Source organism: Esox lucius, chromosome 10 (genome assembly GCF_011004845.1).
Source record: "Esox lucius isolate fEsoLuc1 chromosome 10, fEsoLuc1.pri, whole genome shotgun sequence".
In the NCBI taxonomy this organism is placed as follows: Eukaryota; Metazoa; Chordata; class Actinopteri; order Esociformes; family Esocidae; genus Esox; species Esox lucius.
The window spans coordinates 19,080,440-19,185,000 of NC_047578.1; the positions used below are offsets into that span (position 1 = coordinate 19,080,440).

Consider the following 104,561-nt stretch of genomic DNA (forward strand, 5'->3'; position numbering starts at 1 on the left):
TGGACAGGTGTCTTTTATACAGGTAACGAGTTCAAACATGTGCTGTTAATACAGGTAATGAGTGGAAAACAGGAGGGCTTCTTAAAGAAAAACTAACACGTCTGTGAGAGTTGGAATTATTACTGGTTGGTAGGTGATCAAATACGTATGTCATGCAATAAAATGCAAATTAATTATTAAAAAATCATACAATGTGATTTTCTGGATTTTTGTTTCAGATTCCGTCTCTCACAGTTGAAGTGTAGCTATGATAAAAATTACAGACCTCTACATGCTTTGTAAGTGGGTGTGACAACTGCGACCTCTGCTGGTTCACCTCCCCCTGCAGCTGGCGGGCCCCAGCGGTCGACGTCACCGGCCTTCTGACACCACCGTCTCATCATACATTTCACCTGTGTCCCGTTTAGTGCACCTGTTCCTCATAATCGCTGTTTCCCCCGGTATATATGTTCCCTCTGCTCCCCCTGTCTTTGTGTGTGATTGTCTCTTGCTGATACAAGAGCTGTACGACGCTTTGTTAAGCTTATGCTATATATTTTCGCTGGGATACAATTAAATATCCTTCCACCACGCCTTCTCCTGTTCCTCCTTGCTCCTCAAACCCCGAAGCCGTGACAGTGGGAAAACCTGAAAATGTTCTCCCCACTGTATCTGGACCGATTGGGCCAGTCCATCTTAGATTAGATTCAGCTTTGTCATTGCACAGTACGAGTACAGTACAACGAAAATCTGTGGAACTATTAAGTAAATTACTGCTGATTTGCAAAAACTGGGTAGATGCTGGGCCTTGCAAAGTACATGTACCGCCGTCTGCGTACCGCTTTGTTCTATTGGTCTCTCCTAGGGATGTCACGATACCAGAAAGGTTGTAGTCGATACCAATACAGGCTGCTCTGGAAAAAGACGGCGTGGTTGTTTCAACGGTAGGTGCATGGTCGAGTTGCCAGAAAGAAGCCTTTATTGCACCAATGCCACAAAAAAGCCTGGTTATAATATGTCCGAAAACAGCTTGACATGCCTCATAGCTTCTGGCACGTTGTCATTTGAAGTGATGAGACCAAAATAGAGCTTTATGGTCACAACCATAAGCGCTATGTTTGGAAAGGGGTCAACAAGGTCTATAGTGAACAGAATATCATTCCTACTGTGAAGCATGGTGGTGGGTCAATTATGTTTTGGGGGTATGTGTGCTCTAAAGGCACAGGGAATCTTGTGAAAATTGATGGCAAGATGAATGCAGCTTTACAAAATACTGGCAGACAATTTGCATTCTTCTGCATGAAAGCTACGCATGGGACGCTCTTGGACTTTCCAGCACAACAAAGACCCTAAGCACAAGGCAAAGTTGACACTCCCGTGGTTACAGCAGAAAAAGTTGAAGGTTCTGGAGTGGCCATCACAGCCTCCTGACCTTAATATCCTCAAGCCACTCTGGGGAGATCTCAAACGTGCGGTTCATGTAAGACAACCAAAGATTTCGCATGACCCGGAGGCATTTTGCCAAGACGAATGGCCAGCTATACCACCTGCAAGAATTTGGGGCCTCATAGACAACTATTACACAGTATTTTGAGTCATTTAGGCTTTGTGGATATAGAGTTTTAGCTAAAAGAGGTGTGGGCCAGATTCCAAACCACGCTGCAGCAGAGGCAGCAGCCTAAACCACTGCAGGCCACTTATTTAAGGTTAAAAGAATACATATCAGCTTACTTCTGAATAAAACCGCCCCAGTTTGGCCTTATGGCCAAAGAACTTCGCTCCACACCAACATACATATAGGTCAACAAGTTTTGTATCTCACTAACTCACGACTACATAAGCAAGTAACTAACTGTAAATGACTCTGGACAAGAGCGTCTGTTAAATTACCATGCATCTAAAATTACCATGTGAAGTAATTATTTAAAGCAATGCCACGTAGTTACACTATACTGCACTCAAAACTCTGCTCATCTATTATGGAGGGTTCTGTATTTCTCTAGAAAGTATTTGCCTTTATTTGTTTATTCAAATACACAAAAACAGACTCCATTTCCTGCTATGCCAATGTGATATTACCTTTATCATGAATCATTGACTACCAGATGTCAAAATCAGACGTTTATTTAGACAACAGATTCTTTGTTGGTTACAAACTGTATTGGTTACCAGCACTTGTTCTGAAAGTATTTCTCACGAAGTACGCTCATTATCATTTACCAAAAAGCCTATGGTCTCATTAATAATTTACTCTGTCCTGTCCCCCTGTAGATAAATCAAATAACCCCAGAGGTCTTACTTCCTTTTACGTTTGTTATGGTTTCATATCATTTTCATTTCTGTGTAATCAGAGCCGGTAATGGTAGGCTATTTGAATAGGATACAGTATCTCCACTTCATGCATTGCCAGAAATACATCCACTTTAATGGGATAATTAACATCCGAAAGGTTCTTCCTATTTTTAATATAGTCAGAGTGTACATGTGCTCAGCACGTATATCTAGTCAAATCAAATTTTCCCGGAGAACAAAAATAGGCTGGCTACGGACTGGCAGTTAGCCATTCCAGTTTACAGGCAGGTCTATGTGTTTTAAATGGCTACATTTCTTGTCATAGTAGCCACACACACAAGGATATGAGTAGCATAGTTACAGATGCAGAGTAGTGTCGCTATGTTATTAAGTGCTTTACTCAAGGGCACGATTTCAGTGACAAAAGTTGAGACCTGTATTCTTCCAGTTAGAAGTTCAGTTAAGACTTTTAGACTCTTGACCGCAAAGGCTCAAAGCAACAATCCTTCAGATCCTGGTCTGCCACTCTAACCTGCAGCGCCACAGATGTTGCCTGACCAGAAGAACTAAAGCGGATGTATCTCTTCTCAGCAGGGGATACTCCAGTTTTACTGTATTTTCCCAGAGTCGGCTGCTGATTCCCATTACCTTGTAGGTAGATAGAAAAAACAAGCCACTCAGTGTGTACATAACCAGAAAGCATCTGTTGACCATTAGCTGTTCAAAAAGAATGTTGTCGTGGACCTGTATGTACCAAATACACCCTCCCTGCTAATAGCGGTTCAATTTCCCTAAGTGCTCTTCAAATACGACCTAATGCCTTACCAGTCAGTATTGCAGAACATTTTTTGTGATGATGAGGATGACGAAGGCTATGACTACATTAGGGACTGAGAATGCGGTACATAAAAGTTGGACATGAGTTATAATGCACATAAAGGTGTTGTTTATGAGGAGATGATGACTAGTGGAAATCGGTTACTTGAGCATACATTTCTACTTTAGGTGATGACTGTGTGCTTGGGAAAGAACGTGGACATCAGTCCTTTCCATGAATTAACAATCCGACACATAATTCATTGGTTTCTCAGGTTACTCTACATAGCTTTAGGGGGCACGTCACCTTGGGGGGACCATACAGTAGGTGGTGTGTATCATGTCTAAGAGTTTATTAGGGTAGTGAGATTTCTTTCACATGTACAGTAATAGGCCAGAAGGAACAAGGTGTTATTTTACGCACCAAAAACCCTGTAAGCATTACGTTACAGTGTGGATTGAAGGGAGAGCTACATCTGAGAAATACTTGTTTTGATGAACCCCCTTTCAAAAGCACTTAAGTCCTTTGCTCTTGCTATCTTGATCCAGTATCGAGATCAACTGGACCTAGCATTTTTATGCATGACGCGCTGCATGATGGGATGTTCATTACTTTCCTTTAAGTAGTCACACATCTGTTTGTTGATAAATGTATTGGTCTGACGTCATGCGCCGCAGAGGCAAATCCAACCCTCAATCCACCACCTGAACTCATACTGCAAAACAGGTAAGATCCACTGACTCGGAACGGAATGTGGGTAAATGAACCAAGGGAGGCTAACCACAACACTAGCATTAGAGCTAACCAAAATCTAAGAAATAGCCCTAAAACCACTGATAGGACGAGGGAAAGAGGAAACCAAATGAGTCCACATCTGATAAGCCAAATACTACCTTGAAAGGGGACGACATAACCAAGCATATCAGAATGGCAAACCTAACCAAAACTGAAAACCTAACCATGGCTGACATCGGTCAGAGAGCTAACAGAAATGTTGCCAGTTATTCTCCAAGCAACATGCAGATTATTATCCACACTGGGTCTTTTGACATTCTACAAAGGTAGAACTGGCTCTGAGATCCTGAAAAATGACATAGCGCTTTTTCTATGCTACTGGAGAAAATAAACAACTTTCAACAACATGTTTTAATCTCAGGCCCCATTCCAACCTTGGGGAAAGGAATTTAATCTTTTAGCAGACTCCTTGGGCTGAATCACCCAATGCTTCAAGAAGCTGTCCTTGTCCCAAATGGGGGCACAAGAACTCCCACCCCACCCTTCACCACACTCACCCTCCCACCTCAATCAGTAAACTCTGTTTCTGTTAAGAAAAGGTATATTAATGAGAGTACCAATGCTCAGTTTATGGAAGCCATAGCTATCTCTCCAACAATAAGTGCTGAGTCAGTTGACCTACTCCTGGATAATTTTAATGACAATGGATCGTGTTGCACCGGTAAAGGTAAAGAAAACTATGAGCAAACAGAAAACACCATGGAGAACCACCATGATGGTAAGCGCCCTGAACAGACTATGTAAGAAAGCGGAACTAAACTTCAAATTCCCTATGACATCTATAAACAAATCCTTTGTATCTTCAACAATGAGTTACGCAGGGCCAGACAGCAACATTTATCGGGAATGATCAACAAGAATATCAACAATACCCGCACTCTATTTGTCATGGTCGACAAGCTTACAAACCCAATAAAGCAGATAGCATCAAAACTCATGTCCACTGTGAAATGTAATTAATTTGCGTGTTTCTTTAGTGAAAAAATTATAAGTATTAGACGGACCATCAGAACTGCACAGTCTAACAAGGACTCTGTACTGTCACCATGACCACCAAGACATAACTTGGCTATTATGTTGCATTTTAATACAATTGATTTTAATACAACTCTATAACAATGGACTTAGTGCAAATAGTTAATAGCTCTCTGCAATCAGGCAATGTCTCTAAAAACAGCTACCATTAAGCCCCTATTAAAAAAGAGAACACTGGATGCATCTATAATGAACAACCATAGACCTGTATCAAATCTCCCTTTTATAGCCAAGAAGATCATTGAGAAGGTTGTCTTCAATCAACTCAGCAATTCTGGTTGACCACGTTGTCCACCACGGCCTGACGCTGAGGGAGGCTGGACTGCGAGTACAGTGGCAAGTGTGATAAGAACATTTCGACTGGAAAATAGGTATTGTAAAAATATCATCATATCAAAAACATCTGCATGATTTCAGTAACTGGTTACAGTACTGTATTCTATGCTCTATCAGCACTTCTGTTACCTTTTCCAGTGAAATTACTGTACTATTGTATACTGTATTTTTTCCTACATAGGATTGAGGGTCAGGAACGACAAGGGGGAAGGCCTCCTATGTTCACAGAACAGCAAGAGAGGGAGATAATAAACATGGTTTTGGCCAACAATGCTATAACACTCAATCATCTCCAAACTAACATTGTCAATAACCACATCAGTTTCAACGATATCCATCAGGTCTCAACATCAACACTGGCATGCATCCTAAATAAAAACCATATTCAAATTAAGCAAATTTATCGAGTGCCTTTCGAGCGCAATTCCGAAAGGGTGAAACGATTGAGGCATGATTATGCAGAGGTATGTATTCACTTTAGTAGTGTGATCTTGCATACTGTCTCATAATCTTTTACTGTACTGTAATATGTATACTACATCTACACTGAACTACACAATTTTGCCTGACACTGTTCTTCAGAGAGTTTTACGAATGGATGGAGAGGAGATCCAGCATTAGTTCATATGCAATACATTGTTGTCTGGGACAATGTGTCTTTCCACTGCTCTGCTCTGGTTCAGAACTGGTTTCAGCAACATTCACATTTCACCGTCCTATATCTTCCACCATACTCTCCATTCCTCAACCCTATAGAAGAGTTTTTCTCGGCATGACGGTGCAAGGTATATGATCTCCGTCTCCAGGCTGAGGTACCCCTCATCCAAGCCATGGAGGAGGCCTCTGACCAGATGGAGGTAGCAGCGATGCAAGGATGGATTCGTCATTCAAGACATTTCTTTCCAAGGTGTCTTGCTAATGACAACATTGCCTGCGATGTTGATGAAATTCTCTGGCCAGATCCAGCTAGGCGAAGAGACAATGTCTAGTTTTTTTTTAGGTTTTTTTACAGTAAACTTACAGTACAATACGTAAAGTGACATTTTGTTACAGTATTATGAATCTCCATGTCAACATTTTGGGCGTGTTGAGAAATGAATGAGTTTCTTCAGTCTCCAATATTGGTCTTGCGTAGTGTTTGGTGTATTTACATTGTATTTGTACTTTGTTGCCTACTCTAATCATAGGGAAGTAGAAGTGCTAAAAGGGTTTTAGGTTTATCACAGCAGAGTGTAACTCGTGCAAACAGAGTATAGTAATGTGAAACGTGTGTGTTTCATATGGTAACGAAGTGTGGTTTTTAAACAGAAGTGTATAGTTTTTACAAGAGTGTTTAATTATGCAAATGATCTGTAGTGTTTTGCTAATTGGGTGTAGTGTTTTGAAAACACGGGCCCTGTTTTGAAAATCGTGCTTAAGCTATCCAAAAAAACTGTAAGGAAGGGCGAGTATGGTGGGAGGCACACATTTATAAAACGTGGGTTATTTTCAACCACTCACAAATTCTAGGACCACGGTGAAAGTTCACATTGTCCCAGATACCACATACATGGAATGCTCTGCCTGCTCATCACCTCTCTGTTCACGCATCTGTAGTGCTTCCTGTAGAGCATACAGAAACGTCATAAGATGGGCAGTGTTGTAAGGCCCTACAGTCACATGGCGGTGAATAACCCCGTAGCTGCTGATGGAAGCACATATGGCACGTTGACCAATTATGTTGCGGCCTCTCCTTCCCCTCTTGGTGAGTTTGAAGCCAGCTTCATCCAAGAAGATGCACTCATGAGGCCTTTCCATGGAATCCAGTTGAAACAGTCTCTATAGAAATGAACAAAAATTTATTTTTGAAGTAACGTCAATTACATAACATTCCAGGCTTCATGCCTCTGTATACATGTGCTGCATTACATTCAACACAGTAAAGATGTACAGTAACTCAATAGTGCTGTATAATCTCTGGACATGATTACTTACTTGTACATATTGATATCGTAGCTCTTTTACCCTTTCAGAATTTCTCTCAAATGGTACTCTGTAGGCTTGTTTGAGACTTATCAGGTTGCGTTTCAGGAAACGGTCAATTGTGGAGAGACACAATGCACGTTGTCTTCCTCAACTCGCTGTTGTATTTCACACAGACGAATGAGATTATTTTACATACCTCTCCTTCCACCGGCATGTGGCAGTCTTTCAATCCTTCCAAATGAAACTTCTTGTTAGAATTATACAGACAGGCCTAATGCATTGAAATGTCACCAAATATGTACAATACATAAAATACTATTATACAAGTATATCACTGCAAGAAAAGGGCCCATTTTTAGAGATATGTTACAGTAATTTACTGAGACGTTCCACGACTGTGCATACTGTACTGTAAGTTTGAGGGACCACAAATGATAGTACACTTACCTGTTCTCTTCTCTAAATGTCCTGACAATGGAGGCCACAAAGAACCTGCTTATATTTGGTTGAACGTAGTCCTGCTTCCCTCATACTCATTCCATGAACCAGAACATGATGTAGGATTGTTGCTCTAATTTCATTGGAAATGATGGCTCTTCCTCCTCCTCCTCCTCCTCCTCCTCCTCCTCCTCTGTCTCTTCCTCCTCCTCCTCTGTCTCCTCCTCGTCCTCCTCCTCCTCTGTCTCTTCCTCCTCCTCTCTCTTCCTCCTTCTCTCTCTTCCTCCTCCTCCTCTGTCTCCTCTGTCTCCTCCTCGTCCTCCTCCTCTGTCTCTTCCTCCTCCTCCTCTCTCTTCCTCCTCCTCCTCTGTCTCCTCTGTCTCCTCCTCGTCCTCCTCCTCCTCTTCTCCTTCCACTTCCACTTCCTCCTTCTCTCCTGCCCTCCATTGTGAAAATCACACACGCCATTTGGATTTGACGTGGCTTTATATCCTGATTACTGATTAGGTGCATAAAAAAATAAATAATGTATGGACAGAATTTCTAGGCGCAGCCAGGGGCCGGAGGGTGTCAGGTTTGGGGACCACACAATTTCGCATCTGCTCTTTGCAGATGATGTTGTCGTGTTGGCCCCTTCTAACCAGGACCTTCAGCATGCACTGGGACGGTTTGCAGCCGAGTGTGAAGAGGTGGGGATGAAAATCAGCACCTCCAAATCCGAGGCCATTGGCCTCAGTCGGAAAAGGGTGGCTTGCCCACTTCAGGTTGGTGGAGAGTGCCTGCCTCAAGTGGAGGAGTTTAAGTATCTAGGGATCTACTCTCACCTATGGTCATGAGCTTTGGGTCATGACCGAAAGGACAAAATCCCGGATACAGGCGGCCGAAATGACATCTTTCTCCGTAGGGTGGCTGGGCGATCCCTTAGAGATAGGGTGAGACGCTCGGTCACCTGGGAGGAGCTCAGAGTAGAGCCGCTGCTTCTCCACATCGAGAGGGGTCAGCTGAGGTGGCTTGGTCATCTGTTTCGGATGCCTCCGGAACGCCTTCCTGGGAAGGTGTTCCGGTCCCGTCCCACCGGGAGGAGACCCCGGGGAAGACCTAGGACACGCTGGAGGGACTATGTCTCCCGGCTGGCCTAGGAACGCCTCGGTGTCCCCCGGAAGAGCTAGAGGGAAGTCTGGGCATCCCTGCTTAGATTGCTGCCCCCGCGACCCGGCCCCGGATAAGTGGAAGAAGATGGATGGATGATTAGGTGCAACACATTACTAATTTGAAACAGGTGTGTTACATTTTGAGTGCTTGTGTGTTAACGATGACTACAGTGTGTTGCTTGTGTTTCACTTTTGGGGGCTGTGTTGTGCCATTTTGCAACACAATGCTACATGTGCTTTGTGAATGACAATGTGTTTACAATTTTGCTCAAAGAGTGATTCCGATTTGCTAGTTGTGTCTAACCACATGAGAAGTGTTTAAAGTTCTGCAAACTGTGTGATTCAATCAATAAAGTGGTTTGTACACTTTTCAAATGGATTTAAGTGTTCTAGCAATTCAGAAATACTGTAATAGCCCTCACGTGTAATGAGTTGTCTAGCCTGTTTTTTTCCTACCAGCAATTTAGTCTCGTCCCTGCCTCTACTTTTTCCTGGTCAGCTGTTCTGTTATTGACCTTGCCTGTTACTTAACACAAGGTTTGCCTGTTCGTGGTCCTGTGATTGAAACTATGCACTCCGCGCTTGGAAATACACCACCTGCTTGTGCTACTTCGTAAAGCTTTGCCCATAGGGGCTTCGCTCCTATTGGTTTACCCCTCTGCCAATAGGCAGTAACTGCAAATCACACCTCTTATAGCCATCTGCCCCATGGCTATAAAAGAGGGTCTCACACACTGCTCATTCTCCCTTTTTTCTTATGCAGTCGGTAAATTCTACTGAGCTAAGGATGGCTTCACCATCTTCAACCGCTGGAGTGGTTTCTGCTAGGGCGCTGACTTCATAGTCGGCGTGCCGCTGTAGTGAGCTCGACGCGGCGGTCGATGCGCACACACTCTGCTGTGCGTGTTTGGGGTCGCTGCATGCTCGCGACGGCGCTAAAGAGGAGCCTTTGTGCACCGCCTGTGCTGTCCTCCCTTTACAGATGAGGATGGACAGGCTGGCGTACTTTGCTGAGGAGGTCCCTCTGGCTGACGTCCTATTTCTCCTCTCCGATGAGGACACCTTTCAGGAGGAGTCGGAGTCAGAGGAAGAGGTGACCGCCCAGGCTACGGCTCCGTCCACCTCCAGAATTGTTCTCCACTGCTCGGCTGAACGGGTGTGGATTTGTTCAGACTCTTCTTCCCCCAAAGGATAGGAGCGTGGACCCCCTGGTGGTGAAGGAGGACATCTTCGCTGCTATCTCTGCTGCTGCCCGGCGCCTGTGCATTCTAATGCCGTTGCCCCCACTGGGGGAGGGGGATGATCTCTTTGAGGCTACCCGCTGGATGCGGGTGCGCCACCTGACTGCGACTACTGCGCCGGAGGTCCTTTCTCTGCACAAGTACGCAGAGGAAGTGTGGGGAGCCCCCTTCATGACCCGAGGCACAGTTAAGTCTGACCTCACCTTCACCATGGTAGAGAGAAGGCTGGAGACATTGAGTAAGGGCATTCCGCCCCTGGAGGCCGCCCTGGCTACTTCCCTGGTCCCGGGCCTGAGCACAAGCGCCTGGCCCTGCCGTCTGTCAAGCACAGAGTCTCCGCCAGCCTGGCGGAAAAACAGTACACCTTGTTGGTGCAGACCCCGGCAGTCTGCAACAATGTGGGCCTCCTGGTGTTCTGTGGCCGGGATGACCGAGAGAAGCACCTCGCCATCTCCGGCAAAGGTGAGTGAGGTGGCAAGGGCTTTGGCGGCCAACCTCAAGCTCACCCAGGCTAACTCCCTCTCGGCCAGTTGGGTGATGGCCACGTCAGTGGTGCAGGTCAGGCACCTGTGGCTGGCGCTCACCTCCCTGAAGGAGCCTGAGAAGGTGCCCTTCCTCAACGCTCCGTTGCAGGAGGACGCGCTCTTTGGCGCCACGGTCACAGAGGCCCTGGTGCGCCAAAAGAACGACAGGGAGGAGTGTATTCCAGTTCCTGGAGTGTAATCCCCTTCTGCCAGTTCCTGCTTCTGCTTTGGCATCTGCTGCCCCCACTGAAGCTTCGGGTTCGCGGAAACCTGGGGGTCGGCTGCATCGCCATCCTCAACATCGCCGTGCCAGGTCTACGGGCTCATCGGAACCAGATGCGGCTCGACTGGTGCCGCGTGAGGGGAGGGAGCCTCGCCCCCCGAGTCCGTCTCCTCCTCCTACCCGCTGGCAGAACGAGGGAGGCCGGAAGGTCCCCCCATTCAAGAAGCGCCGTACCTGACTTTTTGGGGGTGCTTCCCCACCCTGTGTTGATAAATAAAGCTGTGTGTGCACCTTATTTATCAGTGAGTGAGCCTTCATGGCAGATGGCTGTTGCATGTCTGGGTAGGTTTGATGAGCGGTCTTCTTGCCCTCAATCTCTGACTGGGGGTGGTGGTCTCCGACCCCATGAGTCTGTGGCTCTCCCTACTGCCTCTGCCGGGCTGGCTGGCGTGTGATAGCCCGGGCTGGGTTCTGTTGCACGAGGAGGAGTTTTCCGCTTGCCCCACTGAGGTCTCAGGCCAGTTTTGCTGGAGCCTCTATCTCCATGGTTACGGCTGTAACCAATAGGGAGATGGACAGCTCGGCCCAGGTGGTGCATACGTTTTCCTCTCCCTTTTGGGTTGGCCCCACCTTGGGCGTGGATGTTTGCAGACGGCCCCCTGCGGCGGTTGGGGCTGGGGGAGCGAACAGTCAATGGCTGGGCACAGCTCCCCAGTTGCGCGCTCAACCGCTCTCTCTGTTCTACTTCGAGTGGTGTTGTCTGTGCACACTGCCAGGCTGGTTGGACAAAACACTGAGGAAGGGTTAGGTGCTGCAGTTTCACTGACCACCTCCCGTGTTCTCAGGGGTCGTGGAAACGGTAATGGTGTCTCCAGTGAAGATTGCTGCCCTATAGGGGGAGAATGCACACCTTCTGGAAAATGAGGCAGTGTCCCTAGTCCTGTTGGAGCAGAGGGAGAAGGGGCTGTGTTCCCCTTACTTCCTGGTGCCCAAGAAAACGGAAGGCATGAGGCCGATTCTTGACCTGCGCATTTTGAACAAATGCTTGTCGAAGAGGCCATTTCGCAGGTTCACGACGAAACTTCTCTTGGAGCGCATGCATCGTACAAGTTCACGCGGATTCCGTTCGGATAGGCGTTGCCCTCCCGCACATTCACTAGAGAACTGGAAAAAGAGCACTTCTCAGCCCAGTCAACTGGTGGTGTTTCTGGGGCTCCAGTTATCCACAGTGTCTATGAGGGTGTGTGTGTCCGAAGTGCGGAGAGAGGTACTCTTGTTGGCTCTAACATCTGCTAAGCGGGTCAGTGACCTTTGTGGGACTGTCGACGCAGCCTGGCTGTCTCGCCATCAATGGCGATGGTAGCAGGGCTGTGTAGCTCCCTAACCCGGCTTTTCTGCCTAAGGTGATCAAGTCGTTGTTTCGTTCCATGAAGATGGTATTGTGGGCGTTTACTCCCCCTCCCCATGCGGGGGCAAGGGAGGAGAGGTTGCATCGTCTGTGCCCGGTGCGCGCTTTGGCACAGTATGTGCAGCGCATGACCACGATGTGGACCTCGCCCCAGCTCTTTGTGTGTCACGGAGGCACCAAGGCGGGCCAGCCATTGTCGAAACAGCGTCTGCCTCACTGATTGTATGAGGCGATTGATCTGGCCTACGTGTCACATGGCACTCCTACGCCTAGGGGGTTTGGGGCACACTCCACGCGTGGGGTGGCGGCCTCGGCCGCCCTGTTCAGGGGCATGGAGGTGGAGGACATTTGCACAGCTGCGTCTTGGAGGACACCTTCGTCTTTTGTTCGGTTTTACTTGTGTGACATGGCTGTGGGTACGCTGGCTCACTCAGGATCCTTCAGGTTTCGGGGCTGTCGCTGGGCATTAGGGACTTTGAGCTCCCTCCAAAGATTTTCTATTGGGTTCAGGTCTGGAGACCTGAGATGGACCTTGAGATGCTTCTTACGGAGCCACTCCTTAGTTGCCCTGGCTGTGTGTTTCGGGTCGTTGTCATGCTGGGAGACCCAGCCACGACCCATCTTCAATGCTCCTTCCTGAGGGAAGGAGGTTGTTGGCCAAGATCTCACGATACATGGCCCCATTCCTCCTCTGGATCATCCACATGGTCATTGACAAACTTCAGATGTGCCTGGACATGCACTGGCTTGAGCAGGGGGACCTTGCGTGCACTGCAGGATTTTAATCCATGATGGCGTAGTGTGATACTAATGGTTTTCTTTGAGACTGTGGTCCCAGCTCTCTTCAGGTCATTGACCAGGTCCTGCCGTGTAGTTCTGGGCTGATCCCTCACCTTCCTCATGATCATTGATGCCCCACGAGGTGAGATCTTGCATGGAGCCCCAGACCGAGGGAGATTGACCGTCATCTTGAACTTCTTCCATTTTCTAATAATTGCACCAATAGTTGTTGCCTTCTTACCATGCTGCTTGCCTATTGTCCTGTAGCCCATCCCAGCCTTGTGCAGGTCTACAATTTTATCCCTGATGTCCTTACACAGCTCTCTGGTCTTGGCCATTGTGGAGAGGTTGGAGTCTGTTTGATTGAGTGTGTGGACAGGTGTCTTTTATACAGATAACGAGTTCAAACAGGTGCTGTTAATACAGTTAATGAGTGGAGAACAGGAGGGCTTCTTAAAGAAAAACGAACAGGTCTGTGAGAGACGTAATTCTTACAGGTTGGTAGGTGATCAAATACTTATAAATTTAAATCATACAATGTGATTTTCTGGATTTTTGTTTTAGATTCTGTCTCTCACAGTTGAAGTGTGCCTATGATAAAAAGTACAGCCCTCTACAGATTTTTGACTGTGTGAATCTCAAACTGCCCAGAAGTGGCTGAATAAAGAGCCCAGGTGGTGATGTAGGGTTTGAGCATTGCTTGAAGGTAGGCTCCTCTTGTTGCTCCTTAGGCTAGAACCATAGCCTTGAAGCAGATTTGAGCTTCAAGTGGAAACCATAATAATGTACAAAGAAGCAGGGTGACAAGAAACTATTATATATCAGTTGCTAGCTATCTACTGTAAAATGCCTACTAAGGACACCACATAGGCATGATCAATGTTGGTGTTTCAAAAATAACAGTAGATTTAAAGTTACTTTTTTATCTTCTAAAACATTTGGTTAGGGGGCTGTTATCGACATTTGCAATTAATTCTGGAATTTGTGGTATTATATGAATAGACCAATACTGTGATTCTATACCCAAATTTGATTTAGCTTTTTCTAGATTGTGTTAACAAGATCTTGTGTTTGTAAAATGCTCCCTAATCTAAGTGGCAGTTGCACAAAGAAGCTAAGTTCGTACAGGGTAATACTGCATCAATAGATGAGGCATTTACTAGATTATTTGATTGTTGATTATTGGTGTAAATGAGCAGTCTGGTGTGTGTTGTGAGTGCAGTTGAAAGCACTTAACTCAAGGTCATTGCCAGAGAGTTGATACATTTAAAAGTGTATTTAGACATTGTATCTGTGAATGTTGAAGGGCGTGTATGATCACTGAACTGAGAAATCTCTGTAGCAGATCAGAAAATGTGTACTGTGTTTATTGAATGTATTACAATAGTTATATTTGGATTTGGTTGCCTAGATCAGTGCAAACATCATGGCCATGTAAATGTTGAATTCAAAATAGAAAACTTGAAGATTCTCACACATTAAAATACAGAATAAAAATAGATACTTTTGACATTTTGAGTAGAGAAAAGTATATAAGTAGCCCCAAGTCTTGTTGTCCCACAGGGACCATAAAATCAGAAGGATGTTAAGCCAGGAAACCATTTATTGCAGTTTAAGGACAGTTTTATGGATTTTGTTCCATATATAAAAAGATAAACAATTAATTGATAAATTAGGCTAATATCAAATTTCCATATCCATGTGTAACATATATTAAACTATAAATATTTCAATTCTTTTTTTTAAATGACACAAAATCACAAACCATGCACAAGAGTCTTTGCTGGCTTACTGACAACAACAGAGGTAGTTAGGAACAATCTGCATTTAATGTGGAAATCTACAGTTCAATCACACAAATAATTCTCCAGGCTACGCTTTTTGTAAATGTTTTGGAATTGGGCTATTGAAATGTAACCAGTATCACATTACTTAACGGAAATATGCACGTGCCTACCACTATATCCTAGATATGATTGTAAAATGGCGTAAGGTTTTTGTTTGTATTTAAAACACTGAAGTAAATCATGCTAATTTGTGTCTCTGCTGGGATAAATTCTTACCATTTAAAATGTATTTTAGCTTTATGATTTAAAAAGTACATCACAGCCCAAAATGTAAGTAGTTGCATCCTGTCTAGTGGCCTGTGATGTAATACCTCGTTTTTCTTTCATAGGCTACTTGTTAATCGAAGATAAGAGGCAACATTAAAATGTTAATGTTATTCATTCAACCCGTCGCAGAGTTTAGATTGTTGTTCGATATATTCAAGTTTACACTGTAGTTTTTCTCCTTCCTGAGGGGAACCTATTTTGCCCAAAATCTCAGGCAGTTTCCTAACCTGGTCGTTCCCTGCTTTTTGGACCCAACTGTTTATAAAGTCGTTAAGACCACTTTTAGAAAGCTTCATGATAGTTTCTCTGGCTGTTGTTTTTCCTCCCAGTTGAGACAGCTTCATCCCAAAACGACGCATTTTCTTGATGCCCATCGTCTGTTGAAGCTTTATGAAGAATGTCGGGAGGATCTCATGTAAATATTCAGCGCCATCTGAAAAACAAGGTAGAGAAACTTAAACCACGTTGAAGCCAAAAGACAGTCATAGTTAATTTTGTTAAAATTATTGCAAATGTGTTTACCGCGAGTTTTGAGATCTTGACATGATGCGCACAGTGTGTCATGCCACTCCCTTCCTTTCAGCACCACGCGAAATCCATCATCTTCACATTTTCTGTGCGCAACACAAAGATCTTTTGCAGAAAAACCGTCGGAATAGAATCCGGGCTGACACAGCGCACATTGTGTATCCCGATGTGGTGTACCTAAAGAAATATGTTGATTGTTTTGAGTCAATTAATTAAAAAAACATTAAAATCAATAGGCCTATATTGAGCAACACTATCAATTTTCGACTTGGTCATGACATGCCCTAGTAAACATTTTTATTGAAATGTAGGAAAATCGTATTTGATTAGTTCAGAAAGATCTTATACGAAAATAACGAATAAACCCAATAGACAGGATATTCAACACACTGTACACTGTGATGATTATGCTGTCATACCGGATAATATACATGTTATTCTATTTGTACGTCACATTTCTATTGGTCGTACCTGTAACATTCACACCATAGCCGGGCATACATTCTTTATGTTTTACGCACGCATCGTATTTCTTGTTGAAGAAGTAACCTTCCTTGCATTCGCACTGGCAGTTGTTGGATGACGAACACTCCTTCGTGACGACCTGGTTCACGTCGCACATGCTGCAACGCAGGCACTTCGTTATGCTGTTCCAAAGCTCTGTAAATGACCCATCTGGACATTTTGCACAGTCGCTCTTTTGGGAAGAACTGCAGGGCGCGCGGAGGTACGTTCCAGGTGGACACTGGTCACACACTAACGAAGGACCAGAATGCGGATAATCTTTTTGGAACGTTTGATCATGAAGTGCTATACTGGCATGAGCACTTACGAACATCACCATAAAAACGAGCTGTAAAGACAGAAAAGGCAGATTGTCATTCAGATTGTTTGTAGCTTTTGGTACAAACATTCACAGGTTAGGATCAGTCACACTGAGTTTTCCTACAGGCGTCTTAAACTATTGCACATACCGTCATTTTGTAGGCTAATGCACTTCTTTGATTCAAATGGATGATGTCTTTCTTCTGTTATGCGCCAAAGCCGTTGTTGTGTTCAACTAGGACAGAATGAACTACACTATTACCCTTATTATATGCAGGGTGGTTTGACCACGAATCTGATTGGCTGAATGTCATAGTTTACGTGACCACTGTATATGACTAATAGCGTTGTTTGTTGATTACTCGTCTTTTCAGGTTGCTGGAAGGCTAAGGCCACAATCTGTCCTACGTGATTGTGCGCGCAGAGCATCCAAAATTGCATGGCATGAGAGATGCGTTCACTTTCCTGTATGTGTAGCTAATGCTTAGTTGAAATGTCTACGTAATTATTGGCTAATTACAGTTAAACGAGTGTTGTTGCAGAAACTAATTACAAAAAAGCAACATTTACAAATGTTGTGGGACATGAAATTGGGTCCGTAGGTAGGCATGGCAGATGTGTGCTCAAATCACCAGTTTTCTAGGTGAAGTTCATTTAATTTATGTAATTTTACAGATGTTCTTTTCCAGAGTAATACAGCAATGAGTGCCCCCCCTCACACACACACACACACACACACAAAACAGTGGATCAAACTCACTATGTAAACATCATGTGCTACCAACTTAGCCACATAGGGGACCAGTTCATTTTACTACATATTGCTCCAAAGACCCAGAGTAACACAGGCTACCCATATTTTTAATAGAAGATACTCATCTTGTTAACAACTAGTAAAAGTCTTAAAGGATGACTGCATATTTCATATCATCGTACCAAAACCCACTCACACAGCACCAAAGCCATTCCACAACCAATAGATGGCACTAAAACGCAATATATGGCAAATATGAGGACTATTACTATTATTATTATACCTTAATTTCAACAAGGAACACAGACTGAGACCAAGGTCTCTATTACTGCTGGGCCCCTGGGTATACATGTTTACACATACAGTTTAGGTACAATGATTAAGGACTGACACAAAACAAACAAAACCATCACAGATAACACAAAAAATACAGCAGCAGATTGTTACATTTACACATAGGTTATTCCCCTGATAGCACAAGAACTTGCATTAACTGAAGCAGTTACAGGCAATGCAAAAAACAATATCTTCCAATAAATGTTTAAAAAAGCAAAGGGGACAAGAGTCTGTTTGGTTTGCAGGCTATTCCATAAGCAAGGAGCATAACAGGAAAAGGCAGCCATACCAATCTCTGTGGAGATCGCAAGGGCCTCAAGTGTAATCCATGCTGGAGACCTGGTTTTATGACTTATAATTCTAATGTTAAGTGATGATAAGTGATGTTGGATAAGCAGGTGGTTTATTCAGAAATGCTTGACAGGCAAACACGAGAGCATGTTCTCGTCTCAAGTCCAACCCACATTTTAGATTAGATGAAACTTAATTACCATTGAACAAGTACAAGTACAGTACAACGAGATGCAGTTTGCGTCTAACCAGAAGTGCAAATTTACAAATATTAAGTGTATGTAAGTACAAGTGGAATGTATTGGTGTGCAATTAATTTGAAGGCATTACATATGGAAATTCTAAATGTGCAGTGGAAAATATACACATTTACAGAAAATGTTACAGATATTAAGTATAATGTATATTTAGTGAGATAAATAGTTGTGCGGGTACAAGTGACAATTCTCAATGGAATTCTGAATTTGCAAATTGAAGGACCGTGGTAGCATGTGCAACTGAAATGCAGGGAGATGGCAGCAATGAGGTTCCCGAGCTAGATATGTGTATGTAACAATGGAAACTGCAAGTACAGTGGCAGTTCTGAATGTGCAATGTGCAATGAGGGCAAGTGTAAGGTGCAAGTCGGCATGTGCAAATTAAATATAGGAATAGCAGGAATGACACATGAACTGAAAAATCTTATCAGACTTGTAAGGCAGTGACAGAGTCCAGTAGTACAAAGGGTGGGCATAGTTAGTGATGGAAAGTCAGAGTTCAGCAAGGTTACAGCAGATGGAAAGAAACTGTCCCTGAGCCTGCTGGTGCGAGAATGGAGTGACCTGTACCGCCTGCCTGATGGTAGGAGGGCAAACAGTTTGTGGCATGGATGTGAAGGGTCCCCGGTGATGCCGCGCGATCTGTGCAGACAAAACATGTGCTGGAGCTTTACAATGGCTGGGAGCAGGGTACCCATGATGTGCTGGGCGGTTTTCACCACCCGTTGCAGGGCCTTCCGGTCGGCTACGGAGCAACCACCCTACCCAATAGCCCATTCATATGAAGAATATGAGAGATTGTTGTCACATGTAGCACACACCAGAAATTCCTGTAGTTCCTTTAATGTTGCTGTAGGCCTCTTGGAAGCCTCCCTGACCAGTTTTGTTCTCGTCTTTTCATTAGTTTTGGAGGGACGTCCAGTTCTTGGTAATGTCTCTGTTGTACCATATTTTCTCCACTTGATAATGACTTTCTTCACTGTGTTCCATGGCATATCTAATGCTTTGGAAATTATTTTGTACCCTTCTCTAGACTGATATCTTTGTACAATGAGGTCCCTCTGATGCGTTGGAAGCTCTCTGCGGACCATGGCTTTTGCTTTGAGATGCAACTAAGAAAATGTCAGGAAAATCCTACTAGAACAGCTGAACTTTATTTGTGATTAATAGGAGTCACTTTAAATGATGGCAAGTGTGTATTGACTTCTATTTAACATGAGTTTGAATGTGATTGGTTAATTCTGAACACAGCCACATCCCCAGTTATAAGAGGGTGTGCACACTTATGCAACCAGGTTATTATAAGGTTTTCATTTTTCCCCCTCGAAGATTTCAGTTTGTTTTCAATTGAATTGTTCACAATAAGTCACATTAAAAGTGGAAACATTTCTGACATGATTTTTCTTTCTTTTACATCAAAACAACCTGGCATTTTAACAGGTGTATGTAGAGATTTTATATCCACTGTACACTCACCTAAAGGATTATTAGGAACACCATACTAATACTGTGTTTGACCCCCTTTCGCCTTCAGAACTGTCTTAATTCTACGTGGCATTGATTCAACAAGGTGCTGAAAGCATTCTTTAGAAATGTTGGCCCATATTGATAGGATAGCATCTTGCAGTTGATGGAGATTTGTGGGATGCACATCCAGGGCACGAAGCTCACGTTCCACCACATCCCAAAGATGCTCTATTGAAATGATTCGAGCTTTGTGACATGGTGCATTATCCTGCTGGAAGTAGCCATCAGAGGATGGGTACATGGTGGTCATAAAGGGATGGACATGGTCAGAAACAATGCTCAGATAGGCCATGGCATTTAAACGATTCCCAATTGGCACTAAGGGGCCTAAAGTGTGCCAAGAAAACATCCCCCACACCATTACACCACCACCACCAGCCTGCACAGTGGTAACAAGGCATGATGAATCCATGTTCTCATTCTGTTTACGCCAAATTCTGACTCTGCCATCTGAATGTCTCAACAGAAATCGAGACTCATCAGACCAGGCAACATTCTTCCAGTCTTCAACTGTCCAATTTTGGTGAGCATGTGCAAATTGTAGCCTCTTTTTCCTTTTTGTAGTGGAGATGAGTGGTACCCGGTGGGGTCTTCTGCTGTTGTAGCCCATCCGCCTCAAGGTTGTGCGTGTTGTGGCTTCACAAATGCTTTGCTGTATACCTCGGTTGTACCTCGGTTATTTCAGTCAAAGTTGCTCTTCTATCAGCTTGAATCAGTCGGCCCATTCTCCTCTGACCTCTCGCATCAACAAGGCATTTTCGCCTACAGGACTGCCGCATACTGGATGTTTTTCCCTTTTCACACCATTCTTTGTAAACCCTAGAAATTGTGCGTGAAAATCCCAGTAACTGAGCAGATTGTGAAATACTCAGACCAGCTCGTCTGGCACCAACAACCATGCCACACTCATAATTGCTTAAATCACCTTTCTTTCCCATTCTGACATTCAGTTTGAAGTTCAGGAGATTGTCTTGTCCAGGACAACACCCCTAATGTGATTGATTGGTTAGATAATTGCATTTATGAGAAATTGAACAGGTGTTCCTAATAATGCTTTAGGTGAGTGTATATCACAGCCCTATAGCATTTTTCAGAGACACTAGCCAAAAACTCCTGATCCACCTCTATATATTGATGTATTTGTTTGGATAAGGTCCACTGTGTAGTGGAGTGTCACTGGGGCCATCTATAAATGTACTGTATGCCCAGAGGAGTGTCTCTAAGCTATCACACCTCATATACAAAATATCTTGAACATGACAAACTTCAGTTTGTCTCTTAATCATAGGTTGCAGAGCATATGAGCGGAGTTGAGCGGGAGCGAGCGGGGAGCGGGCGGATTTTGGACAGGGGGCAGAGCGGCATTTTTAAAATGACGGAGCGAGTGCCCTATTTCCCGCTCCAATTTCGCTCCGCTCAAACGCGAGTATAAGCATGCTCAGTCGGGCCTGACCCAGAATCCATCTGTCTTGCAAAGTCATCAACACACAGTTCAAAGTAAGCAGGTTATGCTATTGAGTTTGAGTAATCAAAAAATGACTTTACTGATTACAAATGTGGACAGGTAACTTAACTGTAAAAGATTACATTTAAAAAATAAACTACCCAACCATGTTAAGCTGTCATTGCATTGGCTGTTTGTGTAGGGCAAAAGTGACAAATTCAGATAAATTCAGTTTACTGGGCAGTGATTCTAAATGCTAGCGTTTGTGGCAAAAATCCTCTTTAAGTCCTGAGACTTGTATTAGCATTTTGTTAGGGCCTTTGTTGGGCCTCACGGTCAATTTCAGATACTTTGGGGAAATGTTGATATAAAATGTGAAAAATGCTGATGTAGGTCTCAGGACTCGGATAGGATTTGTGCTGCAAATGCTAAAATGCTAGCACTTAGCAACAAGCCAAGACTAAAGAGGGAAAGCAGTGTTGTAGGGATGAGGGAATGAGGGGCAGCCGCACCAGTGACAATGTGACGGATGCCACGAACCAGTAAGGAGACAGAAGGGGGGACGACACCCCACTAACAACCCCAGGGAATTAGCCGGACATGTTTCTGGTGCCCTCTCCTGGCGGAAGAAGACAAAAGAGCAGAACTGATCAAGAGAGTAAGTTAATCTAGGGTACGCTGAGTCCACCGAGCCAGTGGAGCCATGAAAAGGACCAACACGGAGGAGCACACAACGGGAGGTCTGGGGAACTGTCTCCCTGTCTTTTGACTAGAGGTCAAAGGAACTGGATGAGACTGAGGGAGTCACTTACACATACATTGGCCAAACCGGGGCTCTGCTCAAATGCAAGCCGCAGTCAGAGAGGGCATCCCGTCTAGGGTCCAGACACCACGTCCAACTCTCAGTTCTGTGTGCACACACATAGTTCACACTCCCTCTGCACTTGCATCTCCAGGCGAGCAAAGCCGAAGAACCCGGTGGGGGAAATGGACCTGTCCAACAAACATCCTTTGTCAGGCACAAGTGGACGCTAACGAGACCAAAAGAGACTCTATACAGAAAACAATGACTGCGTGCATTCTCTGATAGCTGCAATGGGCCCACAGGAGAAGGAGATCCCCATGTAAATGAGTGGTAGTCATTACATCAAGTAAGCTCAGCGAACTACACAGTCAAATAACCTGACATCACTGTATAGCACCATGCCAGCAGAAAAAACACACAGAGCCAAAAATAACAACCATACAGAGCCTGATGTCTGGGACGCAATGGACAGTGGAACGTAGCCTTGCAGAGACAAATGGAGATTAACAGCGCCAGAGGGGAATGTAACCCAAATGGATCGTTACATTGCTGAGAATTGGGGAGTTGAGAAATGTAAGAAAAACACGTTCTAGGTTTTCCTAGAAAAACACAAATAATAGATTAAATGAAAATGATGCTAAAACAGATGTGAAATATGCTGAACACAGAAGTATGTGAAGAGTGGTGAAACAGTAAATACAGTAGGACCTAGGGTCTTCATGCCCATCTCTCCAGGGCTGTCTCCTTACGGCCTGGTTCCGACAATCCTCTCTGGCATGACCCCAGTACCGGTCTCACGCTACCGGGCTCTCATACCTACCCCACTTGCAGAGGGGTGGGACGACAAGCCACTACCTCCACCGCCTCCAGTGGATTTACTGGGGGTTCTGGCTTCAATCCCCAGAGGGGTGGGACAACGAGCTGCTATCATCCACACCTCCAGCTCCCCCAGCACCTCCAGCTCCCCCAGCACCTCCAGCTCCCCCAGCACCTCCAGCTCCCCCAGCACCTCCAGCTTTTCAGACTCCTCCTGCTCAGGCACCCTGTACTGATTCGGGGGAGGAGTCTCCTCCCGCTCCGGCGCCAGGTCCTGATATGGGTCGGAGCATCCTTCCCCCCTCCATCCCTTTGCCTCATCCCGCTCTGGAGACGGAACCTCCACCTCTCCTGGTGTTTTTTCCTGCTCCGGTGGCGGAGCCTCAACCTGTCCCGGTGCCACGTCCTGCTCTGGGGGCGGAGCCTCCACCTGTCCCGGAGCCACGTCCTGCTCTGGGGGCGGAGCCTCCACCTGTCCCGGAGCCATGTCCTGCTCTGGGGGCGGAGCCTCCACCTGTCCCGGAGCCACATCCAAGAGGCAGCTGTCTTTCGTCGCCTCTGATTGGGGACCATATTTCTGTTGCTTGTGTTTTCCTCAGTTTGTGGTCTGGTTGCACGATATTGACAAAATGTGATATTGATCGTGAATATTGCGAAATCAAAATTAATTTCAGTATTCTTAAACGTGTAAAAACACAAAAGTTATGGAAAAACCCATCATAACCCATAACAAACCGTGATAAGACATTCATTTCATACACAAATTCAGTGTTACCCTCTCCAGATTGCTTGGAAACATATTGCTTCATATGGGCTGGCTTTTTTTGATAAAGTATTGTATTATATATTATATGAATGTTGTATAAGTGGTAGAAGGAAAAATCCACATGGTGATAGTCTTCAACGTTAAGGAGACACGCTGTGTCCCATGAGGACTGAATATGAATCCAAAACAGCCATAGACCTTTACAAAGGGTTTCCACCGAGTTGGAATGTGTGTGGGTTCTCTCTCTCTCTCTCTATGCCTCATCACAGTTAGACTGGTGAGAGGGAAACAGTAAACAGATGGTCATTCTTTTTTTTATTTAAGTAAAACACATGGCTTTCCATGTGCACTGAATTTGGTGCTAACATATGCTATAATTTAGTTTTAGACAAAAGATTGAGATTATAGTCTCATGTGAAATTATGACAAAACGGGTGAAAACAGCCAAAAGCGAGTTTATCCCCTACAATAACATTTTATATTTTATTTTGAATGCTGAATTGGCTTTGGTTAATTAGGATTTTTTTCATTTGTTTGTTTTTTGTATTCCTCTTATAACTAAGATAACATTTGGGTTTTATTGAACAAGTTAGATACTAAAAGTTTGACTCACTTAAAATAGTCCTTGGTTCTGAGAGCTGCACAGGGGGGAGGATTGTTTGAGCCAATCCACCCACACACTGCCCTGGGATAGCAAGAATATCATATCTGTGATTCTGCTTTCACTCATGTTGTCACTTTCCATTGACATAATGAAGTGAAACCCGGGGGGGTTGTATGATATGATAACATTTTCCATTCTTAGAATATGTTTTGTTTATTTGGAAATTGTTTTGTTTGACGTAAGGTCTAACATTTTAATGGTGGAATAGCATAGATGTAACAATTTTTTATTTGGCTAAGCAAAGTCAAGTCTGATCAGACAATGGAATCTCATTCCAATGCCATGCGCTATTGAGCATTAATATAGCACATTGAATGAAATATCAACCAAACCAGTTCTGGATGGAAAAGAAAATTTGACATAGACTTTTATAGAAACTTGTCTGAATAGGGTGTACGTTTCACTCTGATGATGGAACTTCTGAGATCCACAAGTTTTCAGGACTGATCTATTGTCTTCATTGTTGGGAGTTGACGGAACCATACCCAGTGGATGAAAGTCAGATAGACTGTTGAACCACACTAATCGTTGTTTTGTAGTTATACTTTCAACAGATCAGGACATTACAACCCTTTTTCTGATGATACATCACGTTACTGATTGGACACAGACAACTGAGTGTGTGAATACCAGCAACATGTTCACGAAGGACTGGAAGGTGTCCACATACTACAGGTCAGAAATATTTGGTGTGAAAAATTCCCCATTTTAGTTAACTATATTTTTTTCTCAATTCATACTCACTTAATTGACATGGCTCAATTCTTCATCACAGCTGGGAATACAATGTCTCACTTGATTATTCACTTTGTGTCATGTGCATTGCATTAGATTTATTCAGTCAGAGTGTGTGGCAGCAGCTCCAGCAGGGGATCCCAAACGTTACTTTCGTGAGTCACATTTGCCAGCTCTGACTGGGGATCCCGAGGCGTTCCCAGGCCAGTGTCGAAATATAATCTCTCCACCTGGTCCTGGGCCTACCCCGAGGTCTCCTCCCAGCTGGACGTGCCTGGAACACCTCCCTAGGGAGACGTCCTGGGGGCATCCTTACCAGATGCCCGAACCACCTCAACTGGCTCCTTTTGACGCAAAGGAGCAGCGACTCTACGCCGAGTTCCTCATGGATGGCTGAACTTCTCACCCTATCCCTAAGGGAGAAGCCAGCCACCCTTCTGAGAAAACCCATTTCAGCCGCTTGTACTCTCGATCTAGTTCTTTCGGTCATGACCCAGCCTTCATGACAATAGGTGAGGGAAGGAAGGAAAATTGACCGGTATATCAAGAGCTTTGCCTTCCGGCTCAGCTCTCTTTTCGTCACAACGGTGCGGTAAAGCGAATGCAATACTGCCCCTGCTGCTCCGATTCTCCGGCCAACCTCCCGCTCCATTGTCCCCTCACTAGCGAACAAGACCCAGAGATACTTGAACTCCTTAACTTGGGGTAACGCCTCATTCCCTACCCGGAGAAGGCACTCCATCGGTTTCCTGCTGAGAACCATGGCCTCAGATTTAGAGGTGCTAATCCTCATCCCTACCACTTCGCACTCGCCTGCAAACCGGTCCAGTGAGTGCTGAAGGTCACAGACCGTTGATGAAAATATGACTGTCTTTTATTGAAGGATAGTTATCATATGAAGCCATGTATTATCACAGTTGTTTGGCTCCTTTTTAAATCATAATGATAACAGAAATCACCCAAATGGCACTGATCAAAAGTTTACATACCCTTGAATGTTTGGCCTTGTTACAGACACACAAGGTGACACACCCTGGTTACAATGGAAATTAAAGGTGAATTTCCCACACCTGTGGCTTTTTAAATTGCAATTAGTGTCTGTGTATACAGTGGGGAGACAAGTATTTGATACACTGCCGATTATTCAGGTTTTCCCACTTACAAAGCATGTAGAAGTCTGTCATTTTTATCATAGGTACTCTTCAATTGTGAGTGACGGAATCTAAAACAAAAATCCAGAAAATCACATTGTATGATTTGTAAGTAATTAATTTGCATTTTATTGCATGACATAAGTACTCACCTTTCTTCTTCCTCCATACACAGCGAGTGGAGTTTAGACCAAATAGCTCTATTTTTGTCTCATCAGACCACATTACCTTCTCCCATTCCTCCTCTGGATCATCCAGATGGTCATTGGCAAACTTCAGACGGGCCTGGACATGCGCTGGCTTGAGCAGGGGGACCTTGCGTGCGCTGCAGGATTTTAATCCATGATGGCTTAGTGTGTTACTAATGGTTTTCTTTGAGACTGTGGTCCTAGCTCTCTTCAGGTCATTGACCAGGTCCTGCCCCTTTAGTTCTGGGCTGATCCCTCACTTTCCTCATGATCATTGATGCCCCACGAGGTGAGATCTTGCATGGAGCCCCAGACTGAGGGAGATTGACCGTGCTCTTGAACTTCTTCCATTTTCTAATAATTGCACCAACAGTTGTTGCCTTCTCACCAAGCGGGATCTGTTCAGAAATTGAGGGAATGCTAGGGAAGTAGGAAAATAGAGAGGGAGATGAAGAGAGAAGGGAGATGGAGAGAAATTAAGAAAGAGATAAAGAGGGAGAGAGAGTGGTATTCATGAACATGGTCAAACAGGGCAGACGAGATGAGAGAGAAATAAAAAAGATGTTTTTATTTACCAAAGACAGGGGGAAAGAGAGGGAGAGAAAAAAGAGGGAAGGAGAGAGGTAGAGGGAAAAACACTGTCAGCAACATACACAGGTGAACAATAAAGCGTGGAAGCTATAATTAGAGAAGCAGTTACGTCTGCCAAAGGTGATCCAGGAAAGATGATCCACATCCAGGTTTATCGAGGATTATTCTAAGAGTGAAACATATGCACATACATATGCAAACATACATCCACACACATTGTTTTGGCAGCTTATTATTTGTCTTAAATTTTTATCAGTCTACTAAAATGTAGGACCTAACGTAGTTGAACAAGGTAGACTGAATGTGCATATGATGGCAGCTGGAAGTAGCCAAAACAGTCTGTTATTGGTTTAAAAAAAATAAAATAATCCAATGACACATATAAGACTAAAATGATTGTAATTTTAATCAGATATAAGTCACAGAAAATAACACTGACACACAACACATTCCTGACCAGCTCCGCTAGTCTTTCCATTTTATGTTGAAAATAACAGGAAATGAACACTCACTACAGGGAAACACCCTTGAGGCAAGCCAACTTTCAGACTCATACAGAGGATTTATTTAACACATTTTGAGCTCATGGGTAGAGGTCCCAAAATATGTTTGTATGAGATATAATATTAAACTTTTTTTTTGTTTATTTCTTTTACTATTTTTCTTCCAGGTAATGGCAAAACATGGCTTTCTTTTGGGGTCCACTTGCGTAAGAAAATATTTACTTTTTTAGATATAAAAAACACCATCCACTATTCAAACACATTTTAAATTGAATTGTTTTGAGTTGTTTTGAGTCAAAACATGGTCCATCAAGCAATTTTATTAAAAATGTTGGGACATATTGTGGCTGTTGGAAACATTTATGTTAATATATAGAAACAATATTTGGGACTAAGGTTAAGACTACATGAAGCAAACAACACACAAAAATAAATATATGTAAACATACAAACAACATTTTAATCTGTAGGTTTTACTCCTATGGTTTGTAATCACTGAAATGCATCAGCATGGTATTGGGAAGTTCATGCAAATATCAACTAGTAATGGAGAATCGAAATTTAGAAGTATTGCTTTTAACTGTAATATTGCCAAACGTCCCTTTTAACATATCCTTAACAGCTTGTGAGAGCATCAACAAAAAAGAAAACAAAGACGTGTTTCTGAGTGTCTAGCTAATACAGCAGCTCACATTTTCTAAAAGTTATAATCATATCCATAGGACTGCAACAGAAAGTCATCTGTAGGCACCAGGATTAGACAATAATGCACACTTCAAAAAGGTACCTACGGAATCTTTGAAGTGTTGAGTGTAATCCATAGAGTTTGACAAAAGGGCACATGTGCATTATGGCTTTGAAATGTAATGCCCATGCTGTCACAGTAATAATGTAGGTCTGGAAAACTGTGAACGATAACTGATTACTGCTAATTATCTCTGCTCTCTATCTCCTCTCAATCTGAACCAGTAATGTAGACAACTTATTGTACATGCTTTAAAGTATAGTGGAGGTAAAACGACCCGGAGAATAACATTTGATATAATCACCAAATTAGTTGGCTTAGCTTGTATGACACTGAATGTGTAGACAAGGAGGTAATGTTCCGCTCTTCTATCAACAGATCATTGAAAAGACCTGTTGGTGGCTTTACATACCAATTCTGATGCAGCTGAGTTAAAACAAAAACAACTTCACAGTTGAATTGATGTCAAGGGTTAGTTTGTGATTTGGAAGTCTACTTGAAATGAATACGCAAGCACTGCACATTCTTTGGAAGGATACATCATGATCTTACAGGACATGTTGAGTCTAAAGTAGTTCCGCATAATATGAAAGTGAAACCAAACAGAAATACAGAATGACTTTGACTATACAATGAGGTTATATTGAGACCTTTGAAAACTTGTGTCTACAATACAGATTGATTGATTGATCCAAAGATGGTTATCCATATCCTACCGTGGAACTTGACCCTTGTCTAATGATTTGACATTTGTGCTCAAAAGTTTGCATGCCCTTGGAGAATTGGTAATATATATACCATTTCTAAAGAAAACATGAGTGAGCAGGAAAAACACGTCTTTTATTCATATTCAACTGTAGGTCATTACAGAATGGCACTATCATAAAACAAAACATAGCAAGAAACAAAAAACTGCATACCCTTAGTTCTAAATACTGTGTATTGCCCCCTTTTGTATCAATGACAATGTGCAGTCTTTTGTAATAGTTGTCTATGAGGCCCTGAATTCTTGCAGGTGGTATAGCTGCACATTCAACTTGGCAAAATGCCTCCAGGTCATGCAAAGTCTTTGGTCATCTTGCATGAACTGCATGTTTGAGATCTACCCAGAGTGGCTTGAGGATATTAAGGTCAAGATACTGTGATGGCCACTCCAGAACCTTCACCTTTTTCTGCTGTAACCTCTGGAGGGTCAACTTAGCCTTGTGCTTAGGGTCATTGTCGTGCTGGAAAATCCAAGAACGTACGATGCGCAGATTTCATGCAGAAGAATGCAAAATTGGCTGCCAGTATTTTCTGATAACATGCTGCATTAATTTTGCCATCAATTTTCATAAGATTCCCTGTGACCCCCAAAACATCAGTGAGCCACCACCATGCTTCACAGTGGGGAAGGTGTTCTGTTCACAATTGGCTTTGTTGATCCCCTCTCCAAACATAGCGCTTATGGTTGTGACCATAAAGCTGTATTTTGGTCTCGTCACTCCAAATTACAGTGTACAGCTGTGAGGCGTGTCAAGGTGTTGTCAGGCATATTGCAACTGGGCTCTTTTGTGGCATCGGTGCAGTAAATGCTTCTTTCTGGCAACTCGACCATGCAGCTAATTGTATTGTCATTTTGTGCTCTTTGAAACAACCACACCGTCTTTTTCCAGAGCAGCCTGTTTTTTTTTTCCTGAGGTTACCTGTGGGTTTTTCTTAGTATCCCGAACAAATCTTCTGGCAGTATTGGCTGAAATCTTTCTTGGTCTACCTGACCTTGGCTTGGTATCAAGAGATCCCTGCATTTTCCACTTTTTATAAGTGAACAGTACTGACTGGCATTTGCAAGGCTTTGGATATCTTTTTATATTATTTTCCATCTTTATAAAGTTCCATTACGCAGTTCTTGTTACGCAGGTCTTTTGACAGTTCTTTTCTGCTCCCCATGGTTCAGTATCTAACCTGCTCAGTGCATCCACATGACAGCTAACAAACTCATTGGCTATTTACAGTGGGGAGAACAAGTATTTGATACACTGCCGATTTTGCAGGTTTTCCTACTTACAAAGCATGTAGAGGTCTGTCATTTCTATCATAGGTACACTTCAGCTGTGAGAGACGGAATCTAAAGATCCCGAAAATCACATTGGATGATTTTAAAATAATTAATTTGCATTTTATTGCATGACATAAGTATTTGATCACCTACCAACCAATAAGAATTCCAGCTCTCACAGACCAGAAGCCCTCCTGTTCTCCACTCATTAACTGTATTAACTGCACCTGTTTGAACTCGTTTCCTGTATAAAAGACACCTGTTCACACACTCAATCAAACAGACTCCAACCACTCCACAATGGCCAAGACCAGAGAGCTGTGTAAGGACATCAGGGATAAAATTGTAGAACTGCACAAGGCTGGGATGGGCTACAGGACAATAGGCAAGCAGCTTGGTGAGAAGGCAACAACTGTTGGCGCAATTATTAGAAAATGGAAGAAGTTCAAGATGACGGTCAATCTCCCTCAGTCTGGGGCTTCATGCAAGATCTCACCTCGTGGGGCATCAATGATCATGAGGAAGTGTCACGTAGTTAGAGATGGAGACGGAGGCAAGTGCAGAAGTTCGAAGGGTTACCCCTTTTTTATTAAACCAAAAAACAACGAAGAACCTAAACTGAGTGCCGGGCACTACGATAATTCCAATGGGGCAGGAGCACAGGAGCACAGGAGCACGACAGGTGTACATAACATATACACACACAATGACCAACCAGGACAAGGAGAAAAGGGCTGAACTAAATACACTGAGAAACGAGGAGAACAGAAACAGGTGGGGGCTAAAACACAGGTGAACTGAATATACCGTTGAACAGAAACAGGAAAGACCATACAAGGACAAGACAAGGACACACAGAAAACATGAAGTGGAATGGCCCCTTCTGGAAGGGACCATTACAGTACCCCCCCCCAAAGGCGCGGACCCCCGGACACGCCCAAACGCCCAAAGGGGGGGACGGGCAGGGCACCAAGGCGGAGACACGGCCCCAGGATGGGGACCAGGGACCGGAACATAAGGGAGACCCCCAGCAGAGCCCCGATCCGGCGGGGCGTCGGGAGCCGGGGTGACCGGCGAAGCGTCGGGAGCCGGGGAGGCCGGCGGAGGTTCAGGAGCCGGGGAGGCCGGCGGAGGTTCAGGAGCCGGGGAGGCCGGCGGAGGTTCAGGAGCCGGGGAGGCCGGCGGAGGTTCAGGAGCCGGGGTGACCGGCGGAGTGTCAGGAACCGGGGAGGCCGGCGAAGGTTCAGGAGCCACAGAGACCGGGGGAGGACCGGCGGCCGGGGGAGCCGGCGAAGGTCTAGGACTCGGCGGAGGGTCAGGAGCCGGCTGAGGGTCAGGAGCCGGCTGAGGGTCAGGAGCCAGCTGAGGGTCAGGAGCCGGCTGAGGGTCTGGAGCCAGGAGAGCCGGCTGAGGGTCTGGAGCCAGGAGAGCCGGCTGAGGGTCTGGAGCCAGGAGAGCCGGCTGAGGGGCTGGAGCCAGGAGAGCCGGCTGAGGGGCTGGAACCAGGAGAGCCGGCTGAGGGCCAGGAGCCGGAAGAGCCGACGGAGGGTCGGTGGCCGGCGGAGCCGACGGAGGGTTGGTGGCCGGCGGAGGGTCAGAGGCCGGGAGAGCCGACGGAGGGTCGGTGGCCGGCGGAGGGTCAGGCTGAGGAGCAGGAGCCGGCGGAAGAGCCGGCGGAGGAGCAAGGGCCGGCGGAGGAGCCGGCTGAGGAGCAAGGGCCGGCGGAGGAGCCGGCTGGGGAGCAGGGGCCGGCGGAGGAGCCGGCTGAGGAGCAGGGGCCGGCGGAGGAGCCGGCTGAGGAGCAGGGGCCGGCGGAGGAGCCGGCTGAGGAGCAGGGGCCGGCGGAGGAGCAGGGGCCGGCGGAGGAGCCGGCGGAGGAGCAGGGGCCGGCGGAGGAGCTGGCTGAGGAGCAGGGGCCGGCGGAGGAGCCGGCTGAGGAGCAGGGGCCGGCGGAGGAGCCGGCTGAGGAGCAGGGGCCGGCGGAAGAGCCGGTGGAGGAGCCGGCTGAGGAGCAGGGGCCGGCGGAGGAGCCGGCTGAGGAGCAGGGGCCGGCGGAGGAGCCGGCTGAGGAGCAGGGGCCGGCGGAGGAGCCGGCTGAGGAGCAGGGGCCGGCTGAGGAGCAGGGGCCGGCTGAGGAGCAGGAGCCTTCCTGGGGCGGCTCGGGCGGACCCTGGGCAGCAGGGGGAGCGGGCGGACACTGGGCAGCCGGGGGAGCTGGCGGACACTGGGCAGCCGGGGGAGCTGGCGGACACTGGGCAGCCGGGGGAGCTGGCGGACACAGGGCAACAGGGGGCGCTGGCTGCCTCTCCAGGGCAGCAGGGGGCGCTGGCTGCCTCTCCAGGGCAGCAGGGGGCGCTGGCTGCCTCTCCAGGGCAGCAGGGGCCGCTTTAAGGCCAAACTCTTCTTCCAGGAGCCCGAGGAACACTTCAGCGGACACACACGGGATGTGCCCTTGGTCCCATAGCTCTCCTGCCCACTCGAGTGCCCGACCGGTGAGCAGGGAGAGCACCAAGGGCTCAAAGCCGGTGGCGAGACAGCTGTTGTTGCCCTGAAGATACTGAAAGACCTGCTCTAAAAAGGGGAGTAACCGTTCAGGGGAGCCGTTGTATCTATCGGGCATGGGTGTGTCCACTACAGGTGAGGGAGCAGGGAGTGGGACGGCAACAGGCTGCGGAACAGGAGCAGGGGCTGGGGCAGGTAGCGGAGCTGGAGCAGGGACCGGGGCAGGCTGTGGGACTGGAGGAGGGACCGGGGCAGGCCGCGGGACAGGAGGAGGGACCGGGGCAGGCCGCGGGACAGGAGGAGGGATCGGGGCAGGCCGCGGGACAGGAGGAGGGACCGGGGCTGGCCGCGGGACAGGAGTAGGGACCGGGGCTGGCCGCGGGACAGGAGTAGGGAGCGGCCAGCCTGCTACCAAGCCAGCCCGCTCTGGGAACCTGGGGAATGAGACCGGGTGCCGACCGGAATGAGTCTCTGGTGGTCAGTTCTCTGGGTCGGCTTTGCCGTGGCTGACGCGGTGACGGCCACCGGGGGATCCAGCGGTCCAGGGGGTGACGGTAGGGGTCCTCGGAGTCTGAATCCGGCCATCCGAGGAGTTCCCCTACCGTCCACTTCTGCTGCCTCCTTTTTGGTCGGTTGGTCATTCTGTGACGTAGTTAGAGATGGAGACGGAGGCAAGTGCAGAAGTTCAAAGGGTTACCCCTTTTTTTATTAAACCAAAAAACAACGAAGAACCTAAACTGAGTGCCGGGCACTACGATAATTCCAATGGGGCAGGAGCACAGGAGCACAGGAGCACAGGAGCACAGGAGCACAGGAGCACAGGAGCACAGGAGCACAGGAGCACAGGAGCACAGGAGCACAGGAGCACAGGAGCACGACAGGTGTACATAACATATACACACACAATGACCAACCAGGACAAGGAGAAAAGGGCTGAACTAAATACACTGAGAAACGAGGAGAACAGAAACAGGTGGGGGCTAAAACACAGGTGAACTGAATATACCGTTGAACAGAAACAAGAACAGGAAAGACCATACAAGGACAAGACAAGGACACACAGAAAACACGAAGTGGAATGGCCCCTTCAGGAAGGGACCATTACAGGAAGGTGAGGGATCAGCCCAGAACTACACGGCAGGACCTGGTCAATGACCTGAAGAGAGCTGGGACCACAGTCTCAAAGAAAGCCATTAGTAACACACTAAGTCGTCATGGATTAAAATCCTGCAGCGCACGCAAGGTCCCCCTGCTCAAGCCAGCGCATGTCCAGGCCCATCTGAAGTTTGCCAATGACCATCTGGATGATCCAGAGGAGTAATGGGAGATGGTCATGTGGTCTGATGAGATAAAAATAGAGCTTTTTGGTCTAAACTCCACTCGCCGTGTTTGGAGGAAGAAGAAGAATGAGTACAACCCCAAGAACACCATCCCAACCGTGAAGCATGGAGGTGGAAAGATCATTCTTTGGGGATGCTTTTCTGCAAAGGGGACAGGACGACTGCACCATATTGAGGGGAGGATGGATGGGGCCATGTATCGCGAGATCTTGGCCAACAACCTCCTTCCCTCAGTAAGAGCATTGAAGACGTGGCTGGGTCTTCCAGCATGACAATGACCTGAAACACACAGCCAGGGCAACTAAGGAGTGGCTTCGTAAGAAATTAAAGACTTCTACATGCTTTGTAAGTGGGAAAACCTGCAAAATCAGCAGTGTATCAAATATTTGTTCTCCCCACTGTATTTGGTATGTTGTTAGAGCATCTCCAAATGTAAAGTCTAGAATCAAGACTTGACTTGTGCTTTGATTAATGATGCAAACACATTATCTAATGACAAACAGCTGTGACGCTAATTGTCCAATTTGCAATCCTAAAATGGGGGTGGGGGGGAATATGTACAAAACCTTCAGCCCGGGTGATGGACGAGTCCACCTCTGAGCCCTCATCCTCTGCTTCCTCAATGGAAGACGTGACGGCCGGATTGAGGAGATCCTCAAAGTACTCCTTCCACCGCCCGACGACATCCCCAGTTGAGGTCAACAGCTGGCCACCTCTACTGTAAACAGCATTGGTAGGGCACTGTTTCCCTCTCCTGAGCCGCCGGACGGTTTGCCAGAATCTCTTCGAGGCCAGCCGAGTTTTTGCCTCCACAACCACCCGGGCTGCCGTCCGCTTGGCCTGCCGGTACCCGTCAGCTGCCTCAGGAGTCCCACAAGCCAACCAGGCCTGATAGGACTCCTTCTTCAGCTTGACGGCATCCCTTACTTCCGGTGTCCACCACCGGGTTCAGGGATTGCCGCCTCGACAGGCACTGGAGACCTTACGGCCACAGCTCCGAGCGGCCGCTTCGACAATGGCGATGGAGAACATGGTCCACTCGGACTCAACATCTCCAACCTCCCTCGGGATCCAGTCGAAGCTCTGCCGGAGGTGGGAGTTAAAGATCTCTCTGACAGGAGACTCGGCCAGACGTTCCCAGCAGACCCTTACAGTCTGTCCAGCTTCCTCCCCCGCCATCGGATCCAACTCATCACCAGGTGGTGATCAGTTGATAGCTCCGCCCCTCTCTTCACCCGAGTGTCCAAGACATACGGCCGCAGGTCAGATGAAATGACAACAAAGTCGATCATCGACCAATGGCCTAGGGTGTCCTGTTGCCACGTGCACTGATGGACACCCTTATGCTTGAACATGGTGTTCGTTATGGACAAACTGTGACTAGCACAGAAGTCCAAAAACTGAACACTGCTCGGGTTCAGATCAGGGGGGCCGTTCCTCCCAATCACGCCCCTCCAGGTGTCACTGTCGTTGCCCACGTGGGCGTTGAAGTCCCCCAGTAGAAGGATAGAGTCCCCAGTCGGAGCACTTTCCAACACCCCTCCCAGAGACTCCAAGAAGGTTGGGTACTCTGCACTGCCGTTCGGCCCATAGGCACAAACAACAGTGAGAGACCTATCCCCGACCCGTAGGCGCAGGGAACCGACCCTCTCGTTCACCGGGGTAAACTCCAACACATGGCGGCAGAGCTGGGGAGCTATACGCAAACCCACACCAGCCTGCCGCCTCTCACCATGGGCAACTCCAGAGTGGTGAAGAGTCCATCCTCTCTCAAGGACTGTGGTTCCAGAGCCCATGCCGTGCGTAGAGGTGATCCTGACTACCTCTAATCGGTACCTCTCAACCTCACGCATGATCTCAGGCTCCTTCCCCGCCAGCGAGGTGATGTTCCACGTCCATAGAGCTAGTTTCCTGTGTCCAGGGATCGGGTTGTCTAGGCCCCCGCCTTCGACTGCCGGCCAATCCTCCAGTGATTTCTAAATGGTTCTTCCAATATGGATAAAAATACTAAGGCAATCAGTGATTTAACACCATATTAATTGAATCATTTAAAATTTTAAGAGTTATAATACAAATCCTTTAATCCTACCTCTCTCAGAAATCATTGCTCCTTCTTTGGGTACATGCCCTTAGATCCTGTCATGGCCCAAACTGACCATAAAGGGTAGGTTCTGGTGTGGAATCCAAAATGAGTAATTAATGTAAAATAAACTCCTAATATTGTTACACATCCTGACAGAAGATTCCAGTAGGTTTTGTAGGTTCCAGAGCTTTCTTGAGGAGCCAAGAGGTCAACATTGCTAGTTTGCAATTAGTAGCACTGTCACTATCACCAACATTCGCATCATTATAATCAACTTGTGTGATGTTAGATGTTTATCACACTCATCTGTTTCCCGTTCCCACTGATTACAATGGACTCTGTTTCCCTTGTGCCTTTTTTGCTATTATTTCCATGTCACCAAGCTGCGAGTACTAGAATTTGTGTTGGGAAAATAAAACCCCTTATCATATTTCCTGCGTCTGTTTCCAATCCCTACAACACTGTGACGGTAGGGATATTGACCATTGTTCATTCCATTTTATGTGGAGTTATTGCAAGCAAGTTTCTAAATATCTAGATTTGATATATTTTAGAATATCCAGTTTGTAAATATACAGTATGGATTCTGTGACATCTGCTCCGCGTGGCACCGCGGCTCCCCTTCCACTCCAGCGCTCCACCTCACCGGTGTGCTAGCCACCTGCAGGAGAGTGATGGCGGCAGCTCATCCCGAGGACGCACTTCTTTCCAATCACTCTTTAGTTGTGTTTATATCCTGTTGTTCACCCACCGCCCCTGACAGATTGTTATTTGTCTGTCGTGACCGTGTTGGTGCGCTTGTCAAGAACTTTAAAAGAACAGGTGAAAGAAGAACTATTGATTGCAATCGTCTATTTTGTTTCTAATTCCTTTTTGCCTCTCTTTAATGCACTCGTTGTACACGCACCATCATATTCTATGTATTTTGGGATATAAAGAATTTGCATTGATGATTGGTAGTATTTACTCTATGATTCATTGTTTCATGGAATTACCATTCTGTGCAATTGTGGTAATACAGGCTCATTGCTACACATGGAATATGAGTCAAAGTGTAAACAGCTGATACACCATAAAAATACATATCATCCATTAACATAAAAAAACAGTTTCTGTCAGAGTGTCAGGACTGACACTACCCCCACTGCCATGGTTGCAAGTAAAACAAAGAAGCTGGGGATGTTCATAGGTGGGTACTTCCTGGAAGGTATGTGAGGTGAAAGCCAATGACAAGCTTTGTTTGGGTTCATGTAGCCTACACTGAGCACTCCAAAAACAAAAATATATGGAAGCAACGCAAGAATATGACAATGCACAGACTACAACGTAGAAAATAATTTGATATTCTTGTTGATTTTATTTGTATGAGAGCAGATAGGTTTTAGGAAGGTTTCTCCAAAGTCTTGATTCCATTTCCTGCTGGAAAATAGTTTTACAACCTGGTGTTCTCTGCAAAATATAAAGAAAAACGAATGTGAATTGTGTTTAGTTTTTTTACCAAACCTAATGCATAAGCGACATTTGCCCGGAAGAAGCAATTATATTGCCTTTTAACTTGATGTAGCCTTGTGAAAACTGGTCAGAGTGTGCATATTATTGTTACAGCTAGTGCAAGCTAGCACAATTATAGTTTCATGTTCACTAGTTAGCCATCAGCGAGTCTCTGAAATATGGCAAAACATCTAACACAATAGATAGGTTTAGCTGTTTGTGTTCAATAGTTATGGAAAAGGCTCATGAACTTTATCCCATCTGAAACAAAAATCTGTGTTCATTGTTCCAGCATTGACAGTTGGAAGTGACACTGCTTCAGTCCAGTCAGTATGCTCATAGTTAGTGGTGACAGTGTCAGATCCTGATGAGGTTGTAGAACCAATAGTGCACCTTTAAAATGATGACCTAGCCAGAGGCATTCAGTTGCAAGAGGACAATACACCGAACCATATACAGTACATAATAGAAAAAAATAAACAAATAACATTAAACACTGTATACACAGATCACCCATAACATTATGACCACCTGGCTAATATTGTGTAGGTCCCCATTTTGATGCCAAAACAGCCTTTACCCATCGAGGCATGGACTCCACTAAACCTCTGAAGTTGTGCTAGGGTATCTGGGACCAAGATGTTAGCAGCAGATCCCTAAGTCATGTAAGTTGCGAAGTGGGGCCTCCATGGATCGGACTTGTTTGTTCCGCATATCCCACAGATACTCGATTGGATTGAGATCTAGGGAATTTGGAGGCCAAGTTAACACCTTGAACTCGTTGTTGTGTTCCTCAAACCATTCCTGAACCATTTTTGATTTGGGGCAAGGCACATTATCAATGCCATCAGGGAATACCGTTCCCATGAAAGGTTACACATGGTCTGCAACAATGCTCAGGTAGGTGGTATGTGTCAAAGTAACCAAGGTTTTGTGCCAAGGTTTCCTAGCAGAACATTGCCCAAAGCATTACACTGCCTCCGCCAGATTGCCGTCTTCCCATAGTGCATCCTGGTGTCATGTGTTCTCCAGGTAAGTGGAGCACAAGAAAACATAATTCATCAGACCAGGCCACCTTCCATTGCTCCGTGGTCCAGTTCTGTTGCTTACATGCCCATTGTAGGCACTTTCGGTAGTGGACAGGGGTCATCATAGGCACCCTGACTGGTCTGCAGCTACGCAGCCCCATATACAACAAACCGTAATGCATTTTGTGTTCTGACACCTTTCTATCAGTACCAGCATTAACTTTTTCAGCAATTTGAGCTACAGTAGCTCATCTGTTGGATCAGAGCACACGGGCCAGCCTTCACTCCCCGCATACATCAATGAGCCTTCACCGCCCATGACCCTGTCGCTGGTTCACTTATTTTCCTTCCTTGGACCACTTTTGATAGGTACTGACCACTGGAGACCGGGAACACCCCACAAGGGCTGCAGTTTTGGAAATGCTCTGACCCAGTCGTCTAGCCATCACAATTTGTCCCGTGTCAAAGTCGCTCAGATCCTTACGCTTGCCCATTTTTCCTGCTTCTAACACATCAATTTTGAGGACAGAATGTCCCTCCCTCTGACAGGTGCCATGATGATGAGGTTATCAGTGTTATTCACTTCAGTCAGTGGTCATAATGTTATGGCTGAACAGTGTACAAGAGAATAGACAATTAAAATTACATTTCTTTATTGACCGTTGTCCTATTGAATTACCGTCTTGATATTAAAGGGAATCTTGCAGAATTTTTGAAAACTCTTAATATGCTGAAGAATAGTCCTTCTTCTTCTGTGTCTCAACATATCCATTACTGATACAAACATGTTATTATTTATTATTGATTATCTGTCAGAAACTGTGCAGGATATCTCTGAAAACTATGGCTAATCTTATTGTTTTCACAGTTTACAGAAAATGAAGTCCCTCATACCTTGCCCTCCTTACTATAGGCTCAAGAAAGTCCAGTGGGGCTGAAAAACTAAAGCTTTACTTCAATATGCAGCATTATTTTCTGTTGGCTCCGTCGAGTTATTACTTCTCCATTACCGCGAAGACTACTAACCTAGACCTTTTACTGCATATTTTCTAAATTATCATGTCAAGGAAAAAATCTGCAATTACAGGTAAATACAATATTTATCTCTAAAAACAGGGTGAAGATGAGACAAGACGACCATAGTTGGTTTTGTCGGAAGAAAGGCTTCTCCGTACGATTTAGAATAGATCTCTTTAAAACCAGCACTGGGTTTCCTAATTACTTACATTTAATTGCCTTTTTCCCAGCATTGTTTTGTGTTTAAACCCTTGTCCTGTGGAGTTTCCCAGATCTCTATTAGATTTTAACAAGAGAGCAATCAGACACCAATACTGTACATTCCTGTAACTCTCAGCTAATTGTAGTGTAACCACAACAAATGCACTCATATCCCATTAAGGTTTTTAGTGTTCACCCCTTTTGGCAGTGATTGGTTGTTTTTCCAGTATATGTTGAATACTGTTTCATGCTCATTTGTCAGCGCCTGGCTAGAGAAAACGCACACATGTTCTAATCTGCTGGTTTTGAAATATGCTGGGATTGCTTGTCTCCCTCAATCAATTTAAAAATAAATCTCTGAACTAAGTGCACAAGATAGCTCTGAAACAACACCGCACACTAGCATTCATTCCTATTTAGGCTTCTGATTTAGCCCTGAAACAGTAGTCCTCGCGATTATTTTGGGAACTTTATTTTCCTAATCATCTTCATAGACTTTCATTTCATCCAAGATACACATTTTCTGTTTTGTTTCCATAAATATGATCAAGTTTTGTTTTCACTAATGTTTAATATCTTAACCTAGCACCCACAGTAACCCAAACATCTGTGCTTCTGCACAGTTTTCTGGGGACATTAGGTCATAAAAAACATTGTTACTGTTTTTGACATCTGTTATTCGAGTGGGCCCTGGAGAGTTCTGCCCAAGAGAGCAGAACATGTAGTAAAACTCAAATTGAAACAGCATAAAATTATGTCCTACAGCTAAACATTGCATAGATTCGTTTAAAATAGGTTCAGAAACATTACATTTGCTTGCAGAAGCCCTCCAATCTGTGTTTTAAAACCAACAATCAAAATAAAATGATTTATTTTCAGTTCCTTCAGGAAAATAGGGGCTCCAAAGCTTTTGTTCCAAAAAAAAGCCCAACTTCAGTTCAGGAAAATGGAGAAGAGGTGAGAAGTTCTTGTAGTGTTTCTATGTTCTATGCCAGCAGATAACAAAACCAGCATGGGAGGGTTTAACTGAGTGGATATACTGCATTAGCTATAATTAGTTCATTGACCTAACATTTGTTTATGTAACAGCCAAACAGGTCTTTCAGTGGAAGCAGCATTACAGAATTGTAAGCACACCGGAATTTATACAGCTCTCATCTTCCCTGGTATTCTCCATTGGTATGATATTTTCACAGTAAGACTGTATCTCATCATAACACATTTTATTATTTAACGGACATAATCAGTGTCAGTTGATAGATCAATAAAGAGTAGCAAAAGACATATTGGAATTTGCTGGGATTTGACTAATTTGAACACATTTGACCTGGAAAATGTGAATGCAAAAAATGCTTAAAATCTGCAACAACAATTACAATTTTGAGTGGTGTAAGATGGGGAATTGTTACTAGGCCAATGAAGTAAAAAATCCATGTGGACCTTTGTGACCTAGGAAATGTGTGATTATACTTTCTCAAATTCGACACAACAAGCAGTCTACTTAGAAAAGCTATAGATATCAAACATAAGCAAGACATAGATAGGCAGTCCAAATAGTAATGTTATGATCTTACCAGCAGACAATCTACAGTAGGTTTGTGTTATTTGTACTTTGTAGGGAAACACACGCAAGACAAAAAGGCAGTCTGTTTAGTTAATGTATAGGAACACAGGCAAAACAAAAAGGAAGTCTGTTTAGTTAATGTATCGGAACACAGGCAAAACAAAAAGGAAGTCTGTTTAGTTACTTTAGTTACAGGCTGTCAAGTCTCTTTTTGTTACAATTTAGTATTTTTTTCATTGCTGTTTCAAACATTTGCTATTTAATATTTATGTTTATGTATAAATTAAATGCATATTAAAGATCATTTCAAGGCCTTCTGTGAATGGCAGCAGTGGGGCGCGTCTTTATCCGTAGAAGTTCTGAGATAGGCCTGGTGCTTCCCTGATAGAAATCTAATCCAGTGATCCACTCTACATCTCTGACACGTGATTGGTGAAACCACAGGTGGTCTTCGACCCAAAGAGATGCAGTGTCACGGCTCTGTGAATGTATAACAGCAAGTGGATCAGGGACACATACTGTATCTCTTACTCCTTCAGTGCTGCTGCCTAAACCCATTTCACATCAAGGTACACTAGATGACCACTGAAAGAAAAACCAAGCCATGTTTCTGTAGAAGGTCAGAGGAAATCTAGAATCTCAGACATGCATTAATACAAATCATTTGTGGAAGCTCTAGTCATTTTACAGTTTTCTTTTTACATTTTATACATTTTGCCGACACTCATCCAAGGTGACGAACGTACATAATTGATTGCATATATTTAGTACAATAACAGTTTTCTGTTACAGCTCTTAAGTAACCAAAGAGTCTGTAGACAGTAACTATGCAGGTGCCTATACCAGGCAACGGCCTCTTCACTGTCCTGTTAAAGTGAATAGGTTAGTCTTATGAATCTTATGAATAGTACTGTATGTGCTTAAAGACAAGCACATTGTTTGGTAAACCACCACAAGTAGGCTTCCCAACAACGTGCGGAGGGAGAATGATGAGGTACTGTAAGGCTACCCTGTCCAACATCCTGATCATGTACCCAGATGGTGCTGAGCCAATTTGAACAGCTGGTATGCTTCAATCAAGAACTCTTGCAATGATGCGTATATTTTGTTACTTAAGACCACTGCACCATACTTGGAAGATTCAGACTTGTTCAGTTTATCTTGTTAGTGTTGTTGCTGATTAATTGTTCCGTATTAGTTTTGTTCATTTAGTTGGCTTACATTACAGTTCTCTGAGTTGTCCCATCTGTGTGGTATCAAGAAGGAAACGGTCTGGAGTTCATTGTTACAGCTGCTGACTGGTTGTGAGTCCTTACAGCTTGTGAGGACTGCAAAGTAATGGGTTGGGATTGGAATATTTGTATCTGCTACAAACCTTAATGAATGCAAGAAAGAAAAAAACATGGTTAAGACTGGACAGCATTGGCAACCTCTGCCCCACACACATTTGACCAAACAACATCTTTTATTACTGCTTTTTGTGACATTTCTTAACTTTGCTTCCGGTCATTTCCTTGGAATATTTCCCATTTTACAACATCCAATTGACCCTTCTTATCATGACAAACAAAACCTCACTGTTGTATTTGGTCTTGAGAATCAAACTGGCCATCATAGTTGTAATCAAATGCTGGGCCTGTCACCACATTAATGCCATTGTACTGTCTGGCATATTTCTTCAGCAATGTAGACTGGAAGTAATCCCAGATCCCTATGAGAAGAAACATAACTATTAATAATGATACAAATGCTCTGGAGTTTTCTACAGGTTCATACATTTTACCAAAGCAGTGAGAGGTCAAATAAGGGTGAGAGGTAGAAAGTCAAGCTTAAGTGAAGCTGAGAGCCAGGCTGAATTTCAAGAAATGTGTGAAATAAGGGGAGGCACATAAGGGAATAAGGATGAAAGAAAGCAAAGTCTTTGAGGTGCATACATACTCTTGAATTCAGGGAACATTGGAACAACATTGCTCATCAACAGGCCGTCATACTCCTCCTCTCCTGCCTTTTGCAGATCTGGGTGTTGCGTTAGAAATAATACAGATGAAATATAAGTGCCTCAATGACATCACAAGTATGATTATTTAGATAGCTGGTTGAGTCTGTAATTATTTTAGGGGAAGGTTGGTGAGTTTCCGTCTGCTTTTTTTTGTCCAAGGCTGATATTGAACCATCACACGTACTGGGAGGGTAGAGGAAACCGTGGGTAATGTTCCCAGCTTTGTCATATTGGTCACATCTGGGACTTTTTTTGGCAGGGATGCGGACATCAGCCCTCAGGCAATCTGGAGTCACTCCCGGTAAGGTGTCAGTGTTCTCCTAAAGGATACAAACAAAGATTTTTAGGATTTATTAAAAAGGTCCTTCCCGGAGACCATGTCTCCACCCACATCCTTTTATGGACTAAGGAAAGACTCTGTTCCTTGTACTAATATTGTTATAAATCATTATTTATCACAAGTCTTGAGTCAGTCATCCTGTGTAGATGATATCTGAGAGGTATTGCATGACTATATCATTTGATGCAAATACTTTTGCGGTGGCTGACATGTCCTGACTTACTGAAGCTGAAGACTCTTACCACAGAGCAAGCAAGTTTATTTATGTAGCACAAATCATAAAAGCAATTCAATGTGCTTTACAAAGAAAAAGATAAAAATACAATAGAATGAAAACAAACACTAGAATAGAAATAAAACATAGAATAAGAAAATAGATATAAAATAAAAACAAAACTGGTAGATCTGTAGTAGATTCCATGAGGAAGCTATAAAAGCTGTAAGGCTAACAGTGTGGTTAAGTTAAAGCACTCAGTCATAAGCATGTGAAAAAACCTAGATTTAACCTAGATTTTAAAATGGATACGTTTAGGGCACGTCTAAGATCTTCTGGTAGTTCATTCCAGTTGTGTGCAGCATAACTGATAAATGCAGCTTCGCCATGTTTAGTTTGGACTCTGGATCTGAGCCCTGCTCAGATTATAGTCTTCAAACATATCCGAAATTTATTTTGGGCCTCAACCATTCAGTTCTTTATAGGCTAAAAAACAGACTATCTTGGCGAAAAAGGCACCAGCCGGGAAGGTCCCCAAATGGCTTACAGCAACTCAAACTGTTACAGCACAGTGTTCCCCAGATGTGCATCAATAGTCAGGGTGCTTCGCCAATGGCCTTCCTGGAACAGTGGAACAAAGGAATCATGTGGTTCAGCTAGTTTGCCAGAAGGTACGTGGGAGGCTCTGAGACTAAGTGGAAGAAGATTCTATGTTCTTTTAAATGTAGCTTCGCCATGTTTAGTTTGGACTCTGGGCTCTACTGGATCTGAGCCCAGCTCGGTTTATAGTCTTCGAACATAGCCGAAATGTATTTTGGGCCTCAACCATTCAGTTATTTATAGGCTAAAAGCACCACCTTACAATCCATTCTGTAACTGACTGGAAGCCAGTGCAAAGATTTAAGAACCGGAGTGATGTGCTCTGTTCTCTTAGTCCTGGTTAGCATTCTAGCAGTAGCATTCTGAATGAGCTGCAGCTGTTTTATAGTATCTTTGGGGAGTCCAGCTGTGACGGCTGCTCTGCGTGTTGCTGCATGCTCTCTCCTTCTCTGGGAGCTGGAGCAAATGGCTGGGGCTGAAAAAAAAGGCAGCAGCACACCCCAAACACCCGTTTTCAGTTAGCAGTTATAATGTCTATAGTGTTCTCATTTTAACAGCGCCTCACAGGATACTCTGTCCATGTAGTTTGTGACCCTGTGGTGCTGTGTTTTTTGTTGGATAAAGAGAAGAACATTATCCATTTTGTCTGTGTTATTTTGTTACTTTAGTTTTTGCCTCTCCATTACGCATTCGCTACCCTCGTACCTCACGACAGTTAGCCCTATATTCTGGACATATTTTTAAGATAATAGAATGCTGTTTTGGTGACCACTTTGATATGACTGTTGATTGTGAGATCTCAGTCTATCAGAACACCAAGATTACGCCCTAGGTCCCTGGTTTTTTGGGCCTGAGAATCCAGCTCTTTACTAAATACTTGATTTTTGTTGCCAAACACAATAATCTTTGTTTTATCTTGGTTTAATTGTAGACTATTTTGGTTCATCCAGGTATTTATGTGCTCTATACAGTGACACAGTGAGTCTATTGAGCAGTTGTCATACGGTTGGAGAGCCATGTATTTTTGAGTTTCATCTGCTTAGCTATGGTGATTAATGTTGTTGTTCTGTAGAATTTGGCCCAGAGGTCTAACGAATGTGTCTAATCATTAGCATTTGATCTATTACATGTGAAATCTAAAAATAGTGAACTTTGGATGAAAAGGTAATGACTTTCTTACAGGTTTTTCCACGGTGAATGAGTTCCATACTGGCATCAGTGATCTCTTGCTATAGGCGTTGACAAAGCCATGATGATACAGTAGGCAGTAGTCTTCAGTGGGTTGCAACATTTTTGGTCTGCCAAACAAAGTGTGCTTCCGCTCAGCAGCAGCCACTGAAAGTGAATTCATAGATGTGAATGAAAATAAATCCTGATATTGCACAATTCACCTACCCATGTTATATGAAGCATAATATGTAGACCTACAGTATATAAACCAGTTAATTTAGTTCAACAAGGACATTTTGTGGAAGAGCAGTATTTTTTGCACTATTGAAGTTATGAGCAAGTTGATGAACCCATTATCTGATATAATAACTGATTGTTAATCAATCAAATATTCTGAGAAAAATAGGTTCATAGTCTCTCTCTAATATTTACCTTCAACTGCTGTAAGATTGAGACGACTATTTGGATTTGTTCCATTCTGGAAAAAAGTTAAAGAATATAAGAAAATGTCAAAGCATTGAATAACCCCCAGAGCACAGTAGTCCATTATTAAAGGGAATAATGAAAAATATAACAACAAATCTGAAATTGTTTGAAGTAATCATTGGAATGTCTCTATTTCAACTATTTCAATAATGGAGAGCATGGCCATGCTAGTGCAAGTGCAGTGTTAGTGTTATGTAATGTAAGTCAGATGACTTGTTCTAACATCTCTTACAAACATCTGGGTCTCCCTGAGTGAGATAGTTGTGTGCATAGAGAGACAATCCAACAGTTACTTAGACAAATCATAGATATTAATTATTATTCCCCTTGATGAAATGGACAGAATGGGGCACAAATGTGAAACTGTCTGGAACAGGCCTTCCACAAAAACTGAGTATCTAGGTGAAAAGGGCACCAGCTGGGTATGTCCCCAAAAGGCCTACAGCAGAGATTTACAGTACAGTGTTCCACAGCTGTGCATCAATAGTCAGGGTGCTTCGCAAATGGCCTTACTGGAACAGTGGAACACAGGAATCTTATGGTCCAGCTAGTTTGCCAGAAGGTACATAGGAGGCTCTGAGACTAAGTAGAATAAGATTCTGTGGTCATGAAGCCAAAATAGAATTTTTTGGTTTCAAGTCTAACAATGCACATCATGCTGAGAACCCCGTCCCTATTGTAAAGCATGGTGGTGGCATGGGATGTTTCTTTGGATCGGGGTGGAAAGCTTGTGAAGATACAGGTGCTGGTCATAAAATTTGAATATCATCAAAAAGTTGATTTATTTCTGTAATTCAATTCAAAAAGTGAAACTTGTATAATTTATACATTCAGTCCACACAGACTGATATATTTCAAGTGTTTATTTCTTTTAATTTTGATGATTATAACTGACAACTAATGAAAATCCCAAATTCAGTATCTCAGAAAATTTTAATATTGTGAAAAGGTTCAATATTGAAGACACCTGGTGCCACACTCTAATCAGCTAATTAACCCAAAACACCTGCAAAGACCTTTAAATGGTCTCTCAGTCTAGTTCTGTAGGCAACACAATCATGGGGAAGACTGTTGACTTGACAGCTGTCCAAAAGACGACCATTGACACCTTGCACAAGGAGGGCAAGACACAAAAGGTCATAGCTAAAGAGGCTGGCTGTTCACAGAGCTCTGTGTCCAAGCACATTAATAGAGAGGCGAAGGGAAGGAAAAGATGTGGTAGAAAAAGGTGTACAAGCAATAGGGATCACCACACCCTGGAGAGGATTGTGAAACAAAACCCATTAAAAAATGTGGGGGAGATTCACAAAGAATGGACTGCAGCTGGAGTCAGTGTTTCAAGAACCACCACGCACAGACATATGCAAGACATGGATTTTAGCTGTCGCATTCTTTGTGTCTAGCCACTCTTGAACAAGACACAGCGTCAGAAGCGTCTCGCCTGGGCTAAAGACAAAAAGGACTGGACTGCTGCTGAGTTATGTTCTCTGATGAAAGTAAATTTTGCTGGTCCCAGTCTGGAGGAACAGAGGAGAGGCACAGAATCCACGTTGCTTGAAGTCTAGTGTAAAGTTTCCACATTCAGTGATGGTTTGAGGTGCCATGTCATCTGCTGGTGTTGGTCCACTGTGTTTTCTGAGGTCCAAGGTCAACCCAGCCATCTACCAGGAAGTTTTAGAGCACTTCATGCTTCCTGCTGCTGACCAACTTTATGGAGATGCAGATTTCATTTTCAAACAGGACTTGGCACCTGCACACAGTGCCAAAGCTACCAGTACCTGGTTTAAGGACCATGGTATCCCTGTTCTTAATTGGCCAGCAAACTCGCCTGACCTTAACCCTATAGAAAATCTATGGGGTATTGTGAAGAGGAAGATGAGATACGCCAGACCCAACAATGCAGAAGAGCTGAAGGCCACTATCAGAGCAACCTGGGCTCTCATAACACCTGAGCAGTGACACAGATCGACTCCATGCCACGCCGCATTGCTGCAGTAATTCAGGCAAAAGGAGCCCCAACTACTTTTCAGTTGGCCAATTTTTTTTTATTGGTCTTAAGTAATATTCAAATTTCCTGAGATACTGAATTTGGGGTTTTCATTAGTTGTCAGTTATAATCATCAAAATTAAAAGAAATAAACACTTGAAATATATCAGTCTGTGTGGAATGAATGTATAAATTATTCAAGTTTCACTTTTTGAATGGAATTACTGAAATAAATTAACTTTTTGATTATAATACAATTTTATGACCAGCACCTGTAAAGGGCAAAGCGCAGGCCGTAAAGTACACAGAAATCCTGGAAGAAAACCTGTTGAAGTCTGCAAGAGACCTGGGACTTGAGAGAACATTCATCTTCCAATAAGACAATTACCCCAAACATACAACCAAAGCCATACTGGAATGGCTTGAAAACAAAAAGTAAATGTCCTGAAGTGGCACAGTGAATGCCTGGACCACAATCCAAATCAGAAAGAGTGGAAAGATTTGAAAATAGCTATAGGTCCCCATCCAACTCAATAGAACTTGAACAATTCTGCAACGAAAAATAGGCAATAACATTGTATAGTAAAATATTTCAAACCCATCTTGTGATAGCTGAACCTTAAAATATGTGACATATTAATTGTGTAAAAGACAATGTACAGCTCATTCTAATCTAATGTTGGGTATAAAATCTTATTTCTTAAGAGAGTACCACTGATGGCTTTCATCTAGTATTTTTGTCAGATTTGCGTTTTTGGAAATCCGCTGTCTGTCTTTCTAAATGAATTGTCGAATTCAGCGTCCTTACTCTTTCCACTTTCAAATATCATGGACAGGGACCGGCACCAACCGAGTGTAGATTTGTGACTGCAAATGTAACAACATTAATCAGTAGGTTAACAGAAGGCTTGCCAAGACAAACTCAACCGTCTACTTTGTTGCAATGTCACAGTGGGTCAACATACTGTAAGGCCTGCCAAGACAAAGTACATGCCCACTGGTTTTATCATGTGAAATGAGATGCCCCAACAGGCAAGTTTCAAAGCCATTGAAAATAATATACAGTGGATATAAAAAGTCTACACACCTGTTAAAATGCCAGGTTTTGTGATATAAAAGAATGAGACAAAAATAAATAATGTCAGAACTTTTTCCAATTTTAATGTGACCTATAATGTGATCAATTCAATTGAAAATCTAACTGAATTCTTTGAAGGGAAAAAATGAAATATAAAAAACTTACAATAACCTGGTTGCATATGTGTGCACACCCTCTTATAATTGGGGATATGGATGTGTTCAGAATTAACCAATCACATTCAAACTCATGTTAAATATAAGTCATTACACACCTGCCATCATTTAAAGTGACTCTGATTAATCACAAATAAAGTGATTGAAATGTATCAGTCAGGAGAAGGGTACAAAATAATTTCCAAAGCATTAGATATACCATGGAACACAGTGAAGAGAGTCATCATCAAGTGGAGAAAATATGGCACAACATGACATTACCAAGAACTGGACATCCCTCCAAAATAGAGAAGAAGACGAGAAGAACACTGGTCAGGGAGGCTTCCAATAGGCCTACAGCAACATTAAAGGAACTGCAGGAATTTCTGGCAAGGACTGGCTGTGTGCTACATGTGACAAAAATATCCCGTATTCTTCAGATGAATGGGCTATGGGGTAGGGTGGTAAGACGGAAGCCTTTTCTTATAAAAGAAAAACATCCAAGCCCGTCTGAAGTTTGCAAAAACAAACATTAAGTCCCCTAAAAGCACGTGGGAAAATGTGTTATGGTCTGATGAAACCAAGGTTGAACTTTTTGGCTATAATTCCAAAAGGTATGTTTGGCGCAAAAAAAACACTGCACATCACCCAAAGAACACCATACCCACAGTAAAGCATGGTGGTGGCAGCATCATGCTTTGGGGCTGTTTTTCTTCAGCTGGGTAGAGGGCATTATGAACAGTTCCAAATACCAGGGAATTTTGACACAAAACCTTCAGGCATCCATTAGAAAGCTGAAGATGAAGTTCACTTTTCAGCATGACAACGAACCAAAGCACACAGCCAAATCCACAAAAGCATGGCTTCACCAGAAGAAGATTGATGTTTTGGAATGGCCCAACCAGAGCCCAGACCTGAATCCAATTGAACATGTGTGGGGTGATCTGAAGAGGGCTGTGCACAGGAGATGTCCTCACCATCTGACAGATTTGGAGCGCTTTTGCAAAGAAGAGGGGCAAATATTGCCACGTCAAGATGTGCCATGCTAATCGACTCCTACCCAAAAAGACTGAGTGCTGTAATAAAATCAAAAAGTGCTTCAACAAAGTATTAGTTTAAGGGTGTGCACACTTATGCATCCAGGTTATTGTGAGTTTTTTACTTTTTATTTTTCCCCTCAAAGATTTCAGTTTGTTTTTCAATTGAATTGTTCACATTATAGGTCACATTAAAGGTGGAAAACGTTCTGACATGATTTATCGTTGTCTCATTCTTTTACATCACAAGAACCTGGCATTTTAACAGGGTTGTGTAGACTTTTTATATCCACTGTAAACCTTGAACGTAGCCATTGTCTTTTCCTTTTCCACTGAAAAACAATGTCTCTATCAGATCTTGCATCATTGCCTTTCCTTACAGTGGCTTAGCCCAGTGGAATGTGTAAGGGACAGGATCACATATATCCTAGAATCAACTTTACATCTGATTATTTTAGCATACATCTTATACTTCAGCTTCACTACATACTTTGCATTGCCTTGTCATCAGCATTTTTTCAACATGACGTTCTACCTGCTACTGAATACACTTAGAGCAGGGAGGACAGCAGAATGGTTTCTGGGATAGAAGGACAGGTAGGAGGCTCGAACTGGCGGGATAAGGCATCAGCCTTGATATTTTTCTTTAATTGTGTAATTGTGAAGAATATGGCCTAGCGAGCTTATCAAGAGTTCAGTCGTTTGGCACTGTGTAGATATTCCAAAGTATGATGATCAGTGAGGACCCGAAATGGATGGTGAGCTCCCTCTAACCAATGATGCCATTCTTCCAGGGCTAGCTGTATGGCCAGAAGCTCTCTATTACCGACGACATAGTTTCTCTCAGCGAAACAGCAAAAGAAAGAAGGCAAAGGGGTGTTGTTTTGGAGGGGTCCCCACCCGCTGAGAGAGGACAGCCCTAACCCCTACCTCTGATGTGTTGACCTCCAGTACAAACAGGAGTGTAGGATCTGGCTGACAAAGAACGGGAGCCGACGTGAACAGGCATTTTAATGCATCAAAGGCATCGCGTTCGGACCCTGTCCATTGGGGAGACTGGCTTTTTTGGGGCCACAGTTGCACTGAAATTCCTAATGAAGCATCTGTAAAAATTGACGAATCCCAGGAAGCGTTCTAACTCCTTCACTGTCGAGGGTGTAGGCCAGTTACGAACCTCTGTAATCTGGCCTTCATCCATGTTGACCCCTCCAGGTGTAAGTACGAATCCTAGAAAGGTGACAGTAGGAACGTGGAATGCACTCTTTTTGGCTTTAAACAAGAGACAGTGTTCTTGGAGTCTCTGGAGAACTTGTTGGACATGTTAGATGTGATCAGACATGGAATGGGAGTAGATCAGATCCGTGAAGACCTCATTCATGAACGCTTGAAAGACTGCAGGGGCATTGGTTAATCCGTAGGGCATCACAAGGTATTCAAAGTACCCTCTAGCGATGATGAAGGCCGTTTTTTATTCGTCCCCTTCTCTGATGCGAATAAGATTGTAAGCACTCCTGAGGTCTAGTTTGGAGTACATGGTGGCTTTTCCTATTTGCTCCAGAGCAGCCGGAATCGGAGGCAGAGGGTATCGGTTTTTGATGGTGATATCATTGAGGGCGCGGTAGTCTATGCACGGGCAGAGCCCTCTATCCTTTTTCCCTACGAAGAAAGACTGGAGGCGGCAGGAGATGTAGACGGGCAGATGGATCCCGAGGCTAGAGCCTCGTCTATGTAAGTATTCATGGCTTCGTCTTCTGGGATGGACAGTGGCTAGACCCGACCCTTCGGGGGTGATGCACCTGGTAATAGATTGATCGTGAAGAGGAGTTCACCCTTCCCCCACGAGATGGTAGGGTCATGGAGACAAAGCCAAGGGTGGCCGAGGGTGAGGGGTTCCTTGGGAGAAACGAGTACCAGCAGTGAGATGGATTCAGTGTGCAAAACCTGATACTCGATGGCTCTTTTGTAGCAGCGCCTTTACAGTTACTAATCAAGTGACACTTCTGTAATCAATTACACTGTTGTATGTACATGCGTCATTAAGAAACAATGCAGATCACCCAGAACAATCATACATAGAGGTAATGGGTACTACCAAGGAGGAGCATGTGCAGTTCAGGGAATCAACAGGGTCAAGTGTCACCAGAGGGCACTGCCCAGGGTTTGTCTCCTCGGCAGGGTGGGTAGGAAAATACCAAGGAGTTCTCAGGAGATGGTTCATACTGCCATGGCTTCCATTGTTAGGGGACGGGGAGATCTCCAACACATCTGAAAGGGTTGCACAGGAACAGTGTTATAATGCACATACTATACATGCCTGATATCACAATTAGGGTACACTTTCTCCCTGAGTGATGCGTGTCTCGCAGTGTAGCTGCATCCAAATGTTGGAACCCTGACAGCATCAGACAGACCGCTTTTTCACCTCGGGCTTTCGCAGCTTCTTGGTAGTGTTATGGAAATATCTTGAACTAATGCATTCTTATTGATTAATGTATTGAGTCCCCATGTTTAGATAAGACAAAGAATGTCGGTTGTGCTGTGGTAAAGGAAGTATGAGGTGCTGTGATAAACGTAAACCTATAGCAGGATGGGGGTAGATGCAGAACAATGGGTCTTAGGATAGGATACAGGAAGATACACAACAAAAGGTAGGATGGATAAGGAACATGTGTTGTTTTTGTGGTATGACCATACAGATTCTTATCTCCACCCATTTCTCTATAAATATCGAATGTATTTCCAAATGCTTTAGAGACTCCTCGGATGATTATGTTTGTAAGCATTTGACACGTCTCTCTTATTTGCAAATAATTAATAAAACTGTTGAATTGTGCCAAGAGAATTTGATCTCTGTTCTTACTCCTTTAAGAGTGTCGATCGATGGAATTGCCATCACAGTAGTAGGTGAGGCGCCTGCGAGCCCAGTCATGGTTGTTGGCTGGAGAATGTGTTCTTAGCGCATGTGTACCAATTAGAAACTTCCTGGTTGGTCAAGCGGGGTGATATATGAACAAACAGCTCAATCAAATCTGACCAATGCACCACTTCTAATCTCCCAGGAAGCTGACACTTGGTCACAGGTGGATCTTACATTAAAACCCAAGCACAAATCAGAACCCACAATACAATTATTTTCATTTACTTATCAATTCATATACCATGAGGAACTCATACAGCAGTTCTCAAAATGATTCAACCTCTTTTCGATTTTTTTACACAAAATCTATTGTGTAAACATGAAATCAAAATGATTTAATTAGGTGTTTTTGACACCAACACAAAAAGTCTGTAATGTCTAATGTCTGGATACTTCTGAGAGCCACTGTACCATTAAAAGCCTTGTGAAAACTTAAAAAGTGTCAATGTCCAAACTTAACTTGTGAATGTCCAAGTGGCCAAAAAATGACAGTCCGAATACCACGTCCTTACTTAGCCATGCCGCCAGCCTAGCTTTAATTACCCTGCACCAAGAATCAATAGCCCAGCACTTCTAAATGATGCAACTAGACTATAGTGGACATAAGCCTGCAACGCAGCAGTTGAGTCATTCAAACCAACCAGCATATTTTTATGTGAACTACTCACCACACATGAGATTGTAGAGCTCAATGTTGGAGAATGGTTCTATTTCGGTTTTGTAATGAAACTTGGGTCCATAGCTTAAGAACATGGCCTGAGGAAAATAGTAAGATTTGAGGATGATTTTAATTCATTTCTGGTTTCAGATATCCCCCAAAAAAACCAATAAAACAATATATTTTAAAAAGCTATAACAGAAAGAGCAAATATGGATTTACGAACAAAATTATTCTTATCCAGTTGCCACTTACATGCATGTCAGGATCATCATTGTCATACCCATGATCTGCACCTGCACAAAAGGTCAAAGACCCCGGGAACCTACAACGTAACATATACATATCAGAAGGTCAAAGTCCCCGGGAACCTTCAACGTAACATATATATATCAGAAGGTCAAATACCCCGGGAATCTACAACATAACATAGACATATCAGAAGGTCAAATACCCCGGGAATCTACAACATAACATAGACATATCAGAAGGTAAAATACCCCGGGAACCTACAACGTAACATATACATATCAGAAGGTCAAAGTCCCCGGGAACCTTCAATGTAACATATACATATCAGAAGGTCAAATACCCCGGGAATCTACAACATAACATAGACATATCAGAAGGTAAAATACCCCGGGAACCTACAACGTAACATATACATATCAGAAGGTCAAAGTCCCCGGGAACCTTCAACGTAACATATACATATCAGAAGGTCAAATACCCCGGGAATCTACAACATAACATAGACATATCAGAAGGTCAAATACCCCGGGAATCTACAACATAACATAGATATATCAGAAGGTCAAAGACTGAGAATCTACGACATAACATTGCACATACTGTATCTGAAGCCAACATTTTGCTCTATTGTGTCCCACTAAAATCCACATGATGGGTATGTTTACGAAGAGTCTCAAAAATTGGTACCTCTCGAACAGCCATCCTGGATTAACTAACACACTGACGTCCTCGATCCGTCTACTGTTTGCGTAGTGAAACCGTTTGGGCAGATTGTTCTTCAGGTAAGCTTTGATCTTCTGATCGTTCTTTTTGCACTGGGATCCCAAGATGAAATTAGGAAGTATTTAAAATAAAACTTAGGTGTTTTTGAAGGACATTAGGGATAAAACAACATTTTCAGAATGAGTGTTTTTCATTTAGCATACTGGCAGATTATACTGCGAACTGAACACAGACCAAATGTAATCTTCAGTAGTGCCTCAACATTCAATAACCTCTTAATTGGAGAAGTATGTTACAGAGGCACTAATGGCTAGTTTAAATCAAGTTTACTATTCCATCATAGCTTATTGCTCACCGTCATGTTGGCTACCAGGCTAGCCGAGTCCACTATCAAATGAAACAACAATGTCAGTAATTTTCATTGAAATTTAAAATAAAGACAATTTTGTACATCTTTGGTCTTGCACTCACATGGTTGATTTTTTTTATCTGATCTAATTCGTCCAAATGGTCCTTGGTAGACGTATAAATGACTAACGTCATCCACCTGGAGGAGATCCTGGAGGACTTCCTTCCTGTCACAACTTGTATCCTCCATACCTGTTGGTGTAGTATCAGATGAAGTTACCAAACAAACCTTTTTGAAAATTAAATAACTATTAAACATTCAACACAAATACTGAAATGTACAAATCTGCATTATTCTAGGGCAGAGGTTCCCAAACTAGGGTTCACGGCCCCACCTGATAAGAAAATGGGGCCGAGGGAGAATGTTTTACAATTGACTCTCATAGCCTCAAATAAAAAAAATAATGATTATATAATTTTTCTTCACATGGTTGGGGTGGCGAGAATGTTTAGATATTGAAATGTTTCATTGGCCCAAAAGGTTTGGGAACCCCTATTCTAGGGACATTAAATGTTCAACTATGCTAGGTTTAGATGAAGAAGAAGGCCCATTTGCTTTCCAGATTTCAGATTTTTGGTCATAGAGGGTCATCATATTTTGAACTTCCTTTGATTTATAAGCTTCCTACCATGGTCAGCTATTATAATTATGTTGATACAGTTATGCAGGTTCAACTGTTTGAGTCCATTCATCAGTTGTCCAATGATCTTGTCCACTCCTATCAGAGCCTCGATCAACTGAAATGCAACAACAATACTTACAAGTATTCAATGAATTAATGGCACTGTGTACACCATTAAACCCTGGACTGATTTTAGGAACCACCCTATTTAAAAAAAGACTTGATGTGTGTTCACTTGGATTTATGTCTGACAATGTAAAACCAAATGTCAATATAATTATCTCTTTGAGGTATTAAAAGTCATTAGGTCATAACTTTGCATTGGGATGTAACAATATGTTTTCAGTTATTAACAAGGCAACCGATTTGAAGGGGCCTTGTGTAAGACATTCCCAAGGTTTATGGTCTCAAAATTATTACTATATAGCACAACTTCCAGCCAATTAGCATCAAGGATTTATACCACCTTCACCACCTTGTCTATACAGCACAACAGATGTTGCATAAAAAAGGAGGTTTTAAAAGCATATGTGAGAACAAAAACATAGATACATTTCAAAACATCCCTAACCTAAACACAGGGACGTCAACAGCAATGAATGAAAATAGGCAAAAATTATTGAAAAAAAACATTTACAAATATTCTACCCCAGTACTGGTCAGTCTAACCGGCTTAGCATCCACATATCATCTCCATGTGTTATGTAAAAATTAAAGACCACACTAAATCAGGAAATCCTTGGTGTCTGTGTATAACTTCAAATCTTCAACATGTCCTTACCCCTCCACTGACGGGACCAAAGGAGTGTCCTGACTTGTCTGGCTCCTCCAGGTACAAAGTGAAGAAATCTGGCCTGCAGAGCCAAGTGGTATACAACATGAAATAATAATCCATGCATTTCATCACTTTAGGCTAAACAGTTACCGGGGAATTCATGATAAGCAAGCTTTTCATGCTTACTAAAGGCATAAATTAGGCTGGAATGCATTTATCTTTTTAAATGATAGTAAGATGGATGACCAACTGTACCTCTCTTTCTCTGGCAACTGTAGCCACTTCAGGATTGAGAAGACCCTTTCCTCAAAAGGTATTTTGCTGATATGCAAAAAAAACTGTTTATCATAAAAGCCAATTAAGTCCTATAAATATCTGAGAAACAAGATTCCTGGCCATATTACCTGTTAAACTCTACGCTGATGTCCGGGAAACTACCATTGATTTTGACATCTGAGCCTGGCCAGAAATAGGTTCCAGATTTCAGTCCTTGGTAACTTGCAGTGTGCCAGATCTAAATATAAAAGTTAATGTGACATCTCAAATCACAGTTTTTTTTTCAATCCAGCTAGAAACTTTCTACTGGGATGTGAGTGTAGTTCTGTGAAAAACAGTAACACAAGTAAATTAACAAAAAATAATGTAATCTGTCTCACTTCATCAAGGCCATGATGAAACGTAGACATTCATCAAGAAATATGAGACTGTGGGAAAGTCAAAGTGACAAATATATTGTAATCTATCAGAAAGCAGAGGTGGGGCTCACAGGCTGACCCAGGTACCATCTTGGGTTGGACTTCTCTTCGTTGGAGAGACTAAAGGAAGCATCAAACACAGGGTCGTACATGTTGTTGTCAATCAGACCGTGGGACTCGGTGTACATACCCTGAAGAAGACAGACAGCGAAAATTAAGTGAAATAGTAATCTGAATTGCTCCGCCCCAACCATTTTCCTACAAACACAGAATACTATTTTGTTGCAGTAAAGTTTGAGTATTTACACAAACTATTATTTAAAATGTCTGGTAAGAGAGTGTCGTTTTTTCTGTTTTCAGTCAATTTTCAGGTGCATGCTACTAAGCAAGCAGCAGCATTGGACATTGGGACTTATGTGAGTATGAGGAAACCCATTGTCATGGTGCGGTGAGCAGCAGCGCCACCGTGCCATATTATCACAAGTTCCCATATCTCACGAACACATCCCGGACTGTCACATGTTTCCAATCTTCCACACCAGGTCCCAATCTAGCTCGTTTGTATGTGTATATATGTTTCCCCTCTGCGCCCCACATTGTGGATCATTGTTGCTGTCGCTGTCTGTATGCTGGTGAGTGTTGTTTGTGCTACTGTTTGTATGCTGGTGAGTGTTGTTTGTGCTACTGTTTGTATGCTAGTTGTTAAGTCGCATTGTTGCGCACTTTATTTTCATTCAGTAGAGTAGTTATTGTTTTCCGTTCGTGTTCGGTTTGTTGTTTGTTGTTTTAATAAACCAACGAACGTGATCTCTGCCTGCGCCTGGTTCCTCCAACGCTACACCACGACAAGTGTTACACCCATCAATGAAAACTAAGAAAGTTTAAATGGGGAATATCCCAGGCATTCTGAACAATGTTGTTGAATATTTTTTTTGGTAAAATTTGCTTAAAACATGAATTGCAGATGTCTTCAGGGTCATTTATGCTTGTATTTATACTAGTAGTGCAATAAAATGTGTATGGCCCCATTAAATATAAATAAATCAACTTAAAAAGTGTAAATATGTCTTTGACATCATGGCCACTTCCACAGGTCTAAAGATAAAACAGATGTGTCCTGAACAAAACAGACAACTGCATCAAACAAGCTGTAACATCAAAGGGAAAAGGGCGGGTGATATACTTCTAGAAGGCCATGAAAGAAAGCTTGGCTGTGTGTATTCCAAATTGAGAATACTGGGTTTCCCATACATTCTCTTAAATACAGTTCCATGACTTCGCATCACACTATATTTGGTCTCTAGTTGCCGTCTCTCACTGGTCGACTAGCCAGTGCTTCCCTAGCCTGAGCCTTGGAGGAATGTCCTGGGCCGCAGAAGCCATAAGCATAGAACATCTCCAACTGCCACTGCAGAATTCAGAAGAGCTACCCAGGATTCAGAAGAGCTACCCAGGATTCAGAAGAGCTACCCAGGATTCAGAAGAGCTACCCAGGATTCAGAAGAGCTACCCAGGATTTAGAAGAGCCGTGAAAAAAAGATACCACAAATACTTTTCTGACTTTTGAGTCAGAACCGTACAGTACATGAGGATCACATCTTTTTTGATACAACAAAAGGGCGTTCCCAAACTTTGTGCGGGCTGGACCGGTTGTCTGAATATGCTGGCTCACACTGACCAGCGCAAGTCTAGGATAGGACGTGGAAAAGGGAGGCTTTACTCTACACATTTATAAGCTATCTTTCAAGGAATTTCGATGGTGAGGAATACTGCAGCCCCGGCGGGCAAAAACCCTGTGTTACAAACATCCAGCGCCGCAAAACAACAGTTCACTTGGGACCACCGCCTTCCCATGGCCTCAGGACTACTGCAAACCCGTGGAGGTAAATTTTGTACACAAATTTGACACTTTCTGGAAACAACAGTTTGATTACACTAAAGTTAGGTAGTCAAAATAAACAGCTGTAGATGCGCTACTATCGTAGATAGTCATACTATTTACAAACATTCAAAAGTGCTTGCTAAGGTTAATATTAGGCTTAGAATAAGTGTTGGTGTAAGGGTTAAGGTTCGAGATATGAGGTTTAAGGTTAGGGCTAGTGTTAATAGATAATTCACATTTTAATGGTGATTTGTGAAACATCTACAGATCCAAGCAAACTGTTACCAAACCACAATTAAACAGTTTAAGGGGAATCCGTCTAAATTCTGGAAACCTAAAAAACGGTGCCTCCTCTCTAACACAACAGATTGTTTTGGACTCAGGACATATTAGTTAAACATGCTTGTCAAGCTTGCTTCCTCTCGCCTCCCAAACCATTACTAAACCTCTACTAGCTGCAACCGACCCAACACCCCTTTCCTGCACTCCCCTGGTCATCAACCCAACGCCCAATTCCTCATCTACAGGAGTCTTGTCTTGCCTATTACACATACTCCCCCAAAATCATCCCCTGGTGAGGATATTTGTGAGGCTCACCGTGACTATTGTGTAGTGATTGGGGAAGGTCTTGCTTGGGAACACAGGCTGCATGAAAGGAGCAGAGGTGCCACAGGTTCCTGAAAGAGGGATGAGGATAATTCAATTAAGTGTTTCTGGTGCACGTTCATTAGTAGGTAGGGGAGTTTCACAGTGATGGAGTCATTATAAACACGTCTAACAAAAAGATTCAGGACACTCACTCAGTTTGTCTAAGACAGGGATCAGATGACTCCATGTTTGTTGATATTCTGCTCTCAAGCCGTCCAGTGAGATGAGGAGCAAAGGCTGCTTTTTAAAGCTAAGAGTGAACAAAAAATGAAAGCATGGATAATTCTGTACATAACATTACATTTTGCATTTAGTTTAATTTGGACATTGGAATAGCTTTAATGGAAATATTGGCATTGTTTTTGGTAATAAAATGTACCTCGCTGTACAGTTTGGCCTCGCCAGATCCACACATTTATCAGCCACCCATTCGGTTTCTCCTTAATTTATGGGAAAACATAAGAAAATGATCACTTTCAGTTTCACTTTGTGTTTCTCCACAACAAGTACTTAGTGCACCAAATGTGTATGTACAGTACAAGTATTTACTTCACTTCCGCTACAACTTTTTGCTTACCTTGACAGACATGTTTGAAGTTGGTGCAACAGTCCCCATGTTCCATGCAGTCATCAGAGCAGTGACATCTGCTCTTCGTCAACCTCTTTTCTCCACAGCGCAGTTTCGTACACTCCCATTGTTGAGCTTTTGGATCAAGTAAAAGTGGAGACACTAGCTAAAGCATAATAAGCACACATTTGCACCAAGAATGACATAGAGTTAGGTCCATAAATATTTGGACACTGACACAATTTTCATAATATTGTCTCTGCACACCATCCCAATGGATTTCAAATGCAACAACCGAGATGCAATTGAAGTGCAGACATTCAGCTTTAATTCAATGCTTAGCACAAAAATATGAAATGTTTAGGAATTGCAACTATTTTCATACACATTCCAGTTATAATAATTAAAAAGTTCATTTTTAATACATTGTCAAGAATCCTGTGCAGGTGATGACTGCTTGAAGTCTCACCAAACGTGACGTTTCCTCATTTGTGATGCTTTACTGCAGCTTTCTTCAGATGTTGCTTGTTCGTGAGTCTTTATGCCTTAAGTTTTGTCTTCAGTAAGTGAAATTCATGCTTAATCGAGTTGAGATCATGTGATTGACTTGACCATTGCAGAATATTAAACTTCTTTGCCATAAAAACGTGTGGGTGGCTTATGCAGTATGTTTTGGGTCATTGCCCAATTAATTAAGCAATGACCATCCAATCACCCAATCAACTGGCCTTCCAATCAACTTTGCTGAATTCGGCTGAATCTGAGCAGACAATATATCCCTATACACTTCAGAATTCATCCAGCTGCTTCTGTCACATCATCAATAAACACTAGTGACCCAGTGCCATTGGAAGCCATGCATACCCATGCCATCACACTGCCTCCACTGTGTTTTACAGATGATGTGGTATGCTTAGAATCATGAGCCATTCCAAGCCTTCTCCATACTTTGTTCTTCCCATCATTCTGGTACAGGTTGATCTTAGTTTCTTCTGTCCAAAGAATGCTGTTTAAGAACTGGGCTGGCTTTTCAGGTGTTTTTTGGCGAAATCTGGCCTTTCTATTCTTGAGGCCATCTGTATTTGCTCTCGTAAAGTATTCTCTTTATAGTAGACTTGGATAATGATATACCTACCTCCTGGAGATCATTCTTCACTTGGCTGGATGTTGTGAAGGAGTTTTTCTTTACCATGGAAAGTATACTATGATCATCCACCACTGTTGTCTTCTGTGGACTTCCAGGCCTTTTTTTCTCAGAATGTACCAAACTGTTGATTAGGAGTTAATGTTCCTGTTATCTCTCTGATAAATATTTTTTGTTTTGCATCCTAAGGATGCCCTGCGTCACTGGCACTGAGAGCTCCTTTGACTGCATGTTGTGGGTTCACAACATGGAATCAACTAAAGAACCTTTACCTGCTTAATTGATGAAGAAATAACAAAGGAATAGCCCACACCTGTCCATAAAAAAGCTTTTGAGTCAACGGTCCAATTACTTTGGTCCCTTGAAAAAGAGGGGGCTACATATTAAAAAGCTGTAATTCCTAAACCCTTCCTCCAATTTGTTTGTGAATACCCTCAAATTAAAGCTGATCCAATCCCATCATCAGAGCTCAGCTTTATAAACAGAAGCTAAATAAACCCCGTTAGATTTGAACCCCACTTGTCCTAACTAAGATCATGTCATCATAAAAGACACTGTTACATTAAATACAATAACCCCATCTTTTGAAAAGTGTTTCATATCAGTCTATGACTTCTCTGGGAGCCATCACCTTATCGTGGTGAAGAGGTTTGTGTGTTCCTATGAACCTGAGGGCTGTGTTGTCCGGGCCTTAGTGCTCCTGGTAGGGTTTCCCATGGCAAAGTGGTCTCAGGGGAGGAGCCAGACTAAGAATGGTTCAAATATACTCCATGTTAAAACGAGGAAGAGGAGGAGTTACCCTGCCCGTAGGAAGCCCGGGGCCCCCGTCTGGAGCCAAGCCCAGAGGGAGGGCTCGCCGACGAGCACCTGGTAGCAGGGTTTGCCACGGAGCCCGGTCGGGCATAGCCAGAAAAAGCAACGTGGCACCCCCCTCTCCATCCTATGGGCCCACCACTCATGGGAGGAACTGCTGGGGTCGGGTGCGCTGCCATATGGGTGGCAGTGAAGGCCAGGGGCCTCGACGGACCAGACCCGGGCGGCAGGGGCTGGCTCTGGGGACGTGGAACGTCACCTCTCTGTGGGGGAAGGAGCCGGAACTTGTGAGGGAGGTGGAGCGCTATCAGTTAGATCTGGTGGGGCTTACATCCACTCACAGTCTCGGTTCTGGAACCGTACTCCTGGATAGGGAATGGACTTTATTCTTCTCTGCAGTTGCCCAGGGTGTGAGGCGCCGGTTGGGGGTTGGGATACTCACAAGCCCCCGGCTGAGTGCCGCTATGTTGGAGTTTACCCCAGTGGATGAGAGGGTCGCCTCCCTACGCCTATGGGTTGTGGGGGGGAATCTCTGACTGTTGTTTGTGCATATGCCTCGAACAGCAGTTCGGAGTACTTGGCCTTCTTGGAGACCCTGAATGGAGTCCTGTATGGGGCTCCAGTAGGAGACTCCATAGTTCTGCAGGGGGACTTCAACGCACACGTGGGCAATGATGGAGACACCTGGAGAAGCGTGATAGGGAGGAACAGCCTCCCTGATCTGAACTCGAGTGGTCGTTTGTTGTTAGAGTTCGGTGCTAGTCATGGATTATCTATAACGAACACCATGTTCGAACATAAGGATGCTCATGTGTACGTGGTACCAGAGCACCCTAGGCCGAAGGTCATTGATTGATTTTGTGATCGTGTCATCGGATCTGAGGCTGCATGTTTTGGACACTCGGGTAAAGAGAGGGGCGGAGCTATCAACCGATCACCATCTGGTGGTGAGTTGGGTCAGGGGGTGGGGGAAGACTCTGGACAGACCGGGAAAACCCAAACGGGTAGTGCGTGTGAACTGGGAACGTCTGGAGGAGGCCCCTGTCCGAAAAATCTTCAACTCACACCTCCGGCGGAGCTTTTCTGGCATCCCTGTGGAGGTTGGTGGCATTGAACCTGAGTGGTCGATGTTCAAAACCTCCGTTGCCGAAACGGAGGCGGGGAGCGGTGGTCTAAAGGTCTTAGGTGCATCAAGGGGCGGTAACCCTCGAACACCCCGGGGGACACCGGTGGTCAGGGAAGCCGTCCGACTGAAGAAGGAGGCCTTCTGGGATATGACTCAGGAGAAGGTTGCAGTGTACCAACAGACCCGAAGGGCTGCGACCTCTGCTGTGAAAGAGGCAAAACAGCGGGTGTGGGAGGAGTTTGGGGAAGCCATGGAGAAGGACTTTCGGTCTGCACCAAGGTGTTTCTGGAAAACCGTCCGCCACCTCAGGAGGGGAAAACGGGGAACTATTCAAGCTGTGTACAGTAAGGATGGGACACTCAACTGAGGAGGTAATTGGGCGATGGAAGGAACAATTTGAGGAACTCCTAAATCCCACTAACACACCCTCTTTAGTGGAGGCAGAGCTGGAGGCTGATGGGGAAGCATCGTCAATCTCCATGGCAGAAGTCACTGAGGTAGTCAAACAACTCCACAGTGGCAAAGCTCTGGGGATTGATGAGATCCGTCCCGAAATGTTGAAAGCTTTGGGTGTGGAGGGGATGTCTTGGATGACACGCCTCTTCAACATTGCGTGGAAGTCGGGGAAAGTGCCTAAGGAGTGGCGGATCGGGGTGGTGGTTCCCCTGTTCAAAAAGGGGGACCAGAGGGTGTGTGCCAATTACAAGGGTATCACACTTCTCAGCCTCCCTTGGAAAGTCTACTCAAAGGTACTGGAAAGGAGGGTTCGGCAGATAGTCGAACCTCAGATTGAAGAGGAACAATGCGGATTCCGTCCTGGTCGCGGAACAACCGACCAGCTATTTACTCTTGCAAGGATCCTGGAGGGGGCCTGGGAATATGCCCATCCTGTCTACATGTGTTTTGTGGATCTGGAGAAGGCGTATGACTGGGTCCCCCGGGAGATACTGCGGGAGGTGCTGCGGGAGTATGGGGTGAGGAGGTCCCTTTTGAGGGCTATCCAATCCCTGTACGTCCAAAGTGAGAGCTGTGTTCGGGTTCTCGGTAGTAAGTCGGACTCGTCCCAGGTGGGGGTTGGCCTCCGCCAGGGCTGTGCTTTGTCACCAATCCTGTTTGTAACTTTTATGGACAGGATATCGAGGCATAGTCGGGGTGGGGAGGGGTTGGAGTTCGGTGCCCTGGGGATCTCATCGATGCTTTGTGCGGATGATGTGGTCCTGATGGCATCAACGGTCTGTGACCTTCAGCAGTCACTGGACCGGTTCGCATCCGAGAGCGAAGCGGTTGGGATGAGGATTAGCACCTCTAAATCTACCCCAAGTTAAGGAGTTCAAGTATCTCGGGGTCTTGTTCGCGAGTGAGGGGACAATGGAGCAGGAGATTGGCCGGAGAATTGGAGCAGCAGGGGCAGTATTGCATTCGCTTTACCGCACCATTGTGACAAAAAGAGAGCTGAGCCGGAAGGCAAAGCTCTCGATATACTGGTCAATTTTCCTTCCAACTCTCACCTATGGTCATCAAGGCTGGGTCAGAACAAGATCGCGAGTACAAGCGGCTGAAATGGGTTTTCTCAGAAGGATGGCTGGCTTTTCCCTTAGGGATAGGGTGAGAACCTCAGCCATCCGTGAGGAACTTGGAGTAGAGCCGCTGCTCCTTTGCATCGAAAGGAGCCAGTTGAGGTGGTTCGGGCATCTGGTAAGGATGCCCCCAGGAAGTCTCCCTAGGGAGGTGTTCCAGGCACGTCCAGCTGGGAGGAGACCTCGGGGTAGGCCCAGGACCAGGTGGAGAGATTATATTTTGACACTGGCCTGGGAACGCCTCGGATCCCCCAGTCAGAGCTGGCAAATGTGGCTCGGGAAAGGGAAGTTTGGGGACCCCTGCTGGAGCTGCTGCCCCCATGACCCGATACGGATAAGCGGATGAAGATGAGATGAGAGATCAGTCTATGACTCTCATAGACTGATAGAAAAAAAAAGATTATTTAATGGTTCTTACTTTGTTCTTAAGGTTTCTTGAAGCAGTCAAGTGGTGTTCTTGGCATATCATTTAAAGGTAATCATATGATTGTCTATTTAATACAGCACACATCCGTTTAACAATTTCTAGTGCTGATTCAGTCATTTGCAAATAAGCAACCAACAGAAATGGTAACTATGAAACTAGACAGGCACTGCGGGTAAATATAAGGTTTAAAACTCTACAGTAAGTGTTTGCAGAGGTTGTTCAGTTTCCATGGCTGAGACATAAACCAACAGTAAACAAGAATGAAAACTTAAGAAAACTCTTTAGTCACTCTGGATATGAGTGTCTGTTAAATGTTTTGCCAAAGTGAGTTATGTGTTGTTACATTTCGTAGTTATTCTTCAAATAAAATATGATGTTCTTCAGAGAAATGTTTAGGAATAAGGCATCCCATTCTTCTAACCCGCCCTCCTTTGGTTCAATATTTTTTTATGAATTTAACTTGATTTGACATTGAGCGGGTTATCAAAGGGAACAGTAAATAGGCTCACTTGGCAGGAGACAGATGTCCTGGAAATCATAGCAACAGTTGTTGTTGGTGACACACTGCATGTCACAGCGACAGCCTGATGTCTGGTCGTCAAAGGGCTCGTAGCATCTGTTCCTACAGTTACTGGGAATCACTGGAACAAATGATAACACGCCCAGCACATCTAGTGAATGTACAGGCTGGAATCATTGTTTATCACAGACCTGCGTTAATAGGGTCTAGCAGGCCTAATCTGGGCCAATTTGATTTTGTAAGAATTAATTTCTTGGAAGTGATATCAAATATCACTGATGGTTGTAATTATACAAAATATGGTTCTGTTAAGAGCTTGTATTATAGAAATTGCACCAGTAAGAAATGTTGTACCTTTGTTTTGACAGTCTCGTACTTGCATTCCGAGCCCCAGTCCAAGCCCCAGGATGATGATGACAATGGAGATAGCCAAAGCACCGATCTACACACGGTATCACACCAAATATCATCAATACGTCACCAAATATTAACACATCAACAATTATCAACAATTGTAAAATCAGTTTTTACTGCTTTGTTTACACACTGTGTATGATTATCTTTTCATGGCAAGATTTTGTGGTTACCAGTAAAAGAAATGTGCTTATAATTTTATTATAAGATTTTTCTTAAACACACACTTTTTCTTAAACGCTACTTTATGTTTTTTTGGCACAGAAACTTTCACACCAGTGTGATCCATCTAGAGTGGTCCCTGAAACATACAATCACACCGGTGTGATCCGTCTAGAGTGGTCCCTGAAACAAACAATCACACCGGTGTGATCCGTCTAGAGTGGTCCCTGAAACATACAATCACACCGGTGTGGTCCGTCTAGAGTGGTCCCTGAAACAAACAATCACACCGGTGTGATCCGTCTAGAGTGGTCCCTGAAACATACAATCACACCGGTGTGATCCGTCTAGAGTGGTCCCTGAAACATACAATCACACCGGTGTGATCCGTCTAGAGTGGTCCCTGAAACATACAATCACACCGGTGTGATCCGTCTAGAGTAGTCCCTGAAACATACAATCACACCGGTGTGATTAGAACTACAGTGCGTGTGTGGGAATCTGAGGGAGTCTTTTATTGGTCGCTGACTTTCAGTAACTAGTTTTACTTCGACTGCTCAATACAATAAGACACATTTAGAACCGTCACCAATCTTCATTTTCACTGCACTGAATTATAGGTCACACTTTGTTAGCTAGCTGTTAGCTGACGTTTGCTAGCTAGCTACAGTTACACATCAATCAGTGCTTGCAGCTCTTTGAATTCGAGTCAATGAGAGAAGCTTGCAATGCAATGTATGTAGTGTTCCTTATCTGGCAGGGTGACTGTTCATGTCAACCGTCTGAACGGCACTCAGTGGACGTAGCTAACGTGGGTTTAATCCAGACAGTTTGTTTTTATGTTGGTAGGGTTCACACACAATATCTCAATTGGCAGATCTAGTACCGAACCGATGGCGCAAACTAAAACAGCATTGCAGCACTACTTTTGTTATCAGGAATTGTTCTTGAGAAAAAATCTCAACATAATCTTAAAAAATCATATTTGTCCATTGCTAAATGCAAGAATGCATTTTAGCAACTATTGCCTGATAGTTAGCGTGTTTTATTGATACAAGTGAAGTGTGTCTGTATCTTTTGCGCCGCAATCTTTAGAAAAAGGACAGCATTTTTGAGATTGGTCAATAATTATTCAATATGAATTTTTAACATTTACTACCGGTAGGGGTTTGCTAATATAATTGAAATAAAAAATCTGATGCATAACTAGTAAGCAGTGTGGTGTTTTTGGGAAGCTGCAGATGAAATGTATTGTGACATTATAATCATATTCTGGAAAACACATGCAAAAAAACTCACTCTGGGGGCCATTGAGGGATATTTGAAACTCACGCATGAAAAGGTTAACTGGGGTATAACTGTCGGGTTACTGAAGCATGCCTCTGTTCCTCAATCAAAACCTTCCTTTTAAACTTTTTTGGAAAGGAAAGAAAAAGGTGCAGTGGTCTCTTAATTTTTTCCGGAGCTGTATATCAACATTACATTTTTAAGGGGAATTAAACTATTTTAGAACTTAATTTTGTATGGTTCCTCAGCCTAAATGTAGTACATTGGCCAAGACAAACTGTTATTGATCCCTTTTTCTTCATACAGACATTACAAACAACTATAGCCACTGCTAGCTTGAAATCTTGAGAGAAATTAGGGTGTGTAAGTAAGGATATGTTTAGGTAACATCAGCTTTAATTCACATCAAATCTGAATTTATTTAATGTGATTTGTTCATGCTCACATTCTGGTTACTGTAGGAAACCTGATTATTAGCTATTGTGGCTAAAGTTAACAGAAGTATGTAATGGCTATTTAAAGTGAAAGTAGCAAGAATTACACAAAGCTAGAAATGCATTATATTTACTTTAGCATACCCCAAGAAAGCATACAAAAATTAAAGTGATTGATAATATTGAAATGCTGTTCTAATGGTTGGGTTTGAGTGGTTCTCCAAATCAGCTCTGACTTCGGCAAACAGTCCTAGAACGAGTTACGGTCAGCATCACGTGGTGGGCTAATTTATAAATATATGTATATAATGAAAATAGAAAGACCTTGTTCAACCCTGACACTGCATTTCAGTGAGATTGTCTGTACGTAGCCTATGGTGTAGGCAGAAGGAAGACCAAGACAGACCAATGACCTTGTCTGTTACTCCAATGAACAAGTTAGTATACTGAGCCAATTCTTTTCATTATTTTGGGCAGCCATAACTCTTTTTAAGGTAAGCCAGTATTTCAAAGGTTTACCTATTCAACTTGAGCTGCCATGTCTTCATTTCCTGTTAGTTAGTTAACTAGCACTACATTTGCTAATGAACATCTGGTAGCCACCTCTGGGGATAGCTACAAGTCAGTACTCACTGGTATTCTGTTTCATGGAATTCTGTTGATTATCTTACTCACAACTAATGCAAGGTGTGATTTTCATTTTGGCAACAATGCTATTCAAGTAGGGCTAAGCTCCTGGTGGCTCCAGGTCAATTGTATACAAGTATAGATGTGAAAAATTAATGCAGCTAGAGAAATCACGAGACCCAGTCTGATAGCACTAGCTAACTTAGCTAGGCTATAGGCATTGTATTACTCACTTTGTGATTAATCAAAATTACAATCTGAAACTCAAGATTTTCCGGCAGTTTTAATGGTTTTTGGATATACATAACTTGTATAATTGTAAAATAAGAAATAATTGTTTAGGTTAAAACAGATTTATATTTGTTAAAATACAGCACCAAGTACATAAATATCTAAATCCATTACCAGTTACCTGGAAATAAATTGGTCCATGACAGTTTATTTTGGCAGATTGACTACTTCCGGGGTGGGAACCCAATTAACATAAAGTTGTAAAACAGTAATATTTTCTTTTAATTTCAGTCATAGCCATATCTTTCCATTAGGGAAATGTTCAAAAGAAGCTTGTTGGATAAACTTACAATTATATTCTTTCTTTTTCGCAACTCCTTGCTGATGTCCATACTTGAAATCTGTTTTATTTCAGTCTGAGTGTGTGAAAGTAACTTGTTGGGAAGGAGACTGGAATCCACGTTTCTACCCCGTTAAATGAACAAGAGCAATTGACAGCTTTTTAACGTGTTCAGTGGTTTGCAGGTTAAAAGTAGAAGCTAATGATTTACAAGGAAAGTAGACCAAACCTTTACGACTCTGATTTTACAATCTTCAGATCTGATAGATAGTAGTAAATCCAAAGTTTTCTTTTATATGGCAAAAATGTGAGGCTTGATCTGTGTGTCTGTGAAACTAGCCCTACATGGCCTAATCCAACAATGAAAACAAAGTCTGTATTTTTTTCAGTTTAGTAGAAGTCTATATATATTACTGCTATTTCTGTTATGTGGCTCCTCATTTGTAGAGTATCTCTCCACCTGATAATATATCTGACTCACTGTTTGATAGCTTTAAGTGGAAGGTAATCAGTACATTATTGGAAAAACCCAAGGGCTTTATACAGTAAAAGGATTTCATTTACCAACAATGATAGTGTAGTACAACCTTGAACGTCATCACTAATCTAACAATAACTTTCTCCAAAAGGAGTATTAATGAGATTAATGAGATTACTATAATTTCCTGGATATTACGCTTGATTTTCCAATATGCTTAATGACTTGATGAAAGCAGTCTGTTAAAAGCCTTAATAATGCCTTGTAAATTATTTGCAAAGCCACTGTGAACTACATCTAAAAGAACCAACAATAAGATTGTAATTGGTAGCTTATTTGAAATATACAGTAGAAAATGAATGGATAACCCTTCAAATAAAAATTATGCCCATAAGAATGAAGTAAATCATTACAGCTTTTAGTCTAATAACACATAATGCACGCAGACAAGGTAAAAAGTAAATATTACATAATATTTTGATATAATTTTTGACATTCCAGGCTTTCCTTTTAATGTATATAGTTAGATATAGATATAGTGGATTCCACCTACACAGCTTGTGGATGTAGATTATATTGTAACAGAAATTCTGAAATTGTCATCTGCAACATTATTTATTTAGATCAGACCTATTTTGCCACATTTTAATAATACATAATTTAGAAGGGAAAAAATTACCAGATACCATCAACATAAGTCTATCCGTTAGGGTTGTAATTAAGTGAAATGAAAATGCTGAATCGGTATACATTTGACTGATTTGAGAGTGCTGCGAGCAGGGCCATCATCAGTAATAGTTTTTGTATACATCAGTCATAAGGCCTACATAACAGTTATAAACATCATATATCAGTTGTTACAAGTTATGTTATTATACAGTTATAACAGCTATAACAACTAACCTAGCACATATAACACCCATGAACACCATTGCACAACACTAGCCTATTAGATAACTGGAACAGCGCATTGTGTCACCAATAAAGTGTTACGGAAATTCATTGGTCATTGGTGTCCCTGCAGCCTAAACTGTCCATTTCCAACTGATTCCATAGGTTCCCCTAACCAACCGTCCAATCATGACATGCCTTCAAAACCACACCCAACAAATTCCAATAGAAGAGATCTCTGGATTAATGTGACTAAGAGGCAGTAGTATTATCCTCTACATAATAAATATGAAACATTTTATAAAAATATACACCTAAGGATCAGAGATGTACCAGGGAAAGAGAGAGGGAGTGAGAGAGGGGAGGGACAGAGAGGGGAAATGAAACACAGTAAGAGGATTGGGAATAGAGGGAAAAGGAGTCTGTGTCTGCTCTAGGTGTCACTCTCAAAGGTGTGCAGGTAGGTCTTGAGGGAGAGAGTCTGGGTGTAGTTCATGGTGGTGGAGCGGTACAGATCCAGGCCTGTGAGGATCTCCACATCTCTGACCCGTGCTGTGTGCAGATGCAGCAGCTCCTCCACCCACTGCGATGCGTCCTCTGAGCTCTGCAGGACACACCACCCCCGTTACAATCAAACAATACGTCATTCTGATATTCTAATGATCGTCTGCACGCTCATTCAGTCTTTGCATTTTTTATAGATGGCATTTCAACAGACTAGATTTTGAAAGAATGGAAATAACAATGAGGTAAACAAAACAAACCACAGCTGTGTACACATGGAAAACTACACAGTGTGACAAGAACTATACCAGTGGGCAAGTAGGTTTCAAATAGTATACAGCATCAAAAGAATGAAAAGTTGTTATTGTCAACATAGCAGTCATAGCAAAATGACTCACTCCTTTCAGTACAATGCTTTCAATGTGAAGATATTATATTGAGAAATCCACATTTGACAAAACTGAAATTCAAAAAAACTGTTAACAAAACAGGTTGCAATAACAACCATCTACTGCTGACATGTACATATCAATCTGAATCCAGTTTTCAGAGCTAATGTGTAGTCAGCACATTCTTAGTAATTCCAGATAAACAACGCACTGTGAAAAAATAACATGCCTCCTCCTCTAACCATGATGAGTCTAATCAAGCAAAAAGTCAAAGGGCACTAGCATAAGCTAAGAGATAACAACATACCTCCTAGGTTACACTGACTGATATAATGACTTGAGATGTACTGTATGCGTGCTTCAAGGTGCCACACATTGGATTTGTCCCCATGTGGAAGAATATTATTTAAATTGAATATGAAGAGAAGAATGCTTCATTGAAATACAATACATTCTTGCATCCCTTTGTCATATTGCACTGCTGACTTTTTACTTTTGCTTTCGTCCACCAATTTTGAACAGCTGTAAAATATATGTTTTGCCTTAGGGAATACAGTAGATATTCAGTAGTATAACGTGAACAATTCAATTGAAAAACAGAAATCTTTGAGGAGGAAAAATGAAAAATAAAAAACTCACAATAACCTGGTTGCATTAATGTGCCCTCCCTAAAATTAATACTTTGTTGAAACACCTTTTGATTTTATTACAGCACTGAGTCTTTTTGGGTAGGAGTCTATTAGCATGGCACATCTTGATGTGGCAATATTTGCCCACTCTTCTTTGCTAAATCGCCCCAAATCAGTCAGATTGCGAGGACATCTCCTGTGCACAGCCCTCTTCAGATCACCCCACAGATGTTCAATTGGATTCAGGTCTTTGTTCTGGCAGGGCCATTCCAAAACGAAGCCCTGCTTTTGTGGATTTGGATGTGTGCTTTGGGTTGTTGTCGTGCTGAAAGGTGAACTTCCTCTTCATCTTCAGCTTTCTAACAGACGCCTGAAGGTTTTGTGCCAAAATTGGCTGGTATTTGGAACTGTTCATAATTCCCTCCAACCTGCCTAAGGCCCTGGTTCCAGCTGAAGAAGAACAGCCCCAAAGCATGATGCTGCCACCACCATGCTTTACGATGGGGAGGGTGTTCTTTGGTTAATGCAATGTTGTTTTTGCACCAAACATATCTTTTGGAATTATGGCCAAAAAGTTCAACCTTGGTTTCAGCAGACCATAACACATTTTCCAACATGCTTTTGAGGGACTTGATGTGTGTTTTTACAAACTTCAGCCAGGCTTGGATGTTTTTCTATGGAAGAAAAGGCTTCTGTCTTGCCACCCTACCCCATAGCCCATTCATATGGAGAATACGGGAGATTGTTGTTACATGTAGCACACAGCCAGTACTTGCCAGAAATTCCGGCAGTTCCTTTAATGTTACTGTAGGTCTCTTGAAAGCCTCCCTGACCAGTTTTCTTCTTGTCTTTTCATCAATATTGGAGGGACGTCCAGTTCTTGGTAATGTCTCTGTTGTGCCATATTTTTTCCACTTGATGATTACTTTCTTCATTGTGTTCTATAGTATATCTAATGCTTTGGAAATTCTTTTGTACCCTTCTCCTGACTGATATCTTTCAACAATGAGATCCCTCTAATGCTTAGGGAGCTCTCTGCGGACCATGGCTTTTGCTCAGAGATGCAACAAGAACAGCTGAACTTTATTTGTGATTAATCAGAGTCACTTTAAATGATGGCAGGTGTGTAATGACTTCTATTTAATATGAGTTTGAATGTGATTGGTTAATTCTGAACACAGCCACATCCCCAGTTATAAGAGAGTGTGCACACTTATGCAACCAGGTTATAGTAAGGTTTTTATTTTTCATTTTTCCCCCTTGAAGATCAATTGAATTGTTCACAGTATAGGTCACATTAAAAGTGGAAAAAGTTGTGACATGATGTCTCACTATTTTACATCACAAAAACCTGTCATTTTCACATGTGTAGACTTTTTATATCCACTGTATATTTTACAGGTATTCACTCTAGATGGTGACATAATTCCCTAAATATATAGTGAAATTTTCCTCACCCAATAACAAACTGGGTGAACTGTGTAGATAATGTGTAAATTCCTGATCTTTACATTAGCAGTTTCCCATTAAGACAACAAATCCGGGCCAAGTGGAAGAAATCAATAGGCAAATATCACAGCCAATAACACTGGTGGGTAATCGATACTCAGTTATATATTTCGATGAAGGATGGAGAAGCCCCAAAATTAGCTACTTTGGAAGCATGGTGTTTCAGATATTAGGAAGTGGATGACCACTTCTTGCTTTAAAACTCAAGAAAAACAGAAATGCTTGTTTTAGGACCTAAGAAACAAAGAGCATTGTTGGCAGATCTCACTGTGAACCTCGACAGCTGCATGGTCATATCCCAAAAAACTGTAAGAAACCTCAGTGTTACCCTTGACACTGACCTCTCCTTTGATGAACATTATTTTCATCTTCGAAACATTGCAAAAATAAGAAACTTTCTATCAAAAACTGATGCAGAAAAACGAATGCATGCTTTTGTTACTTGCAGATTAGATTACTTCAATGCTCTTCTTTCCGGTTACACTAATAAATCAACTTACATTTGTGCTACACACGGCTGCTAGAAGACTAACTAGAACAAAAAAAATGTAGCCTCTTTACAGTGGCTGTTAGGTTTTATTGTTAACCTATAAATCAATACATGGACTTGCTCCTACTTACCTCGCTGAAATGATCCAGCCATACATACCTACATGTAACCTTGGATCGCAAAATGCAGGCCTTTTAATTTTACCTAGAACTTGTAAATAAACAGCCGGAGGCAGGGCCTTTTCTCATGGAGCTCCACTACTGTTGAATGATTTGCCAATTAAGTTTAGAAATGCAGACACAGTGCAAACTTTCAAGTGTCTACTAAAGACTCATCTCTACAGCATGGTCTATGATTAAGTGTAGTCTGGCCCAGGGGTGTGAAGATGACCAGAAAGGCTTGAGACTGTCCACCCTTGGTGTCTATCCAGGTGGGCTCTCATCGCCAGCGGGATGCCCTCCCTCCAATGCCTCTCGGGGGCGGAGTCACTGGCTTGTTGTTGTCTCTCTGTTGCTCACTGTGCAATTGGGCTGTACTCTGCTGGCAATACTCAGCCCTCATTCAGGGTGGTTGGGTTGGTGGTTGTCCATTTGGTTGATGCTTGGCAATGTGGGTGGACTGATCTGGGGCCTCCCACATATAGGGCCACAGTGTCACTGGACCCCGCTGTCTCAGGCCCAAGGTCTAATGCTGCTATATTATTGTGCTGGGGGAGTAGGGTCAGTTTTCCTCCACTATAAATCTTTGTAGATCTAAGATCTAAAAATTGTCCCTGTCTCCTGCCCTGTTTTAAAATTAGGAGGACATGAGGTATTGGCCCACACCTCCAGAGTACCAGGCTTGAAAGGCTCGTTGCGGTCAATGTCCAAAGTTCTCCTGGTTGTGTTGCAAATCAAGATGATTCCTGACGATTTCAGCTGCCACTCTGCTGATCCCCCCCCAGGTTGTCCCTGTCCTTGTCCATCTGGTCATGCTTCCAACCTGGACTTGGTTTAAATAGACTCCGGACTTAGACCACATGCATTTATTAATTGTTACAATTTGTACTTTTAATATGTTCACCCGGCACAGCCAGAAGAGGTCCCCTCTGAGCCTGGTTCCTCTCTAGGTTTCTTCCTAAATGTCGTACTTCTTAGGGAGTTTTTCCTAGCGACTGAAATCAACACTACTGTTGTTTGCTCCTTGGGGTTTAAGGCCGGGTGTTTTGTAAAAGCAATTTGTGACAACTGCTAATGTAAAAAGGGCTTTATAAATACATTTGATTGATTTATTTTATATTAATGGCTAATTAATACAAAGACGTGTCTGCTTTACTTCAATCAGGACCTGTATGGGTTAGTTCAATCAGGACCTGTATGAGTTAATTGAATCAGGACCTGCATAAGTTACTTGAATCAGGACCTGTATGAGTTACTTGAATCAGGACCTGTATGAGTTACTTGAATCAGGACCTGTATGAGTTACTTCAGCAGAAAATTCAGGTAACATTGCAACAAATATGTTACTCTGCAATTTACCAGTGTTATCATTTATCATCCGCTGTTTATATGTTCCCTCTATTTAACACTCAGCGTCAATTTAGCATTGGTGAATTGGGTTACTAATAACACTATTCAAACCTAGTAATTCTGTTTCACAAATCAATTGTGTTTGAATATAGAGCTAAATGCTTTGCAGTTCAAATAAGTACTTTCAGAGTAACAATGGAGACATAGCTTGTCTGTCAGAGACAGTGGACAACTTGTCCAGACCTAGATTATTTACAAAGTCTGTGTACCAGCCCGAGACTCACACCCACACACAGCCAGAGGATTGCAGGTGAAAAAACTGATGACACTAGCACAATTGCAGAGTTCCTAAGATTCACACAGTAGTACTAGTCAGTCCAGAAGTTCTGCAGAGATGTCAGTGGGTTGACTGAAGTGCTGTGTCCTGGAATGATGTAAGAACTTCCACATAACATTAAATTATAAACCTTACACTGGAAATGATTCAATATTTGACACATCTATTATTTCTAAGCCTTTTTAAGGAATTCTGGAGAACTCGTTTTCTTTCTAAGAGTTTGGCCATCCCACTTGCAATATTTAGATGGGGGACACTACAAGGGAGCCTGAGTTAAACAGATTTTAAACCAATGCCAAATCAGAAATGTGTGCCAGGCACAGCAGTTTACACCAAATGTCGTACCCAAAAAAGGTGTAAAGGGATTAATGTCAGTGGAAGAGTTAAGATAAATATCAACCTTTGCCAACCTCCACTATTATTTCAAAGCAAACACATTGCAAGTGTGGTAATACTGTTACAAGTTGTTGCGCACTGTTGCAAGACACAGTGATAGTCAGAGACATAGTGCCCCCCAGTGGTGAGAGAATTACCTTGCAGCTCTCATCATTGTCCGAGCGGTGTGGTAGGAGGAAGGAGAAGACCCTGAGGGGCCCGTCGCACTCGTCGGCTGTCTGGTTGACCTCCTTACAGCTGGTGACCACTACGTAGTAGTGGCTGGGAATCGGCGCCGAGTTTCCCACGTACCTGAGGTCACAAAGTTCACTGGTTTGTATATCCATGCAAGCATTCAATCAACTCCCCCACATAAACACACACACTCACACACAACCTCCTCAACCACCCACACACTCACGGAAACACATGCATGTGCGCGGTGGCACAAACACTTGCAGACAACTATCTCCCCCCCCCCCCCCCCAAAATCGTATCCTGCCTTACATCAGAGTCTGATTCACCTTTAATCACTAAGTGTGTTTCACTTGGTGTAATGCAGGGAAATTCTACCGGATTCAAACCACATAGTGGTTACCTCCTTGTACTAATTGATTGCAAAAAAAAGATAATGTAGTATGGGTCTATAATAGGGGTGTTATGAATACAGTGATATAAAAAAAAAGAAAAAATTATATAATGTTAATAATACACATGAAGACATCATATTCACTAGGTGAAAATAATATTTTTCCAAAAACTCCTTTCGGTTTTTCGATACCTTATTCAGTCATCTACAGACAAACAATGTATGTGCTCCAGTAGACTGGACCTATGCACTGGCATTGAAATCAACTCATTAGCCCCAATAGAATCCCCAGGAGAGATTGATGAACATTAACGCGTCATTTTTGCAGCCTATTTACACAGAAAAAAAATATGTTGTATTTTTCCCAAAACTCCTCTCGGTTTTTCCATAGCTTATTCATGGACAAATGATGCATGTGCTTAAACTACGAGTCTAGACCTATACACTTATTTATTAAGGCCTTTTCGTAGCCTATTCACTAGGTGAAAATGTTTTGTATTTTTCCAAAAACCCCTCTTGGTGTTAGGCCATGTGGATCTTTTGTTAAGCAGTTCATATGGTTGCCTTTTCTCTATCCAATAAGTATAATTGTCCTTTTTTGTATCCTTAAAAAAAATTCTTTGCACAGTTATGATCACAGACTCTCTCCATCTCCATACACTCGTATTTTGAGTGTAATTCATTTGCCAAAAAAGAGAAAAAAAAAACACATTAATAAAAGTTGAAGATGAATTTGACTCATAGTATTTTTTTACTTCAAATTTTCTATAGATACCGCGATAATATTGTTACCGTGAATTATTTTACGATAAGCGCGTAGTGAAAATCTGATATTGTGACAGCCCTAGTCCATAATCTGCCAAATATCACCGTCAACGAGTGAAATCCTACAGTCCAAACATCCTAATCCAGCCCCTACATACGTCCTCTCAGTGCCTTTCATGGTGACATGTTGCTGAGGAAACACAGAGGGTCACTTCCAAAGGGCAGCTAGTGTTTTATCAATGCATCAATAAAATGACTGCAAGATCATTTTGTACAAATCCCTCCAATAACTTTTGACCGAAAAAAGTAAACATTGCATTTACAAGGTATTTCACTTTGTATAGGTATCCAGTCATTTCCATTATTTTGGTGTGAAATCGTACACGGCCAAATTAACACGGTCCCTTATGGGATTCCACTTCGCACACGGACACTGCGTTGTCCTACACTCCGAGGCACGTGTGAAGACGTGGGTGGGGGGCCAGGGCTGGAGTGAGGGAAGGAAGGGGTCCATTTTGGATTTACCGAGTGGTTTTGTTCTTCGTGTTCAATTCTCCCCATATTTGTCTTTTTAGCAGCACATTCACACCTCTCTCAAATGACCACTCCAACCATTTGCACCACAGGTGGATGGCCTGGATCTATCTGTTAGCCGTCAGATTGTTGGACCCCCTGATCCGTCTGTTTGCCAACCATTAAGCCGGCGCTGCCCAACCCTGTTCTTGAACGTAGCTTTCCAGGAACAGGGTTGGGCAGTCCCATTATATAATTGAACTTCTCTTCAATCTCCTCCCTTGCCAAATTAGTTCTCCTAACCGGCCACATTAGTTCTCCTAACCGGCCACATTAGTTCTCCTAACCGGCCACATTAGTTCTCCTAACCTGCTACATTAGTTCAGTTCTCCTCCCTTGACACATTAGTTCACTTAACCTGCCAAATAAGTTCTTCTAACCTGCCATTTTACAGTAGTTCTACTTACTTGCCACTATAGTTCTGTTCTCCCAACTGGCCTTGTTAGTTGTCTTAGCATGACATATCCATTCTCCCAACCTGCCATGTTAAATCCCGTAAACTGCCATGTCAATACTCGCCTTGGTAGTTTTCCAAACCTAACTCACTACCATCCTAATTGGTTTCGCTAAAATGCAGTAACGCCCACCTTCAGACACACTCCACATATGCAGATACTCATACTTGACAGAGTAGCCCTAGAGATAAGGTCTACAGAAGGGGTATTCAAATGGGGCCCCTTGAAGCCAGTCCCACTCAATTATTTCATTGCAACCCTCTAATCAGGGACATATTCAGACTTAAGACACCAGGTGGGTCCAATTAATGATGAACAGAAAACCATCAGGCTCTGGCCCTCGTAGGGTAAGATTTGAATACCCCTGGTCTACAGGTGCAGTCTACTGCATGTACATGAGAAAATTTTAAATCTGAGTATGGTCCTCTGTCCATCTTGATGGTGGTGGTTAGTATCATATTTAATAACCTATTCCTCCACTAGATGGCAAGGGCAAGCCATTGATTTACTGCGATGATACTTGTACAGCAACACTCACTATATAAGTCAAAAGTGGTGTCAGATGTAAACTAGCGAGCCAGTAAAATGAAAAATACAAAAATACAGATCACTCTGATTTAACAGCCATTGAAACAGGAAATGGTACACTAACAAAAAGCATGATCCCTTTTGTCCCTAACATCTTACAAACAAGGCCAAAGGGCAACATCTTTACCAATCATCCTTACTCTTTGATCTGCTCTATGTTGTCTCGGAGGCCATCGTAGTTGTGGTCGAAGATTGGGCCGGTGGCCACGTTGATGCCATTATTCTCCTGTGCGTAGCGCTTGAGAAGAACACCCTGCAGGTAGCTCCATACTTCTGAAGAATTGGAAGGGAATGATTGCAAGGGTCAAACGCATATGGTCTTGTTTTGAAACTTTAACAAGTAGACAGTTGTCACATAGACAAATGTGTTGTGTAACATTGTCTGGAAATCGACTGTTGCAAGAATTTAAGAGGTTCCAAAGAATCTTAAACTGAAATGAAAGCTTACAACCAGCCTTAAAAATGCCCCATAAACTATACTTGTGTGTAGAGTTTTAATGAGATGTTGTAATTTTACAGCCTTTGAATTAGAGCAAGGCACCGTACAAGCATTTCATAGGCAGGTCTGATCTTGATGCAAATTCTTTCAAGAGAAAGTAAATGGCACCATCCACACTGCACATCCCCATAAATGTGCACTGCCATTCACACGCTTCCCTGCAGTCCTTCAACACAACAGGCTACACCAGCCTGGACTAAGGCTCTCTTTGTGTGTCTGTGTGTTGGCGTGCGTGTGTGTGTGTGCCAGGACAATGGGTGTCAGGCTGTCCCTTCCCTCCCAGACATGAGGTCAACAGGCTAGTCTTCCTCCACACATTAGCATGGGCAGTGCAAGCGCAGACGCAGCAGGGTCACGTAGCCGACCGTATAAGATATGCAATATGTTATGTGACTGGGGACTGAGAATGCTTTCCGGAACCAGACTGAAACAGGCAGTCCGTAGATGTTTAACAAAAAGCTGGGTCAGGTTGATTTGAATAATTTCTTAAGAGAAATGGAAATATACTGTATATATGACTTAAACAATGTATAGATGCATAACATTGCACAGAAGTATAAATAAATACTCACTCTTGAATGCAGGATACATGGGAACCGTGTTCGTGATCAGGGACGCTTCATATTTGGACTCAATAGACATGGCCAACTCTAGCATGCAAAAGACAAATACACGTTAAATTACCTCTCATTTAAACTTGGAACCAAAGCCTACCCATTCCATAGCTCCCAAGACCACAGTCATCTTTATCCGGCACAAAACGGGGTGAAACAGGAGGAACTGTCTGAACTTGTCCAAAGTTCAGACAGTGCTTGTTTTGCGATTTACATGGCTAAATGTTTTTCTACAGAGTGCCTTAATGTACATGACCTCGGGTGGGTTAATGTGACCCACCTGGAGGATAGAGGAAGCCATAGGAGACGTCTGTGTCCTGGCTGTAGCTGGTGCAAGCCTGGCTATGTTCAGGAAGGACACGCGTGTCTGCCCTAACACACTCACTCACCGGCTCAGGCACAGGGACGGGGGTGACCTCTTCCTTGAAGGAAACATTTTGCCATTGGTAACTCGTTCATGAAATCGCATCACGAAATGAAACAAACGTTTCTGAGAGTTTGCAGAAACAGTGTTTTGGAAAAGCTTCCAAACATCCAACACAGGACTGCTGTCTGTGATTAGTATGCATGCTTTGTAGGGGTCCAAGGGTTTATACAGGGTTCTGTTAGATGACTCAAGTCCCTACTCAGAATTTTGCTCCCAGTAAAACAAAGCCAGGCTCATTCTTTCATAAAGAGCAACAAAGCATTTGGGTCTAAGTCATTTAAGTTCCTAAAAGGAGTACTACAGTTTTTTCCATCTCACTGTGCACAAACGAGATTAATCAACAACAAAAAAACATCCATTGTTTTTTCTTCAAATAATGTTAACTCATCAATGAACAACTGATTAGATGACCAAATGTAATGTCAGAAAAGTCTGAATGTTTGCCTTGTGTCAAAGAAATAAGTTTGGAAAGATGTGGAATGTTTCTTAAATGATGACTGAGGAGTGACTAACATATAATTCTGTATGTAACAAGAAGCTGAAAACTTATTATGTGCATCACAATTAAAAAACTAAAAAATTAATCGTTCAAGATCACAAATCATTTGGATTGATTAATTAAACATTTAGGTGAGGCCAGTTATATTAGCTGTATTCTCCGAGTGAATAGCCTACTTGTTTGGCAACTGTGAATGACGTCCATAGCGGCATTGAGAGCTCTTGGCTGTATCCACTGATGAAGTCACTGTGGTGGAGGAGGCTGTACGTAGTTTGAAACAAAACCGCTGGTCGACCAAAGGGGAGGTGTGTGGCATCTGTGAAGACACCAGTTAATCAAGCGAGGAGGGTGGTAGAGAACCTGAAATCAGTCACTTCATATATGAAATCTAAAGAATTTCTATTTTTTATTGTCTAAATATTTTAATGTGGCGCAAACATTTTATGCTGCAAACACACTGATATTTTTCACTGATTTGATACTGATATTTAGTATGAGTTTAAAACTGGTTGTGCTGGTTAATAAATTGGATTGTTACTTTGAGTTTTAGCTTTTTCAGACTTACCTGAGTGTTGTTGTTTTATCCAAAGTTCTAAGTTCGCTAGCTGGTTCAATAGTAACGTCCAGAATCCCCTGGCTAGCATTTTTGGAACATGTAGCAATGCTAGTGGAAATGGATTGTATCAGTTAGCGCATTAGCATTAGTATTAGGGTTAGTTTTAGCAGTAGCATTTGTATTAGCGCTTTCAATATCATAATGAAAAGGTGATAGAGCTGGCTGGAGCAAACTAAGCGACGGAAAACAATGTATAATGCTCTGCACTAGGGCTTCTCAACCAGTCTTATTAACATTGACCTGGTGCACCAATAAAGGAGTTTAGTTGGTGAAGGTCACTCTTCAGACTTAAACATCACCACCTGCGTCATGGCAGCTTTTTGGTCTCGACCAGCAAGGGTTTTCATGACTGTAGTCACTTGCATTTGAGAGAAAAAGGGTGCAAGATAAATCAGTCTCGGTAGACTGGTGAGCAATGAGGTGAAACCTAAGTAGCATTCAGTGGGTTGCGGTGATGGCGTGGCTCAGATTTGCAGTTGCTGTGGTAAAGCTTTACCTTCAAATTGTAAACCCACACCCGTGTCAAATGAGGGTTTCATTGTTTGTTTGTGACATGCGCAGGATAGAGGGTCTAAAAATGGTAACATGAAATAATTAGTTGTAAGCTTTCCTCGATTATGTAATACACATTAACAAGAAAATGCACATGTAATAAAAAGCATTATTGAATTGCTTGCATTTAGTTAATGCAACGGGCTAAAGGCGATTCAAGAGGGTTGTCATTTGTTTGGGGCAGGAATCAAGGTCAGTCCAATTAGTGGACTTGTGAGCAAGGAAGCAAAGATGTTAAGCGCCACGAGTCATGCAGTTGCCAAGCTCTTTTTCACTCAGTAAGCAGGAAAGTCAGTGTATGTGATTAAAGTAATTAAAATAAATGTTCACCCAAATTAAGAAATACTGTTTCCTTACCCTGTGAGCAGTTTAGGGACAAGGTAAGATAGCAATCCATGCTTTCATTTTGTTTACCTGGCCATTTGTGTCCAAAAACCAATGAATGAATATCCCCAATATTAGCAAGAGACTAAGCCAGTTGTAATACATTTGAATATCCTGCTAAATGATACACCTTTCCCTGAAAAATGCAACAGATTCTTGGTAAATAACCAGTTAACAAACTTTAGAACAGTTTGGATGAGACCACAACACAGGTAAGTGGAAAATAAGCTAAGTGAATTATAATCAAACACACTTGCAAAGACTTACAAAGCACACACTTACCATCTGCTGTCAAGCTGTGTATTTGAATGTTCTCCTCCACTTTGTTCTGTAAGAGTGGAAAAGAGACTGTAAGAAATGAAATCAAGACCTCATGAGAGTCATGTACTTTCACATGGGGGATGCAGATCCTTCCGCAACAGCCCTAATCCATCTGTGTCATGTCATGCACATGTCTTGGTTTACCTTTAAGCTTTTTTCCATTTCTGTCAATCGTGTATTATAATTCTTCAGGTTGTAGTAGAGAAGTATCCCATTTTATCTCAGTTTCATGGGGATATGCATTTACATCTTAGATGTGTACAGTTCGTACAGATTATGTAATCGCAAATTCATCGCATTTAGCAGGTGTTGTGTATATTTAATTCTGAAATTTTTACCATACGTCCAATGTCCTATGTTTCCCCCCCAATTTGTTAATATTCGATCTGTGACTATGGCCCTTCTTGATTGCATCTACTCCAAGTGGACTTGAACAGTAGATATTTAAGTGTCCTCTGAATCACATCCATTTCCATTCTGGGAACATATTCTACAGTCTTCTACCATGATTGAGCTCACAGGTACCAAAGCCCCCACAAACAACCAAAGCAACCATATTCAATTGCTAATTCCCTAAACTCTTGAGACAATGTCAGAAGATTTGCCCATGAGCTGATTCTGAAGGGCAGTTGGGTCATGCTTCAAGACAATTTTCCAAACCACACAATTCAATCTTCATCAGAATGGCTGAAAATCAGTGCTATTAAAATGTTCTAATTACTTAGCTGATGGCCAGACCTTAACCAAATTTAGATGTTATGGCAGGACCTGATATGAGCAGTTCATGCTTACAAACCTATTGTATCCTCGCTCTGAATGAGAACATCTTCCTAATAACTCAAACACAAATGTAAACTGCAGCCAACCCATTGTATTTAACATGAAAAGTAATTCAAATTTCAATGCACATAAACCCCAGTTACTCTACTCTCTCATTACTTCTCACCTCTTTCTGAAAACCCATAGGAGGAGAAAGTCAGAAAGGAGGGAGCTCTGGCTTTCTTATCCAATGGGTTTTGAAAAAGGCAATGAAGACAGGATGCAAGAATTAGCCATTGAGAAAAGGCTTTTGAGTTGGTTTCTACTCATGACCCCACCACTGACCTCACTGTCACAGCTACATCTCAGGTCATATGTCGTGGAAGAGATGGGATTAGAGGGGGTGGGCGTGGTCACTTCCTCTGGCATGGTGGGTGTGAAAGGAGGGGCTTTCAGCATGTCATTCAGACTGCCATGGGTTCCATTGTTAGGGGCAGGGGTCAAGCCCAGGAGGTCTGAGAAAAAAGGGTATATTGTATGTATTAAGCAAAACATTTTCCACAGAAGTTAGGAAATAGTTATTTTAAATTTTGGTTTCATAGTAATAGGTGTGTAATAGCACAGACATTATGAAATAGTTATTTTACATTTTGATTTCATAGTAATAAGTGTGTAATAGCACATACATTAGGAAATAGTTATTTTAAATTTCGGTTTCATAGTAATAAGTGTGTAATAGCACAGACATTAGGAAATAGTTCTTTTACATTTCGGTTTCATAGTAATAAGTGTGTAATAGCACAGACATTAGGAAATAGTTCTTTTATATTTTGGTTTCATAGTAATAAGTGTGTAATAGCACAGGAGAGGCATACCGCACATGACGTTGTACAACTCAATATTTTCAAATTCGGGCACTTTTTTCCTGGACATAAAGCTTGGTCCGTAGCCCAAAAAGATTGTCTACATGGTGAAAAAACATGGGAATGAATGTCAACACGAGCAGTTATGAAAAGCAATTCTGAGAAATGTTCCACTGATTGAATGAATACAAGTGGTTTACCTGCATACTGGTGATCTTATTGTCAAATCCATGGTCACCAAAGAAACCACATCTCCCAGGATGCCTCCTGTTCTCAGGCACTTTCCTGCATCCGATAAAATATACAAAACAAAAAGCGTCAGAAAATAAAACAGTTTGTCTCTAGACTTCTTTTAACCTTAAATCAAGTTGAGAGTGCTAATAGTTTAGAAAAATACCTAGCAATGTGCCACTTTCTCTCCATGAGTAAGTGGACATCTTCAATTCTGCGGTTGTTGGCATAATGAAGCCGTTTCGGGAGGTGTTGTTTCAAGTACGGCTTAAAGTGCTGGGTTGGCATTTTACACTAAAAAACAAGCACTCCTTCATACTCATGTAAAAGACTAACAGTAAGTATGACATAGCCAGATCATCATCACCAAAAAAACATTGGTATCATTGGGAATAGGGAGGTACTTTTCAAGTGCACTTACTGTGAGATTTGCAACCACTACTTTTGGGTCATCTGTAAGAAAAAATATAAAATAAGTAAACAGAAAACAGTCAACAGAAAAAAGATTCTAGTCCCTGAATTTAGCCTGTTAGGTACATTCTCTTAAAGCACTAACTCACAAGTGGTAGATTTAGGATCACGAGCCCGGATTCTTCCAAGAGATCCAGGGATCAGACTAATCTCATCCACATTTAAAGGATAGTTGCTGAGGAACTCAGTTCTATCACAATGGGCCTCCTCCATTCCTAGAGGGTGACAGACACAAGTTTTCTCATATAATAAGTACAAAATACATTGACCAAAACAAAAGTTGGCATCATAATGACCTTATTTGGTGGTTGTAAAACTATTTTCTTGATGAGACTAGATTCATTGTGAAACAAGGAAAGAGTTAACCGGATTTAACATGGCTAATGATGGTATAATTAAAATATGTCTTCCTTGTAATCCATTCTTCCATACCATGGTCTCCAACGACAATGATGTTGACACACCGATGAAGGTTCATCTGCTTCAGACCGTTCATCAGCTGACCAACGACGTTGTCAATCTCCCTCAGGGGGTTATCCAACTACAGAACATACACACACAGGTTCCCACAGGGAGTCATCCCTCGAGAAACAATCTGCCAGTTGAGGTATTTACCGTATGAATCTGTATCAACAAAGCTAGAGGTTGCAACATGATTTAGTTTACATGGGTTACATAACAGCAAGGCCGGTCCTAGGCATAAGTGACATAAGCGGTCGCTTAGGGATCCCGACTGCTAGGGGGGTCCCAACCAATAGGGAGCTCCCGACTTTAAGGGGAGAGGGGGCTGGCACTGGTTAACAGCCACATACATGAAAAAAAGAAAAACACAGATATCAACCAATTAGAAGAGCTCACCTCACTGCTGAAGGGGCCCAGTCTGTGTCCGAATGTGTCAGGCTGCTCTGAGTGGACAGCATACACATAGGGCCTAAATAGACAGACACACCACCTCAGCCACTGTACCATCATCGGTTTAGTACCATAGGTTGCCTCTCTATTCACTGTGTTTCAACACTTATACAGAGACCATCTCTTTCTGTTGGCTGACACAAGTGGATGTTGTAACTGAACCATTCGGGTGAATATCTAACCTTTCATCATCAGGAAGACTTAACCAGCGCAGGATGGTCAGTATTCTCCTCTCCAATGGAATTACCCTGCAACCGACGCAGTCAATATGTTAGGTATACTAGCAGGTACTGTGTCTCATGTGCTAGTCCTAGAGCGACTAAATGTTATGTGAGTAAAACATTGCAGCAAAAAACATAAAATGCTGTTAAATTCTGAGATAACAAAGTCTGGGTGCCTTGTAAGGAGTCCATAAAATAAATCAATCAATCCCATTTCATGTAAAAAGCTACATCAGCGTTTGCCAATGAGTGTGACTCGCTTACAAAATACGCTTTGAGAGCTCAATGGCAACAGTGTTTGCTTGTGTGGTGGGTATTGTTTGTAAGGATGTGCCTCAGGAAGAACCAGCCCCCTCGTGCTTATTAGGTCATAGATATGCAAATGATTTGTATTACTACAAAAGTGAAATAAAAACATTTGCATTTACATATATTAACCATGATTAGCATCATCATACGAAGAGCATTTGCAATAGGATTTCACTCTAACCGGTTGAAGTTGAAACAGTTTGAATTGATAAAGAAACCAAGACAACTCACCATGGCCAGAAGAAGGTGCCTGCTTTCACCCCTTGCTTCTCGGCAGTGATCCAGATCTACAGACATCCAGGCAAGCACATCCAGTTAGCAAAAACCCATTCTGTTCTTATCTCATCCATTTTAACCGCTGCCTAATACTAAACATCAAACTGTGATTCAGCAAAATGATTGGTCCATCTACTGGTAGGGTAAACGTGGTCGGTAAACGTACAGGTTGTCCGCCCCACCAGCGGTGGTTCAGTTTCTCCCTCCCCCTCAGGTTGAAGTTGGCGTCAAACACCGGGTCATGCATGGAGTTGCCCACTATTCCATGAGACTCAGGATAAAGGCCCTTGAAAACATCCCAACTCAGTGTTACCGGAGAAACATGGTCATGGAAGGTCTGTTGTTACAGCGGCATTACAATGGGGTTACATGTTACCAGTATTATGTTAGGAATAGACATTGTGAAACGGCTCATTATATTTCCTGTCTTATTGGCGATAAAACAGCGGCATATTAAGAAATACATGCATCCAGTCAACATACCGTGGCAAGAGTGTATAAGTTGGGGAAGGTTTTGGAGGGGTAAATTGGTCGCATGTAGGGTGCATGAGTGCCACATGTTCCTATATGGAAAGAAGCGGGTAAATGAGCAGTATAGTATCCATTGACTGAGTTAACAGACTCTTACGCTGGCTGACTTAAAGTGGTGAGCGTGTACATTTCATTCTTTTCCACGTTGGCCCCTGTGGGAATTGAACGCATAACTCTGGCACTGCAAGCTCCATGCTCTACCAGCGGAGCCACACAGGGCTGGATCTAATGTTATTTGGCCTCACATTAACATATCCATTTAGATGAAACAATAATAGAGTACACTAGGAGGTCAAATTGTTTCAATAAACCGCTCTAGGGAATTTTTCCTAGCCCTGCGTTGTTTGCTTTTTGGGATTTGTGACCACTGGTTATGTAAAAAGCAATCTATTTGTTTTTCATGTTTAGGAAACTAACTGGCCAGGGTCCTTCACATGTTTTCTATTAAAATACATTCGCTACAGTATGGCCTGTCCATTGTCATGTTGTGAGTGGAAATGACTTACTCAGTTTCTCCATGTTGGGAATCACCGCCTTGCCCTTCTTCATGTAGGAGGCCCGAAACCCGTCAACTGACATCATGATCAGAGGAGGGCGAATAAAGCTGTAGAAACAAATATACTGAATAGCTCCTATGGAAATGCCCTGTAACTGCAGAGGTCATTTCTTTGGTTTGAACAAATGCTATGGGAACAATATGGCCTTTTAGTGTTACAGGTCAAAAAGGGTTCACGGTGACACTTGTTCCAGTGTTTGGTGGAAGTCGCTCTGGTCACTCAAATGTTGGTCTTTTCTCCAGACCATAAAAGTCACTAGCATCAAACTTGCATTTCTTGAAGATATCTAGTAGCTTAAATGGACAATGGAACTATTCTGTCACTGTTTCTGCAGTGTCACATTACTAGGCTATCGAGATCCACGCCTATTACAAAGACAGTCAGGAGATGTTATTAAGAGAGTGGAGGAGAGCCCACGGGCGACTAATGTGGCAACGAGCCACGTTTAAAAACCTGCACAGTTTGCCTGGTTGTTACCGCCTCACTGTGAAGACCCGTCCCAAACACATTGGGTTGGTTCTGCAGTGCGTACCTTTTCATTGACTACTTTTGTGTCTGCCCGACTCTAGAAAACAAATCCTAATATTTAGAAATCAATCCATTGAATGAAACGTGGAGACCTGCCTGCATGGATTTGTTTCCGAGGATAATTAATTGAGAAAACACTGAGTTGGTTTGTTCAGACTTACCCTGCAGGACACTCTGGGCCTGTGATGTCCTCGCAATCACCGTCCATCCATTTAGACTCTCCTGCAATAGGTTCATAAGTAAAGTAGAAATCTAGTAGAAGTCTGTTGCTGCTGCATTGGAATTATATTCAGAACAACTTTCATTGGCTGGTATCAAACTCTTCCTTATTCATTGTGAAAACGTCCCACCGTCGTGTGTCATTTGAGAGGACAAAATGCAGAACACGATACTCTAGTTACTCCCAACTTGCACTTGTGAGTAAGAGGACATTTCAGAGCAAGCATATGTGGAGTTACCACACTTTAAGACCCGAACCCAAAGCTCACACACAGGCGACGTCAACTTCTGACTAACTGCCTTCCCATTTGGGTCCCTTGGATATCCCACTCGGGAAAGGACCAACACTCGGGAATGGACTCAGACTTCCACACATGCCTTCAGCGTGGGCCTGCACATACCTTTGCAGAGGGATTTGTAGTTGGTACAGCAGTCCCCTTTCTCCAGACAGTCGTCCGAGCAGTGGCAGGCATGGTTATCGTTCCTCGTCTCCCCGCAGCGATCTTCGCGGCACTCAAAACCCCCAGCTGCCCCAGGGAAGGGACATGAACGCAGTGTCACAGCGGTGCCATGAGGTGGCGACTTATACTGCCACGTCACCCAGGCACCGCGAACATTCACACTTAGCCCAGCCGTTATACAGCTCCAGATAGAATTATGAGACCACTGCACCTTTTTCTTTCCTTTCCAAAAAAGTCTAAAAGGAAGGATTTCAGGGAGGAACAGAAGGGTTAAAATTAAGAGACCACTGCAATTTGAACGCTTCTGTTCCTCACTCAAAACTTTCCTTTTCAGCTTTTTTGGAAAGGAGAGGAAAAGTGGTGCAGTGGTCTCTTCGTTTTCCCCGGAGCTGTATAATCTGTCTGTGTCAGGGATTACACTGCAATAGCGGCCCAGAGTCGAGGGATAAAGACGTTCAAAGAAAAGCCGGAACACAAACCTGTTTTCAAACAGTGGTCATCAAAATCCGAGCAACAGCTATAGTAGGTTTTGCACAAGTTGTCACATCTGCAACCTGGTGGTAGAGCCTCCTCCAGTTCAAAACATCTGCCCTTACATGATCCTTCTGTGCTGAGCCACAGGGAGTCCGAGATAGCTGGCACAAGAGAATACAATTAGCAGGTTGTTATGGAGACACACTAACCCCAGGGTGACTCTGACACAAACTCCATGGATGTGCCATAAAATAGACACCACACACACTAGTCTCCTAATATGTGTCCTAATATTGATACCTCACACTCTTGAAGACTTCAGCGTACTGAAAATGTTTCCTGGTACAGACTGTTTGTTATGAGTATAGGTTATGGCATCCTGACAACACAAATGGGGCTAAAGGTGACCTAGTTGCAATTTATTGAGAGAGTCAATCTTTAGGTTACTACTGTGAGTCTTTTTAGGAAGAAAAAGTGAAATATGGAACAAAAAGTCCATCTGAATGTATGAAAGCATATTTTTTGTGTACAACCATTTAATTTAAAGCTTTTACATTGGAATTGTTACAGCAAAAAACAAATGTCAGTGTCAGATGAACAATAACATTGGAGGTTAACCTGGATGTCAACACATCCATCCACGGCTCTCACTTTTGGTTTGTGGCGGAGGTCCACTATCCTCTCCTGGTCGACTTGCTTGAAAGACATATGCCACAACAAAGCTGGATCCCGTCAGGAGTGCCAAGATAACAACTACCTGAGAACAAGAAATATATGTTACACTATAGTCTACAATTGAGCAATGGAAAAGTCCCAGAACTGCAAACTCACAGCAAAACCAATTGCTCCTCAAAGACCATTTAAAAGTATGACTTACTACTAGTGCTATGTGGTGCATTGTTGAACTTAAATAAAAAATAATTAAACAAATAAGAGTATCATTGATAAGAGGAATATAGGCAATTTGTTATATTTTGTACTTCCATAAGCAGCCCATGGAGTGACTCACCAGCTAGTCAGTCAAAATCTCAATAAGATGCTGATTTTTGTTTACATTTTAGAAATACCTGAATTAATAAACACATTCATGAATACATTGGGTTAATTACAGGTTAATTAGTCTGAAGAAATTATTCCAGACATTTATTTGCATCAATACTGTTTCAAGTTCATCTGACAATCTGTCGCAGTTAAACTGACACTTAGGCTGGGGCTATTCCGTTTCAGATCAGATTTGTTTCAAATGATTGCCGGAATCAACTAAGATTTTTAAAAATAAATCGCCTAATATAATACCGGAGTGTATGCGCAACTCTACTAAATATTTATCGTTAACAAATTAGCATGTTTACTTGCGCCGGTAGAGAAGTGCGTGGGTCAGTGTTTAAACTAATGTTTACCGACTATGATTGTCATCAGTTGTTCATTGTCGTTGACTATGTTTAAAGCAAGCCTGGAGTACATAGCCAACGTTCTCTACAGTTCACTCCAAGATTCCGAGGCTTGTCAATACTATTCAAAGTACAGTTTCTTCCCGTCACAGGTCAATATGTTGCAAGGACTAATTTTGCTTTTCGTCAGGTTGTCTAAAATATATCCCAAATTAAAATGCAACATTTTCAAATATAACAGCAATGCAACAATCTTACCGTACCAATTTTCCCAGTAACATGTTCCAAATAGCGTATCCTCTCTGTGCATGCCCCAATTGTGTTCGAACAATTTTGGGCAATGTCCACCTCTGACCGTTCTGAATCGATGGTCAGGGCGCAAGGGGTTCAGCGCTGCTGAGTTGTTTGCCTTGCTCAATATGCTTTTTGCTGCAAGCCAGCGCGGATTAAGCAGTAATGGTGACAGCTGCGCTCTAGCAGGCTACAACGGTATTACTGGCAGATGTTCTGTAAACCATAGTCAGCACTAAACTGTGAGTTCACTCCTACGCACGACCCAAGCAATAACCGAGAGGAGGGAGAGAGGCGATCAGATAAAGAAGGGGGTGGGATTCAATATAACTTTCTCTACAGTTTCTGTTGAAATGACAGCTGTACATCATGTGGCTGCCACATTTGAGAAAACACCCCAGTGACAACGAGTCCATGTGTTTCCTATCCAAGGACCTATTAAGATAACAGATAGGCATGCATTGTACCATGTCTGATAAGTGTTCCATTGTCTCCTCTGGGGTGTGAGGGGTTGAAGTTGGAATTGAACCTGAAACATGTTATGGAATTAAACCCCTTTTGCTTTTTGTGATAGGAGTAAGAATTGAATCCAACCCAATAAGAGAAGATAAAGTCCTTTGATACTGATTGGATACATTTGTTTTAGATATGTTGAGTCCTTTATTTTGTTTTTTCATTTAAAACAGCAGTGCACCCCATTCTGTATATTCAGTTGTGTTTATTTTACTGAGTCCAGGCAGATGTCACAATGCAAAGGGAACAGTTACTCAATGTTACTCTCAAGGCTGTTCCAGAAGAGTTCAAACAACCCACCGGGAGATCTTTCAGTGCATGCTGATATACAGTACAGTACACACTATTATATTCCATTCATTTAGCAGCTGCTCTTATCCAGAATATAAAAAACTCAGACATCTCTTTCTTTCTGAGAGTCAATCCCAGTAGGCTCTCTGTCAGCACTTCCCTGTTTTGGAACTAATCAGGACAACCTTTGCTTGAGGGCACTCATTTCCTAAAAGTACTCTTGATGTTATGAAATATGAAACAATGGTGTTTTATTCAGCAGTTGGGGGCTTACAGAGTCATAGGTAGTTTTTGAATAACACAGCATTAAGACTAGAAGCTTGTCCTGTCTCATTTTGCTATTTGGCCTCTGGAGCTGATTACCTGGCATGGCTGCAGAGCAATTTAAATTGGTCGTGAACAACTGCTACCTGGGGCTATGCTTACCTCCCTGATCCTAAAGGATGTGGAATTAGATAGGGTTTCAGCTTCTATGTCACCTAAGGAACAGATTAAAGACAGATGATCTTTTCTCTCACTCTCCCTTCCTCCCTCTGCCTCCCTCTGCCTCCCTCTGCCTCCCTCTCTAAAGCAGGGCTCCATACCACTTCCAACTTAAATGACAGGCTGTCTTTGATTGGACACAGTCTCATTCCCCCTCAGGATCTGTTTGGCTAACCTTATTATATTATGGATGCAATACTTAGGGGTTTCAAAGTTTTTTTCTATACTCCCAATATACACCACATTGTAATGATTAAAGAAAATACATTTGGGAAAAAAAAGATAAAAAAAAAGAAGAGTTCATAAATTTGAAGCTTGATGTGTTGACCACATAAGTTTCTTCTTATTGCAGGGTCAGCCCAAGATTTTCGTGGGCTCTACATGTGACCAATGCTGGGGGGCCCACACTTTGAGGCCCAAATCTTGACAGTGGAGAGAAAATATATGCTTTAAAGTTTTTTTGCATTATACGCGATTTGACAAATCTTGCAATTTTCAAAACTATGTAATGTGGCCTTGTGCCCCACAATGATGCTTTTATAGCATATGCCTGGAGCCGGCTCTGATTGCTCAGAATAAGCCCTTGTTCAGTCTTTGTAAAATCAACCAATACGACAGACCTTAAAATAAAATATTGTTGCCTCCCAGAGTCATTGAATAATTTTCCAAGAATAAAATGGGCAGTAGGCTACTTTGGTTATGGGAAGCTGGGGTCAATTGAGCACAATAATGTGTGCAGACATTGGTTGAGATCTGAGTAATCTGAAAGAGCACACCATTGCACTTTGGACAAAGTTTGTAAATATTTGACCCACCACAAACACAAACACACACACACATATAAAAACACACACCCACACACACACAATATACACATCTAACAACGTAAAGATTATACCCTCTAGTGAGAAATTTTTAGACCCCTGATCCCCTTTGGTTTCCCTTATTCCTATTTGGAATACTTCTTTATCTTTGGTAACGTTCACAGAAGACTAATTATATCAACAGTAATCTGGGCCTTAAGAAGAACTATCCTCTCAGATGACCCTTTTCCATTTATATAAGAAAACCAATGAATATTTAAGTTCATAAATCGCATCTCTTACTCAGGGAGAGCAAGGTCAAGATCGCCCAAGTGCAGCATCAACGGTTAGCCCTCTGACGCTAGCACGACCCTGCTCTCCCTACGCTAGGGAGTTGGTTACATATAGAGACAGGTCCTGCAACTACTTTGAGCGATTTATGAACTAAGACAAGTTTTAGAAACACTGTGTTATTCTCCTTTAAGTTTATATTGAAGGAGGACGAGTTCCTATTCCTCAGTAAAGTTTTAAAATAATAAATACAACATAACAACTGTCGAAATGGAAACACGTAATGTGATTATTAGAAACACAGATTAAAAGAACAATAGTTATTAAACATAAAATAGCAATAAGCAAGTCATAAACTATTGTAATCAAACGTTATTTATATTTCATTCAATGCTTATGATATTTTTGCAGGATGGAAGATGCTAGAGGGAAAGAGAGATGACTCTCAGAAGGCCCCTATAGAGATCGGATAGATCCTCCTACTGTCCTGACCATGAGATCCCATTCATTCTACAAATCACGACAGTGAGTCCTCTGTGGGCCAGGTAGTTAGTGTGATCCAATGTCTCTTCATGTGTGAAGATTCATCAATATCCCATCAACTGCACCAGAACAAATAAGCATCCCACTGAAAACTGAGGAAACTCCATCCATCCATCCATCCATCCATCTTCTTCCACTTATACGGGGCCGGCAGTCTAAGCAGAGATGCCCAGACTTCCCTCTCCCTAGACACTTCCTCCAGCTCTTCCGGGGGGACACCGAGGCGTTCCCAGGCCAGCGTGTCCTAGGTCTTCCCCGGGGTCTCCTCCCGCTGGGACGGGCCCGGAACACCTTCCCGGGAAGGCGTTCAGGAGGCATCCGGAACAGATGCCCAAGCCACCTCAGCGGTCCCCTCTCGATGTGGAGGAGCAGCGGCTCTACTCTGAGCACCTCCCGGGTGACCGAGCTTCACACCCTATCTCTGAGGGATCGCCCAGCCACCCTGCGGAGAAAGCTCATTTCGGCCGCCTGTATCCGGGATCTTGTCCTTTCGGTCATGAACCAAAGCTCATGACCATAGGTGAGAGTAGGAACATAAATTGACCGGTAAATCGAGAGCTTCGCCTTGCGGCTCAGCTCTTTCTTCACCACGACAGACAGATACATCGACCGCATTACTGCAGAAGCTGCACCGATCCGTCTGTCAATCTCCCGTTCCATCCTTCCCTCACTCGTGAACAAGACCCCTAGATACTTAAACTCCTCCACTTGAGGCAAGAACTCTCCACCAACCTGAAGTGGGCAAGCCACCCTTTTCCGACCCAACATTGTTCCACCCCAAGATAATTATACAGTATATTAGATGTATAGTTACAGAAGCTAATATGGTCTTATCCCATCTTACTATTTGTTGACATCCTAGATTGAGTATTTGGTAACAGCCTTTGGCACCTCAGTCAATTTAATTTCGATCTGAACACATTTGCCTCATCGGAACAGTCCAGCATTTAGTCATGAACCATTCCTTGACATTTTCTTTAATGTTTTTGCCATAATTTTCCTGCTGGAAGACGTATGACCTTCATTGAGAATTCAGGTTTTGGACCCTGGGTTCAACATTGCACTTCAAAATGTCTTGCTATTCTTCCAATTTAATGCTGCCATGTACATGTTCAAGGCACCCAGTGCCAGATGGAGCAAACCAACCCGAAAATATCACTGAACCTCGATGTTTGACTGTGGGGAAGGTGTAGTTCTCTGTAAACATTGAGGAAAGTGTGCTATACCACAAGCACTAATTTGGTCTCATCTGTCCACAGGAGATTCTCCCTAAAGGACTATGGCATGTTTTGGAGCCTCTTGGCAAATTACAAAAGCCTTAAATCTAGTACCTTGTGTCTGAAGGTCAGCTTGAATCTGTATGGGATTTAATTGAGATGCTTCTAAACAAGTCAAATACAATCCTACTGTATGCTGCCATCTTCCACATTTTTAGCTGTGGCCACATCTAGGGAGGATGTTTACATTGGCACGGGAATAAACTTCCTGATAACATTGCGTACAGAGGATACAGGAACGTCAAGGTCTCTGAAGATGGACTTGTAGCTTTGAGATTCTCCATGCATGGTAACCTTGTGTCTTACTTCCTCAGAAAAGCCTCAAAATTGTCTTTAATTTTTTTACATGCAGTCACACAGAACAGGAGAATGATTAATGTACTCATGTAGTATTCAGAGTGGATGGATGACTGGTTTTCATATTGCAGGCACCTTCAGATCACCACGGATGAGTTAATCTGCTTGCAATTTGATTATTTATTGGGTGGATGTTAGTTTTGCAGAAGAGAACTTATTTGATTGAAGTGCAGGGATACTCATACTTTTGGCTATAACAGTGTAAGAATAAAATATCCAGATCATATTTTATGTATAATAATAATAATAATAATATATTGTATAATTTGCTATACTTTGCATTTGGATTAAGACAGGTTATTCCAGAAATCATCTTTCTTCTCCATGTCTGCCAATTCCTTGTCCATGAGATAGCTAGCATTAATGTGAGTAGAAATTGTTTGGCCCTATCACATATGGCTCAAGCACATCACTAACTCTGTCCCTGCCAAGTATAACAGGATATTTAACAAGTTCTTAAGACAGATAATTATGAAATTGGTAGGAAAATTATTAATTACACTTATAAGTATCTTATGAACTTTCCTATTAAGCATCATGTGTTTTTGATTTTATGAGTCCGGCCCCTGGCCCCTAGCCCTTTTCAATGTAGTTATGGGGGAAAGGTTGAGCTCTTTGGCTTTAATTACCTAGGTCTTAATTACTGTCCCAATATCTCTCTTCCTTCTCTTGCCTATTTCTTATTTTAATTTCCATGCTGTTGATGTAATGTTTCCATTCAAGCTTAACATTGTTGTCGTTCTCTCGTCCACCAAGTGCCAATAAAGATTTCCTTAATGACACCTTAAAAAGCTAATTTACTGACGATAGCTCAACCTTTTGTCTCCTGATTATGCCTCATAAGCCCTACTCCCTTGGCTCTTCATAGCAATTACTGGGCCCATTCCTCTTGGCTAACATTGCCCTGCCCTCTTGCACAATGGCTAAATGATTCACTGCATTAACAGTGCTTGATCCTCTACTTTTTTCTCATTAGGTCACTTGCCACCATGTTTTCGCAAGTTCTCTCCTCCATGAATCCCACTCTGCTCTGCTCTGGATGTATATATACAGCTCTGGAAAAAATTAAGAGATCACTGCATCTTTTTCTTTCCTTTCCAAAACAGTTGGAAAGGAAGGTTGTTATTAAGCATTGTGTAACACAATACTCAGTGGTGTCTAGCGACTGCTGAAAAGTTTAGTGACGTGTTGTAGTGGTTAATGACAGCGCCTCTCACGTGGAAGACTTATGTTCAAATCTATTACGACGTTTATACATTTTATTTGTGGGCCACAATAACACTGTTTGCGGTTATACAGAATTACGACTATTTCTAAAGATTCTCGTCTTTTCACTTGATGAGAAAGTTAGTTTTGGTCACCTTTATTGATAGTTATTGTATCAATGTCATTCAAGAATGAAAGAAAAAAATATGTTTTTATGCCATGAAATGAAAAAGCTTTTGCAGTCTCGCTAGCAATTGCTCAATTCTTATGACTATTCCAGTAAATATTACTGGCTAATATGCTGTTAAAACGGCCAGTGGCAAATGCCATACAGTTCATAGATGCTATTTGTGGTGGAGGTAAACTTAGTAAAAAACATTAGTTAAACTGTATCGATATCATTCATGAAGGGCCAATTAGCTGTTAAAATGGCCAGTGACAAAAGAGGATTTGTTTAGGTTAGACACAAGAGGCTATACTGACTCCCGTCAGATGTACAGCTCTGTGGTGTAGTGTCTAACAACACAGCCTTCCATGTGGGCGACAGAGGGCAACACTTTCTATTGTAGGCCGGCTGAACTAGGCTTGCCTGGTTTCTTGTTTCCAGAGCTGTGTATATATATACACAGCTCTATTTACACAAGATTAATAAATATAATGTCATTTCATTAAAGCACACAACGATTCATTGGCGGGGTTTGGGTGCTGTTATTACTACATTTGGATCTGAAAATTACTAAAATCCCCAGGGATTCTTGTCAATTTCAAATAATATTTTATGACTATTAGAATACAACCGAATCCTTTCTTTCCCCATGTTTCCCCCTACACCCTGTTAGGAGTCAATGGTCTTTGAAGACATCTTCGTTTTGAAGTTGTCTTCTTTTGTGTTGGTGATTGACTGCAGTCTTGCTGAAGTTCTTTGTCATTCATACTGTAATGTATTGTCACCACTAGTGGGCGGTGATATAGCTTAAATATAGAGTAGATGTGAGGCCTGTAGTGACCAAAAGGCATTTTTTTCTTGGACATAACCAGGGATCTGTTTATCTACACATAACCTGGGATCTGTTTTTTTTTATATAAAGCCTTTTTTCTCAAAGCTGCTACAATTTCACATATACTCCTTACACCAGTACACTTGTAACAATAAAAACATAAAAACTCATAAATCAAGTAACTCATATAGCAAATATACAGTCTTGAAATGATCAAGGCTTGAAACTCTCACTGAACTCCATAGGGAAAATGATTGCATGGTGAGAAAAAAGCGCCTGGAAAAGAGACTTGTTCTGCTTAGTTTTGCCTCTCTGACATGTTCATGCTCTCACGGACTCCATAAGCCTTGCTGTACGTTTGAGTAATTCCCCATTTCCTAAAATAAGTTGAAAGTGGTACCTGAAAATATGTGGTAAATGGGGTTGTTCACATTATGAACAACCCCACAGTTAATTCTGCCACATTCACACTCCGAACAATTTAGATTAACTTCTTCTGGGAAGACAAATCCCTGTCACGGTAATATTGCACTAAAATTGCACTTTTAATGATGGCAATGTGTTTTACATAATTGCTAGCTACAGGTCACAATACCTACTGTAGCTTCTTAATCTACAGCACCCATAAACTGTTTGGGTAAACATTTCCAATAAGGGTACAAGAACTACCATTAACGAAAACAGCAGTTAATGTGAATGAATGATGAACAAAGACATGAACAAACTGTTAATAATGATAACCCTTTAGCCACTGTCATTTGTTCATGTTGAGTCAGAACAAACTCATGTCATTTTTTGAAGGAACTCACAGTTGGTACTGTACTTTTTAATGTTAATGCTATTTGTTTGCATGAACAATAGGAAAAGTAATATACATTATTCATAAGATAATCAAATTTGTTAAAATGATTACAGTGCCTAGGCTAGATAATGATGGTGTAACATCATTCATATATATATTGTCTGGTATAGCAGTGGCTACTTGTATGTTCAAATAGGTGTGACGCACACAACGAATTGTCGCATTTGGGGTTATCATTATGTAGTGTAATTGTCATTACATATGAAAGTGACAGTTCTCCATCAAAGGTTGTATCATTGAGGGACACCTACTACCATTGGCCAGTAGGGGTAAAGAGATGTGCTTGCATTACGTTGGGACTGTATCGGATTGTATATGATCCAAACTCTGACGCGTTCTCATAACTCTTGAAATGTCATTTTTTATTTTTCATTACTTATCAATCAATCAATCAAATGTATTTATAAAGCAGTTACATCAGCAGTTGTCACAAAGTGCTTTTACAAAACACCTTGCCTTAAACCCCATGGAACAAACAACAGTAGTGTTGAATTTCAGTGGCTCGGAAAAACTCCCTAAAGAGGCCGAAATTTAGGAAGAAACCTAGAGAGAAACCAGGCTCAGAGGGGTGACTAGTCCTTTTCTGGCTGAACCGGGTGAACATATTAAGAGTACAAATTGTAATAATTAAACAATGCATCTGGGCTGAGTCCAGAGTCTATTTAAACCTAGACCAGATGGAAAAGGACAGGGACAACATGGGGGCGGTCAGCACAGCGGCAGCTGAAATCGTCAGGTGTCATCTTGATCTGCAACACAACCAGGAAGACTTTGGACAAGGAAAGCAACGAGTCTTTCAAGCCTGGTACTCCTCAGGTGTGGGCCAAGACCTCATGTTCTCCGAAGTTTAAAACGGCAGGAGACAGGGAAAATTTTAAAGCATTCCTTTAATCTACAACGATTTATAGTGTACAAGGAGAACTGACCGTACTCCCCCAGCACAATAATATAGCAGCGTAACACCATGGGGCTGAGACGGGGGGGTCTAGTGACTCTGTGGCCCTATCCGGGGGAGGCCCCGGACATGGCCCAACAGGCAGGAAATCAATCCACCCACATTGCCAAGCATCAACCAAAGGGACTGCAACCACCCTGTCTTCCTGTCTTCCTGGTCGGTGAAGTACAAAAGTACACTGGAAATTTCGAGACAGTTTAATAACTAGCCTGCTAGAGTGTATGTAGAGCATTGGAAAGCGTCATCATTTTATAACTATGAACTAGACAACCCCATGTTCAAAGTAAAATGAAATCAGAATCAGCTTTATTCGCCAGGTATGTGTACCTGGCGGTACAGGAATTTGACTCTGGATTAAAAAGGCTCATGATGTGTTAAAAAAACTTAAACAAAGGACACTCAACAAAAGTCACCGACTGCAATATACATAACACATACAGTACACTTAATAAACCAAAACAACAACATAGTGAGACTGATGAGACAATAATCTGCAATGAGCAGGTTATTATGGTGCTGGAAATGAATATTTTTGTACAGGTATTATTATTTACATAATGATGGTGGATGTGATCTATATATAAATAGTGTAATGGAGCAGAGTGCAAACGATGCTGGAATTAATAAAGAAGTCATTTTAATGCAGGTGTAATGTACATGAGGTAGGTGGATATGATATATACCGTATATATACAGTATGAACAGCACTGAATTACAGGCAAAGAAATAAGAAATAAGTAGACAGATTGATGTTAGGGTCAGAGTTACTGGGTTGTAAATACAGGGATTGTGCCTGGCACTGAGTGTCTGATGTTGACTATTCATCAGAGTGATGGCCTGTGGCTAGAAACTATTCCAGTGTCTGTTCGTTTTAGCGTAATGGACATGTTGGTGCATTCCTATACAAAAAAATACTAATTTGTTACTGTACTGTGCTCATTAACATTTTCTTTGTCGAAAATAAGACTCCTTACAATATCCCAATTCATAATTTTGTAACTGTATTGTTTAGGAATTTTGCAGCTGTTGCAATGTACAGTAAGGGTTAGCGATTAACTAATTCCCATTAGCCGTCTGCTTCGTTTGGTTATTAGCTGGCTCCAGTAAGCTGTATATTTTCTCCAGATGTGTTTGTTAGTTTCGGTTTGCACTTTGCTAGCTTGCTCAGTCATGTCCTATTCGTATTAACATGAAGGTAATTTGCAATTGTCTCATTCTTTTACGCATATTTTACACATATGTACAAATAACTGTTGTATAAACACTTTTAAAACTTCTGATGTAAAAAATGGCTTGACAAAATTACATTTGATTGATGAGTTTTTTTCTTGTGTATGACTTGCCTGTTGAAAGTGAAGAAAAAAGTTGTGTAACAGGAACTTTTGTGGATGTTTTGTGTCTTTATAGTGTTTTGTTATCATGTTATGTTGATGCCATGTTGTGAGGGCTCTGTTCATGTAGTGTTGTGTCATGTTGTGTTAATGCCATGTTGTGAGGGCTCTGTTCATGTAGTGTTATATCATCATGTTGTGTTAATGCCATGTTGTGAGGGCTCTGTTCATGTAGTGTTATATCATCATGTTGTGTTAATGCCATGTTGCGAGAGCTCTGTTCATTGTGGTGTTGTGATGTTCACAAGTTTGTTTGTTGTGGTATTTGCTTTGTTGCAATGCTTCTTCTATCTTACCATTGTAAATAAGAATTTGCTCTGATTTGACTTCCTTGATCAAATCAAGTTTAAATAATAAGGTAAATGGTGGTAATGACATAATTTCTACACTTGAAATTTCTACACAGGCTATTTGTTACGGTTAGTTAATGAAAAATACTATCATAAAAATGCAAAGCATCACTGTATGAGAGCGTATGGCCAGTAGATGGCAATGTATTCAATAATACAACATTGATCACCAACCATGTGCTACAGATGTCAACACTTCAGTTCAAGCCCTGCACTGAAACCTGACATGAACAACGCATCGAGCTGACCAACCATTGTCGCCTGAAAAAGGTTCCTTCGACCGTCTGTCAGCTGACCTAAAATAGAAACGAAATGGTGGCATATGAGTTGACTGTTGAAACGAGCCACGCTTAAAGGCTATTGTGAAATCTCAGTACTATCACGTAGGCCTACAGTACATCACAGGGGGACTGTCACACATGATACAAATCTAAACTACATTTGTAGTTCAGATGTCTTTCATGTGCTGATAGACAAGCCATGTGAGTAATACTATCATGTCTGCAACGCTATCATGCTTTTCTCTGAACATACCTTGTCTTTTGTTGTTATCATTGCCCTGCACAGGCTACAATGGTGTTCTTCACATACCGAAACATGCTGAAGGATGTTTGGCTACATACACTGTTGTATAGTTTTTGTGGAAATCTTCCCATTAGTGGAGCCTAACAAAAGGTAATAGTAGTATTGCCAGTGTTAGATTTGGTCAGGAGCTTACCGGAACTGAGTACCAACACCTGATATTATTCTCCTCGTTCGACTTAAAATATAACACAAAATATATTATGGAGCTGCATCTGAAACAGAACATTATGAACAAGTACTAACAACCCCTATATTATGAATGAGTACTAACACCACCTATATTATGAACGAGTACTAACAACACCTATACTTTTAGTGAAGAACCATTCTGTTATCACATTCAGGGACATATGGGAAAGCTTTGCAATGCATGTGGGTTTCATCGAATTAAGCCCGAAGTCTATTTAAGAAAAGGTATGTGTCGTTATTGAGCTGTATGTTTTTCAAATTCCACAGACAGTGATTCATCCAGGTCAGACTTCATCAGACTATTGATCTAGACTCATGTCTTTACATTACAATGTCTCTCCTTAGCAATGTGAGGAGAGACATGGCTATTCCTATACTTTGCATTTAACTTTCTGGCCCAAGCAACCAGGCAAAGTAGCCAGAAGAGGGCATAACATTATACTGATTATGGTTTTAATAAATGGCACATCTTGGTTTGTCAAAGGATAGATGCAATAAAAATCTTCTTGGATAGAGTTATACTGCCCAATAAAAAATAAAGGGTTACAGCCATTGTCCTTATGGCTTTTGACATTGTTAAAACAGGATCATTGAGCTAAATGACACCTACAGCAAACAAACAAATAAATGCTGTTGTTACCAGAAAGAAATGGTTAATGCTGCTTCTGTTCAATAGACTACTGCTCTTCCATGTCCTTTGTTTCCATGTGACTGTTGCTATTAAACATATAGGACTGGTACATAACTGTGTTAATACATTGAATTTTATATTCGTATAAGCAAATACCTCACACTGTCAACAGTTAGGAATGTTCTTGATCTTCCTCTCCCAATCCATTATCCTGAGGCCATTATCAGCAGGGGGTGTGTCTGTCCAAAATGTCTTTGTTGATGTTGTCATTGTTGATATGGGATGTTGTTGTTAATGTTGTTGAACCTTTCCAATCCCCATCGCTCTGTGTGTGTGTGTGTGTGTGTGTGTGTGTGTGTATGTGTGTGTGTCATGTAGCAATGTCCAGTCATTCCACTCCACCCTGCCTGACCAGTGACCAGTGGAAAACTCCATGGTTTCTGTCCCTAACTCCATTAGAGCATTAGTGATCCCAATGCCTTTCTCAGCTTTTATCTCCTACCCTGGGATAGCCTGGCAACACGTTGTCCCTCAGCCCCTCCCTCCCCACCCCTCCCTCCATCGCCACAGGCTGTTTACGGTCTCTGAGGGTTAACATTTAACATTCACACTGAAGCAACACAGCTGACTTCAGCTATAGGCAGTGGACAGCATCGTCACAAGTTGCTTGACACCTTTGGCTGGTGAACCGCTGAAATAAATTGGATCATACAATGGGACCTCGAACAGCTGGTAAGGGCCACTG

At 42.6% G+C, this 104,561-nt stretch overlaps 4 protein-coding genes across 7 annotated transcripts in view; 1 reads left to right on the plus strand and 3 right to left on the minus strand.

Moving 5' to 3' along the window:
• Window positions 1-14,463: 14,463 nt before the first annotated feature.
• LOC105009165 (tumor necrosis factor receptor superfamily member 11B) lies at window positions 14,464-16,863 on the minus strand. Its single transcript, XM_010868580.3, has 4 exons — window positions 16,601-16,863; window positions 16,098-16,479; window positions 15,621-15,803; window positions 14,464-15,531 (listed from the first exon to the last, which is right to left on the minus strand). Exons 1-4 carry the CDS (start codon window positions 16,604-16,606, stop codon window positions 15,206-15,208), a joined length of 897 nt encoding a protein of 298 aa, XP_010866882.1. The 5' UTR covers window positions 16,607-16,863; the 3' UTR covers window positions 14,464-15,205.
• A 24,497-nt stretch (window positions 16,864-41,360) lies between these two features.
• On the minus strand, window positions 41,361-70,391 carry LOC105028040 (venom phosphodiesterase 1). Its single transcript, XM_010900478.4, has 25 exons — window positions 69,616-70,391; window positions 66,465-66,552; window positions 66,100-66,231; window positions 60,513-60,638; window positions 60,315-60,375; window positions 60,088-60,185; window positions 59,885-59,964; window positions 57,477-57,596; window positions 57,115-57,224; window positions 56,966-57,031; window positions 56,717-56,789; window positions 55,942-56,050; window positions 55,376-55,504; window positions 55,260-55,291; window positions 54,869-54,996; window positions 54,185-54,254; window positions 53,940-54,027; window positions 52,447-52,619; window positions 46,044-46,089; window positions 45,622-45,776; window positions 43,472-43,607; window positions 43,227-43,304; window positions 42,867-42,999; window positions 42,510-42,663; window positions 41,361-41,768 (listed from the first exon to the last, which is right to left on the minus strand). Exons 1-25 carry the CDS (start codon window positions 69,655-69,657, stop codon window positions 41,595-41,597), a joined length of 2,601 nt encoding a protein of 866 aa, XP_010898780.1. The 5' UTR covers window positions 69,658-70,391; the 3' UTR covers window positions 41,361-41,594.
• Window positions 70,392-70,679: 288 nt separating this feature from the next.
• On the minus strand, window positions 70,680-92,367 carry LOC105028041 (ectonucleotide pyrophosphatase/phosphodiesterase family member 2). 4 transcript variants are annotated; one of them, XM_010900479.5, is made up of 27 exons: window positions 92,064-92,367; window positions 91,061-91,166; window positions 90,415-90,570; window positions 89,876-90,001; window positions 89,417-89,477; window positions 88,677-88,774; window positions 88,123-88,202; window positions 87,806-87,925; window positions 87,595-87,650; window positions 87,016-87,081; window positions 86,780-86,852; window positions 86,354-86,462; window positions 86,011-86,136; window positions 85,872-85,903; window positions 85,617-85,744; window positions 85,420-85,504; window positions 85,232-85,319; window positions 84,702-84,871; window positions 83,559-83,604; window positions 83,250-83,306; window positions 82,290-82,388; window positions 81,901-82,040; window positions 81,079-81,220; window positions 80,757-80,834; window positions 79,826-79,958; window positions 76,874-77,027; window positions 70,680-71,578 (listed from the first exon to the last, which is right to left on the minus strand). In XM_010900479.5, exons 1-27 carry the CDS (start codon window positions 92,079-92,081, stop codon window positions 71,408-71,410), a joined length of 2,718 nt encoding a protein of 905 aa, XP_010898781.1. In that variant the 5' UTR covers window positions 92,082-92,367; the 3' UTR covers window positions 70,680-71,407. The 4 variants fall into 4 exon arrangements, with proteins under 4 accessions (XP_010898781.1, XP_010898782.1, XP_010898783.1 ...); XM_010900480.5 differs by lacking the exon at window positions 83,250-83,306; XM_010900481.5 differs by lacking the exon at window positions 82,290-82,388 and having other exon boundaries at window positions 92,064-92,366.
• Window positions 92,368-104,411: 12,044 nt separating this feature from the next.
• The window catches only part of LOC105028043 (DEP domain-containing mTOR-interacting protein), a 3,503-nt gene continuing 3,353 nt past the window's right edge, over window positions 104,412-104,561 (plus strand). The window contains exon 1 of the mRNA XM_010900483.3: window positions 104,412-104,548. Within this exon, the coding sequence (XP_010898785.2) occupies window positions 104,530-104,548 (19 nt within the window). The 5' untranslated portion in view covers window positions 104,412-104,529. The remainder of the gene's footprint in view (window positions 104,549-104,561) is intronic.

What these genes read in the sequence shown, in the direction of transcription:
- LOC105009165 (XM_010868580.3), bottom strand. An exon ending in CTATGGTGTGAATGTTACAG is followed by an intron (nt 15,804 to 16,097) that starts GTACGACCAATA and finishes ATATTTCTTTAG; the next exon opens with GTACACCACATCGGGATACA. An exon ending in TCAAGATCTCAAAACTCGCG is followed by an intron (nt 15,532 to 15,620) that starts GTAAACACATTT and finishes CTTGTTTTTCAG; the next exon opens with ATGGCGCTGAATATTTACAT.
- LOC105028040 (XM_010900478.4), bottom strand. Translation starts at nt 69,657, where the DNA reads ATGGACATCAGCAAGGAGTTGCGAAAAAGAAAGAATATAATT. An exon ending in GGACATCTGTCTCCTGCCAA is followed by an intron (nt 60,639 to 66,099) that starts GTGAGCCTATTT and finishes TTGATCCAAAAG; the next exon opens with CTCAACAATGGGAGTGTACG. An exon ending in AGATAAAAAAAATCAACCAT is followed by an intron (nt 55,292 to 55,375) that starts GTGAGTGCAAGA and finishes TTCATTTGATAG; the next exon opens with TGGACTCGGCTAGCCTGGTA.
- LOC105028041 (XM_010900479.5), bottom strand. An exon ending in AGTCTTCCTGATGATGAAAG is followed by an intron (nt 86,853 to 87,015) that starts GTTAGATATTCA and finishes CTGTCTATTTAG; the next exon opens with GCCCTATGTGTATGCTGTCC. An exon ending in CATTGTCGTTGGAGACCATG is followed by an intron (nt 86,137 to 86,353) that starts GTATGGAAGAAT and finishes GTCACCCTCTAG; the next exon opens with GAATGGAGGAGGCCCATTGT.